The sequence below is a fragment of the Rutidosis leptorrhynchoides genome, chromosome 5, assembly GCF_046630445.1.
Source record: "Rutidosis leptorrhynchoides isolate AG116_Rl617_1_P2 chromosome 5, CSIRO_AGI_Rlap_v1, whole genome shotgun sequence".
NCBI classification, from domain to species: Eukaryota; Viridiplantae; Streptophyta; class Magnoliopsida; order Asterales; family Asteraceae; genus Rutidosis; species Rutidosis leptorrhynchoides.
In genome coordinates, this window is record NC_092337.1 from 53,026,556 (window position 1) to 53,170,734 (window position 144,179).

Genomic DNA, 144,179 nt, shown 5'->3' on the forward strand with positions numbered 1-144,179 from the left:
TACCATTGGATAGGTAATTTAAAAACACTCAGGTTACACTAGGATATCATGTTGTTTGCTTATGTATAACTTAAGATATGCATGATTTAGTGAAAAAGTGGATTTATACAGCACTTGCATGAAAACAGCCTTGTATGATAAAATATATTAACTTCTGAGATTAAAGCTTTGCATATTTGAAATTTACAGAAAACTTAATTCACTTTTCATGTAGATATCATAGTCAAATTGTATCTAGATCTTTGGATAATTGCGTACGAATGTGACTAACTAAACTAGAATCGAAACAACAACTTGCTCCCTGTTTTATACTCTGTGGTTTGTGTTTATTGAATTAGCATGTATGCTTCTGGAAAATGAATCTTAACATGATATGTGACATATGGTTAGTTAATGTCAATCTCTGAAACCTTATACATTGGGCACAATAGGGCCACACATTATGTAAATTCTGAATTGAGCTGAAAACTGAACATTCAAATTTCATGAATAAACTGTACAAATTGGCTAAACAAAAATTGCTCAACTTTTGATATGTGTTAGTTTTATTTGTCCTTGAACCATAGCCACTGGTCTTGTATCAATTTCATGTCCCTAGCTCCGGTTATAGCCAAAACGAAATCAGTGCGCGGTCAGAAACTGACTTGGCAAACCATAAATGTATCCCTTCTGATTCCTGACTTTTAATTATCGTATGAGACCCTAGCCGGGCTTTTTGGAATCCATTTTGAATATACTTATGATCTGGAGTTTTCCATGTTTACTTGAATTTTGTACTATGAGATAATATGCTAAGTTTGCTACATGTACATGAACTTTATGCACAACGATAAACTGAAATTGTGAAATTGACCAATTATGATCTAAAACGTGTTGTTTGACTTAGGTTTGATATGTTGACCAACATTTGACATGAACCTACTGATTTTGACTTTAGTTGACTACTTTGACCAATTTTGACTTTTGGTTTGACTTCAGTTGACTTTGTTTGACTTGCATGAATTAGTTGACTGTATGTTGACTTCTACTTTGAAACGCGTCGATTCGAGCAATAAGACAACTTATACTATGAAACCACACTTGTTTAAGACATATTTATTGACCAACCTAAATACATATACTTAGGTTGCATTACTCGGCTATAAACCGTACAAGTAAATTGTCCACTTTTCAATCCGAGCTTTATTCAAAGGTGAGTCTACAGTCCCGCTTTTTACATGTTTTCAGGGATGAGAATACACGCTGTTATACTTACATTATCAAATGCTTTTTGTATTGACACGAGTACTATATCTGCATATTGAGTTTGTACACAAAGCCTCTAGCTTGAATACTTTAAATACCATCGGTGTATGCACAATTTAGATGGACGGATCCGTTAGGTTGACAACCTCACCCGCTATAAAAACTGTGGTGCATTTACTTTGAACATAATACATTCGTACAAGTGTATAACATTTTTATGAGGTAAAGGAAGGTATAGTGGATTCTATACTTGGGTCATTGCTAATATTCAGGTGCTCATAGATTATGCAAACGTTTCGCAACTTGGAGTTGTACTTATAAAATCTCGTGGTCAAGGAAACTAAACTATATTTATGATAACTGTTCTTCAGATACTATACAACGTTATTTAAAACTGTGGTTTATGAACAAATGAGATAAAACTTGACATGGTAGTGTCAACAAACTTTTGAAATGGGACACGGGGTTGTCTAACTTTTAACATTGAACCTTGGTGGTCTTCCACTAATAACCGTTTTCAAAATGTATTTCTTAAACATACTGTATTATTTACCTAAAACCTGTAGATTCACTCAACATTGTTGTTGATCCGTTTTGCGTGTTTTATTCTCAGGTATTAATTGCTTTCGCTGTAGAATATTGCTGTTACGTAGAAGTCAAGCCAAGCACCGGGACCAGAGTTAACATTCCGTTAAAGGAATTTTTGATGGGGTGTTACATCGTGTGTCACAAAGACGTGTCGGGCAATTAAAAGTCATGTACGGTAACAAGTAAATGTAATAAAATACATTCATTAAACACAAGCATTAATAATAAATATTATTAATTAAACGTTGGAAAATCCAGGGTCGTTACATTATGTGATTTGGTAATTATGAAATATAACTTAAAATAACTAAAACTAGTTATTTTGAATATATAGAGTATATTGATTATAAATTATTTCGAACATATTTTGACAACATTAACAAAGTATTAAATATATAATATTATACTTTGAGTTTTATTTGTTTCAATATATAATTAATATATTTATCTACGTCATAAAACTTAATATTTAAAACATAATTATATATATAGCAGCCGGAATATATACTTATGATATCTATACATAAATAATACTATATGTATATTGTTAAAATGTATAAATATTAAATATATATAGTATAAAGTATATAAATATTAAATATTGCATAATTAATAATTTGTGATATTAATATATGTAATTACAAGTTTAAATATAATTATTATATTAATATCATTATTATTACTATTATTATTATTATTATTATTATTATTATTATTAATGTTAATATTAATATTAATATTAATACTGTATTATTAATATTATTATTAATATAAAATATATGGATATGAAATTGGATACAGGTAACTTGTTTATGTATATAAAAATTAGAATATTTAAGTCTATGTAAATATTAGTATATTAATGTTAATTTGCTACATTAATGTTATAAGTATTACTATTATTATTAAGATTATTAAGATGATGATGATTATTATTATTATTATTATTATTATTATTATTATTATTATTATTATTATTATTATTATTATTACTAATATTATTGTTAACAATATTATCAATTATTATTATCACTAATAACTATTATTATCAGTATTATAAGAATTATTATATATGAAATTCGATATATTTAGTGGTTATATTAGTATTAATATTACTAATATTATTGTTATCATTATTAATATCAATATCATTATAATTAGTAGTAAAATTATCATTTTATTTAAAATTGTCATTTTCATCATTTTTATTACTTTTATCATTATTCTTATTATTACTAGTATCAATTTGATATTAATATTATTATTAGTATTATTATTAGTATATCTACTATTATTAATAATATATATATATATATATATATATATATATATATATATATATATATATATATATATATATATATATATTAATTATTAATTATTAATATTAATTAAATAAAATAAAGAGGCAAATAAGTACGCGAATTCATTTACAAAATTCAACATCTGATATATTATTTTTTCTTTCTTCTTTCTTTTTCACTATGCTCGTGATATTCTGTCTTCCACCATCACAAACTTACACAATCGATCAAATTCATTTTTCTGCATCGATTATTCGATTACGAGTATTATATATTATGTATTCATGCTGCTGAGGGAATCAAAACCCAAAATAATTTGAAAACGAACCAAACACCCTGTACGCTCAACTTTTTAACCAAAACTCGAATTTGAACCAATTTCAAAAATGTATAAATGCAGTTTTGTTAGGATTCTCACACTCAATCTTTCTGCAAAGTTTCATCCCTCAATTCTTGATATCGAGTTTCAATTTCGAAGTCAAAATTTTGTTTTTAAAAAGTCAACATTTGTTCTTCAGCTAAATTCGAACTTACTGTTTCGATTTGAGTTAAATTAATGATTCCTATAGTTTTTGGGAGTGGATTATAACCTTTTTCATGTTATAACATTTTTTCAAAACATTCCCAAAATCATAATCACATATTTTTTTTTTAGCCGTGAACCAGCAGCAACGGTATTGCTGTTTTTATATATATTTTTTTATTATTATTTTATTTACTTTGTGTCTGTCAAATTAAATCACGATTATATGTTACTTCTGAGTTAATACTACATCAAATGAAAATTAGTGTTAAGAATTGATTTGGTCTGTCGATTTGAAGAATAGAGGAGGAAGAAGGCAACTGAATTAATTGGTTTAAATAAATATGATCCAGTAGTAAACACAGAAAAACAATAACGGAGCAATGGTTAAGTGTTGGTGCGGGTGAGCGAGAGGTCACGGGTTCGAGCCCTGCTTGGGGCATTTCTTTTTAGAAAAAGCTTTGAAAGGGTACATACTTTTATTTCATTTCAATTAACATTATAATTGTTACTATTATTATTGTTAGTATAATTATTATTGTTATGGTTGTTATTATTATTATTATTATTATTATTATTATTATTATTATTATTATTATTATTATTATTATCATCATCATCATTAATTTACATATTAACTAATAGACAAAAGTTATGAATAGTACTAGGAGCATTTTCGACTTTTCACCTTTCTTATTATTTTTTTTAATTTTAACTAAATTTCATTTTACCAACAAAGGCCCCACACTTTTTTGAAAAATTCAAATCGACCCCCCAAATAGGGGGGTAAAGTGTCAAATAACTATTTTCATAAAAAATCTTAAATAAATTCCACCCAAATATTCAACGGGTCATATCTTCTCGCTCGCAACGAATTAAATTTTTCCGACACCATCGTTAAACTCAAAATAATTTTAGGAACACAATGTCACTAGCTATACGCAAAACGGACGCTTTTTAAAAAAACGCTAAATATTTGGGGTACTTTTCATACACGTTGATTTTGCGTTAAATTTTTAAAAGTCGACAATTCCATAGCGAAACGCGGAGACGCACATATATTGTTAATTTAAAATAACATTTAAATCTCTCACGGGTTATACTTTTTAGTTCGACTCGAGTTGCGCTTCAACGACATCATCGTTAGCCACAAAATAATTTTACTAAACGCAATAAAATACATTAAAAATCGAACCCCCGACGTGAAGCGATGGTTCAATAACTAGTTAGTATTATTGTTATTATGATTAGTTATTATTACTAATGAAATAATTATTAATATAATTTATGATATTATCATTATTATTACTAGTATTATCATTTAAAAATTTATTAGTATTATCATTTCTAATATTATTGTTATTATTAGCATCATTATTATTGTTTTATTATTGTTAGTATTATTAGTATGATTTCAAGACTATTAAACATGTTAATAAGACAAATATATAATAAAAGATGATATATTAAAGATTATAGAAATTGGTTATAATTATATGAATACATGTAAAATTATAATTATGATTACAAATTAATGTTATAAGAAACTATAGTCATTAGTATAGAAATTAAACACGAAGATTATGATTATTATGACCATGAATATAAAGGTTTTTATAATATTGTTAAAATTATAAATATAGAAATTTTGATAAAAATATTATTATGAAGATGATTATAATTTTAATCAGATTATGATTTAAAGGAATTACTAAAATTATTATAACTATTGTTATCATAGTTTTTATAATACAACTAAGTATCATTATCATTATTAATATCATTATCCGTATTAACATTATTATTATTATTACTTTTATCATTATTATTATGTATCATTATTATTACTAATATTAGTATTATCAAAATTATTAATTTCACAAACAAATGATTCTTCATATAAAAATAATATATTTAATATATAACTTAACTAGATTAATATTTTTATATATATAAAACAGATTTATTTAATTAAGTAATAAAATATATAAATTATTAATATAAAAACTATATCATTAATAATATGTATATTGTTCGATTACAAGTATACGTTTTAATATATAAAGGAATGATATAGGTTCGTGAATCCAAGACCAACCCTGCATTGTTCAGCTCCGTCGTATGCATATTTTTACTATAAAATATTGTATTGTAAGTTTCATTTGCTCCCTTTTTAAATGCTTTTGCAATATATATTTTGGGACTGAGAATACATGCGCTGCTTTTATAAATGTTTTACGAAATAGACACAAGTAATCGAAACTACATTCTATGGTTGGATTATCGAATCGAATATCACCATTTTTAGTCTGGTAATCTAAGAATTAGGGAACAGAAACCCTAATTGACGCGAATCCTAAAGATAGATCTATTGGGCCTAACAAACCCCATCCGGTTACGGATGCTTTAGTACTTCGATTTTATCATGTCCGATAAGAGTCCCGGAATGATGGGGATATTCTAGACGTGTTTTGTTAATGTCGATTACCAGGTGTTCACCATATGAATGATTTTTATCTCTATGCAGTTTTTGCGATATGCCTGATATGAGATGATGTTTATGAGAAATGAAATGAAAATCTTTTGGTCTATTAAATTAATGGAAATAATTGTTTATGATAAACTAATGAACTCACCAACCTTTTGGTTGACACTTGAAAGCATGTTTATTCTCAGGTATTAAAGAAATCTTCCCCTGTGCATTTGCTCATTTTAGAGATATTACTTGGAGTCATTCATTACATATTTCAAAAGACGTTGCATTCGAGTCGTTGAGTTCATCAAGATTATTATTAAGTCAATTATAGTTGAATATATTATGAAATGGTATGCATGCTGTCAACTTTCGATGTAATGAAAGTTTGTCTTTTAAAAACGAATGCAATGTTTGTAAAATGTATCATATAGAGGTCAAGTACCTCGCGATGTAACCAAATATAATGTATTCGTCCAGATGGATTAGGACGGGTCGTCTCATGTGGTATTAGAGTGGTGGTCTTAGCGAACCAGGTCTTGCATTAGTGTGTCTAACTGATAGATATTAAGATGCATTAGTGAGTCTGGACTTCGACCGTGTCTGCATGTCAAAAGTTTTGCTTATCATTTCTAGTCGGAAATCATCTGCTATTCATCCTTAGAAAATTACCTGCTTATCATTCTTAGTCTAGACATATCTTACTGCATTGATTGCATGAATAGTATACAGACAAAAATTCATATCTTAGTGTATCTGCTAATTCATATCTTAGCGTATCTGTTACTGTAACTTTGCCTGACATATTCCGTAAATTCCTTCGTAATCTACCAAATCTTTTGTTCTATATATATAGATATTCTATGTAATTAGAATACCATTCGATAGCAGAAAATCATTTCATATCGAGAAATCCTTTATTCAATCGTACGAAATGGAACTCGTCACTAGTTCAAGTCCCTTGGATTCCGATATGGATTTTCACTCGAGCTCCGAAAGCAGTGTAACCGGAATGGATCAACCAATCAGCCATCTCCAATTCATCTGATGGGTTCGTAGTCTACTAAATCATTGGAGACAAGAAGAAGGCGATCCCTTCCACCAACCTAATTCACCTCTTGGCGATGAACCTGAAACACTTACCGGCGAACCTGTTCGTAATACCATCTTCTCTCCCATTTCCAGAGTATCTCATCATGATTACATACTATCTCAAATCCTAGACCTTATTCATTCGCTCGTTCCGACCGACAATCATCCCGGAATAATGTAAGAAGTCAACGAACTTCGCGCTCGAATAATCAATTTGGAGAATATGGTGCAAAATTTACCAGCTTCAGCAACATCATCAACACCAACAGTACCATCAATAAACAGCACCAGTACCATCAACAATCCATGCCTCAACATCTCATTCTGTACCTCGAGTATAATCATCATTCTACGTATCGTTCTACATCAATTATCTTTGTTCTTCATGGCGATTATGTAATCTCTAATGTTTTAGAGATTATATATATTCTCGTTCTAACGGTAAATCAAATGAGTTTAATATCATATTGACTCATTAAATCCATGATTACATCTGAAGAAAATATATATGTATATATGTTTTCATAAAGATGGTAATTAAAAATTATTTTGTACAAACTGTTAATGGTGAAAATATTTTAACGGGTAGGTAATACCCGAGGAATATTTAGATTTCATATTAATAAGTTACACTGTACATTCTTTCAAATCTGATTCAACAGTCATTTACTATCCTACTTACATCCACCGATGCACGTATCCGTTCACCACAGAATAACCATTTTCATTCAATTTCATATTTGGATTTTGACCTATCAGAATCCGACAAGTGGCATATGAAGAAAACATTGGACAAAATAAAATTTGTTAGAAACAAACAAATTAAATATGAGAAATTTTGTTAAGAATCCACGCTAACAAAATCCTAGCTAACTGTTCTTAGCTAACTGTTAATTCCTATTTACATTTATTTATCGCAATTTATTTATCGCAATTTTAATTCTCGCAATTTTATTTATCGTTATTTAATTTCTGTTATTTATTTTTATGCACTTTAAATATCGGGACACGTATAATATGTTTTGACATATTATATCGACGTCATCTATATATATTATTTGGAATAACCATAGACACTCTATATGCAGTAATGATCGAGTTCTCTATACAGGGTTGAGGTTGATTCTAAAATAATATATATACCTTGAGTTGTGATCGAGTCTGAGACATGTATATAACAGGTCGTCTCAGAAAACATGCCAAAAGAAAATAAGTCGGTTCCGATATAAAGTTATCAATGATATGAATTAATTAAAGTGGAAAAAAAGTTTGAGAATAAGGAAGAATTTTTGTGCCAACTGCATACCAATTGCCTTGAAGAAAACTTCCAGATTAAGCCCGTATTGACAGAAAATCTAGGTACACCGCAGTATGTGTGTTGCCCAATTGAAAGTGGAAACTTAGTTCGTACAAATTACTGCTTTTAGTTGAAGTATGTTTTTACTACATTAAATTTGTTAAACACTGAAATTAACTTAACAATTTCATTCAACTAATAGAAAATACAACATTACACAAACGAAAACTGAAAATAACTTAATTACATCAAATAAATTAACACTGCAAAGAAAAATAACACAAATACTACCCTACTATTTATTAACACCAGCTTCGTCTTTCTAACTTGATCTTGTGAAATTTTGAGTTCAACTTCATGATTATTATGTATTCATGACAATCCAGGTATAATCTGTATAGCCATATTACACATGAGTCGATCGTGCCAGCCATTCCAATCACACGTAGATAACTATAAACAAAAAATGAAATTAGTTGATATAATATTTCGTTAACAATCATAAATATAAACTGAAATAAATTTTACTATAACGGATAATTAACACAACCATAGAATCGCCGAGCTGGATTTCTATCCGACCATGATGTTTAGATAATAACAAGTTGGCCATATTGACATATCCATTTCCATTTCCATTTGCAAATTTTTGTTATTATTATTGTATGTGTTGTTCTTGATTATATAGAAGTTGTAAAAATATCCAGATACACTTTTTGCGGCGACATGCCTCGGTAATGCGATTTAAGAAGGAAAAATAAGCGGGAACTAGCTTGAGGGAAAATTTTAGCGCATAAAAATACTACGATAGTCGCCGCACTTGAATTGACCAGATCTTAAATAGAAATGAAATGAAAAAGAAAATAGTTTGATTCTTTTGCAGCGACATCCTCAAAAAGTGTCGCAGCAATTGGTCGGCGGACCCAGTTGATGGTCAAAAAGACAAAAAAATAATGTCATGTAGCATGTCGTTTTTTGCGGCGAGATTGTGTCGCTGCAAATTAGTTTGTCGCTCGTTTTTTTATTTGTAGTGGTTGTGTAGCACCTCTTCGTACAAAAACATCTTTCTTTGTTTTCTAGATGATGGGCTAAAATGATTTCCAACAAGGCTTCGTTATTGAAAACGATTTTGAATACAAATGAGAGAGATGAACTGTTGTCCCTAAAGCAAGGTATAGTGATCCAATTGTATGATAATGCTTCCTTACATAATGCTTGGCACTTGCTTTCTATTTATATTTTGCCTAAATATGAATACAAATGAGAGATTATTTGGTTTAGTTTACGTGTTTATTGGGTAGTATTTGGTCTTGTATTTGTTAGTTTGTTTTAACGTTTATCCGGTTAATTATTAGGGGAGACTCGTTTATAGATAATTTTCGTTTAGTTAGTCATTTTCTAGGGACGAGCTTTCGCGTTGCCCCATTTATTTGTATTTCTTTGTTGAGAACGTTTTTCTTAAAAAATGGTTTTGTTTATTTTTTTTTTAGAACAACAAAAACTTTATAATAAAAACTACCCCCCAACGAGCTGCTAGGAAGGGCATGACAGAGTTACATTGGCTTTGAAAGCCACAAGTTCCAATTTACATTCCTTTTACCTCTACTTTTCAATCAAATAAAAGCAAAATAACAAACAGAATCAAACAAAACATTTTTCTTAAGTACTTTAGAGTTGAAGATGATGCAGTTTCCGAATCTCCAAATATGCCACACCAACGATGCCACGATCATATTAACCCATAACCGAACTCTTCTCCAAAGATCAACCGCAACATTGCATCCGAACATGACATGATGAAGCGATTCGATACTATGGCTGCAAGAAGCACAACCTATAATTTGAATGTCGATACATCTTCTAGACAAATTAAGGCGAGTAGGAAGCCTGTCAAAAGCGAGCCTCCACAAAAAAACGTTGATCTTCCTCGGTAACACCTTCTCCCATCTTGTAAAGGTTGTTGCAGTAGGAAGCACAACATCATCTACAAATTTCCTAGTATCGCTAACAGAATAATTACCATCGGTGTTATCCATCCAAACCCACGAATCAGGATTGTTCGACAGCTCTAATGGACCAATATCAGCAAGCATACCATGCAGCAAGGCCATGTTCCTTGCACCGATATCTGCTCAAATCCAAGCCCATGACCAGCAACCATCTTGCAATCTATCAGAAATCGAGCAGTCTGCATTAGAATCTAGACGAAACAATCTTCCGTATTTATCTTTTAGAGTGCCATCTCCCTTCCAATTATCCTTCCAAAAACTAAACGAACGGCCATCACCCACTTTCACACGTAAAGCATTAGAAGGCAGGTAACCCGAATGTTTGGCATTGTCAAAACATTTAACTATATTCGACCATAAACCATTAGTTGCAACAGAACCCCCATCTAGACCAGCTGTATAGCCATGAATAGCTTTCAAGACCATGGCCCATAAGCTGTTAACCGAGGTGTGAAATCTCCAGACCCACTTACATAGGAGGCTGCAATTAAAAGCACGCAAACTCCCAATATCAAGCCCGCCTTTGTCAAAAGAGGCTAACACTTGATCCCACTTAACCCAATGTATCTTCTTATTATTATCTGTCTCGCCCCAAAAAAACCTTGCCCTACGACTCTCCAAGCTTTTGATAATTGAATCCAGACAACAAAAAAGAGATGAGTAATAGATACCAACACTTCCCAAAACCGATTTGATAAGAGTGAGACGGCCTCCAACGGACAAAGATTAGCCTTCCAAGCAGACAATTTCTTATCGAACCGTTCCTCTAAATATTTCCAATTAGACACCGACTTCATGTTGCATCCCATAGGTAATCCTAAATATTTTAACGGAAATAAAATAAGGCATGTGGCTGTTTTCAACTTTAAGTCCACTTGGTTTGTACTTCGAATGTTGAAGACTTTATGTGGACACCTTCTTTGGATGTGGGTTACTCGATCGATATTCGAAGGTGTAAGGATCTTAATTCGTTCCCATGGATTATGACATTTCATGCATTTTTCCTATAAATGCCGAAGAATCAACTGAACATATCCTTTATTACATACATTGTCCGTAAGCTTTCAAGATTTAAGCGGCTTTGTTTCATTGGTGGAATATAGTTTGGATATATTACTTCTTGTTTTTCTTAAGTTTTTCTTCGATCGTCCTTGGGTGATGATTCATGATGTATAGCCTTCGGTCTCTTAATCTTTTGGTTGCTTCTCTAGACTCTAGTTTATTTTGTGTGGTTATATCACCAAGCAGATGTTAGTTTTGGCCTAGAATCATTATCATTATATTTTTAATTTTAACAGGTTACAACCATTGTATGCGGCCAATAAATAAAAAAAAAAAAAATACAACCATTGTAAAGTTTTACTCATATATGCTAAATATGGTAATGCTATTTAATTGCAAGTTTTTTTGAAAAAAAGGAAATGTTGATTTAAATTCAATTGTACGACCGTCGTTGTATCAGCCAAATGTTTCATTCGCGCGTGTACAACGTGGTTTAAAAACAACCAGACAATCTATCTCAGTGTCTTTCTACCAACCAAAATTAGACAACATTATATTATATAATACCACCCTGGTTTTCAATACCACCAAATCTTACTTGCAATACAACCTTACCTTTTTGTATCAAAAAACCTTAATCTCTGTTTTTTTGCATTATACTACTATTGTTGGTTGTATGTTTTATTTTCTTAAAAAGGCTAAAAATGATGCCCTATCTTATGTTCCAAGCTGAAAATGATACATTTATACCTTCTCCGTTTTAATCCTAAAATTGTTAAAAATAAATATGTAAAGTTTTTTTAAAACATGAATGTGTGCATGTAAAACAAAAATATTATTAAAAATTAAAGATAAAATTGTAACGTAAACAAAACTAAATCGTAATAATGATATTCTTTAAACTACGTATTTATTCTGTAAAATTTAAATATATTGAGACGAATGTAGTACTTTAAATATACCCATGTACAATATATATTTATGTATATGATTATACTGGATTTTGTTCGTAACTAGTTACTTGATAATCCGATAAGATCGTTTATAGCTAAGTAAAAAATATTTTTTTCTATGTAGTTTAATTAAGCAAATTTTTTTGGTTTATGATAGATTTTTCAAAGAATGAAATATAAAAATGTTACAAAAGTTGTAAATACGGACTCCGATGTAGTTCAGTGAAAACTCACAAATTTTGCGAGCACTCACCGTTTTATTCATATTTCATTCATAAAAGCACCAATTGAATTGATTCAAAAGCTTAAACGTCTCACACTCAAAGAACTACAATTTTTTTTTTTTTTTTTTTTTTTTTGAAAGGCCGGCCACCCCCTCACTGCTGCTGAAAAGTTGTGTCCTTGTACAGCTCTACTTAAAAAGTTATGGGCTATTCGTGTAAAAAACGGTTGTTACAGGTGTGTAAATTAGAAAAAGAGGATAATGTTTAAAGTAGTAAAGTAGGTATGTATGATAACTTTCCAAACATGGTGATAAATTATTCCCTCAAAGCAACATATACAGATACAACAACAACAACAACAGCTAGTTGTGGCCACTGCTTGAATTAATTCATCAATCAATTAATTATATATAATGGGTAGAGGAAGGGTGACGTTGAAACGGATCGAAAATAAAGTAAGTCGACAAGTAACGTTCTCGAAAAGAAGGTCAGGATTGTTGAAAAAAGCTCATGAGATTTCGGTACTTTGTGAAGCTGATGTGGCACTCATCATCTTCTCCACTAAAGGAAAGCTTTGCGAGTACGCTACTAATGCTTCGTACGATCTCTATCATTCTCTATCATATAATATAATTTCTCCATCATATCATATTCATATATATATATATATATATATATATATATATATATATATATATATATATATATATATATATATATATATATATATATATATACCCTAATTATATATTTTTCATGTATATATTTATTTATATTTATTTACTATATATGTTTCTTAATTATTTTATCTATCTGTTTGTGCTTGGTTTTTTTTATTATAGTAATATAATATAATATAAATTTGAATCTTAATTTATTTACAAGTTGATTTTTTTTTTTAATAGATACCATTTACATCTATATCCCCGTTTTTTTTTTAATTATTATTATTATTATTATTATTATTATTATTATTATTATTATTATTATTATTTATTTTATTTTTAATTTTTAATTTTATTTTTTTTTGTGATAGCTAGTTAAATTCAATCAACCGTAGACAGTTTTGTAGATCGATTGGTTTCACTATTGATTGTGTTGGTTAACATGTTTAAGAGATCCTGTATACTTACTAGCGATATGTATAGACTATAGATCGATTCGATTAAATTAAAAGAAAAATATTGATCAATAATATTCATGTAAAAGGAATTTGTAATTCCATGTTAATATGAACATAAAACTTTTTATAAAGTATTATATATACCTAAATCCTGAATTTTTTGGAAGTTAAAACATTATTCTGAAGGTAAAGTTTAACTGAAAACATGTTAGCGATTGTTACCATGAATGTGTATCTAATTGATCAAATGATCGAATTTTTAGGCTAATTGATATGATTTGTGGCACTTTGTAGTTCGAACTTACATCTAAATCGTTGTCTTCATGAAGTAATTTATTGTGTTTGAAACAATATAAGCATAAATTGTTTAGGAGAAATAAGTAGTACTGCATAGTGCATACTTGGAACTCTTATTGTTAATTTATTCCTTCACTTGGTGCATGAGATCACAAACTATATGAATGTTATGATGAAATAAGTTTTCTTTTTTTAGAGGAAGCGATAATATAAATAAACGGATCGAAAGATCAACAAAGTACAACCGTTACATCAGGAATTAAAAAAAACTAGCCTAATCAACAAACAAATACACTAGTGAACAAACAAACAAGCTAAGCTTGATGCAACCTGACCACCGACAAGGAAGACTAAGATTAACATTAATTAATGCTAGCAAACCAATAGACCAAAGCTACAATTAAAACCTGTAATACCGGCCAGACCAAAACCATTTCCTAGCAGGTAGTTGGAAGAGCGCCAAAGACCGCCAAATCCGTCGAAGATCAGACACAAGTCTTCGAGAGCCGCCACAAAGAGGACCCTAACTATAAAATATCAACCACGCAGCAAGAGGTGAAATCTAATAAAGAGATCGTCACCTGACACACCAAATTAAAAGGCATAACCGAAATAAGGAGCTCAACGAGACAACACCAGAGCAGCCAGCTCCATCTGGCTGCCAAGATGAAATAAGTTCTTGAAATTTCATATTTTAGATTATTCATTACTGAAACTGACCACATGTGTCATCACATATATATATACACACACACACACACACATATATATATATATATATATATATATATATATATATATATATATATATATATATATATATATATATATATATATATATATACACACACACACATATATATATACACACATATATATATATATACACACACATATATATACATATATACACATATATACATATATATCAGAGTACATACACTACTAGAAAAGTATAAATTGGGGACGACCTTTTTCGGGACGACATAATGTCGTCCCCAAAAATAAGGAAAACGACAAAAAATGGGCCAGCTTTTTCTGAGACGTTTGACCAGTTTTTTGGGGACGACATTTAGGGACGACATGTCGTCCCCAAAGAAATTACCATTTTTCATTTATTTTTTTGGTAAAAAACTGGCTCCAAAAAGCAAAAAAAATCCCGCCAAACTTTTGGGGACGACATGTCGTCCCTAAATGTCGTCCCCAAAAAAAGAATTATATTTAATTGTTTTTTTGGCGCAGAAATATTTGGCTCCAAAGGCGGGAAAATTTCGTGCTATTTTTTGGGGACGACACGTCGTCTCTAAAAACTTTTGGGGATGACATTTGTGGCGCCTTTTGTGGCGCACCAGCGCCACTAAAGGTACAAACGAAAAAAGGTTGAATTCAACTAGTAATATTATTTTCTAGTATAAGTATTGCGTCACACACTATCATACTATATGGTTGTCCATTTTTATTTATTTTTTTATTAACGATCCGTCAAAAATTATTATTATTAATATTACTAGTTGTTTTTTTACTTTAATTTTTTATTTACTATATATTCAATTTCAATTGTGGATTTATCATTTCTCATATGATGGTTATTTGTTAGGAAGTGGTACAAGTGATAGTTACTTGTAGATTGTAGACAAATACGAAAATCTGAAAGACAGAAATTGTGTATGTTGGCACTTCATCACGAATGTTCATTCATACATGCATGAATTATGAATAACATAACGTTTACAATAAAACTTACACGTTGGTATCTTATTAAGAAAATTGGACAAAACTTTGTCCCACATTAAACCAACTTGCACTACAGTAGTACTAATATATTACAACAATTAGAGTTTTAATAATAATAATAATAATAATAATAATAATAATAATAATAATAATTAGTTCCACCAATTTATCTCGTGATGGCCTCACTACATAATAATTAGTTCCACCAAGTCAAGAGCATATATTACTATATCTCTACCCCACTACATCACTTCCACCAATTTATCTCTATTAATTTCTCCGTAATTAGTTCTTATATTGCAATCAGTCACTTTTAATATATTATTTGGACATTGCCACTTCTTTACCAATAAAAAATAACACTGCCACTTAATAATTTTCACGAAAAATTAAATTTCCCTCCACCAAATTTATGACTCCCCCCAAGTCTAAGAGAGTTAGAAAAAGGTAAAAGGAGTTTTTCATGGTTCCAGTTGTCCAAAAGTTAGAAAATAGAAAACCATAACTTTTTTCATCTTCATTTCCATCTCTGATTTCTCTGCTTCTGGCGTTACACTACTGTATCAAGGTAACTCACATCTCAGTATCTCACTTCTTTCTCTAAATCTAAATGTAAATCTCTAGTAATTTTTTGTTTATTTTTTCACAATAAATAGAGTTAACGATATGAAATTGATTTTTTTTTTAACAGAACGATATGAAATTGATTAGTAATGTTAAATTACAAAGTTTTAGAGATACATCAGTTTTGGTCCAAATTCTTTTAACTGTGATATGTGAAGTATTTTTGATTTTGATGTATTATAATCATGTAAAGTAGCAAACTGATTTGGAGTCAGGGGCGGAGTTAGTAGGGTGGCAGAGGGGTGCTTTGCCACCCCCAACTGTGTTAGTATATATGTATATGAATTGTGTTTTAATGGCTATATAATTGAGTTTAGAGTGACAATTTTGAAGTTGTAAAGTGAGGACAGAAAGAGTTGCAGGTAGAGTTTAGAATCTGGTAGGGATAACAACTTTTTGGTGAACTTCCAATCAACACCCCTCATCTTATAATTATAGTTTACTTTTGTCCTCGTAAATTTAACACAATGTCATTAAACTCTATATAGATTGCATTTACATGTTCAAATCTAACTGAATACGTAACTGTTTTTAAAGTTTTCATGAACTTAAAAAAAGAAGAAGCAGTAGACGCACTTAAAGTTTAAATAAAAAATACTACTTAAATTGTTATTGAGATCTAAGTTACATGATTGTTTGTAAAGTTTTCATGAATAAAAATAAATAAAAAGCAGTAGATGCATTTAAATCAAATAAAACATGGAGTACATAATTTGTTATTGAGTTCCAAGTATAATGTATTATCATAACAATTTTTCATTTCGTTTTTTCTTACGAAGTTTTTCCAACATTATACAATAAATCAAAGTCGCTAAGTTTTTTATATATAAATACTCATCATGTTATATTTCGACTGAAATTAAGAAATTTGTTTTGTCTAATTTAAATCAAAGTCGCTAAGTTTTTTATATATCTGTTATGTAATATATATATAATGGTGATGCAGGGGAGAATAATCAGAGAAGAAGTAGGTGTACTTGTGTACTTTAAGTTTATACTTTGAACTCAACTCCTCCTTTATGTTTTGAAAGATACTCGCTATCAACCCTACACAATATGTGAGGAGAGTAGATGGAAAGCGGAACGCACAACGGGCAAGAAAGTTGCTAATAAAGTTTTGCGTTATTTTCCTATAACTCCCAGACTTAAACGTTTGTATAGTTCCAGACACACTGCAAAGTATATGACTTGGCATGTTACTGGACAATGCAAGGAAGAGGGTAAGATGCGTCATCCGGTAGATGGTCGAGCGTGGAAAGAAATCGACCAAAGATATCCAGATTTTGCACAAGAACCCAGAAACTTCCAGATGGGTTTGGATCAAATTTCAGGCAGAAAGTGAACAAGGATGATAACAACATAACAGGCATGAAGTCTCATGATTGCCATATCATGATACAACGATTATTACCGGTCGGAGTTAACGCATTTTTGGACGTAACTATCTCGACACCAATAATCCAGCTATGCGCATTCTTTAAGCAAATTTGTGCTCGAGAGTTAATGGTAGCCGACATGGTGAAAGCTCAAAAACAATTGATTAAACTTTTATGTACTTTTGAGCTGATTTATCCTCCGGCTTTTTTTGACATAATGATTCATCTGGTTATGCATTTACCGGAAGAGGCTATATATGGAGGGCCTGTTTACATGAGGTGGATGTATCCAGTTGAGAGATACATGAAGAAATTAAAAAATTATGTTAGAAATAAAACTAAGCCTGAAGGTTGTATAGCAGAGGGGTACGTTGCCGACGAAGCGTTAACAACATGTTCAATGTCTCTTGAAGGAGTACAAACGAGATTTAATCGGCCTGACAGATATGAGGACGGGCCAAATAGACCGTGTGAGTTTCATGTGTTCAAATCCCTATGTGTAACATCCTGACATCGGGCCTAGGTGAAATTTACCTTTTTGCCCTTTAGGAGTGTTAAAGTGAATTTTAATGAAATATATAATTATTAATTATTTATAATTAATTGTTAGACCATTGGGTCCGTTTTATGACCAGGGTCCCGAAACAGGTTATATTATTTAATTATGACATCGTATGCTTTGCTGAATTAAATACGAAAGATATCTGATAACAGATAAATACCCGTGTATTATCGGGAATGGGTTTAAAACCCATTTAATTAAGTAAAACTGCTCGTGGTTTTTGTGGTTCCAGTACATTGTTTTATTTTCTTTTTATCTAGATCAAATAAAAACACACACATCACAAACACTAAAGCCTAGCCAAAATTGTTGATGATGAAGATGTAATTGAAGATTAAATTGTGGGTTTGTTCATCTCTCTCCCTCTCGTCTCTGTCACGCACCACTCGCCATCACCATTGAAAGACCTAGTTTTTATTGTTGAAGAGGATGATAAAATTGAAAGCTTTCAATCATGATTCGTGCTTCCTTTAACATCTAGCATCAAGGTTTGTCTTTAATTTATGCTTAATCTATGTTTATTTAGGGTTTTACTATTTGTTATTAAATGATGCAAATGGGTGCTTGAATCTTTTGATTTTGGTGATGAAATTGCTTGATAAATGTTAGATTTAAGTTGAATAATTGCTAGCAAATAATTTTGGGTTTGAATATAGCTAAAAAAAATTGGTGTACCATGGGAGTGGACAGCAGCTTTTAGCTGCTACTGCTGCTGTTCGGTGGGCTGCCACCACTGCCACCACGGCTGCCCGCGGCAGCTGGTGGCCAGTGGTGGCGGTTGACGGATGGTGGCGGTGTTTGTCGATTTTTGGTACGCGAGATGGTTCGGGTTACCCGTTTGGACCCCGAATCGTTCGTGTTAATTTAGTAGTGATTGGTTTCGTCGTTTTTAGACTATGACCCATTTTTCTAGTTATAATTGGATTGTAAATGGTATAAGTATGTAAATAGTGTGGATTGCTGACTTTTAACTCGTGACCATAATGGTGAGTTAAATTTGGGTTATAAATTATATAAGTGGACTTTTAACTCGACGTAGAGGTGGTCGTGGACCAACAACAAATGGTAAATTACGAAAAATGTGGGCTGACATTGGTGGACCATTGCCGATTCAGTTTGATGTTAGTGTGTTGGGGACCGGTCGCCCGATAGGCCCACACAAGTCGATGTGTATTAACATGCTCGCGGGAATCGTTAAGGACCCGTTATTTCCAAAGCATTACGAGAGTTGGGAAAAGGTTCCTGGCGAAAACAAAGAAAAAATTTGGCTTGATCTCGGTGTAAGTTTATTCGGTTAATTATATTATAGTTGACTTATTTAATCTTAAACTTTATATAATATATTACTTATTATACTAATAGAATTTTGTAACTTTTTTTTTTCAAATTGTTGTAGGGGTTTTTTAAGATGGGCGACTGGCTAGATGGTGGACATACCCAAAAGGTGGTGGAAGCCGGGGTAAATTCTTTGTGCGCGGACCGATGGAGAAATGCTAAAAGTAAACAAAAAAAATATTTCACGGATAATGACGGGTACGCACTTCCCAATAACCTTCGAAACCGACCCCCACCGAATGTTCAACAACGTCTATGGGACCCATTTGTGGACCTAATGCTTTCAAGTAAATTCCGGGCTCGTTCTGCGCAGAACAAGAAAAATAGGGCGAAGATGGAATACGCCAGTACGCAGGGTAGCAGGTCAATTGCCGACCGTGTGGTAAATCCTATTTTTAACTTTAGTTTATGGAAAATATTAATACGTGTCTGTAAATTTTAAATGGTCAAATATTAATATGTGTTTGCAGGCCTCTCTGGATCCTCCGAGTCTTATCGAAAACTTCAAGAACAACCACACTTTTAAGAAAGGTGGATGGAGTGGGGATAAAGCTAGGGTGAACCACGTAAGTACTTACATATATATATATATATATATATATATATATATATATATATATATATATATATATATATATATATATATATATATAAAGTCAAACGAAGTCAACAAAAGTCAATTGGGTTAAAATTGGGTTAAATTTAGTCAATTGGTCAATATGGGTTAAAATTGATTTAAATGAAGTCAATTGGTCAATATAAGTATATGTATATGTATATGTGGGCCAAATGGTCAATATGGGTTAAAATTGGGTTAAATTGAGTCAATTAGTCAATATGGGTCAATATAAGTATATGTATATGTATATACGGGTCAAATGGTCAATATGGGTCAAATGGTCAATTGGGGTCAATGTGGATTAAAATCGTCCCCAATTGAGTCATTTAGTCAATATGGGTCAATATAAGTATATGTATATGTGTATATGGGTCAAATGGTGAATATGGGTTGTCGTATTGTTATATGATAATACTAATAATAATATTTGTTAACTATGTAGGAAAAAATGTTGAAATTAAAAGAAAAATATCCGGAAAGGAGTGATGAAGTCATTATGTTGGAAGTTTTAGGCAAACGTCGCGGGTACCGTCGCGGAGTGGGTAAAACGTTACCCGGATCGGCTAGTACATCATCTTCATCATCAACTTGTCAAACAAGACGACCACCACCACCGGGTTCCGAAAACCCATTGCTAAAGGAAGCGGTATACGATACTTTTGCCTTTAACAATATGGCAATCCCGCCCCAATGGCAATCTTTTTTCCCAACCCCCAATCAAACTCAAGAAACCGAAGGTGAAGACGAAGGTGATGACGATGAAGACATGGAAGAAAGTGGTGCGTCTCAAAGCGAAAGTGATGAAGAAAATGAAGATGAAGCAAGGTAAGTTTGTAAGTTTGTTTGCTATTCGGATTTGGTTTAAGTTTGTAAACTTTGGATAATGTTTTAAGGTTGTAAACTTTGTGTCGGATTGTAATCTTTTAGTATTCGGATTAAGTTTGTAACGGTTGGATAATGTTTCGGACATGTTTTAATTAATGTTGAGCTTGTGTTTGTGAAATATATTGTGTTTTGTGCAACAGGTTTTGATTTGGTTTAAATGTGCCGTTTTTACGGGTGGAAAAGCAGTTTTTAATCGGCCCAAAAACGATAACAGCTTATTGGGGACGACATGTTGTACCCTTTTGTCGTCCCCAATTACATTTTAATATTATTATTATTATTTAGAATGAAAATAGGATATTTTAATATTATTTTTTTAGAGACGACATGTCGTCCCTAAAGAGTCGTCCCAATTAGATTAAAAATATTATAATTATTAATTCGTTGGAAAAATGATTTTTTTAATATTATTTCTTTAGGGACGACATGCCGTCCCTAAAAGTCGTCCCCAAAAAATGGACAAGATTAACAATTGAAAAGTCAAAGTGGGTCCCACCGTCGTCCCTAAAAAAAATCAGTCGTCCCGAAAAACTTTTCGCGACAGAACACTGGGGACGACTTTATGGGGACGACATGTCGTCCCGCAAGATTATTGAGGACGACATGTCGTCCCTAAAAACAAAATTTTGTTGTCCCCAATTGGGGTTTTTCCAGTAGTGATAGTAAGTACACGCATTAAATCATCTGTAATCTGGCCATAGATGTAATCATAGTAAGTACACGTTTAAGAATGGAGGGTTGAATTCGGATGGGGTCGGTATTGAATCGACCTTTGCGTTTAAGGCTAAAGCGGATAATGGCGTCAATAACAAGAAGTTGGGAGATTGAGTGTGGGTGGTTTTGTATTCCGATTTTTAGTGGGTCTTTAACTTCGTTTGTATTTTTAGTTATTTGTTTTGGTTCACAATGAGGCTCGGTTTTAGTTAGCTTTAGATCGCTGTCGTCTTTCAGTTTGTTTATTGTCTTCGAGCCTTGTTCGCGGTTGTTCATGTATCCTTGTTATCTTGTATCTTTTCGAGATTTTGATTTGTTATAAAAGTTTTAGTTTTTTGCCAAAAAAAAAAAAAAAAAAAAAAAATTGTAATAGGAGAACTTTGGCGCATATGATATGATATATGACTGTGGTTGCTATAATTAACTTTGTACTAGAACTAGTACTATACTCTTTATCCTTATCCTTATCCATATATATTGGAGTAATAGGTGTACGCTACTTACTGATCATACCATTTATATCAAAATTAAGATTTTCCATTAACGTATAACTTATGCTTTACATTCAATTATATTTTCATGATGATCAGTTCTATGCAAATTTGATGATTTTATGTAACTGGTAGCAACTAATAGAGTAATAGTTATCTTTTTTATTTTCTTTTTTCTTTTTTATTCCATTAACGTATAACTTATGCTTTACATTCAATTATATTTTCATGAAGATCGGTTCTATGCAAATTTGATGATTTTTTGTAACTGGTAGCAACTAATAGTTAACTTTTTTTTTTTATATTGATTTTCAGTTGTTAACAATAGATATATATAAGATATATAGATTATGATTTTTTGCTTACGAATTGAAATAAGTTTTTTATGTGAACATTTGTGTGCGTTTTCCTTCAGTTTATATATTAATTAATCTGTGAATTTAGTTTACTAATATGGTTTTGCAGATTTGATGTTGTGATCATTGTGAATGGGAGATACAATGTGAATCCCTTCAAACCCTGAAAAATGAAAATGTAAAAACGGGGTTTTACTTTTCAACAACTCGACTTGATCATTTGAAACCTTAAAGCAAAACATGAATTATACTTAACTTTCGAAAATATTCGATACGGCCGTCTTGTCAGTTTTATGGATCATGTTCGATAAACAAAAGTGACTATATATGTGAAGTATTGGAGCACTATTGGGGTAGTGTTAAGTGGAGTATTAGATTCTTTGTATACGACGTCGACTATGTTTTTTATTTTTTATTTTTTAAACTCTTAACAAATGAACGTATGTATGTAATATTAGGCTAAATTTGTGAGCCCCAATATATATCGGGCCATGTGCGACTACACGCCTTGCAAGCACCATTATCCGGCCCTGATATTTAGCGTTGTACATGGTAATCGAAAAACTGTCAAATTGATAAACCATAGGAGTTGGAGGCTAAAGACTCCCTTCATAAGTTTTTATGTATGGGCCGAAAGTATCAGCGCAGTCTGCATAGTTTGCTCGATTAACAGTTTGATCATGAGGCTATTCAAACTCAACAACTATTTAGGACTCCGGAGTTTATTTTTGTAGCTATAAATAGTTGCTTTTAACTCAATTGTAGCTATAAATGATATCTAATATCTAATACTGTGTATATATTACATGTCAAATTATGTTTTAAGAGTCACGTCAATATATATATATATATATATATATATATATATATATATATATATATATATATATATAGTGGTAGGATCAAGAGGGAAGTAACCATTCGGGGGAAGCGGGGGAAGTAAAAACTTTTTTTTTTCGTTTTTTTAAAAAAACTTTGTTCACGAACATTATAGATGAGATGAAAATATGAACATTTAGTAGAGACACTTTGTAATAAATGTTTTTATTTTGGCGGAAAAACGCTCGAAGAAGTAATATATAACAATTATCGTGTTTTTCGAGCGTATTTTGAGGTTTTAGCTATTGGGGTTTAGATATTAGGGTTTAGATATTAGGGTTTATAGGGTTTAGATATTAGGGTTTAGAAATTTAGGGTTTAGGGTTTAGATTTAGGATTTAGATTGAGTTTTTAACACGAACGGTTTAGAGTTTAGGGTTTAGGGTTTAGGGTTTGGTGTTTTGGGTTTATTCCATAAACCCAAACCACCAAACCCTAAACCCTAAACCCTAAACCCTAAACTCTAAATCGGGCTAAATTTTACTTCACAAAAAATGAAAAAAAACGTTCATATTCTTCACGAACAATATTATCTTGAATGTTATTTTTGTCGATCGTTTTTCCGCCTAAATAATAACATTCATCACGAAGTGTCTCTTCTAAATGTTCATATTTTCGTGTGATCTTGATGCCGGAAAAAAAAATTCAAAAAAATGAAGAAAAAAAAATTTGCTTCCCCCCGCTTCCCCCCGATTGGTTACTTCCCCATTGATCCTGCCCATATATATATATATATATATATATATATATATATATATATATATATATATATATATATATATATATATGAGTGTTATCCAATAAGAAAAACATAAAAAAACGGAGAAGAGGGGAAACAACGTTATGACTAATAATTTACATTCATCATATGTGTGATAAAATATTAATTATCATTCATCAAATGTGTAATGAATGATATTACGCTAGTGATGAATGAAATCATCCTACTTCTCTTTCCACAAGATTAGTCCAATACACATACATTTATTTTCCCCCCCACACAAAATATATTTTTTCCGTCTTGATCCTATATATATATATATATATATATATATATATATATATATATATATATATATATATATATATGTATGTATATATATATATATATGTGTGTGTGTGTTTTTGTTTCCACCTATGATCATTCAATGTCATGTTACCATCGATGCGGACTTGTTAGTGCATGTACATTTCATTCACAATTACATATGTAATGTGCTCATATTCAAACACATATAAAATATGCGAGTATTTCAATTCTGATTGAAGTTTTTGAAACAGTATGGGTAAGATCCTTGAAAGGTATGACCAATACTCGTTCACAGAGAGCCAACGTAATGATATCAACAATCAATTTCATGAGGTACACACTTCATGCTTAAATTTTATATTCAATCATATATATAATATATATCAATACTTTTCTCTTGTTACCAACTTTGTGCTACTTGTTCGAAACTAACTTTAAAGCAAATACTCAATTTTAAGGGAAGCTGGACTATGGAACGTGCTATGCTGAATGCGAGAATTGACTATTTGGAGAAGAAAGAGAGGTATTTTCTCAAAATTGAAAAAAATAGATGATGAAACCTTCAACCCATTTATTACTAAATGGGTTAATTTTTTCTATACTAAAATAATTAATCATTCCTACCGGGTCAAATGGGGGAGATATTCTAAATTGTGAGGTAATCCGTAGACATCAACCGTAAGGAATATTGGATACAAACAAGACAAGTGATTGACACAATTACACCCACGGTCAACAAACAAAGATTATAAATGTGAGAAATTAAATCGACACAAACCAAATTACCTGGTTATATTTAATCGGTGTGATTGGTTTATCCACAGTAAACTAGAGATTTATTTTTATTATTGTTGTGCTTTAGAGTTAAATACAATCGGGTTTAATATATAGAAAGCCTAAAAAGTAGAAACTAAATTCAATACTAAAATAGGCTAAAAATTAAAACTTAGTCTTCAAGTCAGAGATATAAAACTTGGATCAATGCAATCTCATTGGAATTAGAAATGATTTTATGCTCCCACCCAAGCTAAGTCTCCCAATTGAATCTAATGAGATCTCATTGGGATCTCGACTTCTGATCTTGATTTCATTGTTTTTGCGCTACTTATTTCATTCTAGCTTCACACACAACAATCTCTCAATTGAAAATTGAAAAAAAAAAGTTATCAAACCTTTAGAACATTCAATTTCATCCATTCGTCGAACCACCTAAATATTGCCAATCACAAATTGGGACACCCACACTCCAACCACGTTAAGCGTTTTACACGGTCTTAAACACCATTAGTCAGAACCCAACAATAAACGTTTCTCTCTATTCGGCATCTTCCCTCATCATGTCATGAGGAGACCAGTTGAGGCTATGCAAAACCTCAACTTCTAAGTCGTCACCACCTTAGTAAATATGTCAGCAAGATTCTTCGTACCAAGGACTTTCTCCAATATTAAAGTACCATCATTTATGAGTTCGCGAATAAAATGATACCTTAAATTAATGTGTTTCGTACGACTATGAAACACCTAAAAAGATAAAACTCTGATTGTCACAATATATAACGCAATAGTCTTGCTTCTTGCCCAACTCACTCAAGAAGTTCTTGAACCTAACAAGCTCTTTAGAAGCTTCCGAAACGGTCATGTACTCGACCTCGATGGTTGATAAAGCAACACTCTTTTGTATTCTAGACATCCAGCTAACATGTTCTATGATATATAGAGTAGTAAATCACTTAGTAGTCAACACACAATTACGTGAAAGTATTACCGATCGTATAGCAATTAACAAGTATTCAACAAGTTCGTTCCACAGAGATTGATTAATTTTAGATTTCAAAAACTAATAATTATCCTAAGTAAGAAAGGGGATTTTTAAGAGAGTTTTGATAAGACTAGTTATAAAACTAAGAAAGTAAACTAAACGGATATATCAAGTATGAGAAACATTGTCCACTTGATTGATCCACTTTATGATATCGATTGCCCTTTACAATTGTTACTGATTAATGTCCAAAAATATGTAGTTTCATTCCAAATTGTCAATCTTCGTAAAAACCTAATCAATCAAATTTCATTTACTCATGTAGACTTCATTTAAATGATTAACCTATGTTTGAGAAAACCGTTGAGACTTGATTTTGAATTAAACTCACATAGAATTCTTAACCAAATCAATCACTTGAATTGATTAACACCACTATGTTGAATAAAAGCCCTCTTGAAAACTAATTAAATCAAAGACACAATCACTTGAAATTTCCTTTTTAATTGTCTCGATCACCTAAGTGTCGAAGCATGAATTGTATTACAAATCAAATCACTAAGATATTTCTACAATCCATGTAATAAAACATAAAGCTAAAAACAAGCGTATCAATGGATCTTCAATCAAACTCATTAAGTTTCATCAAATTCATTAGATTAGGGCAAATCAATCATTAAGTTTCATAATCAAGTGAACACAAATAAATCTATCCACACATAGCTAAATAAACATGACCAAAATCAACGGAATGGAAAGGAATGGATGATGGAAATCTATCACTAATCTTTAATAATCTTCAAGTTGGAGCATCGAGCCTAGATCTTCAATGAATCATCAAAAGAACCAAATTAGGGTTTTATTTCATGCCCCAATTCTAGCTCTCCTAGCTCAACCCTATCTACTTCTATTTATAGGTAGCTCAATAAATGTGCTGATAGCAAAGGCGGTGCGCCACGCCAGATAATGTGGTGCGCCGCACCATATCTTGAAATTGAAGGGTTGCGCCGTAACGGGCTTTGGGTGTGCCATACTGAATCTCTTGATTTTCTTCTGGTGCACTGCAATGGATATTTGGTGCGCCGCAATCTTTTACAGGCATGAGTTTCTGACTTTGAGAGGTCTCGTTTTAGTGTTAAGGTGCGCCGCAATTGAACTTTTGGTGCGTCTCACTGGTTCTGGAAACAATGGGTGCGCCGCACCACTTAATTGGTGCGCCGCACCATAGCAGATTTTACACTTTTCACTTGATTTTCATATTTTGGCTCAACACTTTAATTTTATACCAATTTCATCTTTTGACTTCTTTTAGCCTTGAACCAACTTAACATCACTAATTCATAAATTTCAATCAATGAACTCATTAAATGGAGACGGATATTTCAAGGATAAACATGTGTAATTTGAGAAACATCAAATCCCCTACGCTTACAACTTGCTTGTCCTCAAGCAAGGCCAACTTAAACAAACTTGGACTAATATCAACTCTTGTAGCTTCAAGCATAACATTTCCAAGTCTCAACTTTAAAGCTCAACTTCAAAAATAACTTAACAAAGTTCAGTGTATTACCTCAATGACTTTGTCAATCGTCAAAGGCTTTCACAATCTTCAATCAAATGCAATCTTCCACAAATGTTTTCTTAAACTTTCATAGAATATCAATTCTTTCATCTCTAACTTTGATTTTCAAGACTTTGACCAAATTTCTTCTTTCAAAGGATAGTCTTTAAATATTTCAAGCATTTTTCAACACAAATCAATCAAACCTCAATCTTCTCAAATTTCTTAACAAAACTCAACTCAAACACAATCAAATTCAAACTTAGATTAGCTCTTCAAAATTTCCAATCAAATTTCCAATTTTATTCTAAAAACTTCTAGAAGGCTTCAAAATATCACAAAATCACTCTAAGCATAACCTTCCTCTAAATCAATAACCTTCCTCTAAATCAAATAATCATCATCTCATGTATGTACCTAATCATCAAATATCAAGCTCAAAATATTTCCCTAATAGTGAACCGGGTAGAACCAAGGTTGAAATGTTGGTGTGCCTTCCACGATTGTCTTCGGGTTTAAGACGACGACACTACTCCGGCATGCACTCGTTTATCCCTTATGATCTAGGGTAGGCACAATTGGAAGAAGGGTCATGGTTAAAGTACCATGTGACTTGGTGTAACCGTTTTGGATTTGTCCCCAATTTGGCTCTCGTTTTTTACTTTAGCCTGGCTTATGGTTTAAACCGCAACTTAAAGGCTTGTGCATTCAAAGTTGTTTCAGTATCGAACAACCATACGAACAATTTCCAATCCCGTAAACATACATCCCTGGTGAAAAGGGAAGCGATGGGAAAGAAATTGTCTTGGGTGTTTATGTAAGTGCCATCCACGGCTATCCCGATATTGGAAATCGACACGGAACAAGTATCAAACCCTCACAATTGAACCGGGTGACACGGAGCAAGGCAGGAATGATACTAGAATGACAACTTATACTCAATTCATGGGTTACATACTATGACTAAGTTATCGCGTGGTACATATCCTGATCCATCTTATACCGTAATCAGTCTTACACTGGAAATCGGTCTGGATTTTACCTACCAAGCAAATTAGGTTTGGGGGTTCAAGACCCTCTCTTCCCACGGTACCTTAACATCTTAAATGATGTTGGTGTGAAATGATATAGTTTAAGAAGTATGCTATATCAAGTAAAATGAAGACTCAGAAGACTTTATTTCCTTAAAAGGATGGAGTTAATTCGTCATAAAGTGTTAAACTTTACGCTTTACCACTTTAATTGAGTTCAAGACTCATTCTCCTCACGGTACCATAATATCTTGATATGATATAGGTATAAATTGACATAGATTAAGGAGAGTGCTAAGTCAATTGAACAAATATATAGAAGACTTAACTTCTTAAAAGGATGGCTGGATTCATCCTTAAAGTTAAAGTGGTAGACTTTTTATTTAAAATTGTTAAAATATCCACTTTTAAGTTGTAAACTTGCATGTTTTAGATTTCTATGTTTTAGTATGATTGACATTTTAACTTCAAGATTGTTCCTAGAATTTATCTCCCCCCCACACTTCAGATCATGTAATGTCCCCATTTACATGAAATCATATATTCGAATAAATTTGAAATGACAAGAATAAATAAGGGAGAAAAGAAAACAAACTCGGGCTTGAGATTAAACGATCTTCGATTGTGGAAAAAGAAGATAATTTCATCATCATCATGCAAGAAATGTGTTGAACTTGATGCCATGCATTAAAGAGTAAATCATCAAAACCTGCCATACATAATAAGGCAAGCACAAATGTTATGGGGCAGTACTCCCTAAGTACCTAAACACCCACTAATAAACCATGTATGATCAAATAACCCAAATATCATCACATGCCATCATCACAAATATTTCTAATCAAACCACATCACAAATGTTCAACAAACATAATGTATCACAATCCAAGTGTCATCATAAATAAAACATCCTAACAAATCATCACCATAAATATTTAAAACACATCACACTAGGTTCATAGATATCATCACCACACACAAGCATAAGTTTCAAAACACACCATCAAATATCATCAAATTACTAAACCATCACAGATTACCCAAATTTCCAATGTGGGCCACCACCTGAACCTCCTTCTTGATTTCCTTGGTTGTGTTGGAATTGTTGTTGTTGTGCTTCAAATTGTTGTCTCGTCATTTATTGTTGATGTAGTTCTAGTGCATGTGCAAGGGCGGCATTCTGATCATATCAGCAAGGGTGAGGACTAAACCGTTCACGATAAGGATCGACACGTGGGTAGGTCGGTAACATGGCGTTCGGGTCATGGGACCTAAGGTGAACCACATGGTGGTTCCAATCTAATTGGGCTTGCATGCCTGCCATATTATAACGGACCTCATCAAATTCACCACGAACCATTAGGCTTAGGTTACTAAATGGCTCATCAAAGTAAGCCCGAGATGCATAATCTAAACACGGCCCACTTGGTCCTGAACTACTAGCACTTGCACCATGTGTTGGTGCCACATCATCATCCTCATCAACAACCGTTGATAGATCAACCCATCTCACATAAAAATTATTCGAGCCTTTCATCAAAATATGCCCACCCTTGTAGTCCGCATAACCAAATCGGTTTATCTTAATGATTTCTAAACCTTCGTGTTAATGTCTAGAATCTTGGCTATCCTAGGCACGAAACGCCCATTAACACTCGGTAGCGAGCACTTCTCACCCATATCACGAAAAGATACCTAGTAATGACATGAGGCACATGAACATGCTCTTGTGAATTTATCTTATCAACCAACCATATATCGAGCAACGTCACCATTTCGTTACTCCTAAAATGGTAATTAACTATGTTGGCAATAAATCGGTGAATGCACCTAAGCTTATGGTCTCGTAGGGTATAGGCTACTTGTTTAGCCGATTTATAGTCCGCATCGCTTATCCTAAACCAAGCCACCCTATGGCTGAAGGAGTTCTTGTAGGTCTCACATTGTTTGAGATAGGCAAGAAGTTGGCTAGGTAGGAATTCGGGATATATGCCTAAAGCTCTAGTGAATCCCCACATATTGAATTGCCTTTCCTCCCCAGCTAACCTAAAAGTCATGTACGTATCATCGGTAAAGTTGAAGTTCACCTTAAGAGTGGTTAAAAACTCGCGGGTCAAGAGCAGGTAAATATCCTCATAGATATCAAAAACTGTTCCCCAAACATTAAGCACCTTCCCTTCGTAGTTTACCCTAAGTTCCCCTGTGATTTCGCCTAACATAGTGGCCTCATTAAGTGGGGCCCAATTTATGTACTTTAAAGGGTGGACGAGCATTTAAATATGCTTGTCCATCCTAGGTCAAAGGTCATCATCTTACAAAATGATTTGTAACCAATGTTCCTTAGTTGTGGACAAGATAGAGGGGTCAATATGGATTTGTGAGGTTTCCATCTCTTCGAGTTCATCTTGGGTGTTTAAAGTGGAGGCTTTGCATTTTCCTTTACATTGAACAAGTTTCAACCTCTTTGAGGGTGCTTGCCTTTGTGGGTGGTTTGACGTAGGTTGGTTAGTGTACATAGTGAACAAACAGCAAACAAACACATAACAATTGTATGGTTTAAGCACATAGTTCATAACTTTCATTCATACACCAAGTTGACTTCATATAAACATACACCAAGTCACACTATGCAATTCGTACTCATTTTAAGCATACATTATGCAAACATTAGTGTTTAAACATATTCAAGTCTCGAAGTCAAACAATCTTCATCATCTCAAAATTTTATGAAAAAGTTGCAAAACCTAACTCATGCTAAGCAGTATACCATGTCACATCAAACATAAAATCACCAATCACACACCCAAATTAGTCAATTATAGTCAACCCCCAGTCTCATGAACCCTACTTTTCAAATTCGAAGCATAAGAGCACTCAAGTAAGGATTCATAGCACATCATGTTAGGAATCATCAATATACTAGGATTTCATCAACAATTTGCATTCAAACAAGCCTAAACATCAAATATGAATAAACTCACAAACTATCAAAATCATTCACAAATCAATGAATAATGAAGTAATAGTCAAAATCTTACTTTTCCCATGATAATAAGATGATTTAATGCAAAACATGAAGAAATTTGAGTAATTAAGTGTTAGGGTTCGGGTCTTGAGAGTGCTTGGACGTTTGAGAGAAGAAAAGAAGTTAGGTGTGTGAAAAAGTGAGTTTAAAATCGGTAGATCTGGAGTTTAATCAAGTGCGGTGTGCCGCACCATGTGCTAAAATGGGCTGGTGCACCGCACCAAAGGTTTGGTGCACCGCTCCACTTCAAGTTTAAAACTTTATGGAATTTTTAGGTGTCCGTTCTTTGTTACGGTGAACCGCACCACATAGGTGATGCCCGCACCAAATGCTGAAATTGCATTGGCCGGTTTTTTCTCAGCATAAAACACTACCATTTGGTAATTCCCAACTTTTTACACAACAACGCATACAAAAAAAAACAACATTTTTGGTGTTTTTGGCTAATATATGCATGCAATGCAACTATATGCAACATATCATACAAAAATGCAACTAATATACACAACCTAAATGCAATGCACCTATCATGAACATTATACACAAGTTTTGTTAAAATTTATTAACGAGTCTATCTCACGACTCGTACTCCATCTCAACTAATACCTGGGTGGTAGGTTCCCTCCTCCCTCGATCCAAGGGAACCTACACTAGATGAACCAAAACCGATCATAGATAACAACCTAATATCTACAGCTTTCGACTTCTTAGTCAACTCTCTAAACTTTTATTTCTCTTTCTTAAACAAATTAGACACCAACCGGTGTCTCACATGCTCATATTTCTTAGACATAGACATTTTAATCCTCCCATATAACTTCCTCATCGATCTATCAACAATCTCATCATCAATGGGTTTACCTATAGGTTATTTCTCAACCTTCTCTACACACTCAGTCGGTATACTAACTCCCGTCATATTTTCATCGGTTTTGGCACTAGCAACAACATTCAAAGGACCTATGGGTGTGGGAGGTGCAATGGTGTATCTAGTCTGAAAACTTATATTCCTTCATTTATCCCTAAGGTTTAACTTCTCGGCTATATATATATATATATATATATATATATATATATATATATATATATATATATATATATATATATATATATATATATATATATATATATCAATGAACATGTAGTTTCCAGAAATGGTCTACCTAAAACGACTGGTACGACCTTATCCTCTTCCATATCTACAACCACAAAGTCTGCCAAAAATTCTAACTCACCGACTATAACTATCAAGTTCTCGACAATTCCGACGGGTCGACTAACAGATTGGTCAATTAACCTAACACCCGTATTGGTTGGCTTAAGGTCACCTAGGTTTAATCTCCAGTATAAAGAATATGACATTAAATTAATACTCACCCCCGAGTCATCTAAAGACCGAAACATGTTAGACCCGTCCACCTGACAAGGAATAATGAATGGCCCAAGATCGCCCAACTTGGGTGGCATCTCCCTCTTCTTCATTATGGCATCACACTTCGCTCAAGAAATACGGTAGACGCTTGCTCATGCTCGCCCTTCCTAGCCATAAGGTCTTTTAATAATTTCCCATAGTTGGGTATACCTGCAAGAACATCAACCAAAAGTACATTCACACAAATATTGTCATTATTCGGAGACTTATAAAGGAACTCCCTTGGTTGCTCGGTGATGTGTAAAATCACGTATATTATTTTTATAATGAAAATACCGTATATCAGATTTAAACACACTTACGGACAGTGTACCCGATCGTGTAGCAGTATAGTAAATGGTAACTCCAATTTCGTTCGAATGACAATGTTCACGCGATTCAAAATTATATAACTAAATGCAATTAACTAAAACAGTAAATGAAATAAAGAAATTACGAATAATTGGGTTTTGGTTATTTAACGATTAAACAATCAAAGATGTTTTAACTTAAAGACAATATTTTTGGTGCTTTACATAATAAAGCATTTTAGGTAAAATTTAATTCAAATGATGGAAGATATGTCCACCTAGGCTGTATTCACTATGTTGGATGCATTAAAGTTAAGTCCTGATTAATTATCAACACACATGCAATTCAACAAGCTAATTCACTTAAGAGTTCTCTTCCATGAATATACATTTAGAATAAAATAGTCCAGAGTTCTCTGCAACCAAGACTTCCTAACTGTTGCTCATTAAATTGACTGAATTAAAGTTAAAAGATGTGACCCAAAGTTCTTTGAAATCAACAATCAATCAACTCTTATTTCAACTAATGCTTAAATCAACTCAATTCTTTGGTCTAGTAATTGCTCAAATTACCCAACCCGAATTACCACCTTAATCACTTATAGCAGACTTCAAATTCGCGTCATCAAATTAGACAATCATAACCAATTTTACTAGTAATGGATTAAGCTATTAAAAACATACACAACAGACTCCATAAAGTGTTTAATATATTTGGACAATTGTATATATCAATCAATTCAATCAAAAGCATCAATATGAATTTAATTTACTCAAAACTTTAAAACGTCATACATGTATTAATCAATCAATGAAAATAACATCCAACATAGTATTTAGCTTAAGTAGACATAAAGGATTTAGCCAACAATCATGCTAAAAGCAATAATAAAAAATATAGAAGAAACCATTGTTGTTGAACAAAGATTAAACCTAATAATGATCTTGAAGAACGGGATGATTGAAGCTTGATCTTGGATGGATGGAATGGATTAGATGGTGTTGGAGTTCTCCAAAAACCACATAAAATCGCCCCATGTGCTCCAAAAATCGGCTGAATAAAAGTTATCCTCATTAGGGTTAATTTAAACCCTTATATACCTCGACTTGATCTGCCCCACTAAAATGCGCTTCGCGCATAAATGGCGCGCGTCACGCACCAAAACTGCAATTGGCACTTAAAACTTCAAATAAGCTCGGCATCAAAATCCCCTTATGATCCTCAAATTCTTAAAACAGCACGGTCTTCAAAACATGATCAACAGCGCGTCGTGCGCCTGGGTGGTACGTCACGCACATGAACTGCATCTAATTTTGACTTTAAAATCCTGTATTTCTTCACCAATACTCACCACAAACTTAATAGAAATGTGATGTGTGTTTTCTACACCTACTTTTATTGAACTAAATTTAACCAATTTAACACATAAATACAGGCAACTATTCCTGATTAATGTAATAAAGAAGCTAGTAAGCACAAATTCGTCCACAGAAAGCAAAGTGTTTTAGATTGAAATAACTAATAACTATCCTAAGAATTGGGGGGGGAGGTTTTGATATTAAACTAACGAATCTAAAATACGCGAATTAAGCAAATACGAAATCAATAGACAAATGGGTATTCACTTAGACTCAATTCCCTAGGATCAGGATTTCTTTTATTAATATCAATTAATTAGTAAGATAAGCTGATGTCCCTTACTTAGATACTAATTTAAATCATAAAAGTGTCAGTTTTTCACGCTGGTTTCCTTCGCGCTTATGAAGAACACAATCAATCAATTTATTACTACTCAAGATGGTGATTCAGCTGAAGGGTAAATCGGTGTCCCTTTTTAGGCTTCATAATTACCTACTCAATTGATGGTTTAATTACTAACGTCTAATTACAATGATGTCCCACATGCAATTCAACCAATCTAATTATTTTTCAATAACCTAGATAAATAAATCAATTTCATTAACTATCGTTACTTCAATCAACAAACGTGTAATTAAATGGATTAATTTAATGAGAGTAATTAAGAATCATGGATCAAGAGCAATTAATTATATAAACATAAAGATTAGTAATCCATCACCTAGGTTCAATCATCTTAGTGAATACAATAAATTTAGCTACTCATGGCAATAATAAAAGTAAACAAGCATAAGGATAAACAATAATCAACCATTGTAAAGATTAAAATAAAGATAAGAGCTTACCAATGATTAACAATTGAAATCCTAGTGTTTAGATGCTCCAAAATACCATAGAAAGCTGTAAAAAAACGTAACCCTAGCTCCAAGTTTCGTAAAAGAAAGACTGAATAAAAAGTTGGGGTTTAAATCCAATTTATAGGAAAAATTCGCAACTGCTGGCCGACCTTAACCTCGAGACCGCGACCCAAAACCTCGCGACGGCGAGGTGTTGATAACCTGAATTCGCGACCGCGATAAATAACCTCGCGACCGCGAGGTGCTTCTTCTTTGGTTTCTGAACATCTGTTGAAATCTCGCGGCCGCATTAGCAAACTTCGCGACAAGATTAGGAGGCTCCCGACCGTGAGAAATAACATCTCGACCGCGTGATGTAGCTGAAACAGCAGACTTCGTTTTCTTCTTTGATTTTCAACAACACTTGATCATTTTAAACCGAAACTCACCGAAAACATCCAAAATGTACCCATGAAGACTTCTTTAGCTTAAAATACAATTTATAACATAACCACGAATCAAAGTCTTCAATCTTCATCAATTTATACCCGAAAGAACAAGATATCGCGAATAATGATATGTATAAATGAGCTGATATCAAATTCCCCCACACTTGATCCTTGTTTGTCCTCAAGCAAGATTATTCTTCAATATAAATAAAATAGCAAGGTTCAAGCCTTCAATAAACTCCATCTCTTCAACTATCATATCCAAAATTACCCACAAGCTTCACAACCAGAATCAAGAACCTTAATTTAGTGGAATCATCAAATAGTTTGACCTTAGGGAAAACAAGACCTTTGAAAACCATTTTTGCATTTTAAGAACGGGAAAACAAGCTAAGTTTTTACACAAAACAAGTTTTTCGAAAATTTAAGTTTTTTAAGGCTATATTCTTTCAAAGCAATCCCGATTTTGGGTTAACAGCACGGGCAATTGCCAACCCTGTAGCAAACTATCCGGTTCGATAGTGATGGGAAGACAACTACCTTAGGTGAGTGTTTAAGTGTCATCCACAGTCGATTTGGTAATAATCAACGGCATGGGACAAGTAACCAACCCTAACAAAATCACTCCGGCGCTGAAGGAGTAAGATAGAAAGGCCATAATGGATTGGATTTTCCCTACCAATCCTATTTTTGGGTTGAAATTTCAAGACTTTCTCTCCCATCGGTACCATCGCATCATGAAAGGATACTTAGTATGAAATGGGCATGGTTTAGGGAGGTCTCAATGCCAAGTAGAATGCAACTCGGAAGACTTAACTTCCTTAAATGGGTGGACTCGATCACCCTAAAGCGTTAAAGTTTAAAACTTTAAGCACTTGGTTTGGTTTAGGTACCATGGATTTTGGCCATGGCATGTGTTGTCTAAGCAACACTAGCATGAAGTCATTGCTCTTCCTAAAGAAGTCAACACATTGTGAAGCTCAAGGCTCAAGGCTCAAGGCTCAAGCCTTCAAAAGCATATAAAACCGTATGAACGAACAATCACCAAATGTAACGCCATGGCTCCCACTTGCAACCCCTAATCTCTACCTTCCCAAAACCTCAAACAAGATGTTGACGGTAACAAAGCATTGAACCGTACCAAATGTAAAATGCAACGAGATGTAGAAATCTCGAACCTTATAATATGATCTTCAAAATGAACCGGGAAAACAAGTGGAAGACAAGCCAAGCACCCATAAGAACACATGACAATAGAACCTGGTACACATTACATGTTACACTCTAGTTGTAAACTAGAAGTGTAATCGTCAATTCCATTTTCATTGAAAAAGTGGGTGTGCCGAGATATCCGTGGATATCCCTTTAGTTCTCCCTGTGGTTTAAGATGGCGGTACTCATCTCATGCCCCAACGACTACTCTGGTAACTCTAGAGTAGGGTGGAAAATTGAAGGATGGTCGTGGAATTTAAGTCCCACGTGACTTATAATGAGAAAGGCGAGTTGCCAAAAAATTTGATCCTAGGGAACACAGGACCTTATGAAAACATTTTATCATTTGAAAAGGATAAACAAGATAGCTTTTACACTAACAAGTTTTTCAGAATTTTAGCTTACAAGGTCATGTGCACTCAAGGACATTCGTGTTGAAAAACCTCACGGATAACGTACCACCACCGTAGACAAACCTTACCGGTTATAGAGTTAGTGATGGGGTAGCACTTGTTAATTGTGAGTGTTGAAGTGTCATCCACAGTCAATCTGGTGATGATCAGCGACACGAAAAAAGTAACAAACCCTGACAAAATCACTCCAGTGTTGAAGGAGCAAGATGGGAATGTTGCATGACAGTTTTGAAAGGTCAAGACTTTCTCTTCCTACTATACCTTTATATCGTGATATGATATTGGTATGAAATCGTATAGTTTAGGAAGTATGCTATACCAATTAATATGAAGATTCGGAAGACTTTACTTTCTAAAAGGATGGATTGGAATCATCCTGCGGTACAACAGATCCAAAACAGAGTACCTGAAACAAACTCAATACAACAGTGGTGATATCATCCAAAAATGAACTCAATAAACGGGTACAACTTGGCAAAAATTTTAAAAATTCCCAAATTTTTCAAGAAATATAACCAAATGTGTCACATCCGCGAGAATTTATATCTCACCCCCCACACTTAAGATCTTGTAATGCCCTCATTACATGAAATCAGATAAAATAGAATAATTTCAAGAGGACAAAATAGTGTAAAGGAGAATATAAAACCCGGATGTAAATCTGGATGTTGTGAAATGCAGTGACAAACCGGCATGCACTGAATGACATTCCACAATGGCTATTACGCAAGGTTCATCATCAAAAGTCCTGCGATGAATCCAAACAAATATACAATACTCTACAAGAATGGTGCACTTTCATCGAGTCGTGCACCCAACTCTCTCCCGGACTCAGCTAACACAGGGAGTGTAGGCTCAATCATCCAGCAAATCACATGAGCGTACATCTTTACCATCACCAATAACCTTAGATTCAAGACACTTGTCAGCTTTCTTAGCAATCTGCATAAAATAACACAATTTTTCCTTGCCTACGGGCGACAAGCTATCCGCTAAACGGTTACTAAGTTTAAGGTCTCCTCTAATCCTAGCCCCGTGAACCCTCTTATAAATCCTTTTTGTCTTACTATCAACAATGGGTTTATCAACTTCCTCATCAACTATTAGGTCACTAGGACTTGAGTCACTAAAGGGTATAATTACAACCCCCCACACTTAGGCTTTACAGCCTCAGTCAACACACGAGAATGAGTCAATGGGTCATCACAAGCAACAAACACCATTTTAAGCGACTCCTTATTCTTAGTTGGTGGGTTGTTAAGTTTCTTTCTCATGAAGGTGACCGATTTATCACCGTCTCTCAATGTAATCTTACCCTTTTCCTCATCAACTAACATGCGGGCGTTAATTAGAAAAGGTCTACCAAAAATGAGAGGACAATCAATGTCCTCCTCTACATCCATGACCACAAAATCTGCCAAGAAATTCATGTCACCAATCAGGACATGCACATCCTCCGCCATACCAACTGGGCGTTTCTTGACTTAGTCATACAAGCGGATGCAAATAGTATTGGGTGCTAAATCAGGCAAACCTAATCTTTTATACAAACCTAGTGTGTTCATCAACCCCTCAATAGAAAATGAGAATTTGCTCTTTCTTACTCAACCAGTGTTGTGGACAAGCTCTCAACATATTTTTCAATCTTTACCATGCATCATAGGGACTCACCACTTTTTTAAGCAAAAGTGTTAATCGCTGTCTTTACACGTTTGGCTTTTGTTGGTGGAAAGTATCTATTGATATATTTGTCCCACAATTGTTGGAAAGTAGTAATTGAACCGGAAGGTTGAGCTTTGAACCAAGCTTTAGCATCCTCCGCTAAATAAAATGGAAAGGTTCTTAACTTGAAAGCATCCTAACTAACATCTTTGTTTTTGTAAAGGTCACACAACTCATTGAACGAATCCAAGTGCTCAATGGGGTTCTCATGGATCTTTCCCTCAAAAACTACGTCTTTAAGCATAGTCATGAATTGACCTAAAACCTCCCAATGCTCCACCACGATTGGGGGTCTTGTAATAGAATGTCAAACAGTTGGTGGTGCCATTAATTTTGCACTACACATTGGAGTATTTTCCGAATCAAGTTCGACCATTGACTTGTTTTCAAATAATAATTCAGGCTCTGTGTTTGAAAAGTAGAGTGCTAATGCTTGGAAATTCTCAAATGCGATTCGTTCTTCCATTAATCAATATTGCACGTGACACGCTTTCTTAGATTCGAAATATAGATGTGATAATTCTTCTTCGTTGTTAGAGCGAAGTTAATACACCGTAACTAAACCTTTGATCACAACACCATAAACAATCTTTTTTCCTTACAAAAGTAGCAATAAAAGTAACTTTTGCAAGAATAAAATCCCACAAAAGGATCGAATAACTAATAACAATTTTAAAACCCTCAATTAAAAACCATTCCCCGACAGTGGCGCCAAAATGTTTGATGTTCTATGATATTGACTAGTAAAACACTTAGCAATCAACACACAATTAGGGGAACTATTACCCGATTGTATAGCAATTAGCAAGTATTCAACAAGTTCATTCCATAGATAGCGATACATTTTAGATTTCAAAAACTAATAATTATCCTAAGTAAGAAAGGAGGGTTTTGAGAGACTTTTAATAAAACTAATTATAATACTAAGAAATTAAACTAAACGGATATATCAGATATGAGAAACGGTGTCCACTTTATTGATCCACTTTATGATATGGACTGCCCTTTACAATTGTTCCAGATTAATGTCCAAAACATATAGTTTCATTCCAACTCATCAATCTTCATAAAACCTTAATCAATCAAAGTTCATTAACCTATGTAGACTTCCTTTAAAAGATTAAACTATGTTTGAGAAAACTGTTGAGACTTGATTTTGAATTAAACTCACATAAAATTCTTAAACAAATCAATCACTTGAATTAATTAACACCACTATGTTGAATAAAAGCCCTCTTGGAAACCAATCAAAGACACAATCACTTGAAATATCCTCTTTAATTATCTAGATCACCTAAGTGTTGAAGCATAAATTGTATGAAAAAATCAAATCACTAAGATAGTTCTACAATAAATATAGTCAAAATAAAGTTAAAAACAAGCATAGCAATAGATCTTTAATAAAACTCAACAATATTACCTCATTCAAACATCAAATTCATTATATTAGGGTAAACCAATCATTAAGTTTTATAATCAAGTGAACACAAACAAATTTAGCCTAACAAGCATGAACAAAATCGAAGGAAGAAAAAGCAATCATCATTACAATCAAATAAAGTAAGAACTAGTATCAAAATGGAAAGAAAAATACAATGTAAGGAATGGATGATGGAAACCTATAACTAATCTTCATTAATCTTCAAGTTGGAGCATCAATTGAGCCTAGATCTTCAATGAATCATCAAAAGGACCAAATTAGGTTTTATTTCGTGCCCCAATTCTAGCTCTCCTTGCTCAACCCCATCTCATTCTCATTATAGGTACTCAATAAATGTAATAAATGTGCTGATAGCAGCGACGGTACGCTGCACCAGATAATGTGGTGTGCCACAACACGTCTTGAAACTAAAGGATTGCTCCGCAACGGGCTTTGGGTGCGCCGTACTGAATCTCTTGATTTTGCTTAGGTGCGCCGCAATGGATATTTGGTGTGCCGCAATCGTTTACATGCATGCGTTTCTAAATTTGAGAGGTCTCATTTTAGTGTTAAGGTGCACCACAATTGAACTTTTGGTGCGTCTCACTAGTTCTAGAAATAAAACTGTGCGACACACCACTTACTTCGCACCATAGCAGATTTTTCACTTTTCACTTGATTTTCATATTTTGGCTAAAGACTTGGTTAATTTTATACCAACTTCATCTTTTAACTTCTTTTAGCCTTGAACCAAATTAACATCACTGATTCATCAATTGCAATCAATAAAGTCTTCAAACTCATCAAATGGAGACGGATATTTCGAGGATAAGCATGTGTATTTTGAGAAATATCACTTCCCAACTTTAAAAACAAATGTCATAATGCTTTTACATGGATCATCACATCCACCCAAATTAAAAATACACATAACCTTTAAGTATGACATTTCTTTTAAGGAAGTACAATCGCATGCTAGAACTTCCTTTCAATTAACGAAACAACCACTTGACTACTTCCCAATGCTCTATACCCGGATTAGACATATAATGGTTTATTACTCCCACAAGATGAGAAATATCCGGTCTCATACAAACCATGGTATACGTTCCACTACCCACAGTTTATGGATCTGAAACCTTATCCATCTCCGTCCTATCTTCATCCAATCACGCACAATATTCATCCCAAGTATTTGCTTAGCAGCACCTAGATCTTTCATCTCGAACTCAAGAGACAACTGTCTCTTTCAACATGTTGATTTCATACATGTTGGAACCTACAAGTAACATGTCATCAACATATAACAATAATATGATAAAAGAGGACTTGAATTGCTTCAAGTAACATCAATGATCCATCTCACATATCATGAATCCACTCCTCTTCATAAAATCGTCGAACTTCAAGTACCATTTTCGAGGTGTTTGCTTTAACAATACATACTATTTCATAGCTTACAAACCCACTTCTCTTTACCCTTTACCTTAAAGCCTTCAGGTTGCACCATATAGATCTCTTCATTAAGATCTCCATGTATGAATGTGGTCTTCACATCTAGCTGTTCAAGACGTAAGTCCTCAACAGTTACCATACAATGTACCAACCGAATAGTTGTCATCTTCACAACCGGTGAAAGTATCTCGTTGTGGTCAACTCCTTCATTATGTTGAAAGCCTTTGACCTTCAACCGAGCCTTGTATCTCTTCTTGCCATCCATCTCATTATTAATTCAATATACCTATTTGTCTTGCAACGTCTGTCTATCATGTTGTAGCATTACAAGTGACGAGGTCTCATTCTTTTCAAGTGATCCAGACTCATATTTCATGGCAATCTCCCATTGTATGGATTCTTTTAATTTCCTTAGTTTAAAGTAACTCTCGGGTTCACCATTCTCGGTATAGAGCAAATAGTTTTTTTATGGAGAATACCTTAAATTAGTCTTGGGCCTCCTAGAAGAGCATCTCAGTACATGAGTAACCTGAATGGGTGTTTCGGTAGTGTCATCAACTTTCTACTCACTGGAGATCTCGTTATGTTCAGAATTATCACCGTTATCCAGAAACATCCTCATCATTAGCATTTTCCAACACCTCATCGTTATTCGACAATCTATGGTTACTCGAACTCCCACTAGGACCAGTAAGATCATTAATAGAAACATCATCAAAAGTCACAAAATTCGGTTTAGGACTCACTGTCACCGCCTTGTCGTAAATCGGGTCTTTATTAAAAGTGACATCTCGAGTGCGAATCATGTTAGTAGCCTCGTTATCCCAACACATGTAACATATTATCCGTCCCAAAACCAGTAAACGTGCTCCTCTTTGATTTAGCCTCGAGCTTGTTCTGTACGCATCCTTGGTTTTCACATATGCATTACAACCAAAGACCCAAAGGTGTGAATAACTCACCTCCTTACCAAGCCATTCCTCTTCGGGGATTCGGAAACCCGAAGATGTGGAGGGACCCTTGTTGATTAAATACATCGTCGTATTGACCGCATCTGCCCGAAACATCTTAGGCAAATAAGCATGCAATCTCATGCTTTTCACCATCTCTTTCAATGTTTGCTTCATAGGTTCCACGACCTCATTATGATGTGGTGTCTCCGGGAATGCATCAACATCTTAATCCCGAGCTTTACACAATAGTCCTAAAACTCACGCCTACTATATTCTCCTCCATTGTTTGACTTCAAACACTTAACCTTCATGTTAGTCTCATTCTTAACAACAGCCTTCCACTTCACAAAAGTATCAAACACGTCAGATTTACACTTAAGAAAGTAAACCCATACCGAAAGTAAACCCATACCTTTTGAGTGGAGTCGTAAATGAAGGTGTCATAATGCGGGAACCTCCATGTGATTCTACATTTGTTGTCCCAAACACATGTGTATGAACAAGCTCCGATTTATACAATTTGGGTGCACTCCCCGACTTCCCGAAAGTCACCTTCTTTTGCTTCTCATAAACACATGGCTCGCAAAATCCAAGTTTCACCTTCTTCAGATCCAGAATCCTCCCACTCGAAACGAGCATCTTCATACCCTTCTCATTAATATGCCCGAGTCTTCGGTGCCGTAGAGTAGATTCGGCCCAACATCAATCGTAGTACTCAACACATTATCATTTGATACTACTACCATGTAAAGTGTTCCCATTTTATGTCCAAGGGCCATGACACAATTTTGTTTTAACCACCTTCCCCTAGCGATCGGCAAAGGTATCCACATTACCTTTTTCATCCAACTGGTCGACCGAGATACACTTCCTTCTCAGTTTTGGAATATACCTCATGTCCTTCAAAGTCCAGCAAGATCTGACGTTACGTCAAAAAATCCCTAATGCCCTCAATATCATGCCTCTTGATGTCGGCTAACCTCACCTTACCACGATACAGCCTAAAATTCTTCATCATGCGGAGTGAAGGATTAACATGAAAAGAAACTCCCGAAACCATAATCCAAGACTCCGTAGAATTCTATTTGTTACTTAATGATGTATCATATGGGCTACACGGATAAAAACATCATTTTATACTGAAGAAACGCTCAAAACGCAAGAAAGACAACAGTAATGGCAATTTTTATTAAATAGCCGTCCAAAGTTTTACAGTTGTGCCAGGCCGCCAGCGTCATGCGTAAGCCCCAAAGGCAGCTTCTATGCTTAAGTCCTTAAATAAGCGCGTGAGCGACACACATGACACGTCAGCGCCAAGCCCAAGTCGGTTACTAATATTTTGCATAATTGAATTAACCAGCATCAGACACGTGTATTCGAGAATTACAGAGGATCTACACCGGTAAATAGACCCCTCGGGTCACCACATTTTACAGTTCAGTCACTTGTGGCAGAGAACACACTTTGTCTCTCTCACACAGTACTTTCTCACTCTAGAACTTCACCGATTAGCAACAATACGCTACATGGACCACCTTACAGACTTTGTTGAGGGATTTCAATAAATGACTGCATAGCATCTAGCGGTACGGATGGCGGAGGAATGGAAGAGGAAGAAGAATTAGTAGTGTTTGGACATGTTGAGGTAACAGGTGGAGAATGAGGAGTTCTTTCAATAAAATCCTCATCATCATCAGCGAAATCATGACCATCATCAGTAGTGGCTTCATCATCATCTGAAAGAACAATTAGTGGTCAACAAAACAAATATAAGCATGACAAACGAAATACAAAATGTAGCATGATACAAAATAAACAGAGTATATACTTCTGAGCTTCTTGGAGGGAATGGTAGAATCAGCTTGGTGGTTGCCCTCTCGCTTCAAACGCTTTAATGTCTTCTTGGAGGGAGGAGTTGGGATAACATTCAATATTTCAACTTCGGGAGTGGGTTCACCAGAACCACCCTCTCCCTCCGTTGTTCGTTCGGGACTCTTCAATGATTTTCAACATCAGCCAATGTTACTTTCTCGACTTCAAGTTCTTTAACAGTTTTGGGGCGCTCAACAACTTCAATGTTGTCAAAGTTGGGAGCTGTAAAAGTTTCAATCACCTTCATTTCTTCTTCTTCTTCTTCTTCTTCTTCTTCTGTATAAGCAATACACGAAAACACAAAAAGGCATATGTAAGCATTGATTACAACAACAAAATCCAATACCACACGAGTGGTGTATGGGGGAGGTGAAATGTAGACAATCCTTCCTCTTAAAAACAAGTCATTTCTCCACCCAGAGTGAAACACTCTCAAAAGTAAAGAAAGTCATCCCTAACAAGGAAGCCTACCATGGCCTTTCAAACGCAGTATAGACACAAACCCTGCACATCATTCACTGCTTACACCACAAATTAAAGCACCAGAATAGCCTCCATATCCATAAAGGATCTTTGAGGAAGATTCAAAACACTTAGGGATTCCACCAGCCTATTCCCTCTCTCAGTTAGTGTGATGGATTTACTGACACCTATCCTAACCTTTGACCAATCACGCACAGAAGCCCAATTCTCCCCAATAATTTTACTATCAACATAAAAGAATGATTCTTTCCAGAACTTTAAGGATGAATCTTTATCACCAACAAAACTTCTCCCCTTTTTACAGTCAAAAGTATACCAACATTTGCTGACAACGCGGATTCGGAACAAAGCATGAAATAAATTAACACTGGGGGGTCCTATTTTGACAATTAAAATACATTTCAAACAAAATAACCTTTTGCGGACCAAAAGGGTGAATTTGACTTAAACAAACATGGTGGGCAAGAACATTTAACAAGAAGGAGAAACGAGAATACGGTGGTTACCTACAGCAAGTTCTAATTTATTCAGAGTTATTTTATTAGAAGGAGGATTAATGGCTCCATCAGAAGAAGAAGGAACGATTGGATTAAAACGCCTAAGATTTTTGAACGATACACAGAGGACTTCTAAGTCCGATTCCGTCATAGAACTAAAGATGGTGTTGACATCTTGACCATCTTTCTTCGCATAAGTACTCGTCGATTTGGCCATGGTAGAAAATTTAAAACAAAAAACGTGGAAGAAGTAAGAAGAACACTAACCTCGCAGATGTGAAATTGAAAACCCTAGAATTGCTTGTGCAAGATGATCCTTTGAGTAAATTGAAGAACTGGAAAAAAGAAAATGAACGAAAACGGAGTATTTATAGGCAAAGAAGAATTTGAAGGAAATGCTGATCGAGACACGTGTATGGTGCAGATCAGTTGTGGGGATCAGTTTAAATTTCAAAATTAATTTTTGTTTATACATTAAAACAAAAATAATGACTTTGGTGGCAAAAATTCATCATTTGGAGTCGCATCATATCAGTAAAACAGACGGCTACAACAGAAGTATGTTTTCGAGGAAAAAGGCATTTCTTATGTTTTTTATAGTTTAATGACTTTTTTTTTACAAAATAAAGAGATTAAACTGGGGGACTTAATGGTGTATCCTATGGGCTACACGCATAATAACATCATTTTTATACGAAAGAAACGATCAAAACGCATAAAAGACAACAATAATGGCAATTTTTATTAAATAGCCGTTCAGCGTTTTACGGTTGTGCCAGGCCGCCTAGCCTCATGCATAAGCCCTGAAGGCAGTTTCTATGCTTAAGCTCTTAAATAAACGCGTGAGCGACACACATGCCACGTTAGCGCCAAGCCCAAATCGGTTACAGATATTTAGCATAATTGAATCAACCAGTATCTGACACGTGTATCCGAGAATTACGGAGGATCTACGCCTATAAATAGACCCCCTGGGTCACCTCTTATCACAGTTCAGTCACTTGTGGCAGAGAACACACTTTCTCTCTCACACAGTACCTTCTCACTCTACAACTTCACCGCTTAGCAACAATACGCTACACGGACCACCTTACAGTTTGGTCCTAGAAGATTAATAAGGCCACCCCACGGAGAACTCATCCTTGATCCGGGTCTGCAGAGAATTTTTCGAGGGCAAACATCAATCGACAACACATCCCACCACGTTGAGCAGTTTTAGTATTGTACTGGTACATATTAACCGCTAGACGAAAAATAATACCAATATTACTCAATAACACATCATCTGTCTTATCTGCGGACAAGTTGACAACTTTAGTTGTAGAGTTCTTACAATGATGCTGGTAATGACCCTTTCGCTTACAGTTCCAACAATAGCGTCATTGCAGTCCTTAGAGGTATTCCTCTTCTTAGATTTCCTCTTACCATTCTTAGATCCACTTTTGATTTTCCTTACCGAGAATCAAATCTCTAATCCTATAAAACTCAATCTTAGTAGTTCATGTGGAGCTACTGTCGTACTCGACGAGCTTCAGGTAACGAAGAAAGCAAGATCAGAGCTTGCAACTCAATATCAACTGAGGTCAATCGCATTATAATGTTATTGAACTCATTAATCGTAATACCCCGTCAGAATCCACAAACGGTGTATTAACTCCGGCCCCACAGTTTAGGGGTCACACCCTCTATATGAGACGTTTCCGAAAAGTATTTGCATTAAATATCAAAGTAAAGTCATTTATTAATGAAATGTATCTGAAAAACAGTTGACATAAATATCCAACTTAAATAAAGAAAAAACATTATTTGAAACGACAATTTTCAATGCGAATATATGTTCTTAAAATAGTCATGACGAAAACTTGCTGGACAACATCCAGTACTAGCAGCAAACAAGCAATCATGACAACTCTGCAAAGCAGAAGCTATACCTCTATGGACCTGAGATAACAACATGCAAAACGTCAACGAAAAACGTTGAGTGAATCTACAGGTTTAGTAAAGCATTTCGTAAGTTAGGCCACGAGATTTCTGAAATAAAGCATCATAAAAAGCATACATTATCATGAGAACTTGATTATAAAACTTTAACCCGCGGATAGCTAAAGCACTACACGTCTTTCCTTTACCCTTTCTAAGCATACACCGATCAAGTGTAGCAGTTACAACAAAATAAGCACCTAGTAGGTTGAGGCGAGGTTTGTCAAACCTAACGGTACCGTCCCTATAAGTTGAGCTTACGTAAAGCAATTAATATAATCAAACCAATGGATTTTTGATCTGAACTCATATGTATACGTTTAAGTTACTCATGCCTAATATGTAAAACATTTGAAAAAAATATGTTATCTCGTCCCTATAAAAAGAAGTAGGGACTGTAGACTCACCTTAGTAAAGGCACTGAACTCTCTTAGTAAAAACCGTACAGTAGTCGAACAATCACGACCGAACAATGCAACCTAGTCAAATAGGTCACCTTAAGTATACATATAGGTCACAATATGTCAACTCATAGTGTACGCATAGTCCTAGTGCTAAGACTGACTCGATAAGCAAGAAAAAGTCAACTAGTCCAAGCAAGTCAACAAAAGTCAACCAAAGTCAAACCAAAAGTCAACTCGGTCAAAGTGGTCAACTAAATTCAAACATCTCAGTAGGTCATGAAATCATGGTCAACATATCAAACCTAGGTCAAGTAACACGTTACAGCTCATAGTTCAACAATTTGCACATTCGCAGCTTATCGCATGTCCTTAAAATACGCGCATCATAGAAAGAAACGAGTATAACTCTTAGAACATAATTCATGAAAATATTGCAAACTCCAGATCACAACTAGACTCAAAATCAATTCCAAAAAGTCCATCCAGGGCCTCATACGATGTCTACAAGTCGGGTTTCAGAAAGGGTCTAGTTACGGTTTACCAAATCAGTTTCTGCCCGCGCATCAGTTTTAGAAAAATTATCATTTAAAATAAAAAATAGATATTAACAAACGGACAATCGGATATGACTCAAAACACTCCAAAGTTTCAGTGTTAAAATAATCAAAGACATTCATTTAGCCAGTTTGTACGGATCTGCTTATCTTTACAAACCCTTCAGTTTTAGTCACAAACAGACATATCATTTGGTCAAGATTATAACTCATGGCAAAACACGTTTTCAGAAGTTAGCATATAAATGAAATACATTAAGGAACATATAAACAATCATACTCCAGAAGGTCATGGTCTCAATCAATTATAGTTCACACAAGGTAATTTCTTTTACATTCGAAAACAGTTTCAGCTCTCTTTAAAAAGCAAAACTTCGTTTTGACACACCGAAAGCATTACAAAAGCTTTTGACGCAAATCTTAAGTCCAACATGCATGATTTTTCACAAGGAATACAATGGTACACATTTCAATAACTAAATCACAAAGTACACAACCCATAAAATTCGGATTACAAGCAAAACCTAATGAAAACTTCAATTTAGCATATCTTGAGCATACGATAACGAAATCAAAGTCCAATCTTATTAATTTTCCGACACCTATTCATCTAAATACAATACAAGATCAGTTCATGAGTCAATTTAATCAGATCCATAACATACAAAATCGTGATGCATGCAAACAACAACAATCGGGCAATTTAACGACAAACGACAACTCTATACGCCATCAATTGAGTACTAGACTTGATTACACTATGTAATTGACAAAAAAACTGATTTAAAACAATTAGGGTTTTCAATTATACCTTAGAATCACAAATTGCTAGTACGTAGGCGTAGAGAACGACGATAGGAACAACGTTTATGCTTAAGCTTTCTTCTAATTTCAAGTTTTGGTGTGTGTGTGGGTGTGTGTTGTGGTTGACGAAAGCAAAGAGAGGGAGAGGGGAAAACAATCGGCCAAGAAAAGTGAGAATGAGGGTTTACCAAGTTTTCTTGTTATTTAAATGTTGGGTTTAAGGCATAATTACAAGTCCACAAACACACTAGGAGCCCAAGTCACAAAATCTAAGGGGCTTAGGGGGGGTGGTCGGCCGAATGGCCCTATAGGGGTGTTTTGGGCTCGTTTTTGCTTAACTCTTGGTACGCGCGTGGTCCGTTTCGAGTGCCGTTAACCGTACCGGGTCTCCGGAACGTTAACTAGTCGTTGAAACAAAATCACCGGGTTTAATTTACTAAATAAATAATAAATTAAATATGTTTTTCTTAAAGTCAATAATTATTAAAAATAATTATTTTGTCGTTTTTCTGAGTTCCGTAAACTGAAAAGCTTTTTAGGCGATTAACTTAATCGTATCGTTTTCTAGTTATTTCATTATCCGAAACAAGTTCATAAATTAATATAACATATTAATTCAAATAATCCACTAGGATCAAGTATGCATTTAATTCCATTAAACACACAAAGTCTAAGAAATCACCGTTAAACATTTAACGGACAAGTAACGATAGTAACGGAAAAAGTCGGGTTGTTACATTAATATGATCACTAGCCTTAGCTCCTTCATTCATCTTCTTATTGAACAATTGACGCATTATAAAAACCTTATTCGCGGTGTTAGATTTTTCATACATGTTGGAGAGTGCTGGCAAGCAATTAAAAGCCATATTTTTAATTCACAACGTTATACGCAACGTTCTTCGTGAGTGAAAGACATATCGCACCTAAAGGTTAACGATCCAACAACACCCAATCGACATTATCTATGTCTCCAGTTTTGGTTACTAAGAAGGGTTGGTGTAGCATTTTTTGGTACATATAATCCTCAATATGCATCTACCAAAAGCCGAAGTCTTTTCCATTGAACTGCTCAATTCTATATTACTCTTCTTCAGCCATTGACCCAAACTCTAAACCTAGAGCTTTGATAGAGCTTTGATACCAGTTGTAAAAAATTTTGGACTCAAAAACACAGGTGATTGCCCACAATCACAACCTACGATCAACAAACGAAGAATATAAATGCGAGAAATTAAATCGATACAAGCAAATTACGTGATTATACTCAGTTGATGTGATTGGTCTAGTCCACGGCCAAATAGAGAGTTTTTAATTTTGTGCTCGAGGGTTAAAAAAACAAAGTTTAATATATAGGAAGTCAAATCCAATACCAAAAATAGGCTCGAAATCCCATTGCTATAAGAATTTCTGCTCCCACCCAAGCAAAATCTCCCACTTGGAACTAATGAGGTCCCAATAGACTTCTGATTATGATTTCTTTGTTCTCCGGACTTGTTTCATTCTAGCTTCACACCACAACACCAACTTTATACAAATAGACTATATCATTCTATGTAAGTGTAAAACTGCCTATCCATATCAGGTAGTGTGTACGGATCAAATGTAAATGTGCAAGTATATATCACCTTTCTTCTGAATTTAACTAAAAGGGAATGAGTCAAATGAGTCATCAACATTCTCTCCAAGTGGTTAAAAATGCAAAAAATATCTTAACATGCTTTTGTAAAGTTATATCAGTATATAATACTCCAGTATAACAACTCTGTAATCACGTTGAACACATTGATTATCATATGTATCTATAAACCTTTGAAAGGGACAAAACTGTTAGTATTGTTATTATCTAAAACAATAACAATACTTCCTAGTTAAACGTGTTCTCACCCTCTTTGGTGAAACTGCTTTTGTTTAAGTTTGTTTAGTTTGGCTATCACTCGTTTTGAATTCATTGTACCGGTTGTACTTGTTTGATCTTCAAATCTGTTATAATGTTGGGGAAAAAAAACTGTTTGTGAGTAAGCCCACCAAATCCATTTTGTTCCAAAAAGGTTTGAACTCGATACCCAACTTATATAGCCCGGCCATTTTGCTACCTCTAGTTCTCATAATGATACTATAAGTAAAAGATCCATCGAAACCATGCACGATGACATGTATGCTCATGTAGGCACTTGATGGGACAAGACCTTGATTCCTTGAATCTCAAAGAACTTCAGAATTTGGAGCAGAAACTTCAATCGGCTGTTAGACGCCTTAACTTGAAAAAGGTACAGACATTTGACCTCCTAAACAGTGGCGGTGCCACTTCGTTGTTACCGGGTGCACAGGCCCCCACTCAAATTAGTCTATCTAATGTAAATTGTTGGAGTTTTTAAATGAGTGTATCATATAATTACGGTTGTGACACCAGTCATCATTCAAGCCTTGGTTAAATTTGTATATAGGGACCAACAACATACAAATAGAATAGCAATTTTATATTGGCTTAATCACAATCTACTATAGCTTTCGAGATACAATTTATTTTAGGTGTTATGTGACTATTTTTTTTTTCTTCTATCAGTTCCGTTACAATTAAAATTTTTCAATGTATAATCAATTGTTATTCACTCAAAGTAATTGTGGATCTTTATTTATAAAATTTTGTAGTCACCATTTTTAACTATCTAGTATCACAGTTTATAATTATGAATTTGAGGTATGATGCTTTATTTTTAAGTAATACAACCACAATGATCGAGGGCAGTTTTTCGACGATAAAGCTTGTCAAATCATTTTGCATAATAAACGAATATCTTTTCGGTATCGTATAAATAGAAGCACTTGCTATTGTTACGAATTAAGCAATTATGGATTATTTCCAACGATAGAAAGATTATCATAGACATTTGTTTTAGAAAGTTTACGTTTCTAGTGAATAATAACTTTCAAATTAAATTTTTGCTACTCGATATTTCGGTTTACTTTGTGCCACCAGTGATCTCAAAGTCTGGCTTCGCCCCTGCTCCTAAACCTTCACCTTTTAAGTTAATTAAGAAACTATTTAATTAAATCACGCCTGTTAACAAAAACCTCTTTATTCGCAGAATCAGTTCATGTTTGAATCCATATCTGAGCTTCAAAAGAAGGTAAGCCTGAATATTCATTAACTTAATCCTCCTCAAAATTGAATGATGATGAAATTTGCATCACAAATGATAATTTTATTTGACCGGTAATATATCTACAGGACAAAGCCTTGTGGGATCAAAATAACCTGCTCGCTAAGGAGGTAACGTAGCATTCCTTATAAAAATAATTTTACAGTTTCACATAATCCATTACCTAAGTAGCGCGAAAAGGATGTCAAATTAATACTCATCTAAATTTGTTAAAAATTAAGCAGATCAAACAAAAGGAGAACGAATTAGCCCTATTGCCTATCGAGGAGCACCAAATTCATGAAAACATGCCCTCACTTGAATTAGGCACCCTGAACGTCAGGTGAGCTCATTCTGCTCTCACTTATATATATGGACCCGTTTGACTTATTAAATTATAGTATCATTGCACGACTTAGATAAAAACATTTATTCGATCCGTTTGAGTTATGACATTATGCTTCTGATTAGACCGTTTGTGATAAAACATAAACCAGAGTGACGACCATTCAAACTTATATGGTGCGAGGTTGTGACTTGACTCAGAATATCTACAACAATAGGTAGAACAAGATTATCGTGTGTGGTCATTGATGTTATAGATATGCACAGGCCCTTATATGAATATGGGTCAGCGTGGGTTTGGTTAGCCACAAATGCCTTTTGTCCATCAGCTTTCGCAATAATTATAAGTTATCTGTAGTTCAAATACACAGTATTATTACAAAAGTTATGTAAAGTTTTAAGCTTTTTCTGGAAAAATAGAAGATAATCTTTGAATAAAGTGATATATAATGTTGTATGAATTACAAATGAGCTTTGGGGATACATTCAGCCTATTTGACCCACTTTGCTATTAGTTGAAAAACAAAATGTTGACCCATTTGAGAGCAATACCAAACCGACCCATTTACAAGTAAATGGGTCAACATTGTCTACATTTTTCAAACAGGATATGATGAAATCTGTATGCAATGCAGTGACACATACCAGCCATGTGACGGAGAGGCGGAAGAACGACAGAGACAAGGTCAAACATTGCCTCACTGGATGCTTCAATTCATGAGCCAGTAAAAGATATATATATATATATATATATATATATATATATATATATATATATATATATATATATATATATATATAGCTGAATTTCTATATAATCATATATGCAATTATATAGAACTTCACATATATATAAGCAAGTTTTTTGGATTGATATGTAAGACAGACAATATTAACATGAGGAGCAACTTAAACTAATGTGTTCCCAGAAGTTTGATAACAATAATGCTAGTGCACTTGTGCAAAGCAGGAACTCAATGTTAGATCACATCTTACTGCTGTTAAAATGTAAATATTTGGTAATAAATTTGAATGTTCATGTCTAGTTTCATTTCATTTGGTCTATTTTCTTTGTTGCGACGATCAATCTTTCCAAATCAGTGTTGAAATTGATATAATTCTTGACCATTTCTTATTTCATTAACCCATAAAAGCACCCAATATTAGTACAGAACACAAGTTCACATGCAGCAGCTTAGTCTATACACATTTATAATAATTTTTATTAATTTTGTTTGTTCACAACTAATCTGTAATTAATAATGTACAAGCTTCAACAAAGTCTAATCTTTTTCATATTTGGTTAAAATAATAATGAAGACAATTGCATTACCACAAGCACAGCACTATAAAAGATTCAATCGCAGTATTGTGAATTATCATGATCATTATTTTTACATAAATAAAAATAATACAAGAATGTAAAATAAATAAATTTTACAAAAGAAACTGTTACATTTGTGATTCCAATTTTTCTGCACCAGCAACGTTAATTCCGGCACGTTTGACGGAAATTAAGAATGGGAGGACCATTTTCCGATACTGAATTGGCCGTGAAAGTTCTTCAGTGACGTCAATTTCGACGTGAGAGATGCCTATGTCGTTAAGACGAAACCCTAATTTTTCGCCAATTCTGGAAGCGATTTTGGCGTCCCAAAATTTATGAGATCGAGGAAAGGTTGTGATTTTGGATCGATAGTGTGAAATGAATTCTTGTTCGGTGGATGAAGCCATAGCTACGATGGAATCTGTGCCGGGGTTAGTCACCTGAGCAGAAATTTTCCGGCAGGATAGAGCTAATCGGAGCAGGTGACGTTGATTTGAGGGACCCATTATTATTCAATGTTTACGCACTTTCTTTTTTATTCCAAACTTCAATTTATATAACTCGCTTTAACAATTTGCTCTCGAGAGGAAAGATTGGTCCATGGCGCTGAAAGGTAAGAATTCGGCGAGTTTATTAAACATGTTTGAGCTCGGGTTCTCGGTATAGTTTTGTTTGGAAGCTTCGATCAAGAAGGTTTCTGATCTCTCACTCGTTGAGTAGATTGGTCATTTTCTTTCACGTCCGGTTGTAGTTTAGTTTGCTTATCATTGTTTTAATTCTCTTTAGTTTGTGTTTCTTTTTCTTGTCGTGAGCTTTAGTTGTGGTTGTAGTTTTAGTTTAGGTCGGAAGTTTTATCGTTTTGTAAGTTCTAGGGGTTTCATCTTTTTGATGAACTCCTTTGGTTATATAAAGTTTTCCGTTTTCTCGCCGAAAAAAATATTTGCTCTAAAAATAATCAAATTACCATAATGCCCTTCTAAGTCGTAAGCCATTCTTACGACCTTGTGATTCCTTCTAGGGTCATCACTGAGGAAATTCAAATCGCGACCTTGAATTTCAAGTCATGAGCCTAAATTTCAGGTCGCGAGCCTAAATTTCTCGGCGATGACCGAGAATTTACGAATCGCAACGTTACACGAATGGCTCACGACTTGCGAGGTTATTTTGGCAATTTAATTTTTTGAGAGCGAATCGTTATAGTGAGTTACAAAAATGGACGTTTTGGTCAACAACTCGTATTCTATTCTAAGCTAAAAAAAAATAATAATAATGCGGACTTTAGCAACAGGTTCGATTTCAAGGGCCGGGATCTAATTGATTGCCAACAATTAGTTTCTTGTAGGGGTTTTCCCAACTTTCAACCGTACTGCCATGGTGGTTGCGATTTGAGTTTCCTCATAACGAGTGTGTGGTTGACATATGATCGCTAAGGTGGTTTGGTCCCTCTGGATGATGCCGATACTGTTGTTAAAAAAATGAATTTATTTAAACTCGCATAGATTAAACCAAAGCAACAATCCAGATCACCAAACCAAATCAAAGAACCTTAATTAGCATAAATTCTTCATAGGTATGCAAATTACATCAAATATATTGGCATAAAATGAGCATGAACTTTACTAACCAATCGGATTAACGGAATAGGAGATCACCCAAACCCAAGTAGGATTCGGGTTTCAACCTGTAGCCGTAAGTAATTCCTAACTGCAAACAAACCACCATGATCAATCAATCACTTGACCAAATCGCAACCTCCTTAAACCCATCTTCAGTAGCACAAGCTCTGAACATACCAGGTGTATTAAAAGGCATGGCAACTTCACCTGCAACCGATACAGCAACCAAACCAGCGGTCCCTTTGGGCAAAACTTCATGTATAATATATGCAGCTGCTTCTTTTAGACCTAGCCCTTTGTACTCCATAACTGCAGCCACGTCTCTAGCCACGGTCTCACGCATTATAACCTCACCTATGCCTGTTGCAGAGACGGCACAATACTTATTGGCATAAGTGCCTGCACCGATAATAGGCGTGTCTCCTATTCTTCCAACCATTTTGTTGACTAGACCACCTGTGGAAGTTGCAGCCGTTAAGTTCCCTTGACCGTCGACGGCTACACATCCAACGGTTCCAAGTTTTGTATTGCTTTCATGATCAACTGTTGTCTGCTTTTGATCTTCGGTTTTAATAGGTTGCACATAATCTTGCTACACATTAAAGGCTATCATTAATTCATTATCTTTAGCACCAAGGTGACAAGAGCATATCAGGCAGGTTGGGTAACATACTAACATGTCAAAACTCCAAAACATATTCTTTTAGTATGATTCTGGATGGGTTGGGTTGGCCCGAAATGGTTTTTTTATCTCAATTATTTAAGTTTTATGTATATATAATTAGTGACTTAGCCTGTAACAAAATTTTTACTAATTTTGAGTGTACTTTTCTAAATATATTTTGCTAATTTTCATTACATTCAAGGTATTTCATTTGGTGGTGTAATTCGATTATGAAGTAGAGAATATCGATCATCATTTATCGGAGTTAATTGTTATCAATGTATGTGTTTTAATCAAGAGGGAAGCACTTTTTTGGAGGGAAATAATTTCTTTTTGTTTTTTTTTAGATTTTTTTTTTCAAACATTAAGATTACATGAAAATATGAATATTTAAAAAGACACTTTGTAATAAATGTTATTATTTTGGCGGGAAAACGCTCAAAGAAATAAATGATAACATTCATTGCAATGAATGTTTTGCTTCTGAGTTTTTCTTAAGGGGTTAGAAATTAGGGTTTAGAAATTAGGGGTTAGAAATTAGGGTTTAGAAATTAGGGGTTAAAAATTAGGGTTTAGAAATTAGGGTTTAGATTGAATTTTTACACTAACGGTTTAGAGTTTAGGGTTTAGGGTTTAGGGCTTAGGGTTTATGGACTAAACCCAAAACCCTAAACCCTAAACCCTAAGCCCTAAATCCTGAACCCTAAACTCTAAATCGGGATAAATCTTGAAAAGAACTTCACATATGATGGAAAAGAAACGCTCGAAGAATAATATTCAGGAATAACAATACGGATGATGCATGTTATTAGTTTTTCTTCGAGCGTTTTTTCGCCAAAATAATAACATTCATCACAAAGTGTCTTTTTTAAAAGTTCATATTTTCGTGTGCTCTTGATGTTAGGGAAAAAAATCAAAAAAAACGTAAAAATAAAAAAATAATAATTTTACTTCCACTACCCTCCAAAAAGTGCTTCTCTCCTGATTATGACCCATCAATGTATATATTAATATTAATTTGAAGGAACTGATATGAAACAAGGATACCTGAACTCTGTTTGCTTCTTTTGCTTGCTTTAGTCTCTCTATGTTTTCCGGAGTAATGAAATGACTGATATCTGCAGTTTCAACCCCCTAAACAATGGTACAAATAACTTCCCTTAGTTATATTAAAATTGCAACATCCAAAGAACATTTCAAGTTCAAATCAGTTATTGAGTTATTTCCCGATCACTGTTACCAAATAATCTGTCCTACATATAGATTACCTTTTCAAAGTCATTATGTTAGGGTTAATAATAATTGATTTGCAAGGAAGCTATTTCAATTCGTGCAAATGTACAGTCGTTAATCATTACAAGATAACCCAGTGGTTAGGACCCTTTCTTCTTTGCAAGAGGTCTCAGATCTGAATCCTGTCTATGACGAATATTTAGTGGTAGCCAGGAATGGGGTGAAAACAGCCTGGGATTAATCTTGTTGGGTAGTATGAGGTCGGATTACTCGGTCTTCCGGGTAGCCCGAATATGGAAAACCTTCTTCCTTTTTATGTTGAAAAAGTGAATTTTTCCAAGATAGCCTAGTGGATAAGTTACGATATCCTCACAAAATGTCTCAGTTTCAAATTTCACTAGTAAGATCACTCCCAACCATGACATGCTTCTTTAAAAAGACTGATTGCCGCATCAGCGATACCTCAACACTTTTCCAAAAAGACTGAAAAAGACTAAACGCTACCAACCATCACATACTTCTTCAAAACAAAATTGGGCCCACTCATTATTTAATAAAAAAAAGTTATTATACAAAATACATTTATTAATATTAATATATTAATTAAATTTAATACGTTACATAAATTTAAGAATAAAAACATTTATTAAAAAAAAATCCGGAGTAGTGTTTTGGCAAAAAAAAGATATTAAACTCAATATTTTTCCTCCACTCTACTATTTCTCAGATATTTCTCTTTTTATCAGTATTTTGGCTACGTTCTTGTTGTTCCAGTTTTATTTTTCTTTTCTGAAATTGTAATTTAGCCAAACAAAATTAAATAGTACGGAGTATGATATTGAAGTTGACCCCACATTAAGTGCCACATCTCCCGTCTTCACAATTCTTTAGATCGACGAAATTTCGGTGCTGTTTGTTTTTTAAGACGTTTTTGTTTGAAGTCTGCGAACCACGTCTGTAGAGAAGATGTGATATGAAGGTCTGTAAGCTAAACATTGAAGACTGTTTGTTTTTTTATGTCTGCTAAATACAATATAATATCTCAAATTATTATAATTTTCAGTTTTTATCTAAGAATATAAATTCTATTGAACTAAAAAGTAATAAAAATTTTCTTCAACTTAAGCAATAAAAAGGACAGTGTGCTAATCATAAATGAAGAAATTATAAAACATCATATATCATATTTTCTTCTTATTTTCAATATTCATCAACAACAGTCTCTAAACATAAATAAAGAAAATCGCTAATTACAGAAAATCTCAAGCTTAGGGTGTGTTTGGCGCAAGAGCTTATTGGAGCTTATGAGAGCTTATGAGAGCTTAAGCTTATGATTTTAATAAGTTTCAAGTAATAAGCTTTGTTTGGTAGACATAAAAAGTAGAGCTTATGAAAATCATAAGCTCTAGAAAAAAGAAGCTACTTTTAGTAGCTTATGAAAAAAAGTAGAGCTTATGAACTGGAAAATAAGCTCCAGCTAGTTTACCAAACACTTATAAAAAATAATAAGCTCCAGCTACTATAAGCTCCAGCTCCAGCTCTAGCCCATAAGCTCCAGCTACAACTATAAGCTTCAGCTTCAGCTAGTTTCATCCAAACACACCCTAATTCATTGATTTGTCAAAGTAGATCTCAAACCAAAACCAAGTACACCCACATACCACATACTTTGTATGTAAACCCAAATAATAAATTGTGTAAAAGATGTAATCAGATTGTAAATAGAGATGGTTACAACAATTATGCCCACATATAAAGATGTTATCTCAATCAAGAAATCAAATCCAATAACAAATTGAAAATTTGGAGTACAACCACGAGTGTTGCAGTTGGAGGTAGTGCCGTCGCTGCTGCTGGTGCCGCCGGATGGTGCCGCCGATGGTGGTGGTGCCGTCGGAGGATGTCGCCGCTGGTGGTGCCGTCGGAGGATGCCGCCGCTGGTGGTGGTGCCGTCGGAGGGTGGAGATGGAGGAGGGTAGGTTGGTGGTGAAGGAATGGAAGAGAAGAAGATAAAGTTAAAAAAAAAAAAAAAAAAAAAAAATGTAACTGTGAATGTTGGAAAAGAAGATAATGTCTTCTAATTTTGGAAGCAATGATTTATAGCTGCAAGATTGAATACATTTTAAGATCTTATTTCGTCTTATGTCTTCGGAAAAACAAACGGTCTTAATTGAAAATGTCTGACCGCCCGCAGACATAAGACATAATAAGGTCTGCAATGGAAAAAACAAACAACACCGAAAATTGTTGCTATAAACAGACGGAAAATGACGTGTTGGCACCAACCGTGTCTTTTACAATTAGAAAATGACGGAGCCTAACGACGGTGCGTTGGGTCCGGTCTAACAGATCTTAAGGTAAGGTAGCCAAAGAAAAAGGTCAAAAACTGTTACGGATAACCCAGTTAGACCGTGTGCATGTCACGAAAATTAATCACCGTCCCAAGGTAGCCTGTTCAGGAAAACCTTCTTCTTTGACCCATTTATGATGAAGTTTGTTTATTAGAATATTGTATGATGCAGAATGTGGGACTAACCTGTTGTCTTGCAAAGGCCTCAGCACCATCAAATGCAAGATAAATATGAGGAGTTTTTTCCATGACCAGTCTGGCCAACGAGACGGGATTAACAACGGATGTGACACCAGAAACCGCACCACATCTCTTTGTATTCCCATCCATTATACTAGCTTCCATTTCAACCGTACCATTGGTCGTCAGTACAGACCCTTTACCAGCATTAAAATGTGGACAGTTTTCCAGTTCGCGTACCTACAGTACAACAGTTTACAGTAATAACATAAAATGATTTAAAGGCCATCAAGTGTAGTAATTTATTATCCCATCAAGAAATGAAGTATAAATGCTGAAGTGAAATGAATACCACAAGTTCAACAACATCTAAAGGAGAGCGGTTGGCACTAATAGCGGAGACACCGATTTGAAGAATGCGATGAAGGGCGGCTTCTCGATGCACTCGGCTTTCAGTCGGTAAACTGGCCGGGACGCCAGCTCCTCCATGCAAAGCTACTGCCCATCCCATACTTAAGTTCTGCTGCTAACCCAGACCTTGTTTCCTTTTTATACTACTCTTTGATGATGCATTATGTAATCTAGTCAAGTGTTTAATATATTATGCAAACCTATGAATGTTATCTTTATCTTTTTTACATTAAAAAATAATAAAATAAGACAATGAATTTTATTTAATTAGTTTCTAAGGCGGCAATTGTTACGAAGTCACCATTCAATACATATATATGTGTGAAAATATGGAAAACCGTAATTTCTTTATTACACAAAAGATTGTTTAATGGAAAAGTTCGTGCATTTTTTTCTTTGGTTCTACCGGATATTTGGAGGAAATTACACCATCAAACTGGATTTAACTTGGTCTTTTTATAATTTCTTTTTTTTTTTTTTTTTTTGAAAGGCAACTCACACACCGACTCGAACCCTCAACCTCAAGGTTGTAAGGGTGACCTCGATACCATCAAGTCATTGGCTCTTTGGTGGTCTTTTTATAATTGTTATTATCTTCAACTTGATATAAGTGTATGCTTGTTTGAGTCAATAAATATAATATTTGAGGTGATTACATAAGAGTCAGAAACGGTCACAAAATAACGAGAAATGATTAAAAACGATCATGTAATTCTGAATAAAAGTATTTTCCCATAAGAATTGGGAAAGCTATAGCCTATCCCATGTTCATGTTTTTTCTTTTTCTTATTCTAACGTTTGTTACCTTTCTATAGTATTTTCTTAATTATTAATTTCAGTGGAAATGATTCATTATATATTATATATTATAATCTTTGAAAAAACCCTTAACCTCAAGGTTGTAAGGGTGACCTCGATACCATCAAGCCATTGGCTCTTTGGTGGTCTTTTTATAATTGTTATTATCTTCAACTTGATATAAGTGTATGCTTGTTTGAGTCAATAAATATAATATTTGAGGTGATTACATAATTGTTTGAGTCAATAAATATAATATTTGAGGTGATTACATAAGAGTCAGAAACGGTCACAAAATAACGAGAAATGATTAAAAACGATCATGTAATTCTGAATAAAAGTATTTTCCCATAAGAATTGGGAAAGCTATAGCCTATCCCATGTTCATGTTTTTTCTTTTTCTTATTCTAACGTTTGTTACCTTTCTATAGTATTTTCTTAATTATTAATTTCAGTGGAAATGATTCATTATATATTATATATTATAATCTTTGAAAAAACCCTCAACCTCACGGTTGTAAAGGGTGACCTCGATACCATCAAGCCATTGGCTCTTTGGTGGTCTTTTTATAATTGTTATTATCTTCAACTTGATATAAGTGTATGCTTGTTTGAGTCAATAAATATAATATTCAAGGTTGAAAAAGACGCGAGACGGGGCCGAAACGGTAGCGACCTCAAAATGTCGCAACGAGAAAAACGGGGCCGAGACGGGGTCGAAACGGATGTTGACTAATGTTGACTTTTATATATATAAATATATATTTACACATATTATAGAGCTTAAAAACCTTCGTTGACAAGTTTGTACCTATAATTGCTATTAGCGTTAGTATAATACAAAATGAAATACTAAACTAAGTCAATTTTGATTGATTTGATCGACTTATGACTGATTTTAACAGAATTTCTGACTTTTGATCGGCGTTGACCCAATTTTTCCTGCATTTGACCTGACTTTTGACCGTTGACCGGATTATAAGAAAACGGGACGGGGTCGAAACGGTTTAGTCACCAAAATGCCGCAACGGGCGTCGAAAAGGAAGCAACGGACGCCGTTTACAACAGTGATAATATTTGAGGTGATTACATAAGAGTCAGAAACGGTCACAAAATAACGAGAAATGATTAAAAACGATCATGTAATTCTGAATAAAAGTATTTTCCCATAAGAATTGGGAAAGCTATAGCCTATCCCATGTTCATGTTTTTTCTTTTTCTTATTCTAACGTTTGTTACCTTTCTATAGTATTTTCTTAATTATTAATTTCAGTGGAAATGATTCATTATATATTATATATTATAATCTTTGAAAAAGGAATACATAGTACTTTTTTATCGTTATAAAGCAACCAATTTGGAGGTGCCTTTAGTTGGTTAGACTTTTAGCAGTTCATTGTATAATTTAAAATTTACATGGTTACCAAATCCATCACTATATCAAAGACTGCATAGTGAAACACAATTCTAATTTCACACAACTTATATACAATGAGTATTACAGTTAGATATGTAATTCCAAGTCACATAACAGTTACTCCTATAATTATAAGATTACAACACAACGGATCCCAATATATGACATTAGATGATCCTCCAGACTTGTTGACTTTTAGAATAGTCAACTTCTTAGAACTAATGATGCACTCCCAATCTGTTGACTTTTAGACATGTCAACCTAAAACAAGCGATTGCAGATGCAACCTAGCATTAGCAGCTATGGCAATCGACTCTTCATCTTGCTTCTCTTTAGCAACAGCAACGGCAGCCATGTAAGCCTCTCGTGCTTCCTCAATTTTGCTCATATCCAACTCGTCTATATCATCCTGCATACCGTATTATACGAACAATTACAATGTATCAGATCTTGCAATGACTTTAAACCAGCAATGATGAGATGCTACAGGTGGCGTATAGCTTACTATTTCAGGAAGGTAGCTGCTATGTGGGATGACATCATACTCTTGGTCAGAAAGGGTAAAATTGTCATTTGACAAGCCTTCAAATAACAGCGTATACGATGACATCTCTCCTTGAATCGCATTCAGATCTTCTTGAAGCTTTGCTACCATTTTGTTGGAAGTCATTGCTTCCCACTGTAGCCTCTCTACAGCTGCTTGTTTATCAGCAAGTTTAATCTGTAATAAACAAGGGCATCAACAACAGGATATACATACATATATGCATATATATAATAGAATCAAGTATCTAAGATTACCTAGAATGTAAAGAAATTAATGAGCTCAACCTGCATGACCCGCCCATGTTGACACCTCTAGGAAAACTAGTAGTCAAACACATACCTTAGCATCGGCTAACTGTGCCTGTGTAGATCGCAGTAACACATCCTTTTCCGATGCCTGTTTTTTCACTTGATCGAGAACGCTCTGAACAGAGTTGATTTCATTTTTCGAAGCTTCTGCTGACTTTAAGATTTCATCTTTCTCTAGCAACTGTCTTTGCAGATCTGCCACTCTCTCTTTCAATTCAGCCAATTCTTCTCTTTCCTTTGTTAAATTTGCATTTGACGAAAACATGGAGACCCCGTCACCTCCATCTCGTCCATTTCCGCCATTCTCCCTACGCTTTTTCCCGGGAATTGATTGACCATAACTAGCTTTTGCTTCGGTCGTCTGAAATATCAAAATACAGAACATCAACACCTTCTATAGATTTATAAAGCAATAGACTACAGTTATAGGCTAGAGCCATAGACTACACTTTGTATTTGAATCAACAATCAACATTTCATCTAAGCATGCAATTCGTTTAAGTTATCACTCTCAATGTTTTAAACGAATAGACTATACTTGTAGGCATAGAGCCAAAGACTACACTTTGTATTCCTAATAATCATATCAATAATCAACATTTCATCTAAGCATGCATTTCGTTTAAGTTATCACTACCAATTGCATTAATAGGCATTCCATGGAAGTAGGGTGTGTTACAAGAAATACATGAAGCTCTCAATGTTAATTCAACAAATAGCACCACCTTGAACAACATTCGGATAAGGTTTCCCCTGTTCACGGGGGAGGACCTGCATTAGAGTGAGTGGTAGCACGGGACACCAGTGAATTACGCGATGTAGTGGACACTTTTTTGAGTTTTTAACTAGTGACACCATTAGATACTAGTAAGTGTAAATATTATTGAGTGACACCATTGAAATAAGCCATGTAGTAGAAATGTTTTTGGGTTTTTAACCAGTAACACTAGTGATACCAGTGACTACCATTTCGAGATCCGCCACTGCCTGTTCAAGCTATATAGAAGCATGTATTCCATTTTTGTTCAACTTTTTGACATGATAAAATCATTTCCATTTCAATGAAAAATCTATAATGACTTTCAATCTCAAATGCATCAAGACTATAGTTTGAGTTATTTCATATTCAGAAAAACAATATCGGTAACAATAAACAAACAATATAAGAAAACTCGTCTCTTGCAAAAGTGTCATAATTCATATCAGAGCAATACAAACATGATGTATAGAGTAAAACGTAAGTTCCCACATTAGAAGAAGAATGTACCTTATTAGTGATTGAAGGTGTCTTGGTTTTGATCATTGATCCTCTCCGAGTATACGAACTATTCGCCTTTTGATCCTACAAACACAAAGCATCCCCAATTTCAATTTCAAATTTAAATATTCAATTACTTTAAATGTCAATAAATCCCAATATTAGAAAACCCCTAATCCAGTTTAAGTAAACACAATCAAATTAGCATTATCAAAATTCATCAATCAGTTACTGAAAACAAATGTCATTTAAAAAAACCCTAGAATTCAAATTATACAAAGGCACATAGTAAGTGTGTGAAACAAATGAACAACATAACATACAATCAGTGACTGAACCAGGGGAACGATCTGAACAAGGTCATTATAAAGACGACGGTCAACGTTGCCGGCGGCAGCATTACGGTGTTGAGACGGTGATGAAGGGGGGAGATCTTCGCCGGAAAGCCATGAAGTTGGTTCATTACCGAAACCCAAAAGAGCATTCATGGTGTCTTGGTCTAAATCAAAATTTTGAGATGATTGATGATGCATTTTTTTTTTTTTTTTACTTGGAATAAATTGATTAAGTTGATTATAAACGGTTTGAATTTGGATCAAAAAATGTCAAATGAAACTGAAAAAGAATACACTTGTACATCAATAACCACCTACTTTACTTTCTAAAATTTTTTTGTTAACTACAACTAGAGTATTAAATTTCAGGTGCGGGTAGGTGGAATGAGATGGGAAGGGATATCGTTAACACGTTTTAAATTACTGTAAATAATAGTTATCGGTCACTTTTAAAATGACGGTTATTAAAATGTAGAACTATTTAAAATGTGTTAACGACTCTAAGGACTATCGTTAGCATATAAAAGAACACCATCCACTACCACAAAAACCAAGAAATATAACTAAACCATTCCCGACAAATTGTCGAGCCTTCTAGACAGTGCCGAAACTACATAGGGGGCACCTGTCCAGTGGATTTGTAATTTTTAGTGCAAAATTTTTTGATTTTTCTACCACTAACTTTGTTCCCCAAAAGTCTTCATATTTTGCCCACATAGCCTCCAATTTTGTCAAAAAAAAACATTCATATTTTGCCAAAAAAAGTTGCTACACTTTTAAAAAAAAATCGCCGCAATAAAACAAATTTCTGTGTCCGCCACTACTTCTAGAGAACGCCAAAGGCCACAGAGGCACCAGAAATCACAAACAAAGAAAATCCGACAGTTGCAAGCGACAATCCGCCGTCACAAAGAGATTCCACCGCAAAAACGCATGTTACGCCCCTGAGGTAGCTACCCTCGTCTGGCACCACCCAAGAGTACAAACCGAAAAAGACGGATCTCTTTAAGAAAAAAGACAGCATCAACTAGACCTTCCGGTACCAAAACACCACTACTGCCACTCTCCACCCACCAATAAGCGCATGGGATCACCAATTGGGTAAAGAGATCACGCGACAAAATTAATATAAAAGACGGTGTTGGCCACCAGCCATCGTCTGTGACCACCACCAACAAGGTGGAGGAGCTTCGACATGGCGACAGGAGCAAGATCCCATCCAAAAAACGCATATTCTAGTGGTCACCACCAACAGAGTGGTGCCACCAGAATAACACCCATCGGTGGCCACCACCATAAGGGTGGTGAGCCACCGATGTTCGCCACGTGACTCAGAATTGTCAGGCTTAGATCACCGGAATGAGCAACAAAATGAGGCGAGCAAAGGAAACCTAAACAACCATAGTCGTACTCACAACGAGAATGGTGGTGGAGAGCGACTACGGCCACCAAAGCAACTATTATGGCCGGAGAAGACGAGCGACTGCCAGAGAAAAAATTACACGACCAGTTATTGCATAATCTAATTTTTAATTACAACCATATTGATCAAACCAAAATCGTTAAGTGTGATTAGATTTCGGGTTTGAGTGCTTAATTTAGGAAAAAGAGTAAGTTGATTGTTTTAACTCCAATAATTGTGCAAACCCCGATTTGGAATCTGGATTCCAAGGGCGTAAAACAACTAATTGAATTAACCTTATTCGATCGGAATCGAATAAGTTAATATCTTAGTGTGACTTAACTCCGATGGTGATCGGAGTACCGATCGGAATTAAGTTAACGACTGGAGTAATGCTACCGTGATTAATTTAGGCAGAGTAACGTTAATGCATCCAGTGTTATGTAAATGAAAGATCTTGTTTGCGTATTTATAGATGTTTAGGAGGGAATGGTGACGTGACACATGTCCCTTTCATGGTTGTAACAAACTTTGTCAATCCCGAGGGGTGACGTGGCACCTGTCCTTTTCGTGGGGAATAACAGATCCTAATGAACTTCCCTATATTTGCGGGCTGACGTGACATGCAACTTGCTTGCATGCTCGTTCCGTTATCAGTTGATCATTCCGGGACAGAGCGACTTTTCCGGGATAGTGCACTTTCTCCGGGACAACGTGCTTGTCCCGGGAGAATATCTTCGTGTCGGGTTGGAATGACGTGATGGTACTGACGACAGGTTGATTCCGGCTGAGGCATCACGGTGCCCTCAATCTAGCCGGGTGGGTCTCGCCGAACACTTGTTCCAAGTGTTTCATCACGGTTATGATTATGATGACTGGCCTCGCAACGCTTGATTATAATTGTCATGACCAGCTGTATGGTGCCGGTTGTGTGTTTGTCATCCGGGTTCTCGGTCTTGCCATTTGCCCGGCGTGGTAAAATTCCAGGGATGACGTCAGACGGATGTCGAGAAAAGAAGTACGCATTCCGGGACGCGTAGTACCGGGTAGGATTTTTGCCGAGACGATTTCCTGTTTTTGAGACGGATCATTATGCGTATCATTACCTATCATTATCATTAGAAAAATTGCATTCCATCCGTTTCAATTTCACCCCTAACTTTTTACCTAATTTTTTTTCCTTACATAGATAAATAGAGGTATAAAATAACTTTACATCATTATTCTTATATGTTTATAAAAGTTCAGTATTAAATTGGGACATTCGAGAAGTTGTGATGTGGTCCAGCGGTTGGTGGCCTGCCTCCTTTAGAGAAGGTCAGGAGTTCGACCCCCGTTGGCTACATACTAAAAACACAATTTCATTCCTACCATGAAGTATCCACCCATGACACCTTTCCCATATCGTTTGGGGGGTAAAGGGGAGGGGGTTTTACTTGGTCGTGTCCTTGGATCGGTTTCAAGGTTTCCTACCGGGCAGCGATGGGGGCGGGGTTATTATCGCTACATCGGTATAGTCGAAATGGGAGATTATCGCAATGGGTGGTTTAGTCCCCCTCAGATGATCTCAATCGCTGTTAAAAAAAAATGGGACATTCAAAATAGGAATAATGTATTATTAATAATCGTTAATAACTTTACGAGTGTTTCTTCATTCTTGATTCATCTGACTAATGTCGTTAATAATCGTTATCTTAAAAATAAAAATTAACCGTTATGTACAACACTTTTAAGTGTGTTAACAATAACCTTAAGGGTTCTCTTGAAAAAAAAAAATATGTTTAATTATCTTTATCAAAATCAAATGAATAATCTTTTATGTAATTACAAATTAAGATAAAATAGTTTATATTTAATCTTAGATCATTCATATTCATCATTAAACTTTCTTATAAAACTGATTGTTATATCAACGTCACGTCAGCACAACACTAAACTTCCTATAGGATTAAATGAGAACTGAACAAATGTCATTCATTTTTTCAAAAATATTGGATTCCTTATATTATTTAACTAAAACTAAAAAAGAAAAATATTTGTTATAATTATTATTTGTTGTTATTACTATATATATTCAGTTAGAAAGGATCAACGGCAAAATTCAAATCAATTTCAATTTAAACCACGATTTTTAGATCATAAATAGTAAATATCGTAATTATTGAATAAAAACAAGGTTGGAGGAGTGGTTATGGAGGTGCTTATCAACCTAAAGGACGCAATTTCGAAACACGTCGATCTTTTATTTTTTTGGCTGGAGAAACTTAAAATTTTATTTATTTTTTAGACCATAAATAATAAATGTTGTAATTATAAAAATAAACAGTTTTGGAAGAGTGGTTATGCGGGCACTTGTCAACCTAATGGTTGCTGGTAAGGTTGTAAAATTCGCCATTCGGGGATTAATCGGTCGGGACTTTGGAAGGATTAATCGGCAATTCGAAGATTAATCGTATTGTACTGTATACATTTAAATATTAAATTTTAAAAATTATATATGTAACTATAGAAAAAAATCATAAATATAAAGATAATTTTTTAACATAATTGTCTAAAACTGTCTATTTTGCTTCAAAACTATAACATTCTAGTTTAAATTCATGTTAAAATGTTAACCATTTTTCTACTTTGAGTGACTTTGATAACCAAATTCGATGTTGATCCATCAATTGACGTTCACCGTTTAATTAAACGGATTTTTAGAAATCGGAACGGATTTCTCCTAAAAATGATTAATCGATGATTAATCGGCGAGTAATCGGGTTTTTTAGAAAACTGGTTGCTGGTTCGAAAACTGGCGGGTTTTTTTTTGGGCTAGAGAAACTTAGAATCCGATTTATTTAAACCATAAATAAATAATGTCGTAGTTAAAGGACAAAAGCATAAATAAAGGATGGATGGTTAGGTGCCTCGCATTGGTACTATATACTCGTGGGTTCATGTGAGTTTTCTTTCAAACTGTTTCTTCCTTTACAAAAATCGCTGCCACAACACGTGGCTAACCTAAAACTTATTGATATCAGTATGATTCATTTTTATTAATTTACTATTATTAAAAAAATAAAAAATAAAACAAACAGTCAAACAAAAAATCTTTCATTCGATTAAAACATCACACTTAAATAAAACTAAATTTAACGTTACACTAATAGTTCAAAAGAAAATTTCTACCCATAGTAGGACCAAATTTATAAGTTAATAAAATTTTGTATATAACTATGCATCACTAGCAAGTCGTTTTACAAAAAAGTTGTGTCTAATTAGACCATATATAACCCTCCCTGTGACGTCATAGGCGAATTATACCCTTTCTGGCCAAAAAATACAATCTGCATGTGACGTGGCAGATGTCACTTTCTGACCCAAAATAACCCTGACGCCCCATTTCTGTGTCACCTGAATGTAGGTCCCACCAGTTTTTATTGCATAGGTTTTGATGGATTTATATAGAAAAGAATATAAATAATTTAAATAAATAAATAAATAAAACAAAAACAAAACAAAAATCATCAAAATACATGGACCAATCAGTGCATCTGACATTTTTTTCCCGTGAAAAATCCGACTGACGCCCCAGGAGCGTTTCGCCTGACGCCGCATTAGGGGCGTCAGAGGCGTCAGCGAACCTGACGGGACCCTTCTGACACTGCGTTAAAAATGGTCTTAAGGTATTTTAATTAATATTAAGGTTGGTTTTGTTATGGTTGGCAGAATATGTATACATATCGTGTATACAAATTTGTTAGCTAGTTTTTACATGCTGTGTATACAAATGTGTCAGGAAAAAATCTGTTGCGGCCGAAAAGCTCGGCTTGGAGTGAAGACGTGGTTTGCTTGGTTTCATTCTCGACCACCATTTCCAGCCAAAAGAACAACCATACCTTGAATCGACAACAAATGCACCAACAGGCGGTATCCAAAACTAACAACTAAAAGAATATTAACACCTAGGAAGCTAACAGAAGGGAAAAAATAAAAGTTGTTTTACTGCAGAATCAGAAATATAGACCAATGAAGAGCAGTGGAATATGGAAGGATACCCTTCTACTCCAACACCACTCACGCCAAGTAAGCATACACAAGAAACAACAAAAACATACAACATATATATCCATAACATTCATTCAAATTCATATTACTATCAATACAAATAAAAAACTAAAAAACTAGAGTACATACAAAAGTATTACTGTAAAACCGTTGACAAGAAGCTACTATATAGGATGTCAAGAAGCTAGTTATGGCCGGCATATATATATATATATATATATATATATATATATATATATATATATATATATATATATATATATATATATATATATATATATTGGACCAATCGAGGGATAAGCACTAAATGGGGTACAAACTGGATAAGTGAATATGGGCCTCCCATTTCATTATTTTAATAAAAGTCACTGAAAAACGCGGAGGGGCATAATCGTCATTTACTAAAAATTCCTGGAACAATATCCCATTAATTTCTTGAGCACAACACATCTGGTAACCATCGTCTATATCGTCACCTTCATCGACTACATCAATTCCACCTCTATACTCCGTCGCAACCTGCAAATCATCAAACAATCACTGTTAGATTTCTCCGTTGAAATGGTGACGGTGAATTCCGCAAAATCGATACCTGACGTTGACTGGAGAACGAACACGAAGAAACCCTAATTTTAATTTCATTTAGGAACCATTAATGTTGGAGCGCGTCCTGATCAACCATCAGATGGTGAGCGATGTCACCATCTTCATCTGATTCAGATGCTTCTATGTTTTCTATTGATGCTGATTTAGCTGATAAAAACGCTGCAGGGTAATGACCGTTATTATGCTTCTGAATTGATAATTCATTAGTTTATAAATCAATAGATGAAATTGATATAAGTATATGGTGATATATGATATGAATTGATTGTGTACAGGTTCTGTATAATTGAAGGACCTGAAACAGTGCAGGATTTTGATAAAATGGATGTACAGAAAATACAGGATAATATACGCAGTCGCCTGAACAAAATATTTTTGCATATGGAAGAGGTATGTTTCAGTAAGTTTCTCAGAATTTGTATACTTGTTATAATATGCAAGTTTTTGAATTGCTTTGTGCACCTACTTATGAAGACTAGTATTTTCAATTTTTTTTACACATTTATAAATTGTTTAAAAAGGTTGAATCTTCAATTTGTATCCTTTTAATTCAATTTTTTATGACTAACCTTTTACCTGCAAGGTAATTACTAATTACATATCTACATGTTGCTAGTTGCAGTCCTGATAATATGTCGATCAACTTCTTTTGTTTCAAAATTGCTAACACATCGTTTATGCTGAGTGCTAGAATATTGTCATATGTCACATAACCAATGTTGAATTTGTAAATAATGCACTATATAGTTCTGATTTTGCTTAATAACGTATCTTTTTTAATGCAAAATTTTAGTGAGGATGATCCCATAGTTGCATCCTTCTCTGGGGGAGTAGTTGGTGCGATTTCAGCCTTGATGGTGGTTGAAATAAACAATGTAAAACACCAGGAACATAAAAGATGCAAGTATTGTTTAGGAACAGGTAAGCGTTTTTAAATCGACCGGGTCGTTAAATTTCTATTTGAGGGTAATTTAAAGTTGAAAAGTGAAAAATAGAAGTTATATTTTGTAGTGACCCGAACTTTTCCATGTTTATATATATTAATTGAGATTGATATTTACATGATTAAATGTTTCCAACATGTTAAGCAATCAAACTTGTTAAGACTTGATTAATTGAAATATGTTTCATATAGACAATTGACCACCCAAGTTGACCGGTGATTCACGAACGTTAAAACTTGTAAAAACTATATGATGACATATATATGGATATATATATAGTTAACATGATACTATGATAAGTAAACATATCATTAAGTATATTAACAATGAACTACATATGTAAAAACAAGACTACTAACTTAATGATTTTTAAACGAGACATATATGTAACGATTATCGTTGTAAAGACATTTAATGTATATATATCATATTAAGAGATATTCATACATGATAATATCATGATAATATAATAATTTAAAATCTCATTTGATATTATAAACATTGGGTTAACAACATTTAACAAGATCGTTAACCTAAAGGTTTCAAAACAACACTTACATGTAACGACTAACGATGACTTAACGACTCAGTTAAAATGTATATACATGTAGTGTTTTAATATGTATTTATACACTTTTGAAAGACTTCAATACACTTATCAAAATACTTCTACTTAACAAAAATGCTTACAATTACATCCTCGTTCAGTTTCATCAACAATTCTACTCGTATGCACCCGTATTCGTACTCATACAATACACAGCTTTTAGATGTATGTACTATTAGTATATACACTCCAATGATCAGCTCTTAGCAGCCCATGTGAGTCACCTAACACATGCGGGAACCATCATTTGGCAACTAGCATGAAATATCTCATAAAATTACAAAAATATGAGTAATCATTCATGACTTATTTACATGAAAACAAAATTACATATCCTTTATATCTAATCCATACACCAACGACCAAAAACACCTACAAACACTTTCATTCTTCAATTTTCTTCATCTAATTGATCTCTCTCAAGTTCTATCTTCAAGTTCTAAGTGTTCTTCATAAATTTCAAAAGTTCTAGTTTCATAAAATCAAGAATACTTTCAAATTTGCTAGCTCACTTCCAATCTTGTAAGGTGATCATCCAACCTCAAGAAATCTTTGTTTCTTACAGTAGGTTATCATTCTAATACAAGGTAATAATCATATTCAAACTTTGGTTCAATTTCTATAACTATAACAATCTTATTTCAAGTGATGATCTTACTTGAACTTGTTTTCGTGTCATGATTCTGCTTCAAGAACTTCGAGCCATCCAAGGATCCGTTGAAGCTAGATCCATTTTTCTCTTTTCCAGTAGGTTTATCCAAGGAACTTAAGGTAGTAATGATGTTCATAACATCATTCGATTCATACATATAAAGCTATCTTATTCGAAGGTTTAAACTTGTAATCACTAGAACATAGTTTAGTTAATTCTAAACTTGTTCGCAAACAAAAGTTAATCCTTCTAACTTGACTTTTAAAATCAACTAAACACATGTTCTATATCTATATGATATGCTAACTTAATGATTTAAAACCTGGAAACACGAAAAACACCGTAAAACCGGATTTACGCCGTCGTAGTAACACCGCGGGCTGTTTTGGGTTAGTTAATTAAAAACTATGATAAACTTTGATTTAAAAGTTGTTATTCTGAGAAAATGATTTTTATTATGAACATGAAACTATATCCAAAAATTATGGTTAAACTCAAAGTGGAAGTATGTTTTCTAAAATGGTCATCTAGACGTCGTTCTTTCGACTGAAATGACTACCTTTACAAAAACGACTTGTAACTTATTTTTCCGACTATAAACCTATACTTTTTCTGTTTAGATTCATAAAATAGAGTTCAATATGAAACCATAGCAATTTGATTCACTCAAAACGGATTTAAAATGAAGAAGTTATGGGTAAAACAAGATTGGATAATTTTTCTCATTTTAGCTACGTGAAAATTGGTAACAAATCTATTCCAACCATAACTTAATCAACTTGTATTGTATATTATGTAATCTTGAGATATCATAGACACGTATACAATGTTTCGACCTATCATGTCGACACATCTATATATATTTCGGAACAACCATAGACACTCTATATGTGAATGTTGGAGTTAGCTATACAGGGTTGAGGTTGATTCCAAAATATATATAGTTTGAGTTGTGATCAATACTGAGATACGTATACACTGGGTCGTGGATTGATTCAAGATAATATTTATCGATTTATTTCTGTACATCTAACTGTGGACAACTAGTTGTAGGTTACTAACGAGGACAGCTGACTTAATAAACTTAAAACATCAAAATATATTAAAAGTGTTGTAAATATATTTTGAACATACTTTGATATATATGTATATATTGTTATAGGTTCGTGAATCAACCAGTGGCCAAGTCTTACTTCCCGACGAAGTAAAAATCTGTGAAAGTGAGTTATAGTCCCACTTTTAAAATCTAATATTTTTGGGATGAGAATACATGCAGGTTTTATAAATGATTTACAAAATAGACACAAGTACGTGAAACTACATTCTATGGTTGAATTATCGAAATCGAATATGCCCCTTTTTATTAAGTCTGGTAATCTAAGAATTAGGGAACAGACACCCTAATTGACGCGAATCCTAAAGATAGATCTATTGGGCTTAACAAACCCCATCCAAAGTACCGGATGCTTTAGTACTTCGAAAATTATATCATATCCGAAGGGTGTCCCGGAATGATGGGGATATTCTTATATATGCATCTTGTTAATGTCGGTTACCAGGTGTTCACCATATGAATGATTTTTATCTCTATGTATGGGATGTGTATTGAAATATGAAATCTTGTGGTCTATTATTATGATTTGATATATATAGGTTAAACCTATAACTCACCAACATTTTTGTTGACGTTTTAAGCATGTTTATTCTCAGGTGATTATTAAGAGCTTCCGCTGTCGCATACTTAAATAAGGACGAGATTTGGAGTCCATGCTTGTATGATATTGTGTAAAAACTGCATTCAAGAAACTTATTTTGTTGTAACATATTTGTATTGTAAACCATTATGTAATGGTCGTGTGTAAACAGGATATTTTAGATTATCATTATTTGATAATCTACGTAAAGCTTTTTAAAACCTTTATCTATGAAATAAAGGTTATGGTTTGTTTTAAAAATGAATGCAGTCTTTGAAAAATGTCTCATATAGAGGTCAAAACCTCGCAACGAAATCAATTAATTTGGAACGTTTTTAATCAATAAGAACGGGACATTTCAGTTGGTATCCGAGCGTTGGTCTTAGAGAACCAGAATTTTGCATTAGTGTGTCTTATCGAGTTTGTTAGGATGCATTAGTGAGTCTGGACTTCGACCGTGTTTACTTGAAAAATGATTGCTTAACAAATTTTGTTGGAAACTATATATTTTTAACATGTGAATATTATGTGATATATTAATCTCTTAACGCGTTTGATATTATGTGATAGATGTCTACCTCTAGAACAAGTCCCATTGACTCACCTAATAATAATGAAGAGTCAAATGTAAATTGGAATGATTCGTGGACTGATTCACAAGTTCCCGAAGAGGAACCGGAAGAAGAGTCGGAACCGGAAGAAGAATCAGAACCGGAAGAAGAATCGGAACCGGATGAAGAAATAGAACCGGTGGGGGAAATAATAAAACGGTTAAGTAAAAGAAAATCCTCAACCAACCGACCAAGGTTAATTATGGTCAATGGTGTTTCCGCCAAGGAAGCAAAATATTGGGAGGATTACCAATTCTCCGATGAATCGGATTCCGACGAGAATTCCGATGATGTTATAGAAATTACCCCAACTGAATTTAAAAAGGCAAAAGAAAATAATAAGGGAAAGGGCATAAAAATAGAGAAATCTAATTCCAACCCCGATGAACTTTATATGTATCGTCAACCCCCGAAGTCCTTAAGTTGTAACAATGACCCGGAAACCTCTAAACCACCAGGTTTTTCTAAACCAATGTGGATCATGACGGCTCGTATTAGGGGAACATCATATATCCCTAGAAACTTGGCAAAACGAACCAAAACCGAAGAAGAAGAAACAAGCGAGTCGGAATAAGATAGTTGTATTCGTGTGGTGTAATATATGTAATATAGTGTGCTTATGCTTTATGATATATGTAAAAATTGCTTGTATTAATAAGTATTTTTTTTTTTTTTTTGAATCTAACTCTTGTCTATTTTACAGTATAAAAACACAAAATGGATAGACAACCCAATATTTTAAGAGACCTACCCAGAGACATGATTGATGAAATCTTGTCTAGAGTCGGTCAGAATTCTTCGGCACAACTATTTAAGGCGAGATCAGTTTGTAAGACATTCGAAGAACGTTCCAAGAATGCCTTGGTTTATAAAAGGCTTTCGTTCGGAAGATGGGGGATATCACATTGGGAAATCCATAAGTTACGATGTGTTTACTTTGACGCATATATTGCGGGGAACCCAAATGCTATTTTACGCAATGGGTTAAGAAATTATTTTGACTCAATATATCCGAATATTGGACTTCGTGATTTAGAAAAAGCGGCTAACATGCAACATAAAGAAGCATGTTATGCTTACGGATTAGTAATGTTCGCTTCTCACCAAAGTGAGAACAAGAACATCGGGCTACAACTATTAAACAAAACGTTCCCACAAGTGACGGAGTCGGTAATTGGGGTAAGAAATGAGGTTTTTAGATTGTTACGGGACTGTTGGACATTACGTAACCCTCGTCCCTTTGACGACGTTACAACACGCTGTCTTATCAACGGCCATAACGGTTATGTTCCACAAGACCAAGGATGGGAAGTAGTCCTAGTAAAACCAGAATGCATGACTTGTTTCTGGACGTATGAATTACGTGTCTTTATTGCCTTTGCTGAACGACTTGTGTACTAGCTAGAATTATCTTCACAACCATCTTGTATCAAATTTATTGTGTGCTATATTTCATGCTATAAGTAAAATAAGCGGTATTGTAAGTTGTAAAATGTTGTGTAAAAGTTTGAACGCGAAATATTATTATAATCAGTTTTTCATATAGAATTGTAGTAGTTGAATTGTATATTAGCTACTAAGTATGAACTTAACGGGTAGGTACTACCCGAATTTAAACTTATAAAACGCTAATATGAAGAAAAAGCTTTTATAAATGAGTTCATATTATGCTACGAAATACTATTAACTACTCTTAATATTCTGTATGATTAACTTGTTCCATTTAACTATTTTGAAGGAAATGGCACCTCTACTCGACACACCGTGAATATGAATGAAGAGGAATTCCGTACTTTTCTAGCTTCAAACATAGCTGCAGTACAGGCTGCGCTACATACCAACAATAACCTTGGATCTAGCAGTACAGGAAATCGTGTAGGATGCACCTACAAAGAATTCACTGCCTGCAAACCTTTGGAATTTGATGGAACCGAAGGACCGATCGGATTGAAACGGTGGACCGAGAAGGTTGAATCGGTGTTTGCCATAAGTAAGTGTACTGAAGAGGACAAAGTAAAGTACGCTACGCATACCTTCACAGGTTCTGCGTTAACATGGTGGAATACCTATCTAGAGCAAGTGGGACAAGACGATGCGTACGCACTACCGTGGTCAGCATTCAAGCACTTGATGAACGAGAAGTACCGTCCCAGAACCGAGGTCAATAAGCTCAAGACAGAACTTAGAGGGTTACGAACCCAAGGATTTGATATTACCACGTACGAAAGACGATTCACAGAATTGTGCCTATTGTGTCCGGGAGCATTCGAAGATGAGGAAGAGAAGATCGACGCGTTTGTGAAAGGATTACCGGAAAGAATCCAAGAAGATATAAGTTCACACGAGCCCGCCTCCATACAACAGGCATGTAGAATGGCTCACAAACTAGTGAACCAGATTGAAGAAAGAATTAAAGAACAGACTGCTGAAGAGGCCAATGTGAAGCAAGTCAAAAGAAAGTGGGAGGAAAACGGTGATAAGAATCACCAATACAACAACAACAGTAATTACAACAATAATCGCAACAATTATCCCAACAATCGCAACATCAATCGCAACTACAACAAACGGCCCAACAACAACAACAACAACAACAACAACAGCAGCTACAACAATCATCCCAACAACAATAATAACCGCAACAACAACAACAATCAGAAGCAGCTATGCCAAAGGTGTGAAAAGTATCACTCGGGGTTCTGCACCAAATTTTGCAACAAGTGTAAAAGAAATGGTCATAGCGCGGCGAAGTGTGATGTCTACGGACCAGGGGTTAACAGAACGAAAGGAACAAATGGTGCCGGAACGAGTAATGGCGGAGCAAGTAGTGTCGGAGCAAGTTATGCCAATGTAGTTTGTTATAAATGTGGAAAACCGGGCCACATTATTAGAAATTGCCCGAACCAGGAGAACACGAATGGACAAGGCCGCGGAAGAGTTTTCAATATTAATGCGACAGAGGCACAGGAAGACCCGGAGCTTGTTACGGGTACGTTTCTTATTGACAATAAATCTGCTTACGTTTTATTTGATTCGGGTGCGGATAGAAGCTATATGAGTAGAGATTTTTGTGCTAAATTAAGTTGTCCATTGACGCCTTTGGATAGTAAATTTTTACTCGAATTAGCAAATGGTAAATTAATTTCAGCAGATAATATATGTCGGAATCGAGAAATTAAACTGGTTAGCGAAACATTTAAGATTGATTTGATACCAGTAGAGTTAGGGAGTTTTGATGTGATAATCGGTATGGACTGGTTGAAAGAAGTGAAAGCGGAGATCGTTTGTTACAAAAATGCAATTCGCATTATACGAGAAAAAGGAAAACCCTTAATGGTGTACGGAGAAAAGGGCAACACGAAGCTACATCTTATTAGTAATTTGAAGGCACAAAAACTAATAAGAAAAGGTTGCTATGCTGTTCTAGCACACGTCGAGAAAGTACAAACTGAAGAAAAGAGCATCAATGATGTTCCCGTCGCAAAAGAATTTCCTGATGTATTCCCGAAAGAATTACCGGGATTACCCCCACATCGATCCGTTGAATTTCAAATAGATCTTATACCAGGAGCTGCACCAATAGCTCGTGTTCCTTACAGACTCGCACCCAGCGAGATGAAAGAACTACAAAGCCAATTACAAGAACTTTTAGAGCGTGGTTTCATTCGACCAAGCACATCACCGTGGGGAGCTCCTGTTTTGTTTGTCAAGAAGAAAGATGGTACATTCAGGTTGTGTATCGACTACCGAGAGTTGAACAAACTTACCATCAAGAACCGCTACCCACTACCGAGAATCGATGACCTATTTGATCAACTACAAGGCTCGTCTGTTTATTCAAAGATTGACTTATGTTCTGGGTATCATCAAATGCGGGTGAAAGAAGATGATATTCCAAAGACTGCTTTCAGAACACGTTACGGTCATTACGAGTTTATGGTCATGCCGTTTGGTTTAACTAATGCACCAGCTGTGTTCATGGACCTTATGAACCGAGTGTGTGGACCATACCTTGACAAGTTTGTCATTGTTTTCATTGATGACATACTTATTTACTCAAAGAATGACCAAGAACACGGTGAACATTTGAGAAAGGTGTTAGAAGTATTGAGGAAGGAAGAATTGTACGCTAAGTTTTCAAAGTGTGCATTTTGGTTGGAAGAAGTTCAATTCCTCGGTCACATAGTGAACAAAGAAGGTATTAAGGTGGATCCGGCAAAGATAGAAACTGTTGAAAAGTGGGAAACCCCGAAAACTCCGAAACACATACGCCAGTTTTTAGGACTAGCTGGTTACTACAGAAGGTTCATCCAAGACTTTTCCAGAATAGCAAAACCCTTGACTGCATTAACGCATAAAGGGAAGAAATTTGAATGGAAGGATGAACAAGAGAAAGCGTTTCAGTTATTGAAGAAAAAGCTAACTACGGCACCTATATTGTCATTGCCTGAAGGGAATGATGATTTTGTGATTTATTGTGACGCATCAAAGCAAGGTCTCGGTTGTGTATTAATGCAACGAACAAAGGTGATTGCTTATGCATCTAGACAATTGAAGATTCACGAGCAAAATTATACGACGCATGATTTGGAATTAGGCGCGGTTGTTTTTGCATTAAAGACTTGGAGGCACTACTTATATGGGGTCAAAAGTATTATATATACTGACCACAAAAGTCTTCAACACATATTTAATCAGAAACAACTGAATATGAGGCAGCGTAGGTGGATTGAATTATTGAATGATTACGACTTTGAGATTCGTTACCACCCGGGGAAGGCAAATGTGGTAGCCGATGCCTTGAGCAGGAAGGACAGAGAACCCATTCGAGTAAAATCTATGAATATAATGATTCATAATAATATTACTACTCAAATAAAGGAGGCGCAACAAGGAGTTTTAAAAGAGGGAAATTTAAAGGATGAAATACCCAAAGGATCGGAGAAGCATCTTAATATTCGGGAAGACGGAACCCGGTATAGGGCTGAAAGGATTTGGGTACCAAAATTTGGAGATATGAGAGAAATGGTACTTAGAGAAGCTCATAAAACCAGATACTCAATACATCCTGGAACGGGGAAGATGTACAAGGATCTCAAGAAACAATTTTGGTGGCCGGGTATGAAAGCCGATGTTGCTAAATACGTAGGAGAATGTTTGACGTGTTCTAAGGTCAAAGCTGAGCATCAGAAACCATCAGGTCTACTTCAACAACCCGAAATCCCGGAATGGAAATGGGAAAACATTACAATGGATTTCATCACTAAATTGCCAAGGACTGCAAGTGGTTTTGATACTATTTGGGTAATAGTTGATCGTCTCACCAAATCAGCACACTTCCTGCCAATAAGAGAAGATGACAAGATGGAGAAGTTAGCACGACTGTATTTGAAGGAAGTCATCTCCAGACATGGAATACCAATCTCTATTATCTCTGATAGGGATGACAGATTTATTTCAAGATTCTGGCAGACATTGCAGCAAGCATTAGGAACTCGTCTAGACATGAGTACTGCCTATCATCCACAAACTGATGGGCAGAGCGAAAGGACAATACAAACGCTTGAAGACATGCTACGAGCATGTGTTATTGATTTCGGAAACAGTTGGGATCGACATCTACCGTTAGCAGAATTTTCCTACAACAACAGCTACCATTCAAGCATTGAGATGGCGCCGTTTGAAGCACTTTATGGTAGAAAGTGCAGGTCTCCGATTTGTTGGAGTGAAGTGGGGGATAGACAGATTACGGGTCCGGAGATTATACAAGAAACTACCGAGAAGATCATCCAAATTCAACAACGGTTGAAAACCGCCCAAAGTCGACAAAAGAGCTACGCTGACATTAAAAGAAAAGATATAGAATTTGAAATTGGAGAGATGGTCATGCTTAAAGTTGCACCTTGGAAAGGCGTTGTTCGATTTGGTAAACGAGGAAAATTAAATCCAAGGTATATTGGACCATTCAAGATTATTGATCGTGTCGGACCAGTAGCTTACCGACTAGAGTTACCTCAACAACTCGCGGCTGTACATAACACTTTCCACGTCTCGAATTTGAAGAAATGTTTTGCTAAAGAAGATCTCACTATTCCGTTAGATGAAATCCAAATCAACGAAAAACTTCAATTCATCGAAGAACCCGTCGAAATAATGGATCGTGAGGTTAAAAGACTTAAGCAAAACAAGATACCAATTGTTAAGGTTCGATGGAATGCTCGTAGAGGACCCGAGTTCACCTGGGAGCGTGAAGATCAGATGAAGAAGAAATACCCACATCTATTTCCAGAAGATTCGTCAACACCTTCAACAGCTTAAAATTTCGGGACGAAATTTATTTAACGGGTAGGTACTGTAGTGACCCGAACTTTTCCATGTTTATATATATTAATTGAGATTGATATTTACATGATTAAATGTTTCCAACATGTTAAGCAATCAAACTTGTTAAGACTTGATTAATTGAAATATGTTTCATATAGACAATTGACCACCCAAGTTGACCGGTGATTCACGAACGTTAAAACTTGTAAAAACTATATGATGACATATATATGGATATATATATAGTTAACATGATACTATGATAAGTAAACATATCATTAAGTATATTAACAATGAACTACATATGTAAAAACAAGACTACTAACTTAATGATTTTTAAACGAGACATATATGTAACGATTAACGTTGTAAAGACATTTAATGTATATATATCATATTAAGAGATATTCATACATGATAATATCATGATAATATAATAATTTAAAATCTCATTTGATATTATAAACATTGGGTTAACAACATTTAACAAGATCGTTAACCTAAAGGTTTCAAAACAACACTTACATGTAACGACTAACGATGACTTAACGACTCAGTTAAAATGTATATACATGTAGTGTTTTAATATGTATTTATACACTTTTGAAAGACTTCAATACACTTATCAAAATACTTCTACTTAACAAAAATGCTTACAATTACATCCTCGTTCAGTTTCATCAACAATTCTACTCGTATGCACCCGTATTCGTACTCATACAATACACAGCTTTTAGATGTATGTACTATTAGTATATACACTCCAATGTTCAGCTCTTAGCAGCCCATGTGAGTCACCTAACACATGTGGGAACCATCATTTGGCAACTAGCATGAAATATCTCATAAAATTACAAAAATATGAGTAATCATTCATGACTTATTTACATGAAAACAAAATTACATATCCTTTATATCTAATCCATACACCAACGACCAAAAACACCTACAAACACTTTCATTCTTCAATTTTCTTCATCTAATTTATCTCTCTCAAGTTCTATCTTCAAGTTCTAAGTGTTCTTCATAAATTTCAAAAGTTTTAGTTTCATAAAATCAAGAATACTTTCAAATTTGCTAGCTCACTTCCAATCTTGTAAGGTGATCATCCAACCTCAAGAAATCTTTGTTTCTTACAGTAGGTTATCATTCTAATACAAGGTAATAATCATATTCAAACTTTGGTTCAATTTCTATAACTATAACAATCTTATTTCAAGTGATGATCTTACTTGAACTTGTTTTCGTGTCATGATTCTGCTTCAAGAACTTCGAGCCATCCAAGGATCCGTTGAAGCTAGATCCATTTTTCTCTTTTCCAGTAGGTTTATCCAAGGAACTTAAGGTAGTAATGATGTTCATAACATCATTCGATTCATACATATAAAGCTATCTTATTCGAAGGTTTAAACTTGTAATCACTAGAACATAGTTTAGTTAATTCTAAACTTGTTCGCAAACAAAAGTTAATCCTTCTAACTTGACTTTTAAAATCAACTAAACACATGTTCTATATCTATATGATATGCTAACTTAATGATTTAAAACCTGGAAACACGAAAAACACCGTAAAACCGGATTTACGCCGTCGTAGTAACACCGCGGGCTGTTTTGGGTTAGTTAATTAAAAACTATGATAAACTTTGATTTAAAAGTTGTTATTCTGAGAAAATGATTTTTATTATGAACATGAAACTATATCCAAAAATTATGGTTAAACTCAAAGTGGAAGTATGTTTTCTAAAATGGTCATCTAGACGTCGTTCTTTCGACTGAAATGACTACCTTTACAAAAACGACTTGTAACTTATTTTTCCGACTATAAACCTATACTTTTTCTGTTTAGATTCATAAAATAGAGTTCAATATGAAACCATAGCAATTTGATTCACTCAAAACGGATTTAAAATGAAGAAGTTATGGGTAAAACAAGATTGGATAATTTTTCTCATTTTAGCTACGTGAAAATTGGTAACAAATCTATTCCAACCATAACTTAATCAACTTGTATTGTATATTATGTAATCTTGAGATAACATAGACACGTATACAATGTTTCGACCTATCATGTCGACACATCTATATATATTTCGGAACAACCATAGACACTCTATATGTGAATGTTGGAGTTAGCTATACAGGGTTGAGGTTGATTCCAAAATATATATAGTTTGAGTTGTGATCAATACTGAGATACGTATACACTGGGTCGTGGATTGATTCAAGATAATATTTATCGATTTATTTCTGTACATCTAACTGTGGACAACTAGTTGTAGGTTACTAACGAGGACAGCTGACTTAATAAACTTAAAACATCAAAATATATTAAAAGTGTTGTAAATATATTTTGAACATACTTTGATATATATGTATATATTGTTATAGGTTCGTGAATCAACCAGTGGCCAAGTCTTACTTCCCGACGAAGTAAAAATCTGTGAAAGTGAGTTATAGTCCCACTTTTAAAATCTAATATTTTTGGGATGAGAATACATGCAGGTTTTATAAATGATTTACAAAATAGACACAAGTACGTGAAACTACATTCTATGGTTGAATTATCGAAATCGAATATGCCCCTTTTTATTAAGTCTGGTAATCTAAGAATTAGGGAACAGACACCCTGATTGACGCGAATCCTAAAGATAGATCTATTGGGCCTAACAAACCCCATCCAAAGTACCGGATGCTTTAGTACTTCGAAAATTATATCATATCCGAAGGGTGTCCCGGAATGATGGGGATATTCTTATATATGCATCTTGTTAATGTCGGTTACCAGGTGTTCACCATATGAATGATTTTTATCTCTATGTATGGGATGTGTATTGAAATATGAAATCTTGTGGTCTATTATTATGATTTGATATATATAGGTTAAACCTATAACTCACCAACATTTTTGTTGACGTTTTAAGCATGTTTATTCTCAGGTGATTATTAAGAGCTTCCGCTGTCGCATACTTAAATAAGGACGAGATTTGGAGTCCATGCTTGTATGATATTGTGTAAAAACTGCATTCAAGAAACTTATTTTGTTGTAACATATTTGTATTGTAAACCATTATGTAATGGTCGTGTGTAAACAGGATATTTTAGATTATCATTATTTGATAATCTACGTAAAGCTTTTTAAAACCTTTATCTATGAAATAAAGGTTATGGTTTGTTTTAAAAATGAATGCAGTCTTTGAAAAATGTCTCATATAGAGGTCAAAACCTCGCAACGAAATCAATTAATATGGAACGTTTTTAATCAATAAGAACGAGACATTTCATATTTGTTGATGATCTTGTCTGACGCAGGGTATCTAGCATGTGCTCGATGTGCTAACACAGGGTCAATTGTTCTTATTGACCCGGTTGCATCGGCTAACGGTGGAAATCAACCTCTGTCACCACCCAAAACCGAAAGATGTTCCAACTGCTCGAGTGCAGGCAAAGTAAGTATTTTTTTTTTATCATTCATCGGGTATTTTTATCATTCATCGGGTATTATTTTTTCATGGAAATCTCACCCAGGCCCAACGTTTAGATGTAAGCTTCGAATTATAATTTCCTACTCTAATTTACTAATCAAAGAAAGAGACTATGAATTTTTTTTAGCTGTTGTTTTCTGACATTAAAAACTTTGTCTGTACAGGCCCTGGAACTTTTTAGAAGGCAGGAAGTTAATTTTTTGATCGCAACTAATGTTGCCACTTGGGTAAGTTGCTGTTTCTTTTAGTTAGTATTTGTTTTAAAAATGGTGGGATGGATGTAACCGAATGTTAACTTTCAACACTGATTATTAACCTCTTTAATGGTTTTTACAGGGGCTTGATATTATTGGAGTTAAAACAGTCATTAACTAGGTAAGTTTTCTCTTTATTGCTTATGTTTTTCACTTTATCATTGACATGTTTATGCACTATTTTTCACGTGTTCTCCGATTTGCGGCGTTTGTTTTTAGCTTTTTGTAATCGTTTAGCTGCAACTTTGTTAAAAAAGATGATCCTTTTGATTAAATAGAATAGTGCAAGTGAATAGTGAAAGTGTCCAGTTTTGGATTGATCCACTTTTAACACATTTGATTATCTATTTTAAACCTAATTCAAGATTAAGATGCTTTTGCCCCATTTCGCTTGAGTGTCTTTTTTGCCTCCATTATATGTCATGTTAGATTTTTTGTTGCTTCTCAAATAGTAAGAATATGTGAGACATCTAACTATACTCGGTTCACCGTTGGAGACAAACATAACCCAAGTCGAACCCAAGTCTTTCATCTAGTTTTTTTTTATCATTATTCACCTCATTTTTTAGCAAATCTTTTATCATTCATTATTGTTATAATATATAAATATATATATATATAAATGGATAGTCAATTATTGATACACAAAAGTAATATTATTGTATTACCTAAACTTGTGATATTTTTGCTATAAATAGCCATGAATGCAAGCATTAAACTTGCACCATTTCTCACACTTACAAAGTATTTCTTTCTTTCTCTCCATTATCATCTTTGTTCTTACACTTCATTATTAGTATTCTTAATCAAGAATCAAATCACTAAAGGTAGTTATAAGCCTACTGAATTATAACATCAAGAATCAAACCACTAAAGGTAGTTATAAGCCTACTGAATTATAACACGTTATCAGCACGATAATCTTAATACTAATTATGGTTGGCTCTGCCACCTAAATGATATATGGTCGGTTATACCACCTGAATAATATATGGTCGACACTGTCGTCTAATTATCATTTATGTTACTAACATTTATATTTCAATTATCTAACATTTATATGGCCGACACTGTCGTCTAATTATCATTTATGTTACTAACATTTATATTTCTATTATCTAACATTTATATGGCCGACACTGTCGCCTAATTATCATTTATGTTTACTAATATTTATATTTATGTTATATAACATTTATTAATGATTGCTTACATATGGTCGACACTGTCACCTACTTATCATTTATGTTATATTAAATTTATGTTTAATGTTTATATACTTATGAATATAAAGTGACTATAATTTATCATGTTGTTTGTTTTAATAGAAAATGTCGAATCTGGAAAAGCTTAAATTTACTCCTTTAGAATCAACTGGAAACAACTACATGCCATGGGTTATAAAAGTAAAAATGCATCTTAAATCAATGGGCATTCTTGAAGCCATAAATGAAAACAACACTTGTTCTGAAAAAGAACAAGCAACGGCATGTTGCTTTATTCATCAACATATTGATGAATGCTTGCAAAATAATTATGTGACTGTAGAAGATCCCCGTGTTTTATGGGAAGGTCTCAAAAGCAGATTCAATAATCAAAGAGAAATTTTACTTCCAGCTGCTATGGAACAATGGAGAACATTAAGGTTCCAAGACTTTAAGAAAGTAAATGAATATAGCTCAGCTCTGTATAATACATGTTCACAACTTAAATTCTGTGGACATGAAATAAGTGATGCAGACATGATGGAGAAAACTTTCTCCACAATGAATGCTGCAAACATCACAGTGCAAAGAAATTTGAGAATGCTAAAGTTCAAAACATATCCTGAACTTAATTCATATCTCTTAGTTGCAGAGCAAAATGATGAGCTATTAATGAAAAATCAGCAATCCCGTCCTACTGGTACACTTGCAATCCCTGAAGCAAATACTGCAAATAATTATAAACAGGGACAAGGACGCGGGCAAGGTCGTGGTTATAATAACCATCACCATCATCATGCCAAAAGCCATAACTATGGTAGAAACCATCCTTATGGTAATGGTAATGGGCGAGGACGTGGTCGTGGCCGTGGTGGTCAAAGAAATAATAATCTACGAAAATATAAATATCAACCACAAAACAAGCCCACTAAACAAGATGTTGAAGAAAATTCTTCTAAAAATTCTGAAGAATCTTGCTACAGATGTGGTAGAATGGGTCACTGGGCTAATACTTGCCGAACATCTAAACATCTTGTTAAGATGTATCAGGATTCGCTGAAAGATAAAGAAAAGGAAGTAAACTTTGTGGATAACGTCGATCCAACAGTCACTGAGAAACCATCTGATTTATATGAAGATTTCTTGAATGTTTAAGTTGTGTGTCTTTCGAAAAATAAACGATTTAATATCGTCTGTCTTTGTCATTATGTTTGCTAAATGTTTCAGTACTATCTATTTGCGTTTAAAATATTGTGTAATATTAATTAATGTACTCACTATTTATTTCTTATATATAAAGTTCAATATGAATTTTGCTGGAATACAACATCAATCAAGTGGTGGAGATCTCTGTATAGCAGACAGTGGAACTACACACACTATACTTAAATCCGAGAAATATTTTATTGATCTAAAACCAACGGAAGGAACTATACATACAATATCAGGACCTGCTAACTTGATAAAAGGGATAGGAAAGGCAAATTTCATACTACCAAATGGTACAAAATTTTTAATAAATGATGCCTTATTTTCTCCCAAGTCAAGCAGAAATTTATTGAGTTTCTCCGACATATACCTTAACGGGTATGATTATCAGTCAGTGACAACAGAAAATGAGAAATATTTAAGTATCACTGACAAGAGTCATGTGGTTGAAAAACTGCCAAGACTTAGTTCTGGATTACATTATACACATATAAATGTACCAGAAATACATATGGTAGTTAACGAAAAATATATTGATCCTGGTGTATTCAGTTTATGGCATAACAGATTAGGCCATCCAGGATCAACAATGATGAAAAGGATTATTGAATGTACTCATGGACATCCACTAAAGGATAGAAAAATCCATCATGATACAATGGTTCCATGTACATCTTGCTCTCTTGGAAAATTGATAACTAGACCCTCACCACTTAAGGTTGAGAAAGAATCACCAATGTTTCTTGAAAGAATTCAAGGTGATATATGTGGACCAATTCATCCACCATGTGGACCATTTAGATATTTCATGGTTCTAATAGACGCATCTAGCAGATGGTCTCATGTTTGTCTGTTATCAAGCCGTAATGTGGCATTTGCAAAATTTCTTGCCCAAATTATTAAATTGAGAGCTCATTTTCCTGATTACACCATTAAAAGGGTGAGACTTGATAATGCTGGTGAATTTACATCTCAAGCATTTAATGACTATTGCATGTCTATAGGAATTGTTGTTGAACATTCTGTTGCTCATGTGCATACACAAAATGGTTTAGCCGAGTCATTGATTAAACGTTTACAGTTAATCGCTAGACCATTGATAATGAGAACAAAACTCCCTGTATCTATATGGGGTCATGCAATTTTACATGCTGCTGCATTGATTCGCATCAGACCAAGTGCAAGTCATAAATATTCCCCCCTACAACTTGCTTTTGGTCAAGAGCCAAATATTTCCCATCTTAGAACATTTGGTTGTGCAGTGTATGTTCCAATTGCGACACCACAACGTACAAAAAATGGGTCCTCAAAGGAGGTTGGGAATATATGTTGGATATGAAACATCTTCAATATTAAGGTATATTGAACCTATGACAGGTGACGTTTTTACAGCACGTTTTGCTGATTGTCATTTTAATGAAACATTGTTCCCTAGATTAGGGGGAGAAATGAAAAATAAAAAAAATGATGTTTCATGGTGTGAACCTCAATTAAAGTATCTTGATCCTCGCACAAAAGAATGCGAGACAGAAGTTCAAAAGATAATGCATATACAAGAACTTGCAAATCAATTGCCTGATGCATTTACAGATACAAAAACGGTGACAAAATCATATATACCAGCAGTAAATACTCCAGCTCGAATTGAAATTCCAAAAGCTGGCAATAACGTCACTCATGAATTTTTGCCACGTCAGAAACGTGGAAGACCAATTGGTTCAAAGGATAAAAATCCTCGAAAAAGAAAATCAGCTGATAATGAAGTAAAAGAAAGTGTTCAAGAAGAACCACAAATCAGTACTCCTACTGCAGAGGAGATTGATGATGTCAATACAGAAATTGCAATCAATTATGCATATTCAAAAATATTATGGAACTGAAATGAAATGAAAAATCTTGATGAGAAATTTTCATTTAATGTTGCATATGACATCATGAATAATGATGATGATCCAGAACCAACATCTATGGTTGAATGTCAAAATAGACATGATTGGGCTCAATGGAAAGAAGCAATACGAGCTGAATTAGAATCACTCAATAAAAGAAAAGTTTTCGGATCCATCATTCTCACTCCTAAAGATGTGAAACCTGTAGGATACAGATGGATTTTTGTCCGAAAAAGAAATGAGAAAAATGAAGTTACAAGGTATAAAGCTAGACTTGTAGCTCAAGGTTTTTCTCAAAGACCGGGAATTGATTATGAAGAAACTTATTCCCCTGTTATGGATGCAATTACTTTTAGGTACTTAATCAGCCTGGCAGTTTCTAAAAATTTAGAAATGCATCTCATAGATGTTGTGACTGCTTACCTATATGGATCACTTGATAGTGATATATATATATATGAAGATACCTGAAGGATTTAAGGTACCAGAAGCATCAAATGCAAAACCCAAAGAAATGTATCCGATTAAATTACAAAGATCTTTATATGGGTTAAAACAATCGGGACGTATGTGGTATAACCGATTAAGTGATTACTTGATAAGCAAAGGGTATACAAATAACCTTACTTGCCCTTGTGTTTTCATTAAGAAAACAACATCCGGATATGTGATCATAGCTGTTTATGTTGATGATCTTAACATCATAGGTACAAATAAAGAGATCTATGAAGCCATTCAACTTCTAAAGAAAGAATTTGAAATGAAAGATCTCGGAAAAACCAAGTATTGCCTTGGTTTTCAAATTGAGCATATGCCTAATGGGTTACTTGTACATCAAACAACATATACTGAAAAGATTTTGAAACGTTTCAATATGGACAAGGCAAAACCATTAAGTACTCCTATGGTTGTTAGATCACTCAATGTTGAAACTGATCCATTTCGTCCATGTGAAGATCATGAAGATATTCTTGGACCAGAAGTACCATATCTTAGTGCAATTAGAGCTCTTATGTATCTTACAAATTGTACAAGACCTGACATTTCTTTTGCAGTTAATTTGTTAGCAAGGTTCAGCTCTGCTCCTACCAAAAGACACTGGAATGGGATCAAACACATATTTCGATACCTTCGAGGAACTATTGATTTAGCTTTTGCAGTTAAGTTTAGCCACGGATCGTGCCCCTATATATATATATATATATATATATATATATATATATATATATATATATATATATATATATATATATATATATATATATACATACATACATACTGTAAAACCGTTGACAAGAAGCTACTATATAGGATGTCAAGAAGCTACTTATGGCCGGCATATATATATATATATATATATATACTGTAAAACCGTTGACAAGAAGCTACTATATAGGATGTCAAGAAGCTACTTATGGCCGGCATATATATATATATATATATATATATATATATATATATATATATATATATATATATATGATCATTTCATCATGTTCTCTACACAAAAGTATCTCAACTTTACATTACACCTAAAGAGATCAAGCCCTTCCTTGCTAAAAGGACAACCTATAGTTTCCAAATATCCCAATTTTGGACACCCTTTTGACAGCTCCACAAGTCCTGCATCCGATTCTCCCACATTACCAAGCGAAAGACCCCTCAAATTACTACCATACTTCCCAATTAACCCCAAACCCTTGTCGGTCAACCCTCCATGCGCCTCAAAATGTATATCCATCTTTTCAAGTTTATCGCAACCAATTAGCAAACAGCGGAAACCATCGTCTAGTGGTAAAATGTCTTTATTTACCAAATTACCCAATTCCAAACGTTGAAGATTTTTCATATGCCTTCCAATTTTGCACATAACTTCATTCGTCATACTAATGAGATGAATACGTAAACATTCTAATTCAACACATTGTTCCGCAACATGACTAACCCCTTCATGTGACACCTTACGGTTATATAAACCCGGATAAACAACAAGTTTGCGCAACTTCTTGCAATAAATACTAACATCTCGCAATCCTTGATCCCCAATTTCATCATTCGTACGTAGTACTTTCAAGTTACAACAACTTTTAATCAACTCACGAAAGTCGTGTCCATTAGGATACCCATCTTCACAATACAATTCCGTTATCAGATGTGCAAACGGAACAACAATTTTTACATCACATGTGTGTCTCATCAACAAATGCTTCAAACAATCAGGAAATTTAAAACTATTATATTCTTCCTTGTGAGCATCACTAAATTCACCACCACCAAATTCAACTAAATTAATTGCGTGCCAAAAAAATTCCATTAAATCAATAAAATCACAACTTCCGCTTAACTTAACAGAAACTAAATGCCGACTGCAATTTTTTGCCAGAAAAACAAGATCTTTCAAATCAAAATTAACAGCATGAAAACTTAACTTTTCAATTTCCGTATTACGCCAACCCAATTCGCGTAACCAATTTTCACCATTATCAGCGATCTCATTACGAACTAGACGCAAATCCCTCAAGTTATTACAATATTTTCCTACATGAAATAACCCTAACGTTGAAAAACCACTACACGACGATATCTCAATTACGCGCAGCTGTTTGCTCAAAAAAACTCCCCAAAACCTCCATATTTTGCCAAAAAAAAATCTCTACGTTTTAGAAAAAATTTCGGCCCGGTGAAAAAATTTCCTGGATCCGCCACTGTTTGAGCCAATAACTCAAGATCATAATCATTTAGAAACAGACGTTTGAGACATACAGAATTTAATTGATATAAAGAAGAAGTGATTTGTTGAACCCATGGAGTGATGATGACGTCATGATCATCCAGATCGGGTGCTCCATACAGGGTTAGTGACTGGAGAAGCGGAAAACGTTGACAGAAACGTGACGGTGACGTGGCATAATGAGTATGGACGGTGACATGCTTGCGTGTCTTACCGTCAATTTCGCAAGATTTATGACAAATTAAAGATAAAGTGTTGCGGTCGTTTATGAAGGGTATAATGCAGTCGAAAACCACGTGATTATTTTTCTCCTCCATATGATCAGAGATTTCGATGATGATGGTTAAGGTTAATTTTGTTTATAATGAATTATTTTCTTAACGTACGATGATTAGGGTTTTGTTTTATGAATGTCTTCTTCTTATAGTTGTCAGGTGTCAGGTGTCGGGACTAATTTTATTTATTTATTTTGAAAGACTAATTAAGAAATTTTATAGCCCCAAACAAAAAGTCAGGGGACTAATTTTGGTAAAGAAAATCTAGGATAAGTATAGAATATAAATGGAGTACTAAAAAAATTTAACGAACTCCGCTTATTTAGAGATAAGGGTTCGAGTGAGTATCAAAATGTATTAATAGCCAACCATACAACTCCAATGTGTCGATTTTTTTTTCTTAGACTCACAACCAAGGTTGCAAAATTCGCTATTCGGAGATTAATAGGCCGAGACATTGAAAAGATTAATCAGCAATTCGGAGATTAATCGGTGATAAATTAGATTATACTGTATACATTTAATTAAGTAGTAATTAAGTACTAATGTGTAGGTCACTGGTAGAAGTTGTTAGAAATCTGGATTGGTGGGTTGATAATCAGTAAGTGGATTTATACTAGAATCGTGTAAGCACATTTTTAATAGAGTATTTGGACACACTTTGTCATGGGTATCACGAAACCATTATTAGGATAAGACTAGTATGAACAATCGTCTTGATCAAAGATAATTGTTTCTTGCAATTCTAGAAAGTATAATCTAGAAGTTTTGTGTTGAAAGTGTGGTTAGAATAATCAAATTCTGTAACAAAATCTCTAACCCTTCGTATGGAAATGAATCCATATGTTTATAATAGACGAAAATGTGCAAACCAAGTGTTGCAACCTTTGACAATGAAACAATCAAGTGACACATCCTTTGGCTATGTACTTGTTTGAAAGTGTGCATTAAAACACTAATAAGTCCCTTAAACAAGTCCCAAAACGTTTGGGTACAATAACCAACCCTTTGTGAAACATTACAAAACGTTTGAGTAAAAGTTGCACCATTTCAACAGCAACAGACACGTAGTGCGGCCACATAAGAGGTGTGGCGCACCACTCCTTGCTTCAGTGATACAGTGCAGCGCAATCAAGGAGATATGCGGCACACCTTAACACATCAAAACCTTCTATTAATGAATGGGCCTTTTCACGTTATATGGTGCGGCGCACCACTCACCAGGTGCGGCGCACCTTAAGCCTGGACAGCCAATTCTTAGTTTGTTTTGCACAAATAAGTTCCCGACTCAAGCCATCTTTTAACCCTTTTACGGACGTGTACTCCACACTCACCGAATTTGTTCTAGAGTATCAAAGACAACTTTCACTTTCAAACTAGTAAATCCAATCCACTAAAATGTATTGTCTGATTCCACTAAAATCACCAACAGATTTTCTTGTATGTTCTTGTAGTAGTAACTATAATTGTAACTGCTATCGTAAGAATGTTCTTTTTATGTATGTGACTTTGTTCAACATGCTTTTGTTAAGAATCGTAAATAGTAATCGTGCAACACGAGATAAAGAAATACGCGGCAAAAATGTGCATAATCAACTTCGTGCAGACTTAACCGAGCATATATGGAATCTTCCACCAGATTTCCAACGCACCAACTAGTTTTTTTTTTTTATTGTATTTTCCGGATTATAAAATCAATGTAATCTTTTATTTTTAGGAGTTTTTATTATTGCAATCTTTTAATTTTTAGGACTTTTTAATTATTGTAATCTTTTAATTTTAAGTAATGTGTTTTTTATTTATTAATTTGTTATTATAATTATAAAATAATAATATAACTAATTAAACAAAATGAAAACTAAAATCATGAAAAGTGAAAAAGCAATAAATAAAAACTCCACGCCTACCCATCAACACGCCACTCAGCACGTCAGCCATTATTTTACCATCAAGCACCCCACCCATCAAGCACCCCACTCATACCCATCAACACATCCATCATTGTTAAAGATGATCTGATATATTAGCTTGTTACGACCTAACCCTATTGTGACCCGTTAGGCCGTTACCCGGCCTATCTAACCTCGACCAATATTAGCTCTTTTATTATTATTAGGAGAATATACATAGAGAGGTCGGGTGAGTTGATACATCAATTGTAAATCGGCAAACCACTACATAATACAGCACCAAACCCCATACAACTTCTGTATGATAGAATATGTATTTGCCTGTATAACATGTATGTCATACAGGCAAGGGAACATATATAACATGCGTCATCCATTACAGCGTCTACAAATTCGCTACATACATAACATGTATGTCATGCAACAATTGAATCTCGTACCTCTTTGATAAGGTGTATACAACATTCATTGAATATTCTGTAACACACTAATTGCATTTGGTTAGATGAATCTTGAATACTATAAAATAGCCATTAACTAGTCGGGCGACCTGGGTTTGCGCCGGTTCTTCACCCTTGATTAACATTAATTACATAGCTAATTATTGAGAAAGTAATTTTTTATCATTTTTTTGTTTTATTTTCGTTTTGTCGAGGAAGGACCCAAAATAGTAATGTGATTGATTTGTAATAAGCGTGAAAGTAATTAGTCATCATTTTTTGTTTTAGTTTTCGTCTTGTCGAGAGAAAAGACCCAAATGCTCAATCAATAAAGTGAGACGTACATTAACGATTGGTACAAACCATGGGCGGTTTTATGTAGCGGCAAGAGGGGTGCCCGCCCCCAGTGGATTTGCAATTTTCAGTGTAAAAATTTCAAAATTTTCTACTGTGCCCCCACTGAATTTTTTTTTGCCCCAAAACTTACATATTTTGCCGCAAAAACGTTCAAAAGTTGTCCAAAAACATCCAAATTTTACAAAAAAAACCATTAAATTTTGTCAAAAAAGCTCCATATATTGCCCATAAACCTCCATTTTTTGGCCAAAAATATTCTACGTTTTAAAAAAAAAATTCACCCCCGGTGAAAAAAAAATTATGCTTACCGGCACTGGTACAAACTATTTAATAAAATAGGAAAAACTATATATATATATATATATATATATATATATATATATATATATATATATATATATATATATATATATATATAATAGAACAGTTATTAAAAAATGAGTTACGTGATTAATTTATAATAAGGGAAAAAGTTAGACACTTGGTCGTGCCCTTGGATCGGTTTCAAGGTTTACTCCCGGGCAGCGATGGGGGCGGGGTTATTATCGCTGCATCGGCATAGTCGAAACGGGAGATGATCGCAACGGGTGGTTTAGTCTCCCTCGGGTGATCCAAATCGGTGTCCAAAAAAAAAAAAGTGAAAAATTATGTAATTGATTTAATCAGGGTTGCAAAACTCGGATAACTCGGCCGAGTTCTCGGCGATAACTCGGTAAAAATGTCTAAACGAGAAATTGGTGTCTAACTCGCTGGATTAATCGGTCAACGCCGGTCAACGTCGGTCAACGCCGGTCAACGGAGGTCAACGGCGGTCAACGGCGGTGGAAAACTCAGACTTGCCTGAAACGTGAAAAGATAAGGAAGGAGAACATGAAAATTGAAAAAGAAGAGAAGTGAGGAAGAAAACCAGATGAAACCTGTCTCAATTTAAGCGGACCAATGGTAAAATTTGGTTTCTGGAGAAGATAAAGAGTTAAGAGGCGTTTGTAGAAGAAAGTGGGTGACCTTTTTTTTTTTGATCTGGTACTAGTTGGTACTAGTTGGTACTGTTGGAGTAGATAGATGGATCTTTCAAGTCTTCAAAGGTATGGAGTAATAAATATAATAAATAATAAATAAATATAATACTCCGTAAAAGGATAATATCTGACAGAGGAGATTTTTTAATTTCTTTTTCTTTTATGAAATAACAATAACAGCCCCTGAAGTTTTACTAAACTTTAAAAACAATAACAAACTTAATATGCACTCTTGAACCTTTAATTAAATAACAATATCAGCCCCTATTATTTATATATTATTATTGAAAAATCAACGAAAGTCAACATCCGAGTTCTCCCCGAGTCGCCGAGAACTCCTCAAAAACCTCCTGCCGAGTTCTCCCCGAGTCGCGAGTTTTACAACCTTGGATTTAATAATAATAATAATAATATAATAATAATAGTAATAATAATAATAATAATAATAATAATAATAATAATAATAATAATAATAATAATAATAATAATAATGAATAATTGTCGTGGATTTAAATGAGTGAGAAGTTTTATAGTTAAATTATAAAATGGAAAAAATTTGTGATAAGTTTAGAAAACTATGAAGGTTGGTATTATAAAGGGTGTGGGTGATTTGTAAAAAAATGAAAAGTTAGGGGTAGGTTTGTGAAATTTTAAAATTTAACTATTCACTTAGTATTTATGTGTTAGATATGTAGAGTAATAATGCCCTAATTAATATTTGATATGAAATATAGAACAAATACAGAGAATAAAATTCATCTTCAAGTTGTAGGTTCGTATAGTAAAGAGATGAAAAATTCTTATATGCAGTTGTAGTGTGTAGTTGAATAGAGGAACTAGAAATAAGGAAAAGGAAAAGTGGCAGTGTATTATATAATGAGACTCATTCCTCCCATTTTGTTGGGTAATGGTTCATTAACTAGTTTTAGGTAATGGCCAATCCCATTATAATTAACCAAGCACTTACAATGATTATCATTCCTATTCCTTAGGGTCCATTACCCTCAACCAAGCACACCCTAAAAGAATTTGGCTTTCTTTCTTTTAAGTGTTGTGTAACAGCAGTCTTAGGACTGTAAAATAATCGACACATTATCATCATTATAATTATATATCCAAACTGAAAAATAGTTCTAATTCTTTTCTATTCGTGAGTACACACAAACACACACTAATGGTTGTACCAGCACTATATGAAAGACTCAATAATTTCATGACTACATTTAATCATTGACACCATTTGACCCCTTTGAATTAAATCACGACCCATATGAATATATTATGTTCATTAATTGGGTGGAAATTGCTAAACTGTCACTTCTACGAAACACAAATATAAGCTATAAATATTGACTTAAATTCGTACCCATAGCCACTAGTTGAGGCACATATAAGAGCTCCATTATCTAGAAGCAAATGAACCCAATGTGATGCCGCTAAATGTAAAGGTGTTGTCACTTTACTATCTTTCGTATTCAGAAATTTTGAAAATCACATAACACCCCCCCAATTCAAGTAACAAACTTTTAATCTTTTATTCATAAGAATACGTATTTTCAACGATTAAATCTACTAATATTCAAAGAAACTTACCAAGAAACCGCAACATGAGAAGTCCGGGCAGCAGTATTAACAACTCTTTACACTCAGATTCGTAGCTGTCAGTGCCAAACTCTGTTACTAACATCGCGTATATGCAAATACCAAGAGGAATGCATTAATCAGTATCTAATGAATATAGATCATACCAGAGCTGCAATCATTGTATTTAATGGATATATATCAATCTCTTTATTTATCTCCTAAACATTCCACCATTAGTTTTAAAACCCCAACACCTGCCTACCAACCCATCATTCCTCTCACTCCCAAGCCTCACCGCCTGTCAATATGGATGTTGGTGAGTGTTAAAAACCTTTGAAATAAATCGTGAAACATATATTATAAAAATAATATGAATAAATCTATTTAAAATTTACGTTAGTATACTCAGAATGACCAGACTCAATATTTGATCCACTTTTGGCTACATTTTAACACTAACTTGTATAACTGATTTGATAAAAGTTGTTTATCAAATCAAACAACCAACATCAACACTCCTACCCCCTCCTCCTCTACATCATCCTGCATACACATACAAAACACAAAGACATCAAATACTCCATAAAAATACTAAAAGTTCACAACTTGTTATCAAATCAAATAAAACTAACATCTCAAAGTATATATAAAAACCAAATTTAAAAAATAAAACAATAAGGCTGCTATACCCCAGTAATAAAATACAGTACCTATTTTGAATATAGCATATTTTTTTTATTTTTTATTTTTTATTTCTTCAATATCTATCTTCTTTTGAAGATGACTCAGCTGCAAGACGCACAGATTGTGTACACAGTAAAGCAATATCAACAAAAGTTCACCCAAAATATGGACACACCAACTACAAAGAAGAAATAATTAATTACTATAAGTAAAATAATTTAAACAACAGAAGTCAAACAAAAACACATACACAGAAGAAAGTGCAAATAAAAAAAAAAGCATCAATAATCAATAATACTCCGTAATAGTAGTTAGGTAAAACAAAACCCAAATCAAGCTGCCAATAAGATAGAAACCTAAGGAAAAATACAGTAGTATATTAGGAACAAATACCTACTCTATTTCCCCAATCCAGAGAATATAAAGTAATTAAGAACACAAACCTGCACCATTCTATCAATAGAACGAAAAAATGATTAACTCTTAAGAAACCATCTTCAGATCTAAACAACAACGATGGATGGATGATGGCAGAGATGCCGACGGGGGATGGTTGACTGCAACGATGAATGAATTTATGATGGATGACGGCATCGATGCTGTGGAGGTTTTAAGTTTTTTTTTTTTTTTTTTTTTTCTTTACTGGAGGAACGACATTGAAAGATGTTACTCCAGTAAGATAGATGGATAATGGTTTAGAGCAGGTCGGAAATCGGGTTGAAAATCCTAAACGGTTTTTTCTAAAGTAAATTACGGCCAATCTTCTTTGTTACGTAAAATTTGATTTAAGATATTGATTTAAAATTTATTATATATTATATATTATATATATTATATATATAATATATGAATGATGATATATGATTTAAAATATAGATTAAAAATTTACATGATTTAGAATATAAATAAAACTAGTGTAATGACCCATGAAATTACGGGTTTGTTTAAACGAAATAATTTAATGACATGTTTTAGGTATTAAATGAATGTAAATGCTAAATTCATTTATTTTAATGATCCGTTTGACTAAGAAACTTGTCTTTGTTTTTACAAATATATAGAGAAATGTATTTTCGCATACATATATAACGTAATTAATTTCGTAAAAAAATCCATATTTGAATATTAATATTAATAATAAAATAATTATAATTATATTTTACGGCCAATCTTCTTTGTTACGTAAAATTTGATTTAAGATATTGATTTAAAATTTAGGAAAAATGGCACCAAAATGCATTGAACTTTCATCAAAATTCTATTGTATGCATTCAACTTTCAAAAGTCCTATTGTATGCATTCAACTTTATATTTTCTCCTATTGTATTCATTCAACCTATTATAACAGGTTACCTTCTAGATCACCTTCTAAATATTTACATCTTTAGTCCCTCATATTTGTAAATTCTAATTTCATTAGTCCTTCTGTTAAACAAAACATTTATATCTTCATACATTCATCTTCATCTTGTCTAAATAATAATATATCTATAATTAAGTGTGTAATATTGATCATTTTGTTGTAGTGCATCAACCTGTCACTTCTTTTAAAAGCGATAATTGTTGTCCCAACTTCGATTTAAATGGGCACGTACTACACAAGTACGTCAAACGAGGAAGTATCATTATGAAAATTAAAGGGTAATTAGCTTAATGATGACATCATAATTTTAGAGCTTTATATGACTATATAGATTAGATCGACTCGTGATAAGATCGTATTCACAAGTCATATGATTTTCTTCTAATTCTAATACTTAATAATAGAACAAAAATTGATGATAACTAAAATTACCATTAAAAAGTGTATAGCTTTTATATATGAATCTAAAACATGTTAAAACTAGAATGTAAGCAAAACATGCAACTAAGCTCCAGCTTTGAAAAAAAAAAAAAAACATGCTACACATACAATAACCATCCTTAACAAAGAAAAAAAAAAAAAAGGAACTTGCACGTCTTAAACTCTTAATTAATGTCATCTTCAATATGCTACATAAACCAATCACTTGAAAATAACCTACATAAAAAAACTTTATGTTGATAATAACAGGTGTACTGTAAAGATATGTAATTAGGCATAGTGAAATTGTAAGAGAAAACAAACCTTCAACTTTTGATTGTTTAACATTAGAGAGTATAATCTCTATTGGCAATTCTTCCTATATAAATAAAAATCGACAAGTTAAGAAGAAAAAAAAAACATATCAATTCATATTCATATTTCATATTTCATATATACATTATAAGATTAATAAATGTACCTTAATATTCTTCTTAAATTCAAAATCTTGTCTAGTCCAATCTCCTCATAAAATCAACATTTGCACCGTATCAGGTGCCAGTGAATATCGACATGGTTCAATGGCTCTGCCACCAACACTAAATGTCATCTCATATGTCACGAGCAACTTGACTCATTTAGAACTCTAATTTAATGTTGATTGACATTGACATATATGACAATAATTAAATAAATAGGAAATAATTGTGAAGTTTTCAACCACTTCAAAAGTGCACATGTCCAGAGAGTGATTAATGGCGGTGGTCGTCAGTTTTTTGTTGCGATACGTGTTGTGGTTGTTGTGGTCACATTGCACGGCTTCATATTTTTTCGGTTGCACCATCAGGATTGTGTCAACGACGATTTTTCTTCTGGAGATCTGGATTCTACCCCGAGAGTTGGAATTATTCAATGGGCTTATTATATATATATATTGGCAAAAAATATGGAATTAAATAGAAACTAATTTTTCAGAAAATAGTGAAAAATTGAAAAGTACATCAATGGCTTATTATATATATATATTGACAATGATTCCCCATTTTTCCTAAAATTTCCAACCTTTTTTTCTTTTATTCCCAAATTCAATTCCAGCCCTCAATCCCTAAAAAGGCCACTGTTTTCCTAGGAGGGTTATCAAGGTCTTCAAATCAATCTATTTACTTTCTGTACAATCTAAGGCACATCATGGAAGCAAGATTGTTCATTTGCATTCGTGAAATTCAAGAACGTTTTCCGGGCTTCGAAAGCGGTTTCAAAGATGAATGGAATGCTTATTAACGGTAGATTGCTTATCGTTGAGTTCTCCAAAAATGAATTGAATGTCAATATTGAGCGATTCGACAAGCTTCCCCATGTCCTCAGGTTACGCTCTTCCTTCCATTAACCTATCAGGAAATCATGAGTCCTGCGATGGGATGGGCTTAAGTTTACTGCGGCTCATCATCGATAAAACACGTCGTTAAACTGTTCAGATGGTTAAAAAGTAGTTTTATCGCCATTAAATAGTTAATCTGGTTTTTTTGATATTTTCAGGGACGGTTTAGCATCCTTGCAATAGCTGGTTACTTGGAACTTTTTAAAGAGAACGTGGGTTGGGTTAACGTATTAATTGCTTCTAGTGATTCGAAACTCATGGCAGGCTCTGTTATTGGGCCACTTATTACGGCAGATGTAAAGACCCGTTCTAATCCATAAGAACGAATACAATAACATATGATTACATTGCGAGGTATTTGACCTCTATATGATACATTTTACAAACATTGCATTCGTTTTAAAAGATAAACTTTCATTTCATCGAAAGATGACAGGCATGCATACCCTATCATAATATATCCAAACTATAAATGACTTAATAATAATTTTGTTGAACTCAACGACTCGAATGCAACGTCTTTTGAAAATATGCCATGAATGACTCCAAGTAATATCTCTAAATGAGCAAATGCACAGCGGAAGATTTCTTTCAAACCTGAGAATAAACATGCTTTCAAGTGTCAACCAAAAGGTTGGTGAGTTCATTAGTTTATCATAAACATTCGTTTCCATCATTTTAATAGACCACAAGATTTCATTTCCATTTCTCACAAATATACGTCCCATGCATAGAGACAAAAATAATCATTCATATGGATTGAACACCTGGTAACCGACATTAACAAGATGCATATAAGAATATCCCCTATCATTCCGGGAAATCCTTCGGACATGATAAAAACGAATTCGAAGTACTAAAGCATCCGGTACTTTGAATGGGGTTCGTTAGGCCCAATAGATATATCTTTAGGATTCGCGTCAATTAGTAGATCAGTTTACTAATTCTTAGGCTACCAAGCAAAAGGGGCATATTCGGCTTCGATCATTCAACCATATAATGTAGTTTCGATTACTTGTGTCTATTTCGTAAAACATTTATAAAAGTGCATGTATTCTCAGTCCTAAAAATATATATATTGCAAAAGCATTTAAAAAGGGAGTAATGAAACTCACAATACGATATTTTGTAGTAAAAATATGCATACGACGGAACTGAACAATGCAAGGTTAGCCTCGGATTCACGAACCTATATCAATATATATATTAACACATATAATAATATTCAAATAAATATGTATTTTGATATTAGTAATATACTTGTGATATTAAATTTAATATTAATAATTACTTAAATATATTTATTTTATATGTATTCTATTAAATTATCATAATAATCTATTATATTCTTTATTAAAATATATTGGATAAGTATTTAGTGTTAATATTTTTAAATTCTCATAATTTTTAATATGATAACATCTTTAATAAATTCGAGTTATATTAAAACGTAAATGAAACAAAAGTATTTTATTAGTAAAAGTAGTATACTTATAATATATACTCCTATATATTTAAAGTTTGTATCTAATTTATAATATCTATCTTTTTAGTTTAAGATCATAAAAATATAGTTATATTTTATATACGAAATATATTTAAAACTAAAGTTATAGTTAGTAATTTTAATTATAATAATAATAATGATAAAAATAATACTAATAATGATATTCATATTAATAATAAAGATAATACTAATAATGATTTTGTTAGTAATAATAATACTAATAATGTTTAATAATAATAATAATAATAATAATAATAATAATAATAATAATAATAATAATAATAATAATAATAATAATAATAATAATAATAATAATAATAATAATAATAATAATAATATGAATAATAATTATACTACCTTAAAGAATAGCTTCCTAAAAAGATGTCGCAGCCCGGGCTCGAACCCGACCTCTCGATTAAACACAACACACCCAACCATGGACCTGTCTATTACTTTCTCGAAATATCATGCAGTTTTAATCTTATAACATGTATGAGCCGATTTGCTCTTTCTTAAACTCAAAACCCAAATCATTCTCATATTGGCTCACAATCATCTCATTCCATCATGTAACCATCATTATCATTATGTATCGTCTTGATCCTAATTCATTAACATAATCATAATCCTAATCTTTATCATGATCATAACCATTATCACATCATAATCATGATCATATCTTAACTATATCATAATCATATCCTAATCATCCTCGATCTCACGCATCAACTAACATCTTAAAATCATAATCATTATCATCATTCGTTTCCAATATCATCAGCATACTCGCTTAACCCCCATCTTATTATCATCATGACTTGCAGTCCATTAAAAGTCCAATAAGGTAGCCCATCATGAACTAAATGGCCCAATATTTTCAACCCATTTAATAGGTTAGTCCAAGATGTAAGTAACAGCAACAAAAGGGTCCAATTTGGTTGATGTGTTGTTTGTCGAATCAAAAAAATAAAATAAAAGAAAGGATATCAGGTTTCGGTGAAGCAGCAGCAAAATAATGGTGCCAGTATAGTTTGATCAGATTGTGGTTTATTCTGTGATCAAAAAAGGAAGACAGAAATAAGCAGGTCTGATCGGAATAGTAAACAGAAAGAATTGGGTGGTTGTTTGTGGTGACGTTAGGAATTGGAGGTAGCAGTAACGTAGCTGCAATGGTAAGGTTTCAAGTAGCAACAACAAACGAGACAGGTGCTTCGCTTCATCTTCATCTTGTCATCCGGTTATCCACATCATAATACATCAACGTACTAGTTTATTACCATAAAATCACCGTTATCATTATCCTTTCACCATCATCACTAACATCACCATACATCATAATCATAATCAAATTCATATTAATTTATCATCATTATTATTATTTAGCAACCTTCCTCACATAGTTATCGTCCAGACAAAACAAAGAACACGACATGGTACAGCAAGCATCGACATCAATCATAGTTAGCCCAAGAGCACTCTGGTCCAAAATGATAAAGGATCACGTCCCAACAGCTTAAAGAAGCACGACCCAACAGATATCCAAATGAAATATTACGGCCTAAGCCATAAATTAACCAAGTCCAATAACTGTTTCATAAGCCCAGTTATTGCTAACACTCACTTTTCGGCTGAAACAAACAAAAACGAATGAAAACAAAAAGGAAAGAAGGTATTCTCTTTTGTGGTGGGTTCCAGCCGTAAAGAAAAGTAAAAGAAACAGACAACGATTAAAGTAGTAGGTAACAGTGATTCTTCATCATTCATCATTTAGGTAATAATTGAAACGCCATAACTAATTCATTATCATTGTTGTCGCGGTCATAACATCACAAAAGTATACATAGTAGCAGCCATGGCTTTCGGTTGATTGTATGAACGAACAGAATATATATATATATATATATATATATATATATATATATATATATATATATATATATATATATGTGATCGTGGTGGTTCAAACGGAAAAGAAAGAAAAGGAGACGTGATAGGTTGATACCGTAAAAAGAAAACAGAAAAACAAATGGTTACATTAGAAATTATCATCTAAACAGCAACATAAACAAAAGACATCGAGTTTGTAGCAGGCTGTCTTCAATGGTGGTTCTTTGCGAGTTGAAACATGAACGGTCCTATAACAGCCGATAGTTTATATTGAACATGATGACGGTGGTGGTGGTTGTTTAGAAAAGGTGATGGTTTATTTGTGGTATGGGTTTTCTATTAAAACAATGGACAGAAGAATAACAAGCGAATAGTAGTAAGTTTGTTTGTTTGATCGTTCATAAATAGTGAGTAATGAAAAGTGGTCGATGGTGAAGATGGAGGTTTATGGTTTTCGCATGAGGTGAATGAGGGCGATGATGGTTTAGTTTCTTGACACAAAACATACACAGCAGAAGTTTAGTGGGTGTGGTGTGGTGTGGTGGTTGTGGATGGTGTGAGTCGATGGTGATTTTGATAGTAGTAGCGTTTGGTTGATCATAATAGAGAAAATAGAAAGGAATAGAAGTTAACAATGATGGTATTGTGGTGGAGGTCGAGAGTGGAAGTGAGGGTGTTGGAGAAGACAGAAGAGGGTGGTGGATGTTGTGGCTCAATTTGAGCATATGTAATATGTATATATGTAGATAAGATATGGTAGATATTAGATATATTAGATGTAGGATATGCGGACAAAACATTTTGATCACATTTGTATCTAGTTCACGGACGAAAATTGAATAAAGCATGGGTGTGGTGTTTGTTATCAATCACATAAAGCACATCAATAATACTATATTAATAATTAACATAACATATGATAAAGTAAACACAGTAATTGAAATTGAAATAATTAGCAGCCGGGTAATCGGATTATTAACAATTCACGGAGTATTATACTGTGGTCCGTGATTAATCAATGGCGTTCGCTAACGAAATGCTAACCGAGTTTTTCAATCGTTTACTATTTAAGCTCGAAATCATTTATTTTCAATATACAATATGTATATGTAAATACATTTTAATATCAGGTTTTATTATATAACTAAATATATTAAATATATATATTTTCAAATAATTAAATTTAATATTTAATCTCATATATTTACAATTAATATTCTTGTATATATACATACATATATATATATATATATATATATATATATATATATAATATTTCTCATTACATCGTATTTTATTTCAAATTATATTCCAAATTAAAATATATGTATATATATACATATTTAAAAATATATATGAATCTATTTTCAAATAGTTGTTCGTGAATCGTCGGGAATAGTAAAAAGGGCAAATGCATTCATGTAACTGTTCCAAAATTTTGAGACTCAGCTTTACAAACTTTGCTTATCGCGTCGAAATCATATTAAGAATTAAGTTTAAATTTGATCGAAAATTTTCGGGTCGTCACAGTACCTACCCGTTAAAGAAATTTCGTCCCGAAATTTGAGTGGGATCATCATGGCTAACAATAATAATGTTTTCATGACGAGTATGAGCTGATAAATAGAGTTTTATCATCATTGGGTAATATGGATAAACCAATTCGATTACTCGAAGAGCACGAATGAAGCTATCACAGTAGAGTGAAATGAGTAAATAAAGTTTCGTCGTATCTTTTGACGTAGATTGGGTTGATTTCTGAAATTCAAGGGATTTAGAGAAAATCGTCGTAGATTTGATTCTTCGGCGAGTAAGGAAATTAAGATCTCTATAATTAAATACGGTGATCTGCCTCGATTACTCGGTCTGATATTTCCATTATAAATTAAACTTTTTTCGTTCCATTATTTTCCACCACTCCCATTTTCTATACTTTAATTCATATTTCCAAATCATCAGTCAATATGAATCATCCAGTTGTAATTCTGGATACATTCCTGACTTTCATATCAATCATTCTCCTTTTTCATCTACCACCGGAGGAATCTGTTTACTTCTACTATGCTCTTGGGGTTATTGTTTTTTAATTCTCCCGTGTCTTTATGTTGCGAGAAACATTGATATACACGATTTATAATTTATGTGTTGTTATCGGACTTTATATTATCCCTTATATTTCGGAGCTCTTGGCCTTTTTATTCTCTTCTTGACTCTAAGTCAAGCGGATAATGGTCCGGAATTCATAGATATGAAGTTTCGAATGAACATGACTAATGTTCTATGAGTGAGATTGTAATAGCACGACCTTGATTGGTTAAATTACCAGAATTCAAGGGAAAAGATAGAACTATCGTGAAAATATGTTCTTGATATATTTAGATATTAGGTGGAATGTAAGAGTCGTGTGACATGACACATGATGATGTTATAGTCTGCGAATCATCATGTTTCATTAGAAACTCAGCATGACTTACTGTAATATAATTACGTTGATCAAATGTCATTATATTATATTAACTCATGCTTCAGTTCCCAACACTACTTCAAAAACATTCATACTTTAAACTCGAAGGTTTCAGAAATTTTAGAAACTGAAACAGTTTCTTCTATGATGTAATACAGATATCGCGGAGAGATAAATAATATCGGACAAGAATATTTATGAAGATATATTCAGAAATATTTAGGATATTAATAATGAAAGATACGATAATATCTTAGAATTTTAGAATCAAATTGTGATGAAGAAATTCATTCACGATGATTTAGAGCGATTAAGGAGCAAGGTATTCGCTAAAGATTTCATCAGAAACAGAATCATCTGAATCCTTTATGTATAAGTTTAGTACTTGTAATTTGTTCAGAGTCTTCTTCATGATTTGCTCAATTCATTTTTTAGTATCAAAATCTTTGAGCTTTTTCAACATTCCGAGTATTGACTCGTAGAATGGTTGCTTTTCAGAATTTCAGAATGAAAGATCATAATTCTAAGAGGTAAATGTTATATGTATACATATAACTGTTGATGTAGAAACGCTGCGAGATTTGAAATACTGATTGCTGATTCTCAGTAATTGGTATGACAATTCTCATTACCAGATGCAGATGAGAATATGATGAGACTTCAATAGATAAATATAGTGATTTGTCGGAAGGATTTAAGCCAAAGAGCAACGAGGTTGCTGGTACGTCTGCTGGTAATAAGATGGAATATACAAGGTTCCCCGGTAGCAATAAAAGAGTACGCATATATATATCAAGGTTATAATATTGTTGTTTCGAACGAAAAGTCGAAGTTGACTTGCTGAAGCTGTGACAAAATTGACTACCTTGGAAAGGGATTACAAAGTTATTTTCGATAATAACAATGCCAAAGGAGCTAGCACAGATACGTGTTAACTGTTTACTCAGGTTCCGAGTGTTTTCAGGTGCATAACTGTGACGCCCCGTACTAAATCATCATGTACGGACCATCATCAACAGGATCATTACAAGGTTAAGTACTATATGCGTTTTCAAAACAGAGTTTGCATTCATTAATAAAAGTGACGTCATAACATACGTCAATTGTTTTACAAATCAAAGTATGCTTCACTGAGTAGAAGCATTAAATAAGTGTACGTGACCATAATGGTCGTTACATAACATAAGTTCATAAGTAAAAAGTTTGAATGCAACATAAGTAGTCATGCGATAACAACACTAGGCAGCGGGTTCTACAGCACGACTAGTAAGATAGCGGAAGCGACTTCAAGCACCTGAGAAAATACATGCTTAAAAAGGTCAACACAAAGGTTGGTGAGCTATAGTTTAAGTATAACAGTAATGTAAGTAGGCCACGAGATTTCAGTGCTACAACGAGCGTTTCAAAAGTATGTAAAAGTATATGCTTAACCGTGGGCACCCGGTAACTAACTTAACGTTTAATGTACCCCCTTAAAGTGCACTTGGCAAGTGCGTATAACCTCGAAGTATTAAACACTCGTTAAATGCTAGCGCTACTAGCCCGAGTGGGGATGTCAAACCCTATGGATCCATATCTAAGATTCGCGTTCATGGTTCAAAAACCAATGATTAAACGTTACCGAGCTAAAGGGAATGTTTATGCCGTTGTATAACCCACACATATATAAAGTTTAAGTACTCGTGCCTAGTATGTAAAACATAAAATCCGCATGCATTCTCAGTTCCCAAAATAAGTTAAAGTAAAAAGGGAATGCTATAACTCACAATGATTAGTAGTAATGGTAAGGTAGTAGTCGGAAAGTGGTGTGCAAGTAACGGTCCAAACGTCCTCAACCTAAGTCAAATAGCACTAAGTCAATAAGTCGTCTCAAAAGGTTTACAAGTACGTAGTTAAGGTCATAAGGGTCATCATCAATCATCATTAAACAAAAGGTAACAAGTAAGACTCGTTTATGAAAGTCGTTTAAAACAAAGGCTGACTTCGGTCAGTCACCACAGCCTCTACCCTTACTGAATTAAGGTGAGACCAGTGGTCATGGCTCCGTCTACGAGTCCCTTAAGTGTGGTAAAATTTACAGAAGCAAACTCGTCTTGGTTTGACCGTGGCGGCGGTCTAAGTGCGAGTAGGTCAGAAATTTCTGCACAACGTTAAAGGACATGGTAACGATCGGAGGGCCATAAATCCTAAACCGTAACTCGGATTAAGACGAGTCCTATATGAAAAGTTATCTACTCGAAAAGTTCTATCTAAAAATCAAGGTTAGAACAGCCCAGGTCTACTGGTCTGTTCCAGAAGCAGTAGGTCAGAAACTTTTGGACAGAATGCAGTGGGTTTTCAAGGGTTCCGGTGATCTTGGTGTTGGATGCTCATCATGGTTCTCATCCTTGATGCGTCTAGCTTCAAGGGCACAACTCATGGATGTGTATACATCATCTTAACCAAGATTTGTCCATCATAACCTTAGTGCAAGTCTAAGACATGAATTTGATGAACCAAAGTTACATCAAGTCCTAGATCAACACACACATGAACTTTTAAAACAATAATAAGTTACAAACTTGAATTGAACTTAAGTAAGCAAGATCTTAGCTTGTAGAACATAGTTCTTAGTTAGGTCTTGAAGATTCAAGACTCAAAGTCTAGATTTATAGTTCTTAAGTCAAATCAACACAAGTTAGAGAGTTTAAAGTGTTGTTCTTGAACTAACAAGTTAGATCCAAGAAATATAAGATCAAGATTAACTAGTAATCATGACCAAGGTTACATGTAAGTTTATGAACAAGTTCATGATCACTAAGAAAGATCACAACCAAGTGTTGGATCCATGATACTTGCACCAAAGTGTAAGCTCTTGTTGGTTTCATGTCCTTGTTCAAATGTGTAGTAAGCAACTAACAATAAGAAATAAAGAAAATGAATGATAAGCCTAAACCAACCATGAAGGTGGTATTCTAGTAACATACAACAAACAAGAACACAAGTAACAATTATAAAGATTATAAACTTTAAATCTTGAAAACAAGTAGAGTAGAACCATAAGTTATGAAGGAACTTAGATCCTTTGTTCTTGACTTCCTTAAACATAATGGAAGTAGCAAGATTACATGAGATACAAACTACTAAGTTTGATCTTTAACAATGACAAGTAACAATTACAACAAACAATCAAGAAATAACAAAGGATGATGATGATCTAGGTGGATCTAGGCCACGGTTTTGTCAAACAAAAAGAGGAAGAACAAGTTCAAACTTACTTGCAAGAACTAGAGAAAGTGGAGAGAAAGTTGAGAGAAAATGAAGCAAGTTTTGTGTGTGTGTTTGAGTGAGAGATTTCAAGTGAATTAGTAATGCAAAAATAATGAAGTGTGGACTCCTTTGAAGCCCCCAAAACCACGGCCTGCAGTCCCTAGGGGAAGGGTGCATGGTTTGTTGGTTAAAAGCTTGTAAAGGTTGATTAAAGTTGGATAATAAGGTGGTGTTCATGGGGATTATGGCAACTAGATTCCATTTCCAAGCTAACCATCTAGTTTAAGTTCAAGTATCATACTTACATGTAAACATGGGCTAGTTTAATCCATAATATAAGTAGGGTGGGCTTACACTAGTCCATTAACACTTAAAAGGCCCAAGTTGCAAGTAGTTAGCAAGTAATCCAATAAAAGTCCATCTTAAGCCCAAGTAACTAACTAAAGGCCTTAGTTAATTAAAATGATTAATAAAATTAATCATGAATGTAAATAATATCTTAGAATATTATTCGTGCAAGTTCCGGGTGTCACAAAGACGTTTCGGGCATTTAAAGTTCAAGTACGGGCAATTAAAGCAACATGTAAATGTAATAACATACATTCGTTTAATCAAGCGTATTAATAATAATAATTATTAATAAATAACGTTGGAAAAACCAGGGTCGTTACATTACCCACCTGTTAAAGAAAATTTCGTCCCGAAATTTTAAGCTGAAGTAGATGGAGGAGTCGGGAAAAGATGAGGATATTTCCGCATCATTTGATCCTCTCGTTCCCAAGTAAACTCAGGTCCTCGTTTGGCATTCTATCGTACTCGTACAATCGGAATCTTGTTGCGTTTCAAAGTTTTGATCTCACGATCCATAATCTCAACAGGTTCCTCCACAAAGTGGAGTTTGTCATCAATAGTAAGTTCTTCCAATGGTATGATGAGTTCGGGTGCAGCAAGACACTTCTTCAAGTTTGACACATGGAAGGTAGGATGAACTGAGCTCAATTGTGCTGGTAGATCCAAACGGTATGCAACTGGTCCAACACGTTCCAAGATCTCGAATGGACCAATGTACCGTGGGTTCAACTTTCCACGTTTTCCAAAACGGATCACACCTTTCCAAGGTGCAACCTTCAACATTACACGATCACCAACATTAAATTCAAAGTCTTTCCGTTTAAGATCGGCATAGCTCTTTTGGCGATCACGGGCAGTCTTGAGTCTGTTTTGAATCTGAGCAATCTTTTCCGAGGTTTCATGGACTATCTCGGGCCCGGTGAGTTGCACTTCACCTAGCTCGGCCCAACAAAGAGGAGAACGGCACTTGCGACCATACAACGCTTCAAAAGGTGCAGCTTTAATGCTCGAGTGATAACTGTTGTTGTACGAGAATTTGGCGAGTGGCAAATGCCTTTCCCAGGCCTTTCCAAAATCAATGACACATGCACGCAGCATGTCCTCCAAGGTCTGAATCGTTCGTTCACTTTGCCCGTCAGTCTGAGGATGATAAGCAGTACTCATGTCAAGACGAGTTCCCATGGCTTCTTGCAAAGAACGCCAAAATCTAGAAGCAAAACGGGGATCGCGATCGGAGATGATTGATAAAGGTACACCATGACGAGATACAACCTCTTTGATGTACAGCTGAGCAAGTCTTTCCATTGTATCAGTTTCCTTCATCGCTAGGAAGTGTGCAGATTTGGTGAGGCGGTCAACAATAACCCAAATAGTATCGCATCCGCCCACCGTCTTCGGCAGCTTAGTAATGAAATCCATTGTGATCCTTTCCCACTTCCATTGTGGGATTTCCGGCTGTTGAAGTAACCCAGAAGGTTTTTGATGCTCGGCTTTAACTTTTGAGCAAGTCAAACACTTACTAACATAAGATGCAACATCTTTCTTGAGATTGGGCCACCAATACTGTTCTTTAAGGTCGTGGTACATCTTACCTGCACCGGGGTGAATCGAATATCTCGATTTGTGTGCTTCATCAAGTATCAGGCTTCGTAGATCTCCGTAGTAAGGTACCCAAATTCTTCCAGCATAACATCGGAGTCCAGACTCTCTAACCTCGAATCGAGAGACAAGTATGTTCAAATGCTCGTGAGATATGTTCTCCTCCTTGAGAGCCTCAACTTGGGCTACTCTGATCTGGTTGTTGAGGTTCGAATGGATGGTGATGTTCAGAGCCCTAACACGGAGAGGTGCCGTCCTCTCCTTTCGGCTTAAAGCGTCAGCTACAACATTGGCCTTGCCAGGGTGATAACGGAGTTCACAATCGTAGTCGTTGAGCGTCTCGATCCATCGACGCTGTCTCATATTCAATTGCTTCTGATCGAAGATGTGCTGGAGACTCTTGTGATCGGTGAAGATAGTGCTCTTAGTTCCATACAAATAATGTCTCCACAATTTGAGTGCAAAGACAACGGCTCCAAGTTCAAGATCATGTGTAGTGTAGTTCCGTTCGTGAATCTTCAATTGGCGGGAGGCATAGGCAATAACCTTTGATCGTTGCATCAATACACAACCAAAACCACTCTTCGATGCATCGCAATAAACAACAAAGTCGTCACTGCCTTCAGGAAGTGATAGGATAGGTGCGGAGGTTAACTTCTTCTTCAAAGTTTGGAATGCTGATTCGTGTGTGGGTTCCCAAATGAACTTCTTGCCCTTGTGAGTCAGTGCGGTCAAAGGACGCGCAATCAGAGAAAATCCTTCGATAAACCTTCGATAATAACCGGCGAGACCTAGAAATTGGCGAATATGCGTTGGAGTAGTGGGGGTCTCCCACTTGCTGATGGCTTCAATCTTGGCGGGATCCACTTTGATACCCTGGTCGCTCACAACATGACCCAAAAACTGTACTTCCTTCAACCAAAATTCGCACTTGGAGAATTTGGCGTAAAGTTGCTCTTGTCTTAAGAGTTCAAGCACTAGCCGAAGGTGTTGCTCATGTTCTTCTTCACTCTTAGAGTAGATGAGGATATCATCTATGAAGACGATAACAAACTTATCCAAGTAAGGCTTGCAGACATGATTCATGAGATCCATCAACACGGCAGGTGCATTTGTCAAACCGAATGGCATCACAAGGAACTCATAATGACCATAACGGGTCCTGAATGCAGTTTTCATCACGTCACTTTCCTTCACCCTCAGCTGGTGATATCCGGATCGCAAATCGATCTTTGAATAAACGCTCGATCCTTGCAGTTGGTCAAAAAGATCGTCAATCCGTGGAAGAGGATACCGATTCTTGATAGTCAATTTGTTGAGTTCACGGTAGTCGATACACATACGGAAGGATCCATCCTTCTTCTTTACAAACAACACAGGTGCGCCCCAAGGCGAGAAGCTTGGTTGGATAAACCCTCGATCTAATAACTCTTGTAGTTGACTCTGTAATTCTTGCATCTCGGAAGGTGCGAGTCTATAAGGTGCGCGAGCTACAGGTGCAGCTCCCGGCACTAAGTCAATCTGAAACTCTACTGCTCTCTGCGGCGGTAATCCAGGCAATTCCTCTGGGAAGACATCAGAAAATTCGTTCACAATTCGAACGTCGTTCACGTTCTTCACCTCAGTTTCTACCGCTTTCACATGTGCTAGGACAGCAAAGCGTCCCTTCTTCATAATCTTTTGTGCTTTCACGCAACTAATGAGGTTCAACTTCGAGGTACATCTCTCTCCATAGATAACCAGTGGTTCGCCATCTCCTTGTGGTATGCGAAGTGCTTTATCTCCACAGATAACATCGGCCTTTATCTTGCTCAACCAATCCATACCGACGATCACGTCAAAACTTCCCAGTTTGATAGGTATCAAATCAATTTCGAAATCTGCCCCAGCTATGTTGATAATAGCTCCACGACTAATATGGTCGACCTTTTCAAGTTTTCCATTGGCGACCTCGACAAGCATACTTTCCTTCAAAGGAACTAACGACCAATCTAACTTATCACAAAAATGTCTACACACATAGCTCCTATCGGCACCAGTATCGAATAGGACAGAAGCTAAAAGATTGTTGATTTTAAATATACCTGTTACCAAGTCGGGGTTGTCGCGTGCATCTCTTGCATTAACATTGAAGGCTCTAGCACGTGGTGGTCCGCCATCCTTACGCTTGTTAGGACACTCATTTCTGAAATGGCCCGTCTTTCCACATTCATAACACTTCTTAGGCCCATTGTTGTTGTGGTTTGGCTTCACATTCAAAGTGGTAACCTTGCAATCCTTGCCAACATGTCCAGATCGTTGGCACTTCTCACAGATAACATTGCAATACCCAGTGTGGTGCTTGTAGCACCTATTGCATTGTGGTAAGGTTCCTTTGTAGTTCGGATTGGTGCGGTTGTTGTTGTTGTTGGGGTTGGTGTTGTTGTTGTGCATGTTGTTGTTTTGCCTAAACCCTTCATGTCGCTTTGCCGGGTTTTGATCATAGTTCCTACCCCTGTTGTTGTTGTGGTTGTTGTCCCATTTCCTCTTTTCACCGCTAACAGTTTCAAACTTAGCCTTCTCCGGCTCGTCAAGGATGATTTGATTCAAGAGAGTATGCGCCATGCGCATTGCTTCGGGAACACTTGGTGGCTTGGATGAGGTAACATTACCCTTGATGGACTTAGGAAGTCCCGAGAAGTATTTCTCCAAACGCTTAAATTCGGGGGTGACCATGGTTGGACACATAAGAGCCAATTCCAAAAACCTACGGTTGTAGCTGTTAAGGTCGTTCCCTACGGTTTTCAATTGCATAAATTCGATTTCCATCTTTTGAATCTCGGTTCTCGGACAGTATTCCTCGATCATAGCACATTTAAATTCTTCCCAAGGCGTAGCATACGCCTCATCAATTCCTTGCGCTTGGGCCATGGTATTCCACCATGTAAGCGCGCCATCAGAAAGTGTGCAAGATGCAAATTTCGTTTTGTTAGCCTCAGAACAATTGCTAACCCTGAATACCGATTCCAACTTTTCGAACCATCTGGTGAGACCGACGGGTCCCTCGGTGCCATTGAAGTAGTGTGGCTTGCAGCTTTGAAATTCCTTGTAAGTACATCCATCTCGAACGACAGGTGGATTGACAGGCGGTGGTGGTGGAGCTTGGGGTTGTCTTTCAGCTAGTGCAGCAGCGACTCGCTCGTTAATCATTTCCTCAATTTGTGCCGCGGTGGGGATAGATCTCCCGTTGGCCATGATGTTCTATACAAACATTTTGACTCAAGTCAAAATCCATTATGCAAATAATAATAGTACATTATATAACAACCAACATGAGAACAGCACAACACGTGTTGATTAAATAACGCAAGCAGATATAAGTACCACAAAACCATGAGATGATAACGTAAATAGAACACTTGCGCAAGAAGCAAGCAACACAAATTTCATTCATTAATGATAATAAGTTCATACATTACAATAAGTTCGTACATTACATAAGTGAAATATGAAATTACAAAAGGGATTACAATACAGAATCTAGTACAAAGTCCTACGGCGATGGTGGGTACAAAATGTCCAAAACATGAGCCAACTGCTCCCCGAGCTCAGTAACTCGAGTCTGGAGAATCTCAATCTCCCGCCTCATTTCCTCATTAGAGGAAGATGGTGGGGCAGGTGGTGCTGGCGGTGCAGGTGGAGCCGGTGGTGCTGAAGTGGATGGTCCGGCTCTTGGTGGAGTCGGTAATATCTGTGGGTCGGCGGGGTACGGCACCAGCCGTTTACGAGCAGTGATCCTACGACGCCGACCATAAGCGTCAGTGACAGTTCGACCAGGAATTATGCCAGCGAAGCGATACCGCTTCTTCGGCGGGGTAGAAGGTGCCTGAATCGGTCGGTCAGCGGGATCCTCCTCATCACTGGAGTCGTCAGATGAGGTGTCGTCTGAAGAAGCATCGGTGGAAGAACCGTCGTCTGAATCATGCGGTGGTGGCGCGGGTGGCTCAACATATCCGAAAGCGGCCAACATCTGTCGGTGTCGGCCTGGCGTAATCACGGCTAAGCGGCCGTCGGCAGTGCGTCGGCAAGGTGTGCGCCAGTGATTACGGAAGGGACCTTCCCCGAACTCCGCGGGGATCTCCATGCCACCAATGTGAGCCAGTTGCCTCGGGGGTCTGGAAGAAGACGCCGGGATAGGCACACTAGAGCTAGCTCCAGAACTAGAGGCGCCGGGGTCGCCAGTGGGTGTCGGGGCCGGAATGTCGGCAGCAGCAACAGGTGCAGCAGTGGGTGGAACAACGGGGCCTGAGCCGCTCGGGATGTCAGTAGGTGGAACGTCCGACATCTGAACAAGGAAAAATAAATTTTCCATGTCAGTATGTCATAAAGCAAGCAAATAATAGGCCAACAGTTTAAATCATGTATAACAATAAGTAGCATGGCAATATCAGTAATCGTACGAAACTAGCATGCAATCGAAAGCAAGTAATAGCATGCAGTAGTGAAATCACGTAGTAGCATACGGCATATAGCAGTAACAGTAAGCAGCAGCATGCAGTAAGTTCAGCGGAAACAAGTAAACTAACAAGTTGTAGATTAGCCCTATTAGTGAATCCTACTCGGGTCGGTCTTAGACTCACTAATGCATCCTAATTCCCTACAACCAATGCTCTGATACCAAATGTGACGCCCCGTACTAAATCATCATGTACGGACCATCATCAACAGGATCATTACAAGGTTAAGTACTATATGCGTTTTCAAAACAGAGTTTGCATTCATTAATAAAAGTGACGTCATAACATACGTCAATTGTTTTACAAATCAAAGTATGCTTCACTGAGTAGAAGCATTAAATAAGTGTACGTGACCATAATGGTCGTTACATAACATAAGTTCATAAGTAAAAAGTTTGAATGCAACATAAGTAGTCATGCGATAACAACACTAGGCAGCGGGTTCTACAGCACGACTAGTAAGATAGCGGAAGCGACTTCAAGCACCTGAGAAAATACATGCTTAAAAAGGTCAACACAAAGGTTGGTGAGCTATAGTTTAAGTATAACAGTAATGTAAGTAGGCCACGAGATTTCAGTGCTACAACGAGCGTTTCAAAAGTATGTAAAAGTATATGCTTAACCGTGGGCACCCGGTAACTAACTTAACGTTTAATGTACCCCCTTAAAGTGCACTTGGCAAGTGCGTATAACCTCGAAGTATTAAACACTCGTTAAATACTAGCGCTACTAGCCCGAGTGGGGATGTCAAACCCTATGGATCCATATCTAAGATTCGCGTTCATGGTTCAAAAACCAATGATTAAACGTTACCGAGCTAAAGGGAATGTTTATGCCGTTGTATAACCCACACATATATAAAGTTTAAGTACTCGTGCCTAGTATGTAAAACATAAAATCCGCATGCATTCTCAGTTCCCAAAATAAGTTAAAGTAAAAAGGGAATGCTATAACTCACAATGATTAGTAGTAATGGTAAGGTAGTAGTCGGAAAGTGGTGTGCAAGTAACGGTCCAAACGTCCTCAACCTAAGTCAAATAGCACTAAGTCAATAAGTCGTCTCAAAAGGTTTACAAGTACGTAGTTAAGGTCATAAGGGTCATCATCAATCATCATTAAACAAAAGGTAACAAGTAAGACTCGTTTATGAAAGTCGTTTAAAACAAAGGCTGACTTCGGTCAGTCACCACAGCCTCTACCCTTACTGAATTAAGGTGAGACCAGTGGTTATGGCTCCGTCTACGAGTCCCTTAAGTGTGGTAAAATTTACAGAAGCAAACTCGTCTTGGTTTGACCGTGGCGACGGTCTAAGTGCGAGTAGGTCAGAAATTTCTGCACAACGTTAAAGGACATGGTAACGATCGGAGGGCCATAAATCCTAAACCGTAACTCGGATTAAGACGAGTCCTATATGAAAAGTTATATACTCGAAAAGTTCTATCTAAAAATCAAGGTTAGAACAGCCCAGGTCTACTGGTCTGTTCCAGAAGCAGTAGGTCAGAAACTTTTGGACAGAATGCAGTGGGTTTTCAAGGGTTCCGGTGATCTTGGTGTTGGATGCTCATCATGGTTCTCATCCTTGATTCGTCTAGCTTCAAGGGCACAACTCATGGATGTGTATACATCATCTTAACCAAGATTTGTCCATCATAACCTTAGTGCAAGTCTAAGACATGAATTTGATGAACCAAAGTTACATCAAGTCCTAGATCTACACACACATGAACTTTTAAAACAATAATAAGTTACAAACTTGAATTGAACTTAAGTAAGCAAGATCTTAGCTTGTAGAACATAGTTCTTAGTTAGGTCTTGAAGATTCAAGACTCAAAGTCTAGATTTATAGTTCTTAAGTCAAATCAACACAAGTTAGAGAGTTTAAAGTGTTGTTCTTGAACTAACAAGTTAGATCCAAGAAATATAAGATCAAGATTAACTAGTAATCATGACCAAGGTTACATGTAAGTTTATGAACAAGTTCATGATCACTAAGAAAGATCACAACCAAGTGTTGGATCCATGATACTTGCACCAAAGTGTAAGCTCTTGTTGGTTTCATGTCCTTGTTCAAATGTGTAGTAAGCAACTAACAATAAGAAATAAAGAAAATGAATGATAAGCCTAAACCAACCATGAAGGTGGTATTCTAGTAACATACAACAAACAAGAACACAAGTAACAATTATAAAGATTATAAACTTTAAATCTTGAAAACAAGTAGAGTAGAACCATAAGTTATGAAGGAACTTAGATCCTTTGTTCTTGACTTCCTTAAACATAATGGAAGTAGCAAGATTACATGAGATACAAACTACTAAGTTTGATCTTTAACAATGACAAGTAACAATTACAACAAACAATCAAGAAATAACAAAGGATGATGATGATCTAGGTGGATCTAGGCCACGGTTTTGTCAAACAAAAAGAGGAAGAACAAGTTCAAACTTACTTGCAAGAACTAGAGAAAGTGGAGAGAAAGTTGAGAGAAAATGAAGCAAGTTTTGTGTGTGTGTTTGAGTGAGAGATTTCAAGTGAATTAGTAATGCAAAAATAATGAAGTGTGGACTCCTTTGAAGCCCCCAAACCCACGGCCTGCAGTCCCTAGGGGAAGGGTGCATGGTTTGTTGGTTAAAAGCTTGTAAAGGTTGATTAAATTTGGATAATAAGGTGGTGTTCATGGGGATTATGGCAACTAGATTCCATTTCCAAGCTAACCATCTAGTTTAAGTTCAAGTATCATACTTACATGTAAACATGGGCTAGTTTAATCCATAATATAAGTAGGGTGGGCTTACACTAGTCCATTAACACTTAAAAGGCCCAAGTTGCAAGTAGTTAGCAAGTAATCCAATAAAAGTCCATCTTAAGCCCAAGTAACTAACTAAAGGCCTTAGTTAATTAAAATGATTAATAAAATTAATCATGAATGTAAATAATATCTTAGAATATTATTCGTGCAAGTTCCGGGTGTCACAAAGACGTTTCGGGCATTTAAAGTTCAAGTACGGGCAATTAAAGCAACATGTAAATGTAATAACATACATTCGTTTAATCAAGCGTATTAATAATAATAATTATTAATAAATAACGTTGGAAAAACCAGGGTCGTTACAATAACTATATGCATCAATCTTTTCTTCCGTAGATGAAGTGCGGTTGGTTCATCCTCTCAATTGAGGTGTTTTCAAGAATCATGAAAGGTTTGAACGCAGATTGTAATCGTCAAGATTCAAATGAGGTTTAAGATGAAATCAAGTGGCAAACTTGAAGAAATATTTAGTTTCATATGTTATAATCAATATTTTAATTCATTTTAATTGTCCAATGTTGGTAGTCCACAGTTAGAAGTCCACAATTTGTAGTTCAACAATTCATATATAGTTTAATATACAATATACGAATTAATTAATACGTGTCGTGACCCATTATATACATGTCTCAGACTCGATCACAACTCAAAGTATATATATTATTTAAGAATCAACCTCAACCCTGTATAGTGAACTCGAACATTACAGCATATAAAGTGTCTATGGTTATTCCAAATAATGTATATAGATGCGTCGATATGATATGTCAAAACATTCTATACGTGTCCCGACATTTAAAGTGCGTAAAATAAATAACAGAAATTAAATGACGATAAATAAAATTGCGAGAATTTAAATTGCGATAAATAAATTGCGATAAATAAAATGTAATACGGAATTAACAGTTAGCTATGAACAGTTAGCTGGGAATAGTTAGCGTGGATTTTTAACAAAATTTCTCATAATTAATTTGTTTGTTTCTAACAAATTTTATTTTGTCCAATGTTTTCTTCATTATGCCACTTGTTGGATTCTGATAGATCAAAATCCAAATATAAAATTGAATGAAAATGATTTTTCTGTGATGAACGGATTCATATATCTGTGGATGTAAGTAGGATAGTAAATGACTATTGAATCAGATTCGAAGAATGTACAGTGTAACTTATAAATGTAAAAACTAAATATTCCTCGGGTATTACCTACTCATTAAAATATTTTCATCATTAATAGTTTCTACAGAAGAACTTTTAATTACAATCTTTATGAAAATATATACATATATATTTTCTTCGGATGTAATCATGGATTTAATGAGTCAATATAATATTAAACTCATTTGATTTGCCGTTAGAACAAGAATATATAATCTCTAAAACATTAGAGATTACATAATCCCCATGTCGAATAAAGATAAATGATGTAGAACGATACATAGAACAATGATTATACTCGAGGTACAGAATGAGATGTTGAGGCATGGATTGTTGATGGCACTGGTGCTGTTATTGATGGTACTGTTGGTGTCGGTGATGTTGTTGAAGCTGGTACGTTTTGCACCATGTTTTCCAAATTGATTACTCGAGCGCGAAGTTCGTTGAATTCTTCCATTACTACAGGATGATTGTCGGTCAGAACGAGTGGATGAATAAGATTTAGAATCTGAGATAGTATGTAATCATGACGAGATATTCGGGAAATGAGGGTGAAAAATGTATTTCGGACTGGTTCACCGGTAAGTGCTTCAGGTTCTTTGCCAAGAGGTGAATTTAGTTGATGGAAAGGATCACCTAATTTTTGTCTCCAATGATTAAGTAGGCTACGAACCCATCAAATGAATTGGTTGATTCGTTCTGGTGACACTGCTTTCGGAGCTTAGGTGAAACTCCATATCAGAATAGCTGTCGGAATTCGAGGAATTCGAACTGGTTGAGGGATTCATCTCGTACGATCAGATGAAGGATTTTCGATAAGAAATAGATTATAGGATGTAGATTAGTACCCTGCAATACATAATTTACATATGCATATATAATACTAAAATCCCATAAGTTACGGAGGAATCTACGAAAGCTGTTAGGCAAAGGTAACAATAACAGATACGCTAAGATATGAATTTATCTATACACTGTCTATACAATAGAGGCAGTAAGACGTGGCTAGACTTTAAGGATGATAAGCAAATAATTTTTCGACACTAAATTATAAGCAAAACTTTTGACATGCAGACACGGTCGAAGTCCAGACTCACTAATGCATCTAAACAACTATCAGTTAGACAAACTAATGCAAGACCTGGTTCGCTAAAACCACCGCTCTGATACCAACTGAAAGGACCCGTTTATATCGATTATAAACGATTCACAATAGTTGATTACATCGCGAGGTTCTGGCCTCTATATGATACATTTTACAAACATCGCATTCGTTTTTAAAAGTCAAACTTTCATTTCAACGAAAGTTGACAGGCATGCATACCATTTCATAATATATCAAACTATAAAAGACTTATAATAATCTTGTTGAACTCAATGACTCGAATCCAACGTCTTTTGAAATATGTCATGAATGACTCCAAGTAATATCTTTAAAATGAGTAATTGCACAGCAGAAGACTTCTTTCATACCTGAGAATAAATATGCTTTAAAGTGTCAACCAAAAGGTTGGTGAGTTCATTAGTTTATCATAATCGATTATTTTCATCATTTTAATAGACCACAAGATTTTCATATTTCCATTTCTCATAAATATACGTCCCATGCATAGAGACAAAAATCATTCATATGGATTGAACACCAGGTAACCGACATTAACATAATGCATATAGAATATCCCCAAAACAGAAATCCATCTGTATAATATAAACTCGAAGTACTAAAGCATACCATTTTCCAGTATGGGGGGTGTTAGTGCCCGTAGATCTACCTTTAGGATTCGCGTAAATTAGGGTGTCTGTTCCCTAATTCTTAGGCTACCAAACTAAAAGGGGTGATATTCGATTCGATAATCCAACCATAGAATGTAGTTTCGATTACTTGTGTCTATTCCGTAAAACATTTATAAAAGCAGCGCATGTATTCTCAGTCCCAAAAATATATATTGCAAAAGCATTTAAAAAGGGAGTAATGAAACTCACAATACTGTATTTTGTAGTAAAAATACATATGACGACATTGAAAAATGCAGGGTTGGCCTCGGATTCACGAACCTATATCATTTGTATATATATTAATACACACAACCGTAATCGAATAAGTTTATATATTTAATTTATTAATTATATCATTTTTATATTAATAATATATATGTGTCTCATATATTCTTTTTGTATATGAAAATATTTATTTTTGTTATGTTATATGTATTAAATCTATTTTGATATAATTAATAATTATTTGTTATAATATTAATAATAGGAATAATATTAACAATAACGATACTTATAATAATAATAATATTGATAATACTAATAATAATGTTAATATTGATAAAAATGATATTAATAATAAAATCTATAAAATTTTTAATAATAATAATAGTATAATAGTAATAATAATAATAATAATAACAATAATAATAATAATAATAATAATAATAATAATAATAATAATAATAATAATAATAATAATAATAATAATAATAATAATAATAATAATAATAATATAAATGTTAATTTTAAAATGATAATTTTAATAAAGATAATAACTTTACTAAAAATGTTAAGTTTTAAAAAAAATGTTAGGTTTAATAAAAATGATAACTTTGATAATTTTAGTTATAATGATACTTTTAATAGAAATGATAATAATAACAATAATTTTAATTTTAATAATAATAATAAAAATGATAATTTTTATAAAAATGATAATAAAGATAATAGTTTTTAATAATACCCATAATACTTATTTTAATGATAATATCGTCTTTAATACTTATAAATATAAATATGACATTAGTAATAATAATTATAATTCTAACAATCATAATAATAATAATCATAACAATAATTAATAATACACATAATTCTAATAATAATATTAATAATAATAATAATAAAAGTAATTGTGTATACCCTTAAAGCTTTGTTTAAAAAGAATGCTCCAGACGGGATTCGAACCCGCGACCTCCCGATAACCCACAACCACTCATAACCATCTACTCCGATTTTGTTTTTCTATTTTAATTCGGGATTTATTTCCATTTAAATCCGTTAATATGCTCAAGACCAACAGACGATTTGATTCACAGCCCATTTAATATCCCTACTATGTCACGGCCCAAGAACAATTACGTCCCACTAACAGCCCACAAGCTGCAAAACTTTGGCCAGATTCATAACCGTAGTGGGGGACAAGTAGGGTTTCGATGTTGTGTTGTTTCCCCATTTTTTTTTAAACGACTTCAAATAGATAATGAAGCACTCATTGTTTTTTTTATATTTATTAATCATTATCTTATATTATCAAAAATCATACTCATCTTGTCACTGTATTCCTTCTTCTTCGTATGATCATCATAAATCTAATCATACATCAACTTCACTTAGCTCCGTAAACCACCATTATTATTGTCGTCGCTGTATAGTAACCAAAATAGAAACAGTAGTAGCTAAAGCCATGTCTTCGAACAGCAATAGTTATGGTTATTTTGGGATCGTGGATTATGGTCTGAACGAGAAGCAGAACGTGCGTTTAGTAGCAACAATTAATAGTTGAGTTGTGGGTGTTATGGTATTCGAACGAGTAAGAAAACATAGAGTAGTAGCACATAGTGAAGTTAAACGGGTTTATGGCTGTTTGAACAAAAAAAAAAAATAATAATAATAATAATAATAATAACATAACAGCAACAGTAACAACATGATGATGGTTGTGATGGATTCGACGGCTGTAGCAGCAGCAGCCTTCAATGGAGTTTTATCGTTTGAAAGGAGGAAGAAAGAGAGAGATGGAGAGTATGGAAGCTGGCGGTAACGGTGATTAGGCTGCCAAACAGCAGCTCACTGTGGCTGTTTGGTAGAGATAGGAAGTGGTGGTGTTTATTCGGCCACAACAACGACAAAAGAGATAAAAAAAAAAAAAATTGATGGGGTGACGGGTTGATTATAATTGAGCAGGAACAAGAACGGAAGGGTCTTGGTGATGGTGATGGTGTTGGTTGTTGTGATTATGGGTTTTGAACATTTAACAGGATAAGAACGAGTATATATTAGTCGATGGTGGTCGATGGCTTGTAGGGTGATTAACAACAACAATCGTGACCTTTGGATGGTGTTTGTTGTTGGCCGAAGAGAAACAAACCACCGAGGTGGTGTTCGGGTTATTCAAGGTATCCGTGGTTGAGAGTGTCGTCGTAGTTTGTGATGGTTGTAGCAGTTAATAGCAAACAATGAATCATGTTTTAATGGGTTTAGAGTGTTGTTTTGGGATGATACTCGATCAAGAACAGAAATGTAATTAGATGTAGCATCATTTAATTTAATTTGGTGATGGGTTATAAACTGGAACAAAGAAAAGAAAAAGAACCGAAGGTGGTGATGTTTGTTAAGTGGGTTTCGTTTTGATGGTAGTGAGAGTGATTTATCAATTATAAATGTATCATGTATCTATAATAATTGAATGATGATTAAAAAATAAAAGAAAACAGTGCTTGATTCATAATCACGGGTGTGATAACTATTATAATAACTAAACTAATTACTAAAAAAAATAAAATAAGGAGAACTTGAGATTGTAAACGAATAATATGGTGTGTGTGTAAATTTTCATATGTCACTAGCAAGTTGTCAATCATAATTAATAAAGTATAATAATTAAGTAAACATGTTTAAATTATAGCAGTCATAGATTTGGATGTATGTCATCGTCATTGAATTTTACAGATCATATTTCGTGCTTCTGTGCTAAACAGTTTAACATAAAAGGTTTTCGAAAAATCTCATGTTTTTAGATTAAGTACCTCGCTCATTTACTGTTTGAAACCTGATTAAAAAGGTTCGTCTAATATTTATTTGTAGTTCCAAGTAATATGTACGGAGTATTAAAACTCAACTCAACAAAGTAAAAATATTCTTAATAAAGCTAAAATTGATATAACTTATTTTCGGATCACCGTTTATTTTTAAAATCACATAAGTTGAAATTTAACTTGTTTAAATAATCACTGAATGATAACTATTGTTACTATCGTTTTCTTAAATAGATTCAAAACCATATATATTGTGACAACCCGGAAATTTTCGACCAAATTTAAACTTAATCTTTATATAATTTCGACACGATAAGCAAAGTCTGTAATGTTGAGTCTCAAATTTTGAAACTATATTCATGTAATCAGTTACCCTTTGACTGTGCTCGACGATTCACGAACACTTATGTGTATATAGATATGTATATATAAATAATTATATATAAATAATTATATATAATATTACATTAATAAATTATTAATTGTTGGAATTTAGAAAATAAAATAATAAACGATATTATAATGTTATTATTAGATTAAATCTATGATTGATTGTGATACATTGAGGAATCGATTAAATCTCTGAAAAATTACAAAATCTGTTTGATGCCCTTTTCTACTTTCTAAATTTCTTCATGATTGAAATTTATGTCTGCACCCACTCATAATTCAATCTCTTTGTCTTTTGAGTCACCAAACAAAGAAGTGTCACGAGATTGTTTATTTTTTGTTGTTACTTTATTTCCTTTATCAATCAACCACAGTATATGGATCCGTGAATTTGAATTTAACAATCAACTTATTGCTTCTGTCTTTTTCCTATTATTAAATTTGTGTACTTAATTGTTACCCATGTCGAATTCATCACAAGATGAAATCAAATTAATGTTGGCTTTATGTGTTTGTCTATTTCCAATCATACCAACTTTATCATTTCATTTCCACTCGTAATTGAACTTAATATTCAATTATTATTGCTTCTATCTTTTTTATTCTTTCATTACAAGTCTAAATCTTATATGCATATAAAAACATATACATTTAGCATATAGATGAGAGATGAACAACACCTGTTTCTTGTTCTCAGTGTAAACTAAAACCATTCAACACCCGATCATTCTCTTCTCAATCATCGTTCTTCATTCGAATCACCGAAACCATCTTCAACCGAAAACCACCACTTCATCAAGACCCATCAACTTTCTCAACTTAAGTTCATAGGCCATAACCATATTTTTCTTCTGTTCCTGCTCGTGTTCAGTTGCAACCCAAAACAATCATAATTGCTGTTTTGTTGTCCAAGGATCATCAACCCAACCTTAAAACCCTCACCATCAATGACAAGAACCTGCAAGATTAACTGTTATGCTACAACTACTACTAAGGTATTATTCATGTTCGACTATGATCAACTATCATTCAGTTGATTGCTGTTACTGCATACACTAGCTACCATTATGTTCTTCTTTCGCTTTGCATCATGAATCACCAACAACCCCACATGAAAACTGACTGCTACAGCTCTTTCACTCTGTTTAATTGATTAACACCGCAATCACAGCCATCACCATCATGTATAAATCACAACCCGCTACTGTTTATGTTTCTGTTCTGCTGCATATAGTTCTGTTTCTATTTCGATTATAATCTCAACCCACTCCACCATTAACTCACCTTACCACTGCATAAACCGAACACTCTCTTTAATTCTAATCTTTTCTGTCGAGTTCAACTAAACCCAGAATACCATATATAAACGGCAATTCATATTTCTACTTTATGAAATTGTGAATGAAAGAAATAAGAGAGATGAAGAATGATGAAATTGGTAATGACAAAAACGATGGGGACGTGATAATTGAATAAAGTAAAAGTTGATAGCGAAAGACATAACGAACCTGTCGTACATCCCTGTTATTTTCTCCCAACTTCTAAATCGTTTCGTGGTAGGGTATGCAAACAAAACCCTTTTAATTATGGAGGAAAACAACTGAACTTATTAAACTGTTTTTGGAAATCGGGCTCTCTTTTTATTCTGTTGGGCCATATTCTAAATTTTTGCTGTTGGGTCGAGGTTAGTTATGCATTTCTGCTGGGCCGAAATTCTGCTAATTACTGTTGGGCCGTGACATTTGGTGCTAACTATTGGGCCGTATAAAAAAAACCTGACTAACCTGGACAATTCCTTCCGTTTTATTGCATGTGACATAGGGTGTTGTAGGTTTACGATGATAATTAGGATTGGGATTGGATTAGTATGAGAATGATGAAGAATTTGATAATTAGGATGGACGATGCATGATAAGGTAGATAATGGTTATGATCGACGTGTAATGTTATGATATTTGATAATAGGAATGATGATGAGGATTATATTGATAATACATGAAATAATGATGTATGATGATGATATTAAAACAAATGGTGAACCAAAATAATAGAATGATGATGATGATTTACGTTTAAGATGGTACACAAAAATGATGATGATTATGATATACGGTTATGGGGTTGAGGGTGGTGAAGATCACGTTACAATGATGATGAGGTGCACGAAATGATGATGATCAATGATTATGTTAAGTTGATGATGATGATAAGAAAAGGATGATGATGATAAAATTATTATGAAAATGTAAACCTGTTGTGTGCATAATAAATATTTATTAACGTGAGTATTACCAGATGGAGTGATGGTTCAATGGTTAAGGATGTTATTGGGTTAGCAGGACGTCGCGGGTTCAAAACCGGACTTGGGCAATTTTTTAAGGAATACTTCTTTGAGGTAGTTTACTTATTATTCATTTTTATTTTTATTATTATTTTTATTATTAATTATTATTGCTATTAGGTTATTACAAATATTAAAAATATAATTATTAGTATCATTCATACAATTAATATTAACATCATTAGTATTAAAATGATTAAAAATTATTATTATTATTATTATTATTAACATTAGTATTAGTGTTAATATTATTATCAGTATTATTATGATTGTTATCATTATTAGTATTAATAACATTATTAGTATCATTAATATCAAAAATTATCATTTTTATTTTATTATTAGTATTACCTTTATATATAAAAAATATTATTATTATTATCAGTAAAGCAATATTATCAAAACTATCATTCTAACAAATAAATATTTTGTACATTAAAAATATATATTACAAAACTATATTAATATTACATATAAAAAATTATTGATTTTTGATATAATACCAAATACAAATATATATAGATGAATATAACTATGTGTATAAATATTAGTAAGTTTACAAAATAAATGTATATAACATATAACTAAAAATATAATATATAAACTTGTTTGATTCCGATTATATGTGTTAATATATATATAATTAATATAGGTTCGTGAATCCGAGGCCAATCTTGCACTTGTTCAATGATGTTATATGTATTTTTACTACGAAATACAATAGGTGAGTTTCATTACTCTCTTTTTAAATGCTTTTGCAATATATATTTTTGGGACTGAGAATACATGCGTTTTTATAAAAGTTTGACGAAATAGACACAAGTAATTGAAACTACATTCTATGGTTGAATGATCGAAGCCGAATATGCCCCTTTTTGCTTGGTAGCCTAAGAATTAGTAAACCGATCTACTAATTGACGCGAATCCTAAAGATAGATCTATTAGGCCTAACAAACCCCATCCATGGTTGCGGATGCTTTAGTACTTCGATGTTGTTTTATCATGTCCGATGGATGTCCCGGAATGATAGGGGATATTCTTATATGCATCTTGTTAATGTCGGTTACCAGGTGTTCAATCCATATGAATGATTATTTTTGTCTCTATGCATGAGACGTATATTTATGAGAACTGGAAATGAAATTCTTGTGGTCTATTAAAATGATGAAAATGAATGATTATGATAAACTAATGAACTCACCGACCTTTTGGTTGACACTTTAAAGAATGTTTATTCTCAGGATTGAAAGAAATCTTCCGCTGTGCGTTTGCTCATTTTCAAGATATTACTTGGAGCCTTTCATAGCATATTTCGAGAACGTTGCATTCGAGTCATTGAGTTCATCAAAGATTATTATTAAGTCAATTTATAGTTGGACAGTGAATATTATTAAATGGTATGCATGTCTGTAAATTTTCGATGTAAAGAAAGTTTATCTTTTAAAAACGAACGCAATGTTTGTAAAATGTATCATATAGAGGTCAAATACCTCGCGATGTAATCAACTATTGTGAATCGTTTATAATGTATATGAACGGGTCCTTTCATATATATTCAATATATAAACATGTTTTTAAATAATGCGTTTTATTTTATCATAAGTTATTTATATATATCATTCTAACAATTAAGTCATTTAATATTATTATACATATATGTAATTAAATATATACATATCTATTTACAAATAATTGTTAGTGAATCATTGGGATTGGTCGAAGGTCAATTGAACAGTTCAAAAATTTAGAGACTTCTATCTTAGAGACTTTGCTTATCATGTCAGAAACATATAAAGATTAAGTTTAAATTTGGTCGGAAATTTCCGGGTTGTCACATCTTGTTGAAAGAAATCTTATTCCTGGTCTTACAAAGGTATCGCTACCTTTCTGTGAGCATTGTGTAATCAGCATGCAGCATCGCCTGAAGTTTAACGCATCAAATTCTAGAAGTAAATTGGTTATAGAATTGATTCACTCTGATGTGTGGCAAGCACCAGTTCAATCCCTAGGAAGAGCAAAGTATTTTGTATCATTTATTGATGATTACACTAGGAGATGTTGGGGGTACCCAATCAAGAGGAAGGAGGATGTATTTGAAGTTTTCAAAGTTTACAAAGCGCGGGTTGAACTTGAATCTGGTAAAAAGATCAAGTGTTTGAGGACAGATAATGAAGGAGAATACACTGGTGATGAATTTGATAAGTTTTACAAACAATAAGGTATCAAAAGGCAGTTCACGACGGCATACACTCCTCAATAAAACGGAGTGGCAGAGCGGATGAACAGAACCTTGTTAGATAGAACAAGGGCGATGTTGGCAACTGCAAGCTTGGAGAAATCATTCTGGGCAGAAGCAGTAAGTACTACCTGTTACGTGATAAATCGGTCATCATCAACTGCAATTGAGTTGAAATCGCCGATGGAGATGTGGACTGGAAAACTAGTTGATTATTCTAACCTTCATGTATTTGGAAGTCCTGTGTACGCAATGTACAATTCTCAAGAAACGAAAAAGTTGAACTCAAAGTCCAGAAAGTGTTTGTTCTTGGGGTATGCTGATGGAGTTAAGGGGTATCGCTTGTGGGACTCCACAGCCCACAAAGTAGTCATCAGCAGAGATGTTGTCTTTAGGGAAGACAAAGAACTTAAAGATGTTAGTACTTCAAAAGAAACTACACCGATACAGGTTGTAAATGAATTTTATAAAGATTCTTCTGAAGCAGTACCAGAGCACGATGAAAATAAGTAGTCGTTGATGAAGCTCCAACGACTCGTATTTCTAATCGGGAAAGGAAACGTTCAGGGTGGCATTCATACTATATTATGGAAAGAAATGTTGCATATTGTCTTCTAACAGAGGAAGGAGAGCCAACAACTCTTCACGAGGCACTAAATCATTCAGATGCATCTTAGTGGATGACAGCTATGCAGGAAGAAATTGAAGCTCTTCATAAAAATAAAACATGGGAACTTGTGCCATTGCCGAAAGGTAGAAAACCTATTGGAAATAAATGGGTGTATAAGATCAAGCGAAATGGCAATGATCAAGTGGAGCGGTATCGTGCAAGACTGGTGGTTAAAGGATATGCTCAGAAAGAAGGTACGGACTTTAATGAAATATTTTCTCCTGTGGTTCGACTTACAACAATTCGAGTAGTTATAGTGATTTGTGCTACATTTGATTTGCATCTAGAGCAGCTAGATGTGAAAACTGCATTTCTTCATGGAAATCTTGAAGAGGAAATTTCTATGCTTCAACCAGAAGGTTTTGAACTACAAGAAAAAAAGAACTTGGTTTGCAGGTTAAAGAAATCTCTTTATGGTCTCAAACAGGCGCCGAGATGTTGGTACAAGAGATTTGATTCTTTCATAATGAGCCTTGAATATAACAGACTTTATCCAGACCCTTGTGCATATTTCAAAAGGTTTGGGGACAATGATTTTGTCATTTTGCTGTTATATGTAGACGACATGTTGGTTGCAGGCCCCAACAAAGATCGTATTAATAAGCTAAAGGCTCAATTGGCTAGGGAGTTTGAAATGAAAGACTTGGGTGCCGCAAACAAGATTTTAGGGATGCAAATTCACTTTGGCTTTCTCAAAAGAATTATTTGAGTAAAATCTTAGAACGTTTCAATATGCAAGATAGTAAGCCAATCTCAACCCCACTTCCTACTAATCTCAAGTTATCCTCCGTTATGTGTCCTAGCAGCGAATACGATAGGAAGAAGATGTCTCGCGTACCGTATGCATCAGCAGTGGGAGGTTTAATATTCGCAATGATATGTACAAGACCAGACATTGCACATGCAGTGGGAGTAGTTAGTCGGTACATGGAGAATCCTGGTAAAGAGCATTGGAATGCGGTAAAGAGGATCCTTAAATACATCAAGGGAACCTTAGATGTTGCATTATGTTATGGGGAACTGAAAATTATTGTCAAAGGGTATGTTGATTCAGATTATGCAGGTGATATCGATAAAAGTAAATCTACCACTGCATATGTTTTCACACTTTGTGGTGGAATAGTAAGCTGGGTTTCAAAACTGCAGTCAGTTGTGGCGACGTCAACAATAGAGGGAGAATATGTAGCAGCTACTCAAGCTACTAAAGAGGCAGTATGGTTGAAGATGTTGTTGGAGGAACTCGGACATAAACAAAAGAATATCACTCTATTTTGTGACAACCAGAGTGCCTTGCATCTTGCAAGAAATCTGGCATTTCATTCAAAGACAAAGCATATACGAGTTCAGTATCACTTCGTTCATGAAAAGGTGGAAGAAGGAACCGTGGATATGCAGAAAATTCATACTAACGACAATGTAGCTGATTTTCTAACAAAGTCAATCAACTGTGACAAGTTTGTTTGGTGCCGTTCCTCATGTGGCCTAGCAGAGACGTAAGCAACATCATTGGCAAGGAAGGATTATCATGTGAAGATTGATTGAGCTTCAATCGAATCTTCAAGTGGGAGATTATTGAATAATGCAGTAGGTGAGTCAATACTCACATGGGAATTGAATGTTTGGTAGCCTACAATTTTGAGAAGACAAGTTTGAATTTGCAAATTTCACCAACCATTTTGCATACTGATTATTTACAATTTCACCATCATCATGTACTATAAATAAGAGCTCAACTCAAGCTCTTAATGGTATCCCAAAATCAATAATTCTTTCTTTCATTTACTAAAAGCAATATAGAGAGTTTGTGAGTGTGTCTGCTAATTACAAGAGATATAAAGATTAGTGCTTATCCTTGTAATTAGAGAGAAGTGTAATTCCTATTATTCTTATTTGTGAAACGTTTTCTTTTCTTGCCCGTGGTTTTTACCCTATTGGGGTTTTCCACGTTAAATCTTGGTGTCTCTATCATTGTCGTTATTTCAATTATTACTAGCGGTTTGCTATAATTCGGTGTCGCTTTTCTCAACAGTTTTAGCCACTTTTCCCTCACAAAGATGATTATTTATACTACATCAGGTTCTGGCACAATCAAGACAGCATGTTTAACTGTAGATGCTGCATCCAGAAGTAACACAACTACTTATCAAGTAAATTCAGTGAACTGAAACCGAACTAGTATACTGAAAGCTTTAGTAAAAACTCACTTTACTATATAACATATACCTTTGGTCAATTTGAACTCCATCCATCCAAGTACTATAAATCTTATTGCTTTTGTAATATTAAGGGATGCTACAAAATCTTATCGCTTTCTGGATCATTTTACACAAGCTAAAGACGAGAGCAGCTTGTGCGCCTGCATTTTCGGGCTTAAGAAGGGAGTTCCAGAAATACATGGTGGAGAAGTTACGGGATTGCCGATCGCCGCAGATGTTGTCAAGATTATCGTTTCAACACATCCGCGTACTGTTAAACTAGAGAGAGCTTGAACTATCTTAACCGTATTTTGTAATCGCATATGACTCTCCACGCATGTATTTTGGTGACTTTGTAATTTGACTGATTTTTTTCTTTCTTATCTTTATTTTTTTATTTTTTATTGTTTTATATAGCTAAAATAACGATTAACTATTAAAATTGAGAAACATTCATCAATAAATGAAATCGAAATGGCTCGCTATATGAAAACATGCTAGAACTGTTATGAAAAGTGACACCGAATTATAGCAAACCGCTAGTAATACTTGAAATAATGACAATAAAGGAACACCAAGATTTAACGTGGAAAACCCCAACAGGGTAAAAACCACGGGTAAGGAAAGAAACATTTCACTAATATGAATAATAGGAATTACACTTCTCTCTAATTACGAGGATAAGTACCAAGTTTTATATCTCTTGTAATTAGGAGATTTATCACTTACTAATTCTCTATCAGGCTATTAGAACATAACAAGGAAGAATGTGTTGGGATGATTTAAATGAGCTAACATACTGCTCCATTTATAGTACTCCATAATGGCAATATTGTAAATAATATGGAGACAACTTGTGTGGTGATGACAATTGAAGTCTTCGTGGCATAAGTGTAGCCTTTCAATACCATATGCAAGTTGACAGCTTGCATCCACCAATAAATGTGCAACTTGACTACTTGTATCCACCAACTATATCTCATCTATTATTCAACAATCTCCCACTTGAAGATTTGATTAAAGCCCAATTAATCTTCACACAATAATGCTTCCTTGCCAATGATGTTATTTACGTTTCTGCTAGGCCGTATGAGGAACGGCACCAAATAAACTTGTCACGATTGATTGACTTTGTTAGAAAATCAGCCACATTTTTATCAGTATGAATTTTCTGCACATCTACGGTTCCTTCTTCCACTTTCTTACGAACGGAGTGATACTGAACTCGTATATGCTTTGTCTTTGAATGAAATGCTGGATTCCTTGCAAGATGCAAGGAACTCTGGTTGTCACAAAATAAAGTGATATTCTTTTGTTTGTGTCCGAGTTCCTCTAACAACATCTTCAACCATACTGCCTCTTTAGTAGCTTGAGTAGCTGTTACATATTCTGCCTCTGTTGTTGACGTCACCACAACTGACTGCAGTTTTGAAACCCAGCTTACTATTCCACCACAAAGTGTGAAAACATATGCAGTGGTAGATTTACTTTTATTGATATCACCTGCATAATCTGAATCAACATACCCTTTGACTATAAATTTCGGTTCCCCATAACATAATGCAACATCTAAGGTTCCCTTGATGTATTTAAGGATCCTCTTTACCGCATTCCAATGCTCTTTACCAGGATTCGCCATGTACCGAATAACTACTCCCACTGCATGTGCAATGTCTGGTCTTGTACATATCATTGCAAACATTAAACCTCCCACTGCTGATGCATACGGTACACGAGACATCTCCTACCTCTAGTATTCACTGCTAGGACACATAACGGAGGATAACTTGAGATTAGTATGAAGTGGGGTTGAGATTGACTTACTATCTTGCATATTGAAGCGCTGCAAGACTTTCTTCAAATAATTCTTTTGAGAAAGCCCAATCTTCCTATTATCTCTGTCTCGGTGAATTTGCATCCCTAGAATCTTGTTTGTGGCACCCAAGTCTTTCATTTCAAACTCCCTAGCCAATTGAGCCTTCAGCTTATTAATACGATCTTTGTTGGGGCCTGCAACCAACATGTCGTCTACATATAACAGCAAAATGACAAAATCATTGTCCCCAAACCTCTTGAAATATGCACAAGGGTCTGCATAAAGTCTGTTATATTCAAGGCTCATTATGAAAGAATCAAATCTCTTGTACCAGCATCTCGGCGCCTGTTTGAGACCATACAGAGATTTCTTTAACCTGCAAACCAAGTTCTTTTTTCCTTGTAGTTTGAAACCTTCTGGTTGAAGCATATAAATTTCTTCTTCAAGATTTCCATGAAGAAATGCAGTTTTCACATCTAGCTGCTCTAGATGCAAATCAAATGTAGCACACATCGCTATAACTACTCGAATTGTTGTAAGTCGAACCACAGGAGAAAATATTTCATTAAAGTCCGTACCTTCTTTCTGAGCATATCCTTTAACCACCAGTCTTGCACGATACCGCTCCACTTGATCATCACCATTTCGCTTGATTTTATACACCCATTTATTTCCAATAGATTTTCTACCTTTTGGCAATGGCACAAGTTCCCATGTTTTATTTTTATGAAGAGCTTCAATTTCTTCCTACGGCTGTCATCCACTGAGATGCATCTGAATGATTTAGTGCCTCGCGAAGAGTTGTTGGCTCTCCTTCCTCTGTTAGAAGACAATATGCAACATTGCTTTCCATAATATAATCTGAGTGCCACCCTGGATGTTTCCTTTCCCGATTAGAAATACGAGTCGCTGGAGCTTCATCAACGACTACTTGATTTTCATCATGCTCTGGTACTGCTTCAGAAGAATCTTTATGAAATTCGTTACCCACCTGTATCGGTATAGTTTCTTTTGAAGTGCTAACATCTTCAAGATCTTTGTCTTCTGTAAAGACAACATCTCTGATGATGACTACTTTGTGGGCAGTAGGGTCCCACAAGCGATACCCCTTAACTCCATCAGCATACTCCAAGAACAAACACTTTCTGGACTTCAGATCTAACTTTGTCATTTCTTGAGAATGGTACATTGCGTACACAGGACTTCCAAATACATGAAGAGCAGAATAATTAACTGGTTTTTCAGTCCACATTTCCGTCGACGATTTCAACTCAATTGCAGTTGATGGTGACCGATTTATCACGTAACAGGCAGTACTTACTGCTTCTGCACAGAATGATTTTCCCAAGCTTGCAGTTGCTAACATCGCCCTTGTTCTATCTAACAAGGTTCTGTTCATCCGCTCTGCCACTCCGTTTTGTTGAGGAGTGTATGCTGTTGTAAACTGCCTTTTGATACCTTATTGTTTGCAAAACTTATCAAATTCATCACCAGTGTATTCTCCTCCATTATCTGTCCTCAAACACTTGATCTTTTTACTAGATTCAAGTTCAACTCACGCTTTGTAAACTTTGAAAACTTCAAACACATCTGCCTTCCTCTTGATTGGGTACACCCAACATCTCCTAGTGTAATCATCAATAAATGATACAAAATACTTTGCTCCTCCTAGGGATTGAACTGGTGCTTGCCACACATCAGAGTGAACTAATTCTAGAATCAATTTACTTCTAGAATTTGATGTGTTAAATTTCAGGCGATGCTGCTTGCTGATTACACAATGCTCACAGAAAGGTAGTGATACCTTTGTAAGACTAGGAATAAGATTTATTTCAACAAGAATCTTCATACCTTGCTCAGACATGTGCCCAAGATTTTGATGCCATGTCATAGCAACTTTATCACTTGAACTATTCGAAGCAACAAATGCTTCCGATTCCTGTACCGTCTCGCCTTTCAGAATGTATAAATTAGCACCCACCTTTTCTCCTTTCATAAGTACAACCGCGCCTTTCTTGATTATCATGATCTTCTCATGTATCACCATCTTACAACCAAGATCATCTAATTGTCCTAAAGACAATAAGTTTTTCTTCAAACCCTCCACGTGTCGTACACCTTGAATAGTACGAACTGTACCATCGTGCATCTTCAGAATGATATCTCCAATTCCAATGATCTTTAGTTCATGATCATTGCAACTGTATACAGATCCTCATGAGATACGTTCATATTGTTTGAACCATTCTCTTCAAGGGGTCATGTGAAAAGTAGCTCCCGAGTCAAATAACCAGACATCAACAAATGTCTTTCTGCCTTCATTTGCTACCACTGCCTCACTAACCAAAGCAGTTCCATCATCTGAAGTGCTTGCAATTTTTCCTTGAGGATTTGAGTTATTTAAACTCCGATAATCCTTCTTCAGGTGACCTTTCTTGCCACAATTGTAGCATGTATAGGTCTTCTTCTTTTTAGACTTCGGTTTACCATGATTGTGACTCCCACTTGGGCCACGTTCCGTTGATCTCCCTCCTGACACCAATAAGGCATCCACTTGTCGTGAACCGGCCTGTTTGTCCTCCTTGTTATTGCGCCGATTTTCTTCTTCTAGAATAGCAGCCGCAACTTCATCATAGACTAGATACTCTGAGAGAACATTATTGGTTAAGTTAATAATGAGTTGATCATACGAATCAGGTAGACTCTGAAGTAAAAGTTCAGCACGTTCTTTTGGCTCTATATTGCAACTTAATGAAGCGAGTTGAGAAAATAGAGTATTTAAAGAATTAATGTGCTCATTAACTGAAGTAGATTCATTCATGCGTAGCGCATAAAGTTTCCTCTTAAGGAATATCATGTTGTGGAGTGATTTGGTCTCGTACAATTTTACGAGGCGATCCCAAATCTCTTTCGCCGTCTTCTTTTCTTCTATGCTAGACAAAACGCCATCTGCTAGTGCCAGATGAAGATTTACGATAGCCTGGCCGTCCATCTCTTCCCATTTTTCATCAGTGACTTCGGCTGAACGTCCACTGATGGCCGCCAAACACTTATCCTTTCTCAGGATAGCTTTCATCTTTAGTTACCATAATGAGAAGTTACTCCCGTTGAACTTTTCAATTTCAAATTTCGTAGACATCGCTATAATTACAATCTTCTTTTCGACAATACTATTTTTCTTGAAATCACACCCAAGGACTTTTACCGAGTGAAAATAATCTTACTTATTTTCTGATGTGGACGATCCACTCCTTTAGCAACCACAGAGCATACTATAAGTAGATTAATACACACTAGATATTAGACCTTAGCTCTGATACCACTTGTTATGAAAAGTGACACCGAATTATAGCAAACCGCTAGTAATACTTGAAATAATAACAATAACGGAATACCAAGATTTAACGTGAAAAACCCCAATAGGGTAAAAACCACGGGCAAGGAAAGAAACGTTTCACTAATATGAATAATAGAAATTACACTTCTCTCTAATTACAAGGATAAGTACCAAGTTTTATATCTTTTGTAATTAGGAGATTTATCACTTACTAATTTTCTATTAGACTACTGGAACACAAGAAGGAAAAATGTGTTGGGATGATTTAAATGAGCTAACATACTGCTCCATTTATAGTACTCCATAATGGCAATATTGTAAATAATATGGAGACAACTTGTGTGGTGATGACAATTGAAGTCTTCATGGCATAAGTGTAGCCTTTCAATACCATACGCAAGTTGTAGTGACCCGAACTTTTCCATGGTTATATATATTAATTGAGATTGATATTTACATGATTAAATGTTTCCAACATGTTAAGCAATCAAACTTGTTAAGACTTGATTAATTGAAATAGGTTTCATATAGACAATTGACCACCCAAGTTGATCGGTGATTCACGAACGTTAAAACTTGTAAAAACTACATGATGACATATATATGGATATATATATATATATATATATATATATATATATATATATATATAGTTAACATGATATTATGATAAGTAAACATATCATTAAGTATATTAACAATGAACTACATATGTAAAAACAAGACTACTAACTTAATGATTGTTAAACGAGACTTATATGTAACGATTATCATTGTAAAGACATTTAATGTATATATATATCATACTAAGAGATATTCATACATGATAATATCATGATAATATAATAATTTAAAATCTCATTTGATATTATAAACATTGGGTTAACAACATTTAACAAGATCGTTAACCTAAAGGTTTCAAAACAACACTTACATGTAACGACTAACGATGACTTAACGACTCAGTTAAAATGTATATACATGTAGTGTTTTAATATGTATTTATACACTTTTGAAAGACTTCCATACACTTATCAAAATACTTCTACTTAACAAAAATGCTTACAATTACATCCTCGTTCAGTTTCATCAACAATTCTACTCGTATGCACCCGTATTCGTACTCGTACAATACACAGCTTTTAGATGTATGTACTATTATTATATACACTCCAATGATCAGCTCTTAGCAGCCCATGTGAGTCACCTAACACATGTGGGAACCATCATTTGGCAACTAGCATGAAATATCTCATAAAATTACAAAAATATGAGTAATCATTCATGACTTATTTACATGAAAACAAAATTACATATCCTTTATATCTAATCCATACACCAATGACCAAAAACACCTACAAACACTTTCATTCTTCAATTTTCTTCATCTAATTGATCTCTCTCAAGTTCTATCTTCAAGTTCTAAGTGTTCTTCATAAATTCTACAAGTTCTAGTTACATAAAATCAAGAATACTTTCAAGTTTGCTAGCTCACTTCTAATCTTGTAAGGTGATCATCCAACCTCAAGAAATCTTTGTTTCTTACAGTAGGTTATCATTCTAATACAAGGTAATAATCATATTCAAACTTTGGTTCAATTTCTATAACTATAACAATCTTATTTCAAGTGATGATCTTACTTGAACTTGTTTTCGTGTCATGATTCTGCTTCAAGAACTTCGAGCCATCTAAGGATCCATTGAAGCTAGATTCATTTTTCTCTTTTCCAGTAGGTTTATCCAAGGAACTTAAGGTAGTAATGATGTTCATAACATCATTCGATTCATACATATAAAGCTATCTTATTCAAAAGGTTTAAACTTGTAATCACTAGAACATAGTTTAGTTAATTCTAAACTTGTTCGCAAATAAAAGTTAATCCTTCTAACTTGACTTTTAAAATCAACTAAACACATGTTCTATATCTATATGATATGCTAACTTAATGATTTAAAACCTGGAAACACGAAAAACACCGTAAAACTGGATTTACGCCGTCGTAGTAACACCGCGGGCTGTTTTGGGTTAGTTAATTAAAAACTATGATAAACTTTGATTTAAAAGTTGTTATTCTGGAAAAATAATTTTTATTATGAACATGAAACTATATCCAAAAATTATGGTTAAACTCAAAGTGGAAGTATGTTTTCTAAAATGGTCATCTAGACGTCGTTCTTTCGACTGAAATGACTACCTTTACAAAAACGACTTGTAACTTATTTTTCCGACTATAAACCTATACTTTTTCTGTTTAGATTCATAAAATAGAGTTCAATATGAAACCATAGCAATTTGATTCACTCAAAACGGATTTAAAATGAAGAAGTTATGGGTAAAACAGGATTGAATAATTTTTCTCATTTTAGCTACGTGAAAATTGGTAACAAATCTATTCCAACCATAACTTAATCAACTTGTATTGTATATTATGTAATCTTGAGATACCATATACATGTATACAATGTTTCGACCTATCATGTCGACACATCTATATATATTTCGGAACAACCATAGACACTCTATATGTGAATGTTGGAGTTAGCTATACAGGGTTGAGGTTGATTCCAAAATATATATAGTTTGAGTTGTGATCAATACTGAGATACGTATACACTGGGTCATGGATTGATTCAAGATAATATTTATTGATTTATTTCTGTACATCTAACTGTGGACAACTAGTTGTAGGTTACTAATGAGGACAGCTGACTTAATAAACTTAAAACATCAAAATGTATTAAAAGTGTTGTAAATATATTTTGAACATACTTTGATATATATGTACATATTTGTTATAGGTTTGTGAATCGACCAGTGGCCAAGTCTAACTTCTCGACGAAGTAAAAATCTGTGAAAGTGAGTTATAGTCCCACTTTTAAAATCTAATATTTTTGGGATGAGAATACATGTAGGTTTTATAAATGATTTACAAAATAGACACAAGTACGTGAAACTACATTCTATGGTTGAATTATCGAAATCGAATATGCCCCTTTTTATTAAGTCTGGTAATCTAAGAATTAGGGAACAGACACCCTAATTGACGCGAATCCTAAAGATAGATCTATTGAGCCTAACAAACCCCATCCAAAGTACCGGATGCTTTAGTACTTCGAAATTTATATCATATCCGAAGGGTGTCCCGGAATGATGGGGATATTCTTATATATATGCATCTTGTTAATGTCGGTTACCAGGTGTTCACCATATGAATGATTTTTATCTCTATGTATGGGATGTGTATTGAAATATGAAATCTTGTGGTCTATTGTTACGATTTGATATATATAGGTTAAACCTATAACTCACCAACATTTTTGTTGACGTTTAAAGCATGTTTATTCTCAGGTGAATACTAAGAGCTTCCGCTGTTGCATACTAAAATAAGGACAAGATTTGGAGTCCATGTTTGTATGATATTGTGTAAAAACTGCATTCAAGAAACTGATTTCGATGTAACATATTTGTATTGTAAACCATTATGTAATGGTCGTGTGTAAACAGGATATTTTAGATTATCATTATTTGATAATCTACGTAAAGCATTTTAAACCTTTATTTATGAAATAAAGGTTATGGTTTGTTTTAAAAAT

General features: G+C 34.4%; 8 protein-coding genes and 1 long non-coding RNA gene across 9 annotated transcripts; 3 read left to right on the plus strand and 6 right to left on the minus strand.

Annotated features, from left to right (window-relative positions):
* Positions 1-10,654: 10,654 nt before the first annotated feature.
* On the minus strand, positions 10,655-11,340 carry LOC139848624 (uncharacterized). The gene is made up of 2 exons (XM_071838345.1): positions 11,207-11,340; positions 10,655-11,153 (listed from the first exon to the last, which is right to left on the minus strand). The coding sequence occupies exons 1-2, from the start codon at positions 11,338-11,340 to the stop codon at positions 10,655-10,657; spliced, it is 633 nt and encodes a 210-aa protein (XP_071694446.1).
* A 1,688-nt stretch (positions 11,341-13,028) lies between these two features.
* Positions 13,029-54,464, plus strand: LOC139850397 (agamous-like MADS-box protein AP1). Its single transcript, XM_071839976.1, has 8 exons — positions 13,029-13,290; positions 24,987-25,068; positions 25,194-25,258; positions 52,418-52,517; positions 53,337-53,378; positions 53,480-53,521; positions 53,636-53,733; positions 54,371-54,464. The coding sequence occupies exons 1-8, from the start codon at positions 13,124-13,126 to the stop codon at positions 54,462-54,464; spliced, it is 690 nt and encodes a 229-aa protein (XP_071696077.1). The 5' UTR covers positions 13,029-13,123.
* On the plus strand, positions 19,506-21,392 carry LOC139847223 (uncharacterized). The gene is made up of 4 exons (XM_071836876.1): positions 19,506-19,706; positions 19,823-20,143; positions 20,232-20,327; positions 20,823-21,392. The coding sequence occupies exons 1-4, from the start codon at positions 19,506-19,508 to the stop codon at positions 21,207-21,209; spliced, it is 1,005 nt and encodes a 334-aa protein (XP_071692977.1). The 3' UTR covers positions 21,210-21,392.
* A 646-nt stretch (positions 54,465-55,110) lies between the features above and the next one.
* On the minus strand, positions 55,111-55,591 carry LOC139846684 (uncharacterized). The gene has a single exon (XM_071836168.1). The coding sequence runs from the start codon at positions 55,566-55,568 to the stop codon at positions 55,188-55,190; it is 381 nt and encodes a 126-aa protein (XP_071692269.1). The 5' UTR covers positions 55,569-55,591; the 3' UTR covers positions 55,111-55,187.
* Positions 55,592-56,790: 1,199 nt separating this feature from the next.
* On the minus strand, positions 56,791-61,616 carry LOC139850369 (isoaspartyl peptidase/L-asparaginase-like). Its single transcript, XM_071839950.1, has 4 exons — positions 61,458-61,616; positions 61,112-61,345; positions 58,390-58,476; positions 56,791-57,270 (listed from the first exon to the last, which is right to left on the minus strand). Exons 1-4 carry the CDS (start codon positions 61,614-61,616, stop codon positions 56,791-56,793), a joined length of 960 nt encoding a protein of 319 aa, XP_071696051.1.
* A 2,177-nt stretch (positions 61,617-63,793) lies between these two features.
* On the minus strand, positions 63,794-66,512 carry LOC139848309 (protein MICROTUBULE BINDING PROTEIN 2C-like). Its single transcript, XM_071838043.1, has 5 exons — positions 66,168-66,512; positions 65,854-65,928; positions 64,618-64,947; positions 64,237-64,452; positions 63,794-64,140 (listed from the first exon to the last, which is right to left on the minus strand). Exons 1-5 carry the CDS (start codon positions 66,375-66,377, stop codon positions 63,988-63,990), a joined length of 984 nt encoding a protein of 327 aa, XP_071694144.1. The 5' UTR covers positions 66,378-66,512; the 3' UTR covers positions 63,794-63,987.
* Positions 66,513-72,326: 5,814 nt separating this feature from the next.
* Positions 72,327-86,926, plus strand: LOC139848625 (protein ORANGE-GREEN, chloroplastic-like). Its single transcript, XM_071838346.1, has 7 exons — positions 72,327-72,403; positions 72,513-72,627; positions 72,759-72,820; positions 73,031-73,158; positions 86,379-86,515; positions 86,716-86,778; positions 86,888-86,926. Exons 1-7 carry the CDS (start codon positions 72,327-72,329, stop codon positions 86,924-86,926), a joined length of 621 nt encoding a protein of 206 aa, XP_071694447.1.
* A 5,665-nt stretch (positions 86,927-92,591) lies between these two features.
* LOC139848626 (coronatine-insensitive protein 1-like) lies at positions 92,592-94,156 on the minus strand. Its single transcript, XM_071838347.1, has 2 exons — positions 93,736-94,156; positions 92,592-93,646 (listed from the first exon to the last, which is right to left on the minus strand). The coding sequence occupies exons 1-2, from the start codon at positions 94,154-94,156 to the stop codon at positions 92,592-92,594; spliced, it is 1,476 nt and encodes a 491-aa protein (XP_071694448.1).
* Positions 94,157-99,094: 4,938 nt separating this feature from the next.
* Positions 99,095-100,167, minus strand: LOC139850423 (uncharacterized). Its single transcript, XR_011760029.1, has 3 exons — positions 100,135-100,167; positions 99,589-99,967; positions 99,095-99,498 (listed from the first exon to the last, which is right to left on the minus strand). It is a non-coding gene; the product is annotated as an uncharacterized lncRNA (long non-coding RNA).
* Between the last annotated feature and the right edge of the window lie 44,012 nt (positions 100,168-144,179).

What these genes read in the sequence shown, in the direction of transcription:
- LOC139848624 (XM_071838345.1), bottom strand. Translation starts at nt 11,340, where the DNA reads ATGGGATGCAACATGAAGTCGGTGTCTAATTGGAAATATTTAGAGGAA. An exon ending in TCAAATCGGTTTTGGGAAGT is followed by an intron (nt 11,154 to 11,206) that starts GTTGGTATCTAT and finishes AATTATCAAAAG; the next exon opens with CTTGGAGAGTCGTAGGGCAA.
- LOC139850397 (XM_071839976.1), top strand. Translation starts at nt 13,124, where the DNA reads ATGGGTAGAGGAAGGGTGACGTTGAAACGGATCGAAAATAAAGTAAGT. An exon ending in GACGCCTTAACTTGAAAAAG is followed by an intron (nt 52,518 to 53,336) that starts GTACAGACATTT and finishes CTTTATTCGCAG; the next exon opens with AATCAGTTCATGTTTGAATC. An exon ending in ATAACCTGCTCGCTAAGGAG is followed by an intron (nt 53,522 to 53,635) that starts GTAACGTAGCAT and finishes AAAATTAAGCAG; the next exon opens with ATCAAACAAAAGGAGAACGA.
- LOC139847223 (XM_071836876.1), top strand. Translation starts at nt 19,506, where the DNA reads ATGTGGGCTGACATTGGTGGACCATTGCCGATTCAGTTTGATGTTAGT. An exon ending in AAATTTGGCTTGATCTCGGT is followed by an intron (nt 19,707 to 19,822) that starts GTAAGTTTATTC and finishes AAATTGTTGTAG; the next exon opens with GGGTTTTTTAAGATGGGCGA. An exon ending in GGTCAATTGCCGACCGTGTG is followed by an intron (nt 20,144 to 20,231) that starts GTAAATCCTATT and finishes ATGTGTTTGCAG; the next exon opens with GCCTCTCTGGATCCTCCGAG.
- LOC139846684 (XM_071836168.1), bottom strand. Translation starts at nt 55,568, where the DNA reads ATGGGTCCCTCAAATCAACGTCACCTGCTCCGATTAGCTCTATCCTGC.
- LOC139850369 (XM_071839950.1), bottom strand. Translation starts at nt 61,616, where the DNA reads ATGGGATGGGCAGTAGCTTTGCATGGAGGAGCTGGCGTCCCGGCCAGT. An exon ending in TAGATGTTGTTGAACTTGTG is followed by an intron (nt 61,346 to 61,457) that starts GTATTCATTTCA and finishes GTTGTACTGTAG; the next exon opens with GTACGCGAACTGGAAAACTG. An exon ending in AAGAAGCAAACAGAGTTCAG is followed by an intron (nt 57,271 to 58,389) that starts GTATCCTTGTTT and finishes TTTAATGTGTAG; the next exon opens with CAAGATTATGTGCAACCTAT.
- LOC139848309 (XM_071838043.1), bottom strand. Translation starts at nt 66,377, where the DNA reads ATGCATCATCAATCATCTCAAAATTTTGATTTAGACCAAGACACCATG. An exon ending in CCCTGGTTCAGTCACTGATT is followed by an intron (nt 65,929 to 66,167) that starts GTATGTTATGTT and finishes TTGTGTTTGTAG; the next exon opens with GATCAAAAGGCGAATAGTTC. An exon ending in CACCTTCAATCACTAATAAG is followed by an intron (nt 64,948 to 65,853) that starts GTACATTCTTCT and finishes TTGATATTTCAG; the next exon opens with ACGACCGAAGCAAAAGCTAG.
- LOC139848625 (XM_071838346.1), top strand. Translation starts at nt 72,327, where the DNA reads ATGTCACCATCTTCATCTGATTCAGATGCTTCTATGTTTTCTATTGAT. An exon ending in TATTTTTGCATATGGAAGAG is followed by an intron (nt 72,628 to 72,758) that starts GTATGTTTCAGT and finishes TTGTTTAAAAAG; the next exon opens with GTTGAATCTTCAATTTGTAT. An exon ending in ACTAACCTTTTACCTGCAAG is followed by an intron (nt 72,821 to 73,030) that starts GTAATTACTAAT and finishes GCAAAATTTTAG; the next exon opens with TGAGGATGATCCCATAGTTG.
- LOC139848626 (XM_071838347.1), bottom strand. Translation starts at nt 94,156, where the DNA reads ATGGAGGAGAAAAATAATCACGTGGTTTTCGACTGCATTATACCCTTC. An exon ending in TTTTTTGGCAAAATATGGAG is followed by an intron (nt 93,647 to 93,735) that starts GTTTTGGGGAGT and finishes TATTTCATGTAG; the next exon opens with GAAAATATTGTAATAACTTG.